Source organism: Triticum urartu, chromosome 1A (assembly GCF_056163025.1).
Source record: "Triticum urartu cultivar PI428250 chromosome 1A, HENAU_Tu73, whole genome shotgun sequence".
Taxonomy (NCBI): domain Eukaryota; kingdom Viridiplantae; phylum Streptophyta; class Magnoliopsida; order Poales; family Poaceae; genus Triticum; species Triticum urartu.
In genome coordinates, this window is record NC_141873.1 from 395,027,554 (window position 1) to 395,168,542 (window position 140,989).

A 140,989-nucleotide genomic window follows, 5' to 3' on the forward strand; every position below is an offset into this window, starting at 1 on the left:
AACAGAGGATGACAGGTGGGTCCCGCTGGACCCACGGGCCAGGTTTGACTTTGGTCAGCTGGGTTTGACCTGCTGACGTCATGGTGATGTCATGCTGACATCACCTTTCACTGTTCTGGATAATGTTCAATTTAAATAATTAAATAAATTTCAAAAATGCCTAAACCTTTGATAAATCATAGAAAATAAACCGTAACTCGGATGAAAAGGTTTTATACATGAAAGTTGCTCAGAACGACGAGACGAACCCGGATACGCAGCCCGTTCGTCCGCCACGCATCCCTAGCATAGCGAACACACGACTTTCCCCCTCTGGATCCTTTGCCCGAAAACGCGAAACACCGGGGATACTTCCCCAGATGTTATCCCCCTTCACCGGTATCACCTACTACCGCGTTAGGGCACCCCTAACGCCGTTACTTGACATGTCATGCATCACTATGCAGATGCTTGCTTAAATATTTATTGTTTCTCCCCCCTCTTTTCTCGATAGACACCGAGACCGACGCCGCTGCTACCCAGTACGACTACGGAGTTGACGACCCCTCTTTCTTGCCAGAGCAACCAGGCAAGCCCCCCCTTTGATCACTAGATACCGCCTACTCTTCTCTATACTGCTTGCATTAGAGTAGTGTAGCATGTTACTGCTTTCCGTTATTCCTATCCTGATGCATAGCCTGTCCTTGCTACTACTGTTGTTACCATTACCTGCTATCCTACTGCTTAGTATAGGATGCTAGTGTTCCATCAGTGGCCCTACACTCTTGTCCGTCTGTCATGCTATACTACTGGGCCGTGATCACTCGGGAGGTGATCACGGGCATATACTATATACTTTACACTGTTACGTTACCTGTGATACTGTTCGGAGATGGGGGCTGAAGGGGCAGGTGGCTCCATCCCGGTAGAGGTGGGCCTGGGTTCCCGACGGCCCCCGACTGTTACTTTGTGGCGGAGCGACATGGCAGGTTTAGACCACCTAGGAGAGAGGTGGGCCTGGCCCTGGTCGGCGTTCGCAGATACTTAACACGTTTAACGAGATCTTGGTATTTGATCTGAGTCTGGCCATTTGGTCTATACGCACTAACCATCTACGTGGGAGTAGTTATGGGTATCCCGGCGTCGTGGTATCAGCCGAAGCCTTCGTGACGTCAGCAACGGAGCGGCGCGCGCCGGATTGGACTGGAACGCCACTAGGCTAGGTCTACTTCCGGCCGCCCACGCAACGTGCAGGTGTGCTATGGGCGATGGGCCCAGACCCCTGGGCGCTTAGGTTTAGACCGGCGTGCTGACCTCTCTGTTGTGCCTAGGTGGGGCTGCGACGTGTTGATCTTCCGAGGCCGGGCATGACCCAGGAAAGTGTGTCCGGCCAAATGGGATCGAGCGTGTTGGGTTATGTGGTGCACCCCTGCAGGGAAGTTAATCTATTCGAATAGCCGTGATCTTCGGTAACAGGACGATTTGGAGTTGTACCTTGACCTTATGACAACTAGAACCAGATACTTAATAAAACACACCCTTCCAAGTGCCAGATACAACTGGTGATCGCTCTCTCACAGGGCAACGAGGGGAGGATCATCGGGTAGGATTATGCTATGCGATGCTACTTGGAGGACTTCAGTCTACTCTCTTCTACATGCTGCAAGACGGAGGCTGCCAGAAGCGTAGTCTTCGAAAGGACTAGCTATCCCCCTCTTATTCCGGCTTTCTGCAGTCCAGTCCACATATAATAGCCTTATTCCAGTTGATACCAATGCATACATATGTAGTGTAGCTCCTTGCTTGCGAGTACTTTGGATGAGTACTCACGGTTGCTTTCTCCTTCTTTTCCCTCTATCCCTTCTACCTGGTTGTCGCAACCAGTTGTTGGAGCCCAGGAGCCAGACGCCACCGTCGATGACGACTCCTACTACACCGGAGGTGCCTCCTACTACATGCTGCCCGCTGATGACGACCAGGAGTAGTTTAGGAGGATCCCAGGCAGGAGGCCTGCGCCTCTTTCGATCTGTATCCCAGTTTGTGCTAGCCTTCTTAAGGCAAACTTGTTTAACTTATGTCTGTACTCAGATATTGTTGCTTCCGCTGACTCGTCTATGATCGAGCTCTTGTATTCGAGCCCTCGAGGCCCCTGGCTTGTAATATGATGCTTGTATGTCTTATTTTATTTGTAGAGTTGTGTTGTGATATCTTCCCGTGAGTCCCTAATCTTGATCGTACACGTTTGCGTGTATGATTAGTGTACGATTGAATCGGGGGCGTCACACTATCTATGTTTTTCTTCGAATATGCTCACATAAACTAAAATGTCCCACAACAACGCATGGGGTATTATCTAGTTTACAACAAAGACAAATGTGGAAGCCTTGTTTTGACCCTAAATGCCCTACAATCCAGCGACTATTGAAATACTCTAAGTGCATCTCCAACACTGACCCTCAAACCGCCCGCAACCGTTCGGACCGTATGGTCCGGATGCGTTATGCCATCAAACGCGGGCCTGTATAGGTCCGCGGGGCGGTCCGGTCACACTTTCTCCCGCAAACCGGAGACTAACGTGAGTGGCTTTGCGAGCATCCGGACAGCACCCACGCCCGCTTTTGACCACCCTGGCCCACCCAAAGCCCTCCTCCCTCGTCGTCGTGTGTTCCCGCCTGACGCCGGCTGCCCGCATTCATGTCAATGTAGAGCGGCCGCTCCACGTTGAAGCCATCTTAGAGCAGACGCAACCTTTCACTGCCTCTGCCATTAAAGCAGTGCACCGGCCGAGGGCACCGGCTGCTGCACGCTCGGCTGAACACGCCTCCTCGCCGCATTCAAACACCTCCGGTGAACCCACGTGGAATTCGAGAAACCTACTCCGGCCACACGTTTGTTCACGAGCGGATTGACATTAAACACAACACTGACAAGCTCCTCCCATCCGTCCTCTACTTAAACGGTGCCAGACATCGGGCAAAAATCACACCACACCTCCGCTCCCATCTCCTCGCACCATTTTCTCCACAATATCCATGGCTACCGGCGTGAAGGAAGAGGAGTTCACCGGCATAAAAGCCGTCTGGATGGCCCGCCGAGCCCACCGGATACGAGCCAGGCAACTCGCTACTCCACCTCCCTCGCCAAATCTAATGAAGCAAGTTGCCGCCCAAGCCGGCGCATGGTTCAACAACTCATCGCTCCAGCCATCTCGCAGAGGTGTGGCGAGTTGCTCCAGGATGGCACGCAGCGGAGCACGGAGGAACATGCATCGTGGCTGCCATGGATGAGGCCAGACGCCGTGCCATCCGTCATCTACGTTGGCAGAACCGTGCCCGGTCGATGGGGAAAGAAGTCGGCTACACGGAGATCGACGAGTCGGTGGTCAGTGCGTCTGCGTCTGCCGCCAACATCGAGGGAACGTAAAACACGGGAGGCCGTCACCGCTTGGGTTTCGGGAAGGCCACTGCCGGCACATCGTCAGCTTGCATAGCCGGTGACTTGCCCGGTTCTGCACAGATCATTGTCGACCCCTGCCTGGGCTTCACGGAAGCGGAGGAGCCCTCCTTCCCCTCCGGCCGAAGCACCCGCCTTCACCTCCAACGGTAGCACCCCATTTGCCACTCCGATGAGCGGCGCATTTGGACATAGGAAAGATACGGGAAAAAAAATATACCTTTGGGGCTCCTGGCAGTCCGATGAGCGGGCTGCCGGAGAAGACAAAGGAATCCGCCGTGGCATGCCGTAGACTAGGTGTAGTGTATCCTTTTCATGAGAATGGAACTCCATGCGGTCGCACGTAGTTTTACCTTTTTCAGTTAAAATATTTTCAAAAATGTAAATATTTTCGTTCGGTTTTGTATGAAATCCCCTCTTCTTGCATGAATTTATCGAATTTGTTGAAAAAGTATTTGAAATGTATGCGAACATCGTTAGATGACCAGTTCCGACATCCATGTGTGCGGATGGATGTCGAAGCAAATTTGTAGGTCACCGTTGAGGATGCCCTAAGGCTATGTAAACTATAAACTTGCATCCACAAATGTACCTAGTTGGGCGCAGCGGAGAGCGCGCCTCGCTTTGATGGTGCGGCCGGACGATAGCGTGGGACAAGGCAGGCGTCCAAGCATTGTAGCCCATATCGGACGTTTCCTCGGATAACCATGGCTTATACTGTTGGAAATATGCCCTAGAGGCAATAATAAAAGGATTATTATTATATTTCCTTGTTCATGATAATTGTCCTTTATTCATGCTATAATTGTGTTATCCGGAAATCGTAATACATGTGTGAATACATAGACACCAACATGTCCCTAGTAAGCCTCTAGTTGACTAGCTCGTTGATCAACAGATAGTCATGGTTTCCTGACTATGGACATTGGATGTCATTGATAACGAGATCACATCATTAGGAGAATGATGTGATGGACAAGACCCAATCCTAAACACAGCACAAGATCGTATAGTTCATTTGCTAGAGTTTTTCCAATGTCAAGTATCTTTTCCTTAGACCATGAGATCGTGTAACTCCTGGATACCGTAGGAGTGCTTTGGGTGTACCAAACGTCACAACGTAACTGGGTGACTATAAAGGTATACTACGGGTATCTCCGAAAGTGTCTGTTGGGTTGACACGGATCAAGACTGGGATTTGTCACTCCGTATGACGGAGAGGTATCTCTGGGCCCACTCGGTAATGCATCATCATAATGAGCTCAAAGTGACCAAGTGTCTGGTCACGGGATCATGCATTACGGTACAAGTAAAGTGACTTGCCGGTAACGAGATTGAACGAGGTATTGGGATACCGACGATCGAATCTCGGGCAAGTAACGTACCGATTGACAAAGGGAATTGTATACAGGGTTGCTTGAATCCTCGACATCGTGGTTCATCCGATGAGATCATCGAGGAGCATGTGGGAGCCAACATCAGTATCCAAATTCCGCTGCTGGTTATTGACCGGAGAGCCATCTCGGTCATGTCTACATGTCTCCCGAACCCGTAGGGTCTACACACTTAAGGTTCAGTGACGCTAGGGTTGTAGAGATATGAATATGCAGTAACCCGAAAGTTGTTAGGAGTCCCGGACGTCACGAGGAGTTCCGGAATGGTCCGGAGGTGAAGAATTATATATAGGAAGTGCAGTTTCGGCCATCGGGAGAGTTTCGGGGGTCACCGGTATTGTACTGGGACCACCGGATGGGTCCCGGGGGTCCACCGGGTGGGACCACCCATCCCGGAGGGCCCCATGGGCTGAAGTGGGGAGGGGAACCAGCCCATAGTGGGCTGGTGCGCCCCCTTGGCCCACCCCTGCGCCTAGGGTTGGAAACCCTAGGGTGGGGGGGGCGCCCCACTTGTCTTGGGGGCCACTCCACCCTTGGCCGGCGCCCCCCTAGGAGATCCCATCTCCTAGGGCCGGCGCCCCCCTTGGGGAGCCTATATAAAGGGGGAGGGGGAGGGAGGGGCAGCCGCACCCTTGACTCTTGGCGCCTCCCTCTCCCCTGCTACACCTCTCCCTCTCGCAGAAGAACGGCGAAGCCCTGCTGCGGTGACTGCTGCATCCACCACCACGCCGTTGTGCTGCTGGATCTTCATCAACCTCTCCTCCCCCCTTGCTGGATCAAGAAGGAGGAGACGTCACGCTGACCGTACGTGTGTTGAACACGGAGGTGCCGTCCGTTCGGCACTAGGATCTCCGGTGATTTGGATCACGTCGAGTACAACTTCCTCATCCCCGTTCTTTGAACGCTTCCGCGCGTGATCTACAAAGGTATGTAGATGCAATCCGATCACTCGTTGCTAGATGAACTCATAGATGGATCTTGGTGAAACCGTAGGAAATTTTTTGTTTTCTGCAACGTTCCCCAACAGTGGCATCATGAGCTAGGTCTATGCGTAGTTCCTTTTGCACGAGTAGAACACAATTTGTTGTGGGCGTAGATGTTGTCAACTTTCTTGCCGCTACTAGTCTTATTTTTCTTCAGCAGTATTGTGGGATGAAGCGGCCCGGACCAACCTTACACGTACGCTTACGTGAGACCGGTTCCACCGACTGACATGCACTAGTTGCATAAGGTGGCTGGCGGGTGTCTGTCTCTCCCACTTTAGTTGGAGCGGATTCGATGAAAAGGGTCCTTATGAAGGGTAAATAGAAGTTGACAAATCACATTGTGGCTTTCACGTAGGTAAGAAAACGTTCTTGCTAGAACCCTATTGCAGCCACGTAAAAACTTGCAACAACAATTAGAGGACGTCTAACTTGTTTTTGCAGCAAGTGTTTTGTGATGTGATATGGCCAAAGTTGTGATGAATGATGAATGATATATATGTGATGTATGAGGTGTTCATGCTATTGTAATAGGAATCACGACTTGCATGTCGATGAGTATGACAACCGGCAGGAGCCATAGGAGTTGTCTTTATTTTTTGTATGACCTGCGTGTCATTGAGAAACGCCATGTAGATTACTTTACTTTATTGCTAAACGTGTTAGCCATAGTAGTAGAAGTAATAGTTGGCGAGCAACTTCATGGAGACACGATGATGGAGATCATGATGATGGAGATCATGGTGTCATGCCGATGACAAGATAATCATGGAGCCCCAAGATGGAGATCAAAGGAGCTATGTGATATTGGCCATATCATGTCACTATTATTATTTGATTGCATGTGATGTTTATCATGTTTTTGCATCTTGTTTACTTAGAACGACGGTAGTAAATAAGATGATCCCTCATAATAATTTCAAGAAAGTGTTCCCCCTAACTGTGCGCCGTTGCGACAGTTCGTTGTTTCGAAGCACCACGTGATGATCGGGTGTGATAGATTCCAATGTTCACATACAACGGGTGTAAGCCAGATTTACACATGCAAACACTTAGGTTGACTTGACGAGCCTAGCATGTACAGACATGGCCTCGGAACACAGAAGACCGAAAGGTCGAGCATGAGTCGTATAGAAGATACGATCAACATGAAGATGTTCACCGATGTTGACTAGTCCGTCTCACGTGATGATCGGACACAGCCTAGTTAACTCGGATCATGTTATACTTAGATGACTGGAGGGATGACTCGGATCATATTGAGTGGGAGTTCATTAAATAGATGAACTTAATTATTATGAACTTAGTCTAAAATCTTTACAATATGTCTTGTAGATCAAATGGCCCACGTTGTCCTCAACTTCAACACGTTCCTAGAGAAAACCAAGCTGAAAGACGATGGCAGCAACTATACGGACTGGGTCCAGAACCTGAGGATCATCCTTATAGCTGCCAAGAAAGATTATGTCCTAGAAGCACCGCTAGGTGACGCACCCGTCCCACAGAACCAAGACGTTATGAACGCTTGGCAGACACGTGCTGATGATTACTCCCTCGTTCAGTGCGGCATGCTTTACAGCTTAGAACCGGGGCTCCAAAGGCGTTTTGAGAGACACGGGGCATATGAGATATTCGAAGAGCTGAAAATGGTTTTTCAAGCTCATGCCTGGGTCGAGAGATATGAAGTCTCTGACAAGTTCTTCAGCTGTAAGATGGAGGAAAATAGTTCTGTCAGCGAGCACATACTCAAAATGTATGGGCTGCATAACCGCTTGACTCAGCTGGGAGTTAATCTCCCGGATGACGCGGTCATTGACAGAAGCCTTCAGTCGCTTCCACTGAGCTACAAGAGCTTTGTGATGAACTTCAATATGCAGGGGATGGAAAAGACCATTCCTGAAGTATTTGCAATGCTGAAATCAGCAGAGGTAGAAGTCAAAAAGGAACATCAAGTGTTGATGGTGAATAAAACCACTAAGTTCAAGAAAGGCAAGGGTAAGAAGAACTTCAAGAAGGACGGCAAGGGAGTTGCCGCGCCCGGCAAGCAAGCTGCCGGGAAGAAGCCAAAGAATGGACCCAAGCCCGAGACTGAGTGCTTTTATTGCAAGGAGAGTGGTCACTGGAAGCGGAACTGCCCCAAATACTTAGCGGACAACAAGGCCGGCAAAACGAAAGGTATATGTGATATACATGTAATTGATGTGTACCTTACCAGTACTCGTAGTAGCTCCTGGGTATTTGATACCGGTGCAGTTGCTCACATTTGTAACTCAAAACAGGAGTTGCGGAATAAGCAGAGACTGGCGAAGGATGAGGTGACGATGCGCGTCGGGAATGGTTCCAAGGTCGATGTGATCGCCGTCGGCATGCTACCTCTACATTTACCTACAGGATTAGTTTTGAACCTCAATAATTGATATTTAGTGCCAAGTTTGAGCATGAACATTGTATCAGGATCTCGTTTAATACGAGATGGCTACTCATTTAAATCCGAGAATAATGGTTGTTCTATTTATATGAGAGATATGTTTTATGGTCATGCTCCGACGGTGAATGGTTTATCCTTAATGAATCTCGAGCGTAATGCTACACATATTGATAGTGTGAGTACCAAAAGATGTAAGGTTGATAATGATAGTCCCACATACTTGTGGCACTGCCGCCTTGGTCACATAGGTGTCAAACGCATGAAGAAGCTCCATACAGATGGACTTTTAGAGTCTCTTGATTACGAATCATTTGACACGTGCGAACCATGCCTCATGGGTAAAATGACCAAGACTCCGTTCTCAGGAACAATGGAGCGAGCAACCAACTTATTGGAAATCATACATACTGATGTGTGCGGTCCAATGAGTGTTGAGGCTCGCGGTGGTTATCGTTATGTTCTCACCCTCACTGATGACTTGAGTAGATATGGGTATGTCTACTTAATGAAACACAAGTCTGAGACCTTTGAAAGGTTCAAGGAATTTCAGAGTGAGGTTGAGAATCAACGTGACAGGAAAATCAAGTTCTTGCGATCAGATCATGGGGGAGAATACTTGAGTCACGAATTTGGCACACACTTAAGAAAATGTGGAATAGTTTCACAACTCAGCGTAATGGTGTGTCCGAACGTCGTAATCGCACTCTATTAGATATGGTGCGATCTATGATGTCTCTTACCGATTTACCGCTATCATTTTGGGGCTATGCTTTAGAGACTGCCGCATTCACTTTAAATAGGGCTCCGTCGAAATCCGTTGAGACGACACCGTATAAATTATGGTTTGGGAAGAAGCCTAAGCTGTCGTTTCTAAAAGTTTGGGGATGCGATGCTTATGTCAAGAAACTTCAACCTGAAAAGCTCGAACCCAAGTCGGAAAAATGCGTCTTCATAGGATACCCTAAAAAAACTATTGGGTATACCTTCTACCTCAGATCCGAAGGCAAGATCTTTGTTGCCAAGAATTGATCCTTTCTAAAGAAGGAGTTTCTCTCGAAAGAAGTAAGTGGGAGGAAAGTAGAACTTGATGAAGTATTACCTTTTGAACCGGAAAATGGCGCAACTCAAGAAAATGTCCCTGAGGTGCCTGTACCGACTAGAGAGGAAGTTAATGATGATGATCATGAAACTTTAGATCAAGTTTTTACTGAACTTCGTAGGTCCACAAGGACACGTTCCGCACCAGAGTGGTATGGCAATCCTGTCTTGGAAATCATGTTGTTAGACAATGGTGAATGACGGTGTCCTGGACTAGGGGGTACTCACCATGTCGTCTCCCGATCTATTAGATTGGGTCGAGGACCCCCGTGGCCGTATACTCATGGGCCAGTTCGGACGGCTGTCGCATACAAGAAAGATTCCACAAGACTTGGCGATCAAGACAAGGACTTCTCCCCACCGGCGTATTCGGCTAGGACTCTTGTTATCCTAGGCCTCCGGTGCATTATATAAACCGAGGCCAGGCTAGTCGATAGATAGACAATATATACAACAATCATACCATAGGCTAGCTTTTAGGGTTTAGCCTCCTTAATCTTGTGGTAGATTTACTCTTGTACTACCCATACCATCAATATTAATCAAGCAGGAGTAGGGTTTTACCTCCATCGAGAGGGCCCGAACTTGGGTAAAAACATCGTGTCCCTTGTCTCCTGTTACCATCCGGTCTAGACGCACAGTTCGGGACCCCCGACCCGAGATCCGCCGGTTTTGACACCGACATTGGTGTTTTCATTGAGAGTTCCGTTGTGTGATCGACAAAAGGATCGATGGCTCGCCTGCAGATCAACTGCGACTTCGGCATCTTCGTCACCAGCTCGACTGGTCACCTTGGTTCGACTAAGAATTGCGCCCCGTGTTCGGATCACCATGTCCGGACGAAGGCCTTTATCAAACATCAACTCCGATCTCTATCAAGATCACGGAGGAATCATCTATGGAGCTCGGGGGCTCAACGTCAACATTGCCCTTAAGCAACCGTGCTGTTTTTCTGGACAGCGAACTCGTATCTGCCACCACCACCTCCTCGAGTATCGCTTTGACGATCGCTTTGGTGGAATTGTGCGGAATTGAGTCTACAACAACCCTGAAAAATTTCGTCGAGTTTCGATGGAGGAATCTCTGGCAATCCACGATATACTCGAGCCCTGTCAAATCTGGACGGGAATTTGGATGAGTTTAGGGCGTGGTGTCCAGCTTCTAGCTCGGACGTCCTTTGGAAGATCCAACCGTTGATCTGCTGCGAAATTCCTATATCTACCACCTCTCAAAATTTCGGCTTGAGCCGACCGTCCAAACGCCGGGAACCTTCCGATTAGTGCATCACTTTTCGGATCTGTTTTCTGCGCGAAAACGAATCCGACCCAAGTTCATTTTTTTATGAATAGAATTTCGGACATCCCTTTTGAAGGAAGTTTTGTATGGGGTATTGTGTTTTGTTATCGAACACATCCCATTAACTGTAAGATCTTTTAAACATGATCTTCAACATCATGCTGGTGTCAAACCAGTCCGGCAATATTACTCCACGGCTGCCGACCTGCGCTAGACACGGCGTCACTTTGTTGAGCCGAGCTCAACTTCTTCGGATCATCATCTCGGCAAGCCGAACAAGAGCCCGGAATCGCGAAGGATAAATCATCACCAACATCGCCGCCCCACGGATTACACGGAGCGGGCATACCGGCATCGCCGCACGGTCGCTTCATCAAGCTGGCATCGACCACGTCACGACCTGCATCAACAGGGCCGCACTATTGCTTCTTCAAGCTGGTGTCCATCACGCCGACCTACTTCGACTCATCGGCTGACATCGAGGCTTCGACATCTCAGCTGGACCGAGGGCTTCGCCATCTCTTCATCAACCTACTCCGGACACTTCGGCGTCACTAGCCGACCAGCTCCGTCACGTTAGCTGGGTCGAGAGCTTTGCCTCGGCGAGTCAACCTTTACCAGCATTGTCATGCCGTCGTTTTATCGCCCATCAGGCAATGGGTGTGCGGAGCGGGTCCCAATTTTAGGAATCACCTTCCTTCGGATTGCTACAACAAATAAACCAGGTGTTATTAATCCTAGTATTTTTTTTGCTTGTTTGGGTTCATTTTTCCCAAGGAATTATTACTCTGGGTTGTCCGTCATATGTACACATGTCTATCAAATGGTGGCCGCATTAACGACAATCGCATGGTGGTTCGGTCAGTTTCCGTACATAGTCCGGCGAACGCCGCACTCGGAGCTCGAACCGACCTGCGAATTCAGGCTTTGCCACGCCTTTACTACATCACACCGACGCCCTGCATCGACATTGACTTCGGCGCCAGGCCATATTTCTTCTATTCCTCACTTTGCATAAATTATTTATTATGCAACATTTTTTAATTATCATTATTACTATTATCTCCGGTTCGCACTATTTTATGTGGCACAGGAAAATGATCCAGCCGGACTATATCCTTTGGCGTCACCTCGGCTGGACGGGGGGCTTCGTCAACACTTCATTACCCCATGCCGGGGACTTCGGCATCACTCTGCCGGTCTGCATTGACCGTGCTATGTCACCACTTCGGAGTGCCGAGCTCTTTGCTCCGCCACCTCGGGACCGGCTTGGGGGATGGCACCTTGTCCCGCATCAAGCTCGGACCGCGTCATCAATACCGAACACATTAACCAGCTAAGTTGCCTTCATGCTCAAAGTTTTAAATTTTTAACTTGTGTTCGCCTCGACCAAGCATTATACTTTTTTGGAAAAAAGTTGCTTGTAAATTTTTTTCCTTGTCCAAACTTTGTTTGTGACGCACAATTTCAAATACCCCGTTTACTTGGGGGCTTCCTTCATGAAGCTTTTTCCTCTTGCATATGATTATACTTGTACGGCTTCGTTCCTTGTTCATGTATTACGTCATAATATGCACCATATTGACTTAAGCGATTTGCAAGATGGGTTGCCTCGCTCCTGTGTTTACCCCTACGTTCCCGATTGTTCGGCTAGAGAGTAAAGGGAGCACCTCTGCGATTGTCACGATCAGGTCAACCGAGCCGGACCTCAGACTGGGTGAAGCCGAAAGCTAGCGCTCTTATAGTTTTCAATGATGGTCCGCACACAACGGAACTCATGAGTACAAAAAATCTATTGCACAAGTCTCATAATAACAATGAGCACCGAAGAAAGGTATCGGTGGGGGTACTATTTTCTTCGAAGATGCTTCTTACACTTCACGGTAATATAGCATAAGTTCCCTGAGCGCGCTTTGTCTGTTACAGCCTTATGGCCTGATTGCCTGGTTATTGGAAACACCGTCGATATTCTCGACCGATGGAGTACATAACATTTTTCGGCCCTTGACCGAAGAGGGAGAAGCTGACGGTCGGTTAAGACGCGTTTAAAGTTCGGTTGAACATAGATATGATATAAGTACTTCGGTACCTGCAATCATTCTTCTACCCAAGTCACTTGGGGGTTCTTAAGTTTATTTGAGCCATTTTATAGTAAGTGTTCTTCTTCTTAGTCGTTGCAAAGTTTTATTATTATTTATCACTCCTTTTTTCGACACGAGTGTGCGGTCACTAGCCGGGGAGCCTAATTTCTCTATCAAAGCCGCTAGAGTTTAGTTTGCTAAACTGGCCTGATGAGAAGTACTCCGCCCTCGGGATAGGAGGTTGAAGCCGTAGGCTGACCCGCTCGAAGTCTTGAGATAGGATGTATCATGTTAAAACACGATAGAAGCACTTCTTTTTTCTAAGACCAACTTTCGGATTGGCACCGAACACTTGATATTGTTCGGACGTCATGTTTTTACTGACGTTTCTTGGTTTTCCAAGCTTTTTGGCACTTTTAAAACTATTTGTGCTTTTCCAGCATTAGTTTCGCAGTGCAACGCCGGACACCTTTAGGGATTCGGCAAAAACATTCTCAGATATTGCTATATATGCATCGGTTTCGAATTGTGTCTTCGGTCAATAGTTGGGTTGCCCGGCTCCTGCACTTGCTTCCTACGTTCCGTTTTGTTCGGCTAGGCGTGCAAAGGGAGAACCACTGCGATTGTGCTTCCAGCTCACATGGTTAAGCACCTCAGTGGAGAAAGCCGAAAACTGATTTCACAATAAGCGTAAACTGGTCAGCGATCCGATGACTATGTTAAATGATGGGCCGTTCATAACATTGGCCGAAGTGTTTACGGCTTGACCCCGACTGTCGCCGAACACTACCGGGGGCTATTAACTGGCCTCCCAAACTAAATCCTCAATATTTTGCTCTTACATTAGAGCTGAGGTTTAATGATCATGCTTAGCATGACAACCCAAAGGAAGAAACCGATAGCGGGACCATTTTCTTTGGAGGACATTTCTTATGTTAAACAGTAAATATAACATATCTCTCTGCGTACCTTTGTTTATAAAACCGCATGACCAGATTGCCTTGTTTGTTGTAAATCTTTGCCCTCATAAAGACTTTATAAAGTAGGACAAACACTCCTCAGCTACTGGCCGAGGAGTGGAAGCCGATGGTCGGTCAACAAAGTTTTGTACAATGCGGATTCGAGCATTAATGATGTAAAGTACTTGAATACATAGAGTCATTACACATAATTTGTGATTTTACTATGGATATCGATCCTTAATTCGGCCACCCGTGCCCGCATTAAGGCTCGGGGGCTACTGGGCTTCGGGCTTATTATTTACAAATATTAAAGGGGCACATTGATCCCCTGATCTGGTGTTGCCACCCGACCAGTGTCTCGGGGGCTACTGCATTGCTTGTCCAATGCAGAAAATTTTATGTGCAATATAGTTTCCGAGGAGATTTTGATCCTCAGGTTGGTCGGCCGCACCCAACCTGAGTCTCGAGGACTGAGCACGCCGCTTTTAGTGTCCCGAAGTATTCTGCCGAGCTAGGACTTCATCCTCAGGCCGATTTTGCAAATCGACCTGAGTCTCAGCGGCTACTGGGATCAGCGGTCTTATGTCATCCTTCATGTGCATCTCGGGTTTTAGACCAATACCCACCTTGAGGGCTACTGGCTATATATCTCGGCAGAGAATAAATTGCACCAATCAAAAATATTGACAAAAATCGGCCCACATTCGGGGTGGTGCACCACCTCGGAAGCAGTCCGGCATAAAGCTCTGGCACTAGTGGCTGGCTCCATAGAGGGCATTTCCGGCATTAAGCTCGGCTAAACTCCTTCAACTTTTTTGAACCAAGGTGATATGACACCTCAGATATAGTCCGGCATTGGAGCCTGGACACAGTCCGGCGTTGGAGCTCGGATATATTTCGGCATTGGAGCTCGGTTATACAGTCCGGCGTTGGAGCTCGGATACATAGTCCGGCGTTGGAGCTCGGATACATTCCGGCGCTAGAGCTGGGAAGCGGTCCGGCGTTGGTGCTCGGCTGCAAAAGATACCTCGAATGCAGTCCGGCATTGGAGCTCGGATGCAAGAGGACCCTGCCTCCCGGGAACAACTTCAAACCCGAGGTGTGGCATAAAAATAAAAAAAGCATTGATAAAGGCCGGAAACTTAAAGGGGATCCTCGGATACCCGACGTGTAAACTCGTCGAATGCATTTCGGCGACCCTCAAGATCGAAGATAAAGAAGATTTGTTGAACCAGTTTTCAAGACCGGCAACCGAAGATGAAGAATAGTTTGGAAGAATCGAGGAGCGTCCCTAACTTGAAGACCAGTTCAGGGGGCTACTGACGGTGTCCTGGACTAGGGGGTACTCACCATGTCGTCTCCCGATCTATTAGATTGGGCCGAGGACCCCCGTGGCCGTATACTCATGGGCCAGTTCGGACGGCTGCCGCATACAAGGAAGATTCCACAAGACTTGGCGATCAAGACAAGGACTTCTCCCCACCGGCGTATTCGGCTAGGACTCTTGTTATCCTAGGCCTCCAGTGCATTATATAAACCGAGGCCAGGCTAGTCGATAGATAGACAATATATACAACAATCATACCATAGGCTAGCTTCTAGGGTTTAGCCTCCTTGATCTCGTGGTAGATCTACTCTTGTACTACCCATATCATCAATATTAATCAAGAAGGAGTAGGGTTTTACCTCCATCGAGAGGGCCCGAACCTGGGTAAAAACATCGTGTTCCCTGCCTCCTGTTACCATCCGGCCTAGACGCACAGTTCAGGACCCCCTACCCGAGATCCGCCGGTTTTGACACCGACAGTGAACCTTCGAACTATGAAGAAGCGATGGCGGGCCCAGATTCCAACAAATGGCTTGAAGCCATGCAATCCGAGATAGGATCCATGTATGAAAACAAAGTATGGACTTTGACAGACTTGCCCGATGATCGGCGAGCGATAGAAAACAAATGGATCTTTAAGAAGAAGACGGACGCGGATGGTAATGTTACCATCTATAAAGCTCGACTTGTCGCTAAGGGTTATCGGCAAGTTCAAGGGGTTGACTACGATGAGACTTTCTCTCCCATAGCGAAGTTGAAGTCCGTCAGAATTATGTTAGCAATTGCCGCATACTATGATTATGAGATATGGCAAATGGACGTCAAAACGGCATTCCTTAATGGTTTCCTGAAGGAAGAATTGTATATGATGCATCCGGAAGGTTTTGTCATTCCTAAGAATGCTGACAAGGTGTGAAAGCTCCAACGCTCGATTTATGGGCTGGTGCAAGCATCTCGGAGTTGGAACATTCGCTTTGATGAGATGATCAAAGCATTTGGGTTTATGCAGACTTATGGAGAAGCCTGCGTTTACAAGAAAGTGAGTGGGAGCTCTGTAGCATTTCTCATATTATATGTAGATGACATACTTTTGATGGGAAATGATGTAGAGCTTTTGGACAGCATTAAGGCCTACTTGAATAAGAGTTTTTCAATGAAGGACCTTGGAGAAGCTGCTTATATATTAGGCATCAAGATCTATAGAGATAGATCAAGACGCCTCATAGGTCTTTCACAAAGCACATACCTTGATAAGATATTGAAGAAGTTCAATATGGATCAGTCTAAGAAGGGGTTCTTGCCTGTGTTGCAAGGTGTGAAATTGAGCTCAGCTCAATGTCCGACCACGGCAGAAGATATAGAAGAGATGAGTGTCATCCCCTATGCCTCAGCCATAGGTTCTATTATGTATGCCATGCTGTGTACCAGACCTGATGTAAACTTTGCCGTAAGTTTGGTAGGTAGGTACCAAAGTAATCCCGGCAAGGAACACTGGACAGCGGTCAAGAATATCTTGAAGTACCTAAAAAGGACTAAGGAAATGTTTCTCATTTATGGAGGTGACGAAGAGCTCATCGTAAAGGGTTACGTCGACGCTAGCTTCGACACAGATCTGGATGACTCTAAGTCACAAACCGGGTACGTGTATATTTTGAATGGTGGGCAGTAAGCTGGTGCAGTTGCAAGCAGAGCTTCATGGCGGGATCTACATGTGAAGCGGAGTACATGGAAGCCTTGGAGGCAGCGCATGAAGCAATTTGGGTGAAGGAGTTCATCACCGACCTAGGAGTCATACCCAATGCGTCGGGGCCGATCAAACTCTTCTGTGACAACACTGGGGCTATTGCACTTGCCAAGGAGCGCAGGTTTCACAAGAAGACCAGGCACATCAAGCATCGCTTCAACTCCATTAGTGAAAATGTTCAAGATGGAGACATAGATATTTGTAAAGTACATACGGACCTGAATGTAGCAGATCCGTTGACTAAACCTCTCCCTAGAGCAAAACATGATCAACACCAGAATTCCATGGGTGTTCGATTCATCACAATGTAACTAGATTATTGACTCTAGTGCAAGTGGGAGACTGTTGGAAATATGCCCTAGAGGCAATAATAAAAGGATTATTATTATATTTCCTTGTTCATGATAATTGTCTTTTATTAATGCTATAATTGTGTTATCCGGAAATCGTAATACATGTGTGAATACATAGACACCAACATGTCCCTAGTAAGCCTCTAGTTGACTAGCTCATTGATCAACAGATAGTCATGGTTTCCTGACTATGGACATTGGATGTCATTGATAACGAGATCACATCATTAGGAGAATGATGTGATGGACAAGACCCAATCCTAAACACAGCACAAGATCGTATAGTTCATTTGCTAGAGTTTTTCCAATGTCAAGTATCTTTTCCTTAGACCATGAGATCGTGTAACTCCCGGATACCGTAGGAGTGCTTTGGGTGTACCAAACGTCACAACATAACTGGGTGACTATAAAGGTATACTACGGGTATCTCCGAAAGTGTCTGTTGGGTTGACACGGATCAAGACTGGGATTTGTCACTCCGTATGACGGAGAGGTATCTCTGGGCCCACTCGGTAATGCATCATCATAATGAGCTCAAAGTGACCAAGTGTCTGGTCACGGGATCATGCATTACGATACGAGTAAAGTGACTTGCCGGTAACGAGATTGAACGAGGTATTGGGATACCGACGATCGAATCTCGGGCAAGTAACGTACCGATTGACAAAGGGAATTGTATACGGGGTTGCTTGAATCCTCGACATCATGGTTCATCTGATGAGATCATCGAGGAGCATGTGGGAGCCAATATGTGTATCCAGATCCCGCTGTTGGTTATTGACCGGAGAGCCATCTCGGTCATGTCTACATGTCTCCCGAACCCGTAGGGTCTACACACCTAAGGTTCGGTGACGCTAGGGTTATAGAGATATGAATATGCAGTAACCCAAAAATTGTTTGGAGTCCCGGATGAGATCTCGGACGTCACGAGGAGTTCCGGAATGGTCCGGAGGTGAAGAATTATATATAGGAAGTGCAGTTTCGGCCATCGGGAGGGTTTCGGGGGTCACCGGTATTGTACCGGGACCACCGGATGGGTCCCGGGGGTCCACCGAGTGGGACCACCCATCCCGGAGGGCCCCATGGGCTGAAGTGGGGAGGGGAACCAGCCCATAGTGGGCTGGTGCGCCCCCTTGGCCCACCCCTGCGCCTAGGGTTGGAAACCCTAGGGTGGGGGGGGGGCGCCCCACTTGTCTTGGGGGCCACTCCACCCTTGGCCGCCGCCCCCCTTGGGGAGCCTATATAAAGGGGGGGAGGGAGGGGCAGCCGCACCCTTGAATCTTGGCGCCTCCCTCTCCCCTGCTACACCTCTCCCTGTCGCAGAAGAACGGCGAAGCCCTGCTGCGATGACTGCTGCATCCACCACCACGCCGTCGTGCTGCTGGATCTTCATCAACCTCTTCTCCCCCCTTGCTGGATCAAGAAGGAGGAGACGTCACGCTGACCGTACGTGTGTTGAACATGGAGGTGCCGTCCGTTCGGCGCTAGGATCTCCGGTGATTTGGATCACGTCGAGTACGACTTCCTCATCCCCGTTCTTTGAACGCTTCCGCGCGTGATCTACAAAGGTATGTAGATGCAATCCGATCACTCGTTGCTAGACGAACTCATAGATGGATCTTGGTGAAACCGTAGGAACATTTTTGTTTTCTGGAACGTTCCCCAACATATATGGCCGTGGCTAAATTTCGTGTTTTGACCCTTTTGACAAACAAAATCAAAATCTGACCCCGGTTTGAAATATTTTCGGGATTTGACCCTTTTGCTACCGCCAGAGTCTCTGGCGGTAGGGTTAGACAGCCTACCGCCAACTTCACCGGCGGTAGGGTGTGACGGAGGGGACGGCGGCCGTCGCCGCGTGCTGACGTGGATAAGTACCCTACCGCCAGGGGCCCTGGCGGTAGGCTGTCTAACCTTACCGCCAGTGCCTCTGGCGGTAAGGTGAGGCAGGGTTTTGCCATGCAGACATTCTGTAACGAAAGATGCAAGGGCCCTGGCGGTAGGTTCACCCTACCGCCAGCCCACATGGCGGTAGGTTGTCTGATCCTACCGCCAGGACCCCTGGCGGTAGGGTCTTGTGTTTTGCCGTATAGAGCTTCTGTAACGAAATATGAAAGGGCCCTGGAGGTAGGTTCACCCTACCGCCATGGGGGCTGGCGGTAGGTTGTCTAACCCTACCGCCAGGGTGTCTGGCGCTAGGGTCCTCTGTTTTGTTTTTCAAGTTCATTTGGTTGCTTGTTCTCAAATTCAATATGACAGCAATATCACAGCAAGTTTCACAAATATGACAGCAATATCATAGATTTTAAACAATTAAACTTGGGCATCACATAGATCCATATTAATATAACTTGAAGTGCATAGAACATTTCAAACACATAGATGCACAAATAGCAAACACATAGTTCCACGTAGTTTCACAAGCACTAGACAAGTTCAACCAAACGAAGTTCAACCAAACTAAAAGAGCCAAGTGTTGGGGAACGTAGCAATAATTCAAAATTTTCCTACGTGTCACCAAGATCAATCTATGGAGTCATCTAGCAACAAGGGAGGAGTGGATCTACATACCCTTGTAGATCGCGCGCGGAAGCGTTCAAGAGAACGGGGTTGATGGAGTCGTACTCGTCGTGATCCAAATCACCGATGATCCTAGCGCCGAACGGACGGCACCTCCGCGTTCAACACACGTACGGAGCAGCGACGTCTCCTCCTTCTTGATCCAGCAAGGGGGAAGGAGAGGTTGATGGAGATCCAGCAGCACGACGGCGTGGTGGTGGAAGTAACGGGATTCCAACAGGGCTTCGCCAAGCGCTGCGGGAGGAGGGAGATGTGTCACGGGAGGGAGAGGGAGGCGTCAGGGCTTAGGTATGGTTGCCCTCCCTTCCCCCCACTATATATAGGGCCAAGGGAGAGGGGGAGGGCGCAGCCTTGACCCTTCCTCCAAGGAAGGGTGCGGCCAAGGGGGGGAGGAGTCCATCCTCCCCAAGGCACCTCGGAGGTGCCTTCCCCTTTTAGGACTCTCCCCTCCTCTTGTCCCTTTGGCGCATGGGTCTCTAGGGGCTGGTGCCCTTGGCCCATATAGGCCAAGGTGCACCCCCTACAGCCCATGTGCCCCCCGGGGCAGGTGGCCCCACCCGGTGGACCCCCGGGACCCTTCCGGTGGTCCCGGTACAATACCGGTGACCCCGAAACTTGTCCCGATGGCCGAAACAGCACTTCCTATATATAATTCTTTACCTCCGGACCATTCCGGAACTCCTCGTGACGTCCGGGATCTCATCCGGGACTCCGAACAACTTTCGGGTTACCGCATACTAATATCTCTATAACCCTAGCGTCACCGAACCTTAAGTGTGTAGACCCTACGGGTTCGGGAGACATGCAGACATGACCGAGACGTTCTCCGGTCAATAACCAACAGCGGGATCTGGATACCCATGTTGGCTCCCACATGTTCCACGATGATCTCATCGGATGAACCACGATGTCAAGGACTTAATCAATCCCGTATGCAATTCCCTTTGTCTAGCGGTACGATACTTGCCCGAGATTCGATCGTCGGTATCCCGATACCTTGTTCAATCTCGTTAACGGCAAGTCTCTTTACTCGTTCCGTAACACATCATCCCGTGATAAACTCCTTGATCACATTGTGCACATTATGATGATGTCCTACCGAGTGGGCCCAGAGATACCTCTCCGTTTACACGGAGTGACAAATCCCAGTCTCGATTCGTGCCAACCCAACAGACACTTTCGGAGATACCTGTAGTGTACCTTTATAGCCACCCAGTTACGTTGTGACGTTTGGCACACCCAAAGCACTCCTACGGTATCCGGGAGTTGCACAATCTCATGGTCTAAGGAAATGATACCTGACATTAGAAAAGCTTTAGCATACGAACTACATGATCTTGTGCTAGGCTTAGGATTGGGTCTTTGTCCATCACATCATTCTCCTAATGATGTGATCCCGTTATCAATGACATCCAATATCCATGGTCAGGAAACCGTAACCATCTATTGATCAACGAGCTAGTCAACTAGAGGCTTACTAGGGACATGGTGTTGTCTATGTATCCACACATGTATCTGAGTTTCCTATCAATACAATTCTGGCATGGATAATAAACGATTATCATGAACAAGGAAATATAATAATAACTATTTATTATTGCCTCTAGGGCATATTTCCAATAGTCTCCCACTTGCACTAGAGTCAATAATCCAGTTCACATCGATATGTGATTAACACTCAAGGTCACATCCCCATGTTACTAACACCCAAAGAGTTTACTAGAGTCAATAATCTAGTTCACATTACCATGTGATTAACACTCGATGAGTTCTGGGTTTGATCATGTTATGCTTGTGAGAAATGTTATAGTCAACGGGTCTGAATCTTTCAGATCCGTATGTACTTCGCAAATCTCTATGTCATCTTGTAGATGCAGCTACTACGCTATATTTGGAGCCATTTCAAATAACTGTTCTACTTGGAGCTATTCTAAATTGTTGCTCCATTACACGTATCCGGTATCTCTACTGAGAGCTATCCAGATAGGTGTTAAGCTTGCATCGACGTAACTCTTTACGTCGAACTCTTTATCACCTCCATAACCGAGAAACATATCCTTATTCCTCTAAGGATAATTTAGACCGCTATCTGGTGATCTACTCCTAGATTACCTTTGTACCCTCTTGCCAGATATGTGGCAAGGCACACTTCAGGTGCGGTACACAGCATAGCATACTGTAGAGAGCCTATGGTAAAAGCATAGGGGACGACCTTCGTCCTTTCTCTCTATTCTGCCGTGGTCGAGCTTTAAGTCTTAAGTTCATACCTTACAACTCAGGCAAGAACTCCTTCCTTGACTGATCCATCTTGAACACCTTCAAGATCATGTCAAGGTATGTGCTCATTTGAAAGTACCGTTAAGCGTTTCGATCTATCCTTATAGATCTTAATGCTCAATACTCAAGTAGCCTAATCCAGGTTTTCCATTGAAAAACACTTTCCAAATAACCCTATATGCTTTCCAGAAATTCTACATCATTTCTGATCAACAATGTGTCAACAACATATACTCATCAGAAATTCTATAGTGCTCCCACTCACTTCTTTGGAAATACAAGTTTCTCATAAACTTTGTATACACTCAAAATCTTTGATCATCTCATCAAAGCATACATTCCAACTCCGAGATGCTTACTCCAGTCCTTAGAAGGATTGCTGGAGCTTTGCATACTTATTAGCATCTTTCAGGATTGACAAAACCTTCCGGTTGTATCACATACAACCTTTCCTCAAGAAAATCGTTGAGAAAACAATGTTTTTGACATCCTATCTGCAAGATTTCATAAACAATGCAGTAATCGCTAATATAATTCCAACAGACTCTTAGCATCGCTACGAGTGAGAAAGTCTCATCGTAGTCAACTCTTTGAACTTGTCGGAAAACATCTTAACGACAAGTCGAGCTTTCTTAATGGTGACATTTACCATCATTGTCCGTCTTCCTTTTAAAATCCATTTGTACTCAATAGCCTTATGACCATCGAGCTGTTCTGCCAAAGTCTACACTTTGTTTTCATACATGGATCATCTCTCGGATTTTATGGCCTCGAGCCATTTATCGGAATCCGGGCCCACCATCGCTTCTCCATAGCTCGTAGGTTCATTGTTGTCTAGCAACATGACTTCCAAGACAGGATTACGTACCACTCTGAAGTAGTACGCATCCTTGTCATCCCACGAGGTTTGGTAGTGACTTGATCTGAAGTTTCATGATCACTATCATAAGCTTCCACTTCAATTGGTATACGTGCCACAGGAACAACTCCCTGTGCCCTGCCACACACTAGTTGAAGAGACGGTTCAATAACCTCATCAAGTCTCCACCATCCTCCCACTCAATTCTTTCGAGAGAAACTTTTCCTCGAGAAAGGACCCGATTCTAGAAACAATCCCTTATTGCTTTCGGATCTGAGACAGGAGGTATACCCAACTGTTTTGGGTGTCCTATGAAGATGCATTTATCCGCTTTGGGTTCGAGCTTATCAGCCTGAAACTTTTTCACATAAGCGTCGCAGCCCCAAACTTCTAAGAAATGACAGCTTAGGTTTCTCTAAACCATAGTTCATATGGTGTCATCTCATCGGAATTACGTGGTGCCCTATTTAAAGTGAATGTGGTTGTCTTTAATGCCTAACCCATAAACTATCGTGGTAATTCGATAAGAGACATCATGGTATGCATCATATCCAATAGGGTGCAGTTATGATGTTCGGACACACCATCACACTATGGTGTTCCAGGCTGTATTAGTTGTGAAACAATTTCCACAATGTCTTAATTCTGTGCTAAACTCGTAATTCAGATATTCATCTCTATGATCATATCGTAGATATTTTATCCTCTTGTCACGATGATCTTTCAACTTCACCCTGAAATTACTTGAACCTTTCAATAATTTAGACTCGTGATTCATCAAGTAAATATACTCAACATCTACTCAAATCATCTGTGAAGTAAGAACATAATGATATCCACTACATGCCTCAGCACTCATTGGATTGCACACATCAAAATGTATTACTTCCAACAAGTTGCTTTCTAGTTCCATTTTACTGAAAACGAGGCTTTCAGTCATCTTGCCCATATGGTATGATTTGCATGTCTCAAGTCATTCAAAATCAAGTGAGTCCAAACGGTCCATTTGCATGGAGTTTCTTCATGCATATACACCAATAGACATGGTTCGCATGTCTCAAACCTTTCAAAAATGAGTGAGTCCAAAGATCCATCAACATGGAGCTTCCTTATGCGTTTTATACCGATATGACTTACGTGGCAGTGCCACAAGTAGGTGGTACTATCATTACTATCTTTTGGCATGAACATGTGTATCACTACGATCGAGATTCAATAAACCATTCATTTTAGGTGCAAGACCATTGAAGGTATTATTCAAATAAACAGAGTAACCATTATTCTCCTTAAATGAATAACCGTATTGCGATAGACATAATCCAATCATGTCTATGCTCAACGCAACCACCAAATGACAATTATTTAGGTTTAACACCAATCTCGATGGTAGAGGGAGCGTGCGATGCTTGATCATATCAACATTGGAAACACTTCCAACACATATCGTCAGCTCACCTTTAGCTAGTCTCTGTTTATTCCGTAGCTCTTATTTCGAGTTACTAACACTTAGCAACCGAACCGGTATCTGATACCCTGGTGCTACTAGGAGTACTAGTAAAGTACACATTAACATAATACATCCAATATACTTCTATCGACCTTGCCAGCCTTCTTATCTACCAAGTATCTAGGGTAATTCTGCTCCAGTGGCTGTTCCCTTTATTACAGAAGCACTTAGTCTCGGGTTTGGGTTCAACCTTGGGTTTCTTCACTTGAGCAGCAACTGACTTGTCGTTTCATGAAGTATCCCTTTCTTGCCCTTGCCCTTCTTGAAACTAGTGGTTTTTAACTAACCATCAACAATTGATGCTCCTACTTGACTTCTACTTTCGCGGTGTCAAGCATCGCGAATATATCACATCTATCCCTGATATGTTATAGTTCATTACGAAGCTCTAGCAGCTTGGTGGTAATGACTTTGGAGAAACATCACTATCTTATCTGGAAGATTAACTCCCACTCAATTCAAGTGATTGTTGTACTCAGACAATCTGAGCACAAGCTCAACGATTGAGCTTTTCTCCCTTAGTTTGCAGGCTAAGAAAATCGTCGGAGGTCTTATACCTCTTGACGTGGGCACGAGCCTGAAATCCCAATTTCAGCCCTCGAAACATCTCATATGTTCCGCGACATTTCAAAAATGTCTTTGGTGCCTCAATTCTAAACCATTTAACATTACCGAACTATCATGTAGTCATCAAAACGTGTATGTCAGATGTTCGCAACATCCACAGATCACGCTCGAGATTCAGCACACTGAGCGGTGCATTAAGGACATAAGCCTTCTATGAAGCAATGAGGACAATCCTCAATTTACGGACCTAGTCCGCATAATTGCTACTATCAACTTTCAACTAAATTTTCTCTAGGAACATAACTAAACAGTAGAACTGAAGCGCGAGCTACGACATAATTTGCGAAGACCTTTTGACTATGTTCAGGATAATTAAGTTCATCTTATGAACTCCCACTCAGATAGACATCCCTCTAGTCATCTAAGTGATTACATGATCCGAGTCAACTAGGCCGTGTCCGATCATCACGTGAGACGGACTAGTCAACATCGGTGAACATCTTCATGTTGATCGTATCTTCTATACGACTCATGTTCGACCTTTCGGTCTTCTGTGTTCTGAGGCCATGTCTGTACATGCTAGGCTTGTCAAGTCAACCTAAGTGTTTGCATGTGTAAATCTGTCTTACACCCGTTGTATGTGAACGTTGGAATCTATCACACCCGATCATCACGTGGTGCTTAGAAACAAACGAATTGTCGCAACGGTGCACAGTTAGGGGGAACACTTTCTTGAAATTTTAATGAGGGATCATCTTATTTACTACCGTCGTTCTAAGCAAATAAGATGTATAAACATGATAAACATCACATGCAATTAAATAGTGACATGATATGGCCAATATCATATTGCTCCTTTTGATCTCCATCTTCGGGGCTCCATGATCATCATCGTCACCGGCATGACACCATGATTTCCATCATCATGATCTCCATCATCGTGTCTCCATGAAGTTGTCTCGCCAACTTATTACTTCTACTACTACAGCTAACGGTTAGCAATAAAGTAAAGTAATTACATGACGTTTATGTTGACACGCAGGTCATAAATAAATTAAGACAACTCCTATGGCTCCTGCCGGTTGTCATACTCATCGACATGCAAGTCGTTTCCTATTACAAGAACATGATCAATCTCATACATCACATATATCATTCATCACATCCTTTTGGCCATATCACATCACATAGCATACCCTGCAAAAACAAGTTAGACGTCCTCTAATTGTTGTTTGCATGTTTTACGTGGCTGCTATGGGTTTCTAGCAAGAACGTTTCTTACCTACGCAAAAACCACAATGTGATATGCCAATTGCTATTTACCCTTCATAAGGACCCTTTTCATCGAATCCGATCCGACTAAAGTGGGAGAGACAGACACCCGCTAGCCACCTTATGCAACTAGTGCATGTCAGTCGGTGGAACCAGTCTCACGTAAGAGTACGTGTAAGGTCGGTCCGGGCCGCTTCATCCCACAATGCCGCCGAATCAAGATTGGACTAGTAACGGTAAGCATATTGAACAAAATCAACGCCCACAACTACTTTGTGTTCTACTCGTGCATAGAAACTACGCATAGACCTAGCTCATGATGCCACTGTTGGGGAACGTAGAAATAATTCAAAATTTTCCTACGTGTCACCAAGATCAATCTATGGAGTCATCTAGCAACGAGGGAGGAGTGGATCTACATACCCTTGTAGATCGCGCGCGGAAGCGTTCAAGAGAACGGGGTTGATGGAGTCGTACTCGTCGTGATCCAAATCACCGATGATCCTAGCGCCGAACGGACGGCACCTCCGCGTTCAACACACGTACGAAGCAGCGACGTCTCATCCTTCTTGATCTAGCAAGGGGGAAGGAGAGGTTGATGGAGATCCAGCAGCACGACGGCGTGGTGGTGGAAGTAACGGGATTCCAACAGGGCTTCGCCAAGCGCTGCGGGAGGAGGGAGATGTGTCACAGGAGGGAGAGGGAGGCGCCAGGGCTTAGGTATGGTTGCCCTCCCTTCCCCCCACTATATATAGGGCCAAGGGAGAGGGGGAGGGCGCAGCCTTGACCCTTCCTCCAAGGAAGGGTGCGGCCAAGTGGGGGAGGAGTCCATCCTCCCCAAGGCACCTCGGAGGTGCCTTCCCCTTTTAGGACTCTCCCCTCCTCTTGTCCCTTTGGCGCATGGGCCTCTAGGGGCTGGTGCCCTTGGCCCATATAGGCCAAGGCGCACCCCCTACAGCCCATGTGCCCCCCGGGGCAGGTGGCCCCACCCGGTGGACCCCCGGGACCCTTCCGGTGGTCCCGGTACAATACCGGTGACCCCGAAACTTGTCCCGATGGCCGAAACAGCACTTCCTATATATAATTATTTACCTCCGGACCATTCCGGAACTCCTCGTGACGTCCGGGATCTCATCCGGGACTCAGAACAACTTTCGGGTTACCGCATACTAATATCTCTATAACCCTAGCGTCACCGAACCTTAAGTGTGTAGACCCTACGGGTTCGGGAGACATGCAGACATGACCGAGACGTTCTCCGGTCAATAACCAACAGCGGGATCTGGATACCCATGTTGGCTCCCACATGTTCCACGATGATCTCATCGGATGAACCACGATGTCAAGGACTTAATCAATCCCGTATGCAATTCCCTTTGTCTAGCGGTACGATACTTGCCCGAGATTCGATCGTCGGTATCCCGATACCTTGTTCAATCTCGTTACCGGCAAGTCTCTTTACTCGTTCCGTAACACATCATCCCGTGATAAACTCCTTGATCACATTGTGCACATTATGATGATGTCCTACCGAGTGGGCCCAGAGATACCTCTCCGTTTACACGGAGTGACAAATCCCAGTCTCGATTCGTGCCAACCCAACAGACACTTTCGGAGATACCTGTAGTGTACCTTTATAGCCACCCAGTTACGTTGTGACGTTTGGCACACCCAAAGCACTCCTACGGTATCCGGGAGTTGCACAATCTCATGGTCTAAGGAAATGATACCTGACATTAGAAAAGCTTTAGCATACGAACTACATGATCTTGTGCTAGGCTTAGGATTGGGTCTTTGTCCATCACATCATTCTCCTAATGATGTGATCCCGTTATCAATGACATCCAATATCCATGGTCAGGAAACCGTAACCATCTATTGATCAACGAGCTAGTCAACTAGAGGCTTACTAGGGACATGGTGTTGTCTATGTATCCACACATGTATCTGAGTTTCCTATCAATACAATTCTGGCATGGATAATAAACGATTATCATGAACAAGGAAATATAATAATAACTATTTATTATTGCCTCTAGGGCATATTTCCAATAGTCTCCCACTTGCACTAGAGTCAATAATCCAGTTCACATCGATATGTGATTAACACTCAAGGTCACATCCCCATGTTACTAACACCCAAAGAGTTTACTAGAGTCAATAATCTAGTTCACATTACCATGTGATTAACACTCGATGAGTTCTGGGTTTGATCATGTTATGCTTGTGAGAAATGTTATAGTCAACGGGTCTGAATCTTTCAGATCCGTATGTACTTCGCAAATCTCTATGTCATCTTGTAGATGCAGCTACTACGCTATATTTGGAGCCATTTCAAATAACTGTTCTACTTGGAGCTATTCTAAATTGTTGCTCCATTACACGTATCCGGTATCTCTACTGAGAGCTATCTAGATAGGTGTTAAGCTTGCATCGACGTAACTCTTTACGTCGAACTCTTTATCACCTCCATAACCGAGAAACATATCCTTATTCCTCTAAGGATAATTTAGACCGCTATCTGGTGATCTACTCCTAGATTACCTTTGTACCCTCTTGCCAGATATGTGGCAAGGCACACTTCAGGTGCGGTACACAGCATAGCATACTGTAGAGAGCCTATGGTAAAAGCATAGGGGACGACCTTCGTCCTTTCTCTCTATTCTGCCGTGGTCGAGCTTTAAGTCTTAAGTTCATACCTTACAACTCAGGCAAGAACTCCTTCCTTGACTGATCCATCTTGAACACCTTCAAGATCATGTCAAGGTATGTGCTCATTTGAAAGTACCGTTAAGCGTTTCGATCTATCCTTATAGATCTTAATGCTCAATACTCAAGTAGCCTAATCCAGGTTTTCCATTGAAAAACACTTTCCAAATAACCCTATATGCTTTCCAGAAATTCTACATCATTTCTGATCAACAATGTGTCAACAACATATACTCATCAGAAATTCTATAGTGCTCCCACTCACTTCTTTGGAAATACAAGTTTCTCATAAACTTTGTATACACTCAAAATCTTTGATCATCTCATCAAAGCATACATTCCAACTCCGAGATGCTTACTCCAGTCCTTAGAAGGATTGCTGGAGCTTTGCATACTTATTAGCATCTTTCAGGATTGACAAAACCTTCCGGTTGTATCACATACAACCTTTCCTCAAGAAAATCGTTGAGAAAACAATGTTTTTGACATCCTATCTGCAAGATTTCATAAACAATGCAGTAATCGCTAATATAATTCCAACAGACTCTTAGCATCGCTACGAGTGAGAAAGTCTCATCGTAGTCAACTCTTTGAACTTGTCGGAAAACATCTTAATGACAAGTCGAGCTTTCTTAATGGTGACATTTACCATCATTGTCCGTCTTCCTTTTAAAATCCATCTGTACTCAATAGCCTTATGACCATCGAGCTGTTCTGCCAAAGTCTACACTTTGTTTTCATACATGGATCATCTCTCGGATTTTATGGCCTCGAGCCATTTATCGGAATCCGGGCCCACCATCGGATACGTGTATATTTTGAATGGTGGGCAGTAAGCTGGTGCAGTTGCAAGCAGAGCGTCGTGGCGGGATCTACATGTGAAGTGGAGTACATGGCAGCCTCGGAGGCAGCGCATGAAGCAATTTGGGTGAAGGAGTTCATCACCGACCTAGGAGTCATACCCAATGCGTCGGGGCCGATCAAACTCTTCTGTGACAACACTGGGGCTATTGCACTTGCCAAGGAGCGCAGGTTTCACAAGAAGACCAGGCACATCAAGCGTCGCTTCAACTCCATTCGTGAAAATGTTCAAGATGGAGACATAGATATTTGTAAAGTACATACGGACCTGAATGTAGCAGATCCATTGACTAAACCTCTCCCTAGAGCAAAACATGATCAACACCAGAATTCCATTGGTGTTCGATTCATCACAATGTAACTAGATTATTGACTCTAGTGCAAGTGGGAGACTGTTGGAAATATGCCCTAGAGGCAATAATAAAAGGATTATTATTATATTTCCTTGTTCATGATAATTGTCTTTTATTCATGCTATAAGTGTGTTATCCGGAAATCGTAATACATGTGTGAATACATAGACACCAACATGTCCCTAGTAAGCCTCTAGTTGACTAGCTCGTTGATCAACAGATAGTCATGGTTTCCTGACTATGGACATTGGATGTCATTGATAAAGAGATCACATCATTAGGAGAATGATGTGATGGACAAGACCCAATCCTAAACACAGCACAAGATCGTATAGTTCATTTGCTAGAGTTTTTCCAATGTCAAGTATCTTTTCCTTAGACCATGAGATCGTGTAACTCCCGGATACCGTAGGAGTGCTTTGGGTGTACCAAACGTCACAACGTAACTGGGTGACTATAAAGGTATACTACGGGTATCTCCGAAAGTGTCTGTTGGGTTGACACGGATCAAGACTGGGATTTGTCACTCCGTATGACGGAGAGGTATCTCTGGGCCCACTCGGTAATGCATCATCATAATGAGCTCAAAGTGACCAAGTGTCTGGTCACGGGATCATGCATTACGGTACGAGTAAAGTGACTTGCCGGTAACGAGATTGAACGAGGTATTGGGATACCGACGATCGAATCTCGGGCAAGTAACATACCGATTGACAAAAGGAATTGTATATGGGGTTGCTTGAATCCTCGACATCGTGGTTCATCTCCTAGGGCCGCCCCCTAGGAGATCCCATCTCCTAGGGCCGGCGCCCCCCCTTGGGGAGCCTATATAAAGGGGGGGGAGGGGCAGCCGCACCCTTGACTCTTGGCGCCTCCCTCTCCCCTGCTACACCTCTCCCTCTCGCAGAAGAACGGCGAAGCCCTGCTGCGATGACTGCTGCATCCACCACCACGCCGTCGTGCTGCTGGATCTTCATCAACCTCTTCTCCCCCTTGCTGGATCAAGAAGGAGGAGACGTCACGCTGACCGTACGTGTGTTGAACATGAAGGTGCCGTCCGTTCGGCGCTAGGATCTCCGGTGATTTGGATCACGTCGAGTACGACTTCCTCATCCCCGTTCTTTGAACGCTTCCGCGCGTGATCTACAAAGGTATGTAGATGCAATCCGATCACTCGTTGCTAGATGAACTCATAGATGGATCTTGGTGAAACCGTAGGAACATTTTTGTTTTCTGCAACGTTCCCCAACATATACGGCCGTGGCTAAATTTCGTGTTTTGACCCTTTTGACAAACAAAATCAAAATCTGACCCCGGTTTGAAATATTTTCGGGATTTGACCCTTTTGCTACCGCCAGAGTCTCTGGCGGTAGGGTTAGACAGCCTACCGCCAACGTCACTGGCGGTAGGGTGTGACGGAGGGGACGGCGGCCGTCGCCGCGTGCTGACGTGGATAAGTACCCTACCGCCAGGGGCCCTGGCGGTAGGCTGTCTAACCTTACCGCCAGTGCCTCTGGCGGTAAGGTGTGGCAGGGTTTTGCCATGCAGACATTCTGTAACGAAAGATGCAAGGGCCCTGGCGGTAGGTTCACCCTACCGCCAGCCCCCATGGCGGTAGGTTGTCTGATCCTACCGCCAGGACCCCTGACGGTAGGGTCTTGTGTTTTGCCGTATAGAGCTTCTGTAACGAAATATGAAAGGGCCCTGGCGGTAGGTTCACCCTACCGCCATGGGGGCTGGCGGTAGGTTGTCTAACCCTACCGCCAGGGTGTCTGGCGGTAGGGTCCTCTGTTTTGTTTTTCAAGTTCATTTGGTTGCTTGTTCTCAAATTCAATATGACAGCAATATCACAGCAAGTTTCACAAATATGACAGCAATATCATAGATTTTAAACAATTAAACTTGGGCATCACATAGATCCATATGAAGATAACTTGAAGTGCATAGAACATTTCAAACACATAGATGCACAAATAGCAAACACATAGTTCCACGTAGTTTCACAAGCACTAGACAAGTTCAACCAAACGAAGTTCAACCAAACTAAAAGAGCCAAGTATCGAAGAGCATAATCAGTTGCTCCTTCACCTCTTGGAGGTACGGTCCTCGTTACTCTTTGAACGAGTCTCTTCGGTCTTCTTCTTGGGCCGGCGAGGAACCGTTCTCTAGAAAGGGTCCGGACTCAGCAAATCCTTCTTTTTCGAATTCCTCTTCGGCAGCTGAGATGCTTGAGATGTTTGAGTTGGTGGAGGTCCATAATATTCATCGTACTCCTCCTCCCCGTTGCTCTCCTCCTCCTCCCCTTCTTCATGTGTGGCCTCCTCCTCCTTCTCCCCTTCTTCATGTGTGGCCTCCTCCTCCTCCTCCTCCCCAACCAACCTAGACGACGGGGGAGCATGGCTCGATGAGCCGATGAGACCCTGTGTGGCTACAGGCTGATAAGCTTCAACTGACCCAGCTCCAGCACACCCAAGCAGCCCTACCAGCTTGCGACAACGCTTCACGAACTTCTGCACTCACAATGAAACAAGGGCATAATAAGTATCAGATCGACTGATTGCAGGTGAACAAGATGCATCTGTTCCGAGGAGGCTGGAATTGTACCTTCATCGTCCCCCTCACTTTGTTCTCAGATTCTATGCTCCCGGGGAGATCACCTAGTGCATCTGAGGCTTCAAAGATGCATCTGTTCAGCTCACCAGACTGCAACGACATAAGTCAGTCACGATGACGAATAAACTAATTTAAATACAACCGTCGGTTCAAACTTACCACTCTGTTGATGAGGGGTGCAAACTCCCTAAATCTACTGTGCATGTCTCTGATGCCGGTCTGGTAGGCCTCTTCCTCGGGGTCATCCCTCTCCAGCTCCGCGATGTCTTCCGCCGTCCACCGAGGCCTGAGACGAAGACGGTGCTTCTGGCCATCATCGTACCACCTCATGTGTCGGCTCAGGTAAGCATCCCAGTCAGTAACTTTCCTCTCCACGTCTTTACAGAACCTCCGTCGGTTCCACTCCGTCGCATGAGTTTTATGCTTCTCTCCCCAGTCTGTGATCGACCGATTCTTCTGCCGGCTCATCCTGCAAGGCATAAGCAACAAGAATCATCATAAGCACAATGAGATCATCATAAGCAACAAGAAACATGATAAGCGTAATGAAATCATGGGCACGGAGAACAAAGCGCTCACAGGTGGAGCGCGTGGCCGCCGGTATCGGTGGGCTGGCCCGGTGGGGTATGCTGATAAATCCCAAATTGTGTGGCCACGCGGTGTGGCAAGTGCCACTCGACGGCGTACACACATATCATGGGCACGATGCACCGCCAGAGACCACGGTCCGCATCGCACATCACGTTCAGATCAAAGCCCCACTGTCGGTCATGATATGGCCACCAGTTTACCTGTTACATATACATTGGTAAGTTCCCACTCTCGGTCAAAAGTGGAATCAAAGAGAAAGGTGTTGAGCGAGTTCATATACCTGCGTATGCGTCAAAGCGTCCAACTCGTTGGTGTAGGTCTTGTACGAAGTCTTGTTTAGGCCCGTGTAGAGTTTGACAACGTCCCACTCGTAAGCTATGGTGGGGTGTCGAGTCTCGTCGCCGTCTTCGCTATAGGCACCCCACGGGCGTCTTGGCAACTTCTCCGGACGCCCCACCGGCAGCCGCTCCTACATCCAAATGGAGAAGGCCCAGACAAAGCCACCCATATTGGACTTGTCTCCCGTCCTCTGCGTTGCGTCGTCAAGCTGCAAAACATCAAATGAGGATCAAATATAAGAAAATGTCATGGACACACTTTCGTAGGTAGGTAGGCAATTAGATCCTCTCTTACCGAACGGTATAGGTAGGCGAGAGATGCGGTCCCCCAACTGTACCCTGCCTCCCAGTCCGCTAGGAAGAAGAGATACGACCAGTTGGCAGAGTTCTCGGAGCTGTCTGGAAACACGACCTCCGTGAGAAGATACCACAGGTAGGCCCTCGCCTACCACTCCACGGTCGTCTCGTCGTCGCCTTCGGGGCATTTCTGCCAGTGCTCCGAGAGCCAGGTCAACGGCACACCGGATGTACAGTTACCCTTGACAGCGGGGCAGTCGCCGATGAGGGCTGCAACCCTCTGCTGCCAGTTGGTCCTCTCCACTCGCCCGGTGCATGACCCTCGATCGGCATGGCAGTAATCATCGCCCAATCCTCGAGGGTCACCGTCATCTCCCCGCATGACAGATGAAAAGAATGGGTCTCCGGTCGCCACCGGTCAATCAACGCCGTCAGAGCTGCGTGGACAAGCGTCGGCGGCTGACGCTTGAACGGCAACACAAAACCCAACAGACGGGCTCTCTTGAAGAATGGCGTGTAGCGCTTGTCGTAGTCCATATGCCCATGAACCCCGTGACCCCTCATGCGCAGTGGCTGGAGCATCTGTCAAAAAGTGAACGCCAAAAGTTAGAAAACTATTTTCATCAATCCGAAAAATTTCATATCACTTACCTCTCCGTTCTCTATGAACCGGGCACGATAACCCTTGTCGAATGCCCAGTCCAGCATGGAGTACCGTGTGCCGATGTTGTCCGCAAGAGGTGGCCGCCTTAATAAAATTTCATAAACAAAACCACCATAAGCATAAAGCATACATAAACAAAAAATGAACTCAAATCATATCAACATGCATCATATCAAAATAAAATTTTAAGCATATTCCTCCAACAACAACTACTACACATGATGGATCAAATCATATCAACATGCATCATATCAAAAAAAATCCTCCAACATACATCATATCATCATATTTTTAAATAAAATTTTCCAAACAACATCTTCATATCATCATATCAACATGCATCATCAAACTAGGGTTCATCTTCACACTAACATATGAACTATTGATTAGAGTTCATATCCAATACCACTAGTTACTAAAGAACTAAGAACTACAACTACAATCAATCTTAGGTGAAAAAAAATCCAATCTAAGTTCAAAAATATGAGGGATTTCAAGCAAATAATGTGTCGAATCAGAAGCAAGTTTGCAAAAACTAATTGGAGGGATTGGAGGAGCTTACGTTCTCTCTTCGGGGCCATCTCGATCCGCAAAAACGATCAACAAACGGTGAAGATCCGAGGAAGGGAGTGGAGGAGATGAGAGAGGAAGAGAGGGGCGACTTGGGGGAGAAAAAGAAGAAATGCCGACGGGGGGAGGGGGAGGGGTGGGGAGATGGGCAGGGGCGCGGGGATTTCGGCGGAAATAACTGCCCGGACCCTACTGCCAGGGCCCCTGGCGGCAGGGTGCGACGGAGAGGGACGGCGGCCGTTTCCGCGTGCTGACGTGGATAAGTACCCTACCGTCAGGGGCTCTGTCGGTAGGCTGTCTACCTCTGACGGTAAGAAAAATGGTCAAATCCTGAAAAAAATTTAAATCAGGGTCAGATCTTGAAATTGTTCGTCAAAAGAGTCAAAACACAAAATTTTGCCTACAGCCGTGCGCACATATATGCCCATGGCCACGCATGCTCGCACATGTCGTACGTCCCTCCGTAGCCCAGAGCCTTGCATGAGGCACGCCGCGGTACAGCATGGCGAGTCCACGACGCGCAGTCTCCGACCGGCCGCCGAACACCCGAGCATGGCGAGTGCTAGAACCATGATCCTAGCTACGTGCCAACCGGCCGACAGCGCGGGACAACGCACGAGTCGCCAGCATTAGCAGCTCATCCCCACTTCCTCGGACAACCCGTGCACACACATTCGGTGCCCATGCGAGCTACCACGTGTCGTCCCTCCAGAGGCTTGCATGCACGACGCGCGTCGACAGAGCAGGAACGAGGAGAGGTACACGCGCCGGCTCCCGGCCACCCGACGCACCTCCTCGCCGGCTATATAAAGGCGACGCCGATGGCTCCTCCGCCATCAGCATCAGGCAATCACAGAGCACCACGAGCAATCGCATACCAAAACCTACGTCCGCTTACGGTTTCCGTTTAGCTAGCTCCCAGGCAGCGAGCAATGGCTTCCGGTCAGCAGGAGAGGTCGGAGCTGGACCGCATGGCCCGCGAGGGGGAGACCGTCGTCCCCGGCGGCACCGGTGGGAAGAGCCTCGAGGCGCAGGAGCACCTCGCCGACGGTATGCTTCCTCTACTTGCGTTTCGCCTGAGCGATCTGTGACTTCTGGTACTCATTACTGGCGTTGTTGTGTACGCATTTGTGCAGGGCGCAGCCGCGGCGGGGAGACTCGGAAGGAGCAGCTCGGGGAGGAGGGGTACCGCGAGATGGGGCACAAGGGCGGGGAGACTCGCAAGGAGCAGCTCGGGGAGGAGGGGTACCGCGAGATGGGGCGCAAGGGCGGGCTGAGCACCATGGAGGAGTCTGGTGGCGAGCGCGCCGCCAGGGAGGGCATCGAGATCGATGAGTCCAAGTTCAAGACCAAGTCCTAAGTAATGTAGGTCAAGATGTCCCAGTGTCTAGCTGAGTAGCTAGCTAGTAGTGAGCAAGCTGTCTGCTCATGTTTGTAAGAATGAATAATGTAGGTCAAGGTCAGGTCTTGACATGACGAGAGCACGCATGTAGGCGATCGCATGTACTGTGATCATGTGTGCGTTAGGTGTCTTAGCTTGTAGTAGTGACCATGTGTTCTTCAGGTATCCTAGCTTGTAGTAGGTGTCGTTGTGGCCCGTGAGTCAGCTTGCTAATGTATGTGAGTCGTTGTTAAATCAGGTCGATGTTGAATCAGAACGTGGGCTCTTAAATTGTTTTCTTGAACTGGGTAGAGAGGAACAACTCCCGGCCGTACTGGTACATGAACAAATGGTTGCTGGTTGGCATCATCGATGGCAAGGTAGGCGGCCGCATCAATACCTGCGGTCCACCACTTAGGTGTTGCTTCCCATGACCGTCCTCAAGGAGAGAGGCCTTGTTGTGGAATCCCTCGGATCTGAATTCGCCCCTTCCAGGCCTAGTTGCATAGTCGTCCTCGGAAGAGGAACGGCATGGGAGGAGGGATGCACGGCCGAGGATGAGGGCCTCGGGTGTGGGGAAGCAGAAAGAGCATGTGCCACATTGGTTGGTGCATAGTCGATGTTGGTGTGGGTTAGGTTTAGGGCCATGAATGACATCTTGGCAAGCAGAAGAGCATGTGCCACATTGGTCGGTGCATAGTCGATGTTGTTGTGGGTTAGGGTTTAGGGCCATGAATGACATCTGGGCAAGCAGAAGAGCATGTGCCACATTGGACGGTGCATGACTAGTTGATGTTGGTGTGGGTCAGGCCGTTAGGGTTTACGGCCATGAATGACATCTAGTTAAGCATTGCAAGAAAATATAGCACGGCCAATGCCATCTGCTTAAGCATTGCAAGAAAATATAGCACGGCCATGTGACTATTTACAAATTTTCTAAGTATAATGATATCCATTATCTCAGGATTTTTTCCCCTTTTGTAAATTTGCCATGTGATGACTGCAACATTTTCAAAATTTGCCATGCTCTAGAGAAACATTTCCCCCCTTAATTTGCCATGTGACTATTAAAAAAATCTAAATCGTTGCCATGATTTTAGGAAACACAATTTGTGCCATGCGATCAGTATAAACATTTCAAACTTTATCATGTTCTAGAGAACAAATTTTCTTAAATTTTGCCATGTGAATATCTTACATTTTTTCCTAAATCTTGCTATGATTTAGGAATTAAAATTATCTCAATTTTTAAGCTAACACTGCAAACCTTTCCAAGTTTACCATTTTTTAGAGAACAAAATTTCTTAAATTTCACGTCTGACTAATCTTTTCAACAAAATTTGTAAATCTTACCATGGTTTAGTAGTCGAAAATATCTCAATTTCCATGTGACCATGGCAACTCATTTGATTGTTTCTATTTTTTTCCTATTTATTTCCCTACATTGTGGGAACTTCCGAACTTGTTTGTGTGCAAGAATTTATACACATGCAATCTTCGACTTGTAGTGTCTTTTCTCCTAGATCATGACAAACTTTTGTTTTCCTGTGACAGCTTTATACATATGTTAACGAACTGTTTTACATGGTAAATTTATGCTCTCTATCACAGTAAATTTATACTCTCTCTGTCCCATAATATAAGAACGTTTTCCAAACTATGCAAGCTTGAAAAATGTCCTTATATTTGGGACGGAGCGAGTATTTTACAACATGGCAACCTCCTTCTATCCATATGTCTCGAAAAATTGCCATGCTTTTATACCATTAGGGGGGGGGGGGGGTTGTTTCCTCTTGGTTTTCTTCTACTCTCGGCAACTTTTTAGATATGTTTTGTATATAATTTGTCATGTCATAATAGTAACCGTTGATTTTCTTAAATAGTGGGTCATAATAACTCTTACCAAAAAGGCACTGCGCCCTGCTTTATAAGTAAAGCCCATAAGGATACAATCAACCGAAACCAGAAGTTCATAAACATACAACAAGGTTCAAAATAAATGTACGAAAAGTACGTGCTGCAGGCACAGAAGAATAAGCCCACAATCGCTAACTTAAGTATCAAGGAGGATAAATGACCATGAGTAACAGGGTCGTCACCTACTCCTTGTGCTTCCTGGTCAGGTTGTGGATAGCAGCCTTAGATAAATGACCATGAGTAACAGGGTCGTCACCTACTCCTTGTGCTTCCTGGTCAGGTTGTGGATAGCAGCCTTATCCCGTCATTTGCTTGGGTCTTAGTAACTCTTATCTTTCATGTGAACGAGGAGGTAAAAGCGACCATGTTAAATTTAGTTATGGTTTGTATATAGTCATGTCGTAATGGTACTTTCATATGTTCTTTTATCTAGTTGTCATGATACTGTGATTTTTAGATTTTTTTTAGAAAAATACTATGATTTTTACATCTGCATTTTTATTGGCCAAAACAGCAGTCACTTTTGGTCCAACGGGTTGGGCATGTCTTTTCTGTTTCGTTCGTGCAGAAAGGTCATTGATAGCAAACACCTGGAGAGAACATCATCATTCTCTCATTCCATGCTACCTGAGACCTTTCCTAGTGCTCCATGATGTGCAGGTGGTAAAGCTGCCACATATGAAAAAAAAATGATATGACAAAGCGATTAAAAAGAAGAGAGCATTATGCTGACTTCAGAAAGAAACTTTGCTAAGTGCGTGGGTCTATACAAAATGACTATCAACTATACCTGGCCATGGCCAGCCCGGCCCAAACGGCCGGACCGAAAAAGCCCGACCTGGCCCCAGCACGACGCTGCTCTCGGGCCAGGCCCAGGCCTAGATTTTGAGCCCGAAGGCCAGGCCAGGCCCGGGCCTAGGCCCATAGTTTTTGTGATTTACCGAAGAGGCCCAACCCGAGGCCTGGCGGGCTTTTACACTTGCGGGCCGGGCTTGGGCCTAATTTTCTAGGCCCGATGCCCTGGTCAGGCCGACCCGGGCCTGGGTTTTCTGCGTCGGGTTTGACCAGGTATACTACCCACCAATACATGAAGGTCTTTAGGTGTTAAAATATTAGATGAAGAAGACTTAGCTACAAAAGCTAAGCACCACAACGGAAAGATTAGTTGCTAAGCTTTTTACTGCATTTAGCATCTTAACTTAGCACCAATGCATATCGTTCCGTCGGGAACCTCTTGAGATAACATTCCCCCATATTAGCATCCAAAACATGGATATGGAGTTTTTGTACCTGAGGTAAGAAAAGGTACTATTTAAAAAAAACATTTTTCTACTAAACATTGATGGATATTTAAACTGCACGATAAATTGCTCTTGAAAAAAAACTGCACGATAAATGTGCAGTTGAAATATTCATCAATGTTTATTAAAAATAATCAGAATTTACTTTTTAATTTCTTATTATTTGTTTTGAAGTTTTACTGTTCGTAAGGGAGCATGTAAGCTCAGAATCAAAAGAGCATTTTTGCCATGAAAACAAAAAAAGTGCATAATAGTGCTTGCTTTTGGCAGAATATAAACAGAAAAGCACCAAAGTGAACAAGCACCCGGTGCTCTAGAAATTCCAAACTGCCGGATGCTGTATACGGAGTCCGTAGGGCTAGTCCATGCATGCCTGGTCTCCCCCCGACCGGGCGCCAAACAAGAGCTGGCATGACAAGGAGTGCTCCACGACCACCACCCTACGTGACGTGGCGACCCAACGACAATGCAGGACAACGCAGGTGTCCTAGCTCCTTCCGGTCACTTCCTGGTTCTCGGAGATAACCATGCCCTACGCCCGTCGCAGGCATGCGCCCATGCGCGCTCGCACGTGTCGCCCCACAAGAGACTCGCATGGCGCGCGCACACATCAGAGGCACACGCGCCGGCACTCCGCGCCGTGACGCGCCCTCCTCCGCCGCTATAAAAGGGCCACGCCGGTGCCTCATGCCCTCATCCTTCATCAGCATCAGGCAATCACCAACACCTTACAAGCAGTCACACAACGTTTCCCAGCTGAGGTTGTGGTAGCAAGGCAGAGAGAGCAATGGCTTCCGGCCAGCAGGAGAGGTCGCAGCTGGACCGCAAGGCCCGCGAGGGCGAGACCGTCGTCCCCGGCGGCACCGGCGGGAAGTCCCTCGAGGCGCAGCAGAACCTCGCCGAAGGTACGTGCATGCGTGAGAAATGTCGTTGTACTATACTCGAGCGATCTGTGGCTTCCAATACTGATTGCTAGTATTGCTGTATGCTGCATTTGTGCAGGGCGCAGCCGTGGCGGGCAGACTCGCAGGGAGCAGATGGGGGAGGAGGGGTACAGCGAGATGGGTCGCAAGGGCGGGCTGAGCACCAACGACGAGTCCGGCGGCGAGCGCGCGGCCAGGGAGGGCATCGACATCGACGAGTCCAAGTTCAAGACCAAGTCCTAGATGATCCGTTAGCCTAGCAAGCAAGATGACTCTGCTTAGGTCGGCTGTTGGTTTGCCCTAGCGTCCACGTACCGAATAATGTAGTTCAGGCGCACGTAGGCGATCGTACGTAGTATGATCATGTGTGCTTCGTAGCCGGTAGTCCGTAGCTACTCTACGGTGAGTAGCGTCAGGTCAAGTCGGAAGCTGTGGCTTGGTCAGGTGGCTGGTCTGCCTCTGGGCCGAGGAGTGTCTGCAGTGTCCACTGTATCCTTGCTTCTTCAGTAATGTATGTCGTCTTGCTCAAATATGTCTTGTCTCGTCTGATCTGTGTTGATTCCTGGTGCTATTGGGTGTAGACCTTGTTGCTCGTAGAGCTATCACCGGCTCATAGAACACCATGAGCAGTCGCTGACTGCCAAACCATGCATGAACGTGTACCTTCATGGCTTTGCTCCGCACCTGCGTCTATACATTTGACACGAAAGATGAAATACCAGAGCAGAACGATCGATCTCTCCGACATGACCCAGATGCGGGGAGCACTTGATCAAGTCCGAGCGTTTCCGATCCCTGCCTGTCATGTCGCGGTTATCGCTTGCTGTTGGTAGTGAGGGTGATCAAGGGGGAGCCGTTGAGGATCCTGCCCACCCGAAGCTTTCCAACGGCGGCGCGATCGTGGACTTCAGGCCATCTGGGAATTTTGCAGGTTTTCAGAGGGCGGTTCCAACTTTGAGGAGGAGGAGGATGAAAACATCGAGCCGGGTTGGAAGCTGATGAGCCTATACAGATCACAGAAACGGCCAAGCGCGAAGACGCTGTCGGATCACTTTGAGAAAATTTGGCAGCTACGTACAGGAGTTGAGTTTAAGCCCGTACAGAAAAATTACTTTGTGGTCTTTTTTCTCTGAAGGGGACTACAGATTCGTTGCTAGGGGAGGGCCATGGATATATGATGGAGATGCTTTGTTGTCAGGATGGATATATGATGGAGATGCTTTGTTGTCAGGATGTAAATGGTCAGTCCGCTGATGTTGTGGGACTGCCCGCACTGGCCACAACTTTTTATGTGGGATTACGCGCGAGCCCAGTTAATTTTCATGCGGGATATGTGGCGTCCATATACTGCCGTATATATTTACTGCCGTATATATTTACAAAGCTTAGACTGGATAAGCTGACATACAAAAGATCACTAGAACTTCCACACTGACATACAAAGCATGTGGCGTCTGGAAGTATATACATATGTACAGAAAGTATGACAAAAACAAATAGCAGTAGATACAAAGTGAAAATGGCAAACATGGCAGTAGATACAAAGTGAAAATGGCAAACAGTGGATAATATTAGCCCACATTGACATAACGATCGCTACTAATTATCACTAGTGAGTTTGAGCTTCATTCAGTAGTCGCCTCTAGAATAACAAAATCCACAAAGCAGCGGCAACTTAACTAAAAACGCCTATCAAAGCAGCAGAAATATCTCCTGTACGTGAACAAAAAGGAATATGCAACACACTCCCCATCCTTCATATTCCAAAATTAACAGAAAGCACCTAGAGTCCTAGACTCAAAACGGCACCAAATGATAAAACTATCAGCTAAGAGCATCTTCCATTCTTACGACCTTTGTACACCAAGCTATGCTCACTGGTCTTTCACTTGATTAATCAAAATCAGAATGGTCCCAGGATTGGCCTCATCTTCGGTCCACTCAACTGATTTTTTCTCCAGAAACATCTCAACCTGCGGTCATTCAAGTTTATTAATAAGTTATATAAGACATACAGTACTATCTACATGAAAAAGAAACAAGAATAAGAAGTAAGCAGGGTTCCTTAAATCATAAGCATACACCAGTGTGTATTTCCCTTCCCTAAAATGATTGTTAATTAACATTGTCGAGGAGGGAAGCAAAACCATCAAGGATAAAAAGTGCAGATAGCTAGCACCACAATCTTTAAAAAATGCAGATAGCTAGCAACAAATTCACAATAGGTAATGATCTTAAATTAATATTCTAACCAATAAAAGTCCTTAATGAGTATTATTGCGACCAGATCTTGATAGCATAATTGCAAGGATGATAAATACATACAAGTTAGCAGCATACACAATTTATACTCAGAGCGCAACTCGAAACTATGGACGTAAAAGAAACCAGATTTAACTCAAATGCTCCCCGAATTTACCCAAAGCTTGCTACAATTGAACAATTGATTAGCAATATTATGTAGTGCACACATACCTCAGTTAATAGTAGTGACCTTGATCAGGAGTATTGGCATGCTTATCATTACATCTAAACCAATCTTGAAGGCAGATTAAGGCTTCCACTGTCTCGCTGCACAATCTACTTCTGTAATCGCTGATCAAACGCTTTCCGGTATTGAAAGCCGACTCTGACGATACGACGGAAGCTTGTACAACAAGAACATCACAAGCTATACAAGAAAGGATGGGATACTTAGACGAGTGAAGATGCCACCATTGAAGAATGTTGAAATCCTCCGTGCGAGTGAATGTGTCTTCTTCTAAGTATCTGGCAAGCTCACTAGCAGTTTGGCGTTGCTTCTTATTCAAGTGTTGGTCCCAATCCGCCAACGGATCATTCTCTTCATTCACAACCTCATCAAATTTTTGTCGGGGTGCTGACTCATCCAATGCATCCATCATTTGTGAAGAATATTCTTCGAAAAGGTTGTCAAGAACTTCTTTCACTATAAGCAAGTGTCATTCTACATCTGGACCAAAAGCTTGTTTTAGTCGGAACTCGATGAAGCAAAGTTTAAATCGTGGACCAAGGATCACAGGAATACAGTTTGGCAAATATGATTCCATCCAATACTTATCAAACTTTTTTTGCATCTCTCCAACAATTGCTCGAACAACTTCATCCTTTGTTGAAGCTTCCTTCTACAGCAATAACCTCACATTCCAGATTTGATGAAAGTACAAATTTGAGGTAGAATAACTTGAACCAGAAAGTACATTGGTTTGAAATCCCTCCAAACAGCAGAAGTTAGCCTTCTTGTCTTGCGGACTGTTAATTGGCAAGAAAATAAAATGTCAACTCACAAGAACATTTTAAACTTGTAACTACATACAAGTGTAATTACAAAAGAGAAAAAACAAAGCCAACTCACCATGTGGATGATTAATTTTTGAGCCTTCAAATGGAGTAGTCACTGGAGAAGGGGATCCTAAGATCGATGGTGATCTCGCGGACGAATTTGCCCTCTCCTCCAATGGGGAACTTGCAATCCTCGTTGAGGGAGACCTGCCCCTTTTTGAGGCTACAACTCTTGCTAGAAGACCAAGGGAAGATCTCCACGTGCTCGCCACCGGTGACCTTACCAATGGTGATCTTGTCGCTCTTTGACTATGTGTCATAGGTGGAGAATCTCGTCTCTAGATAACAAAACACAGAAAGTTCAGAACATGCTATCAATTTCAAGAAGGTATAAAAGCAGATTTGTGGTATAGAGTGAGGTTTAATAGAGAAATCTGGCAAGAAAAATGACCTGTAGCTCCTCTGTTGTATCTCCTTGAACAAATTTAGAACAGTTCATTGAACGAGCATGTTTCCTCTTCCCCGGCAACTCCTCCTCCTCCTGCAACTCCTCCTCCTGGTTTTTCCTCTTCTTCTCTTGCTTCTTCCTCTTCTCTTTCCTCTTCTCTTCCAGGCTTTTCTTTCTCGTCTTATGCCTTCGTTTTTCCTACCGCCTTTCTAATCAGTAACGCAAACACAGGGGGTCAAAAAAAATATCAAAGAATACAAGTAATGTCACGGGGAAACACATGAGGGACAGATACTTACTTCTGTTCCTCATCGATAGCATTCCACACATGTTGTTCCTGCTCCATGGCTTCTCACTTTTCAGCTTGCTTGTCGATCGTCAACACCATTTGGTCGTCGACATCACCCATGGTAACTTCCATCAAATCTGCATTGAATGTCCAATGAATGCTAAATTTAACTAGCAATCAGAACAAATGGACGCAATCATAGAATTGTTCTATTTGCTTTCTTCAGACACAATACAAGATTTCACCATTAACATACAAATTTAGCATACACCGAACTCCTATAGCGAGTAGTTACAGAGACATTCTAATTCTGACCACCAGAGCAAGATATACTTTGATATTTTTACAATTAATATATGGAAATACAAGAACGATTACAATTAATATTCACATGCCAGTGTGATATGTATTGTACAACTTGTTTAGAATTCAGATGGATGTTTTTACAGGTGCAATGCTCTTGCAACTAGTTTCGTACGAATCACAACGACGTTTTGCTAGCTGCTCCTCTGACTAATTCCTTTTTATAGACCATTCTACCTACTCCAAATAATTTCTCGGTTCATGCATTGATTGTTCTACAAAAACATGCATCGGCATACCTGTGGCAGCGTGAGGAGGAAGCTTTCATTCAAATCATCAAATGATCGCCAGAATCCGCATGCTATATGGAAATACCCTATAATGTACTTGCCTGTACACTCTTGATAAAGTCAATGACCACCACACCCCCCTGCCTTGATCCCCATAATCCAGAAATATATGGACAGCAGTAAGTAACGAACGCTAATCTACTAGAAGATTGTACAGTAGTATCGGGCAAAGATAACCAAGAACCATCTAATTCGTCACTTGGAGTAGTACGCGTATAGTCGTGTTTGCATTGCCCACTCATCACTACACAGCCAAATTAGAGTAGTGCATAGCTTGGCAATGTCCGCATCTGTACTAGGATCTTTTGGTCCTTCGATCTTAACTAAGTACCACTAAATAGTCTTTAATTGTGCTGTTCCTCTGATATACAGAGAGATTCTAAGTTTGACCGCGAGAGCAAGAGATTCGTACGAAACTAGTTGCAAGAGCATTGCACCTGTAAAAACATCCCTCTGAATTCTAAACAAGTTATACAATACGTATCACACTGGCATGTGGATATTCATTTACAGTTCATAACAATATATCAATTAATAAAGTTGCGGCCACAAGGGAGTGGACCAAGTACTATCTCAAGTACCTAACAAATGCCGGACGGCGGATTCACAATAAATTGCAGAGAAGCTCATCGTCTATAGATTCAGCAAGCTACTCACATCCACACATAATAGTAATATCTAACAGGCTACTCACATTCAGTATAGCTGATGCACAACAAAACATGGATCACAACTGGTGTAGCTGATTCACATCAAGCAATTGAAGAAGACATGCCTGGCCCCTTGGGGTAGAATAGGAGGAGGGGGGATTTTGCATACCTTGGGGTAGAATAGGAGGAGGCGGGGGAGCAGGGGCCGAAGAGGCCATCACCGGGATCGGGGAGGGAGCAGCCACGCAGGGCTCGGCTTGGTCCCCGGCTATCCCCTTTGACAGCGGCGGAGGAGCAGGAGCTGAAGAGGCCGTCGGCAGGATAGGGGAGAGAGCAGAGGAGTCATCCTCGCTAGGCTTGGCTCGGTCGCCGGCGATGTCCTTAGACGACGGCCTCTTCGAGAAACACGACGGCGACGGCGGCTCCATGGGATTGGAAGCGGGAGGTGGTGCCGCACCACTGGTGCGGTGGAGATGGCGGCGAAGGCGCCCTAGCCTAGGGCATGGGGTGACTGGGGAAGGACGCGAAGGGGGGATTGTGGACTGCCGCTGGCTCGATAGGCTTTTCTGGGCTATCCACTTGCGCCGTTTAATTTTTCTGGGTGTCCACAAATGCCACATAACCTTTTCTTGGTGGATGGCATATGTGGGACTAATGGGACCCAGCGCCACTTACATGCTGACTTTGTTGGTGGCTCCGTTTGTAGAAGATGCTCATCCGTCTGAAACTATAAGAGCATCTCCAACAGGCGCCGCGCCGTAAAATCCCCCCGCGCAACCCGGCGGATGGCTTCAGCAGGCACGCAATAACCGCGCGCGCGGTATAAGTAGTTGGGCGCGCGCGTGGATGCGGTTCATCGCGTGGTGTATTTGCGGCCCCGCTTCCGCGCGCGGCACACTCGACGCTCGCGCTGCGCGCTCTTCTTCTCCCCCTCCAAAGCCCCGCGCGCGCCGGTGCCGGCGACCCGCTCCCATGGACGCACGCGCCGGCACCCCGCTCACCCCGTCCTTAGCCGCGATCCCCTCGCCCCCGCCGCCGCCGCCGCCACAAACCCTAGCCCGGGTGGCGTTGGCCTCGCCGCTGCCGGGGCTCCTCCGACGAGCGGCCTCGTGCGCGGCCTCTTCATGCCGTCGCGGATGACCTCGGCGGCGGGTGGCGTCGCGCCGGCGCCGGCCCGAGCCGCCGCCCCCTCTTCAAAGCTCCCCAATGCGGCGCGGCCAAAGATTTTAAACTTGGTTGGATGAACTTGTGGGCATGATTTTAAACTTGTGGGCATGAACTTCATCAACTTTTTTGTGTGAAATTTTTATTGTGTTGAAAATGTTCATCATTTTGTGTTGAAAAATGCCATATGCAATGCACCGGCGGGTCGCGCGCGCTGCATTTTGGCGCGCTGCTGGAGCGAGGCGCGCGCGCTGCATTTTAGCGCGGCCGCTGGAGCCAGCGCTGCGCGCCGCGGCAAACCAGCCGATGCACGCGCAGCATATGTGTTTTTTGCGCGCGGCGCGACCGGCGCCAGTTGAAGATGCTCTAATGGATTCAGTCTCTGTGTGGGTGCGTGTCTTTGATGTGCCTTGGAATAAACAAACCAGGCCATATGGGAACGCCTTGGATGGCACCCTGGGAGAGGTGTTGGAGGTTGATGCCCCGGAAGTTGGACATGGCACTAGCGAATTTTTGAGGATCAGAGTTAAGCTGCCATATAACAGGAGGTTGCAGAAGGAGGTTACTAGAATATACTGTCAGAGGAGTAACAAAACGATCTACTTTTAAACTGAAGTAAGAGCGTGTACCACACTTCTGTTTCTTCTGTGGTTTTCTAGGCCATGATGAAGATGTGAGTGAGAAGAAGAGGCTTGGGCTGCCATCTAAAGCCTACGATTCCACGCTCTGTTGTTCCCCGTTTAAGAAGTATGAGCAAAGACCAGCATATACAGCGTCGCCGGGCCAGCCAAGGGCGCGCCGTGTGTTGGACTTTTCCTTGGGCCGTGCTGGTTCTACTACACGGCAATCCGCTTCTTCTTCAGCGAGAAGTGAGTCTAGACATAATCCATTTATACCAGATAGGGTTGATGCCCATGATGGGTTTGAGAACAGAGAAGGATCAGGTCAGACGGCGGCTGTTATTCAGCTTGCAGATGAGGTGGAGGCGCTCCGTCTGAGGCTGGCCAAAGAGAAACCAGAGTGCAGTCAATCTCACCAGATAAAGATTCATTTTGAAGCAAAAGCTATGTACAAACAGACTGAACTACAATCCAAATCTCACAAGAAGAGAAGTACTGGTAAGAAAGTTGTGGCAGCAAGGACGCCAGGCACTCTAGTTATCAAGGAAAAAGAACCTACTTCGGATGTCATGAATCCAACATTACGGGGTGTTGATTTTTTGGATAAATCTTTTGGTACAGCGGTGGACTTGATGGTATACAATGATTCCATCTTGGGAAAACGTCATGTTGCAGGATTGTTTGGTTATGGGCAGGATGCGCAACTTGACAAAGCTATGGTGCTGTTCGTTGATGTTCCAACAGGAGGTAGTCTGAAGAAAGGGAAAACTGAAGGTCAACAGCAAGAGGAGGAAGTAACCAGCAAAGGGAGTGAGGTGGACATGGAGGCAGCTGGCCTAGCTAGGGGCCGCCAATGATCTGACGGGGCCTTTGGCGCCCCGTCAGAAGCAATGAATTGCTTAAGTTGAAACTGTTGAGAGGCGGTGAACCTTCGCACAGTTCGTGATCTTGTAGCACTTGTGGGTGCTCATTCCCCGAAAGTGGTCTTTCCGTGTGAAACTAGACAACCAAAAGAAAAGATGTATCGTCTTCGTAATCGTTTAGGCTTAGTTGGTTTTGAAGGAGTTAGTAGTGATGGTCGTAGTGGTGGTCTAGCTTTATTTTGGCACGAGTCTGTATCCCTGGTTGTTCAAGAGGCTAATAATAGATGGATTGATGCTTATGTCCGCTTGTCACCTGATGATCCTTTGTGGTGTGTCACCTTTGTGTATGGCGAGCCATGAGTGGAAAATAGACATTTTATGTGGGACTCTTTGAGGAGGTTGTCAAGACACAATACACTTCCATGGATGTTAGTTGGCGACTTTAATGAAGCTATGTGGGATTATGAACACATGTCAGAAACACCAAGGGCACCGGGTCAGATGTTGAGTTTCAGAGATGCTTTGGAAACATGTGCGCTGATTGATATGGGCTTCATGGTTTATCCCTTTACCTATGATAATAGGCGGGGTGGTAGAGCCAATGTTCAGGTGAGATTGAAAAGAGCAGTGGCCACTAATACTTGGAGGGATATGTTTGCTGATGCTGTTGTATGTCACCTGGTCTCACCGGCGTCAGACCATTGTCCAGTGTTGGTCTCATGTATTTTGGATACGGCCCCTCGGCCGGGCCGATGTCGCCGTTATGAATTGATGTGGGAAAGAGACCATGCTCTTAATGAGGTAGTGGCGGAAGCATGGGGTGCAGTAGGAACTAAAAGAAACTTAAGTGATGTTCAAAAGGCTCTCGGCCAGGTGATGGGTAAGTTGCATACTTGGAGTAATAAAAAATTTGGGAATGTTACAAGACAACTTGAGAAATCTAGATCAAGATTGGAGGAACTGATGCTTATGAATGCGGACAGGGCAGATATTAGGAAGCACATGGACGAAATGAATGAACTTTTATTCAGGGAGGAGATGTTGTGGTTACAGCGCTCGCGCATTGCTTGGCTCAAGGAGGGGGGCAGGAACACTAAGTTTTTTCACAGAAAAGCGGTGTGGCGAGCCAGAAAGAATGCAGTACGAGGACTATTGGATGCTAATGATGTTTGGTAAACTAATAAAAACGTGATGTTGCATATGGCCCGTACCCATTTTATGCAAGTATTTACAGTTGATCCGAACGTCAACCCAGAAGAAGTAGTGAATCTATTCCTAGCTAAAATAACGGATGATATGAATACTGCTCTTTGTGCTCCATTCACAGATAAGGAAATAGGCGATGCGTTGTTCCAGATTGGGCCACTAAAAGCCCCAGGTCCAGACGGATTTCCAGCTCGATTTTTTCAGCGGAATTGGGCTTTAATGAAAGAGGATGTAATGGTGGCTGTCAGGTTGTTCTTTGAGACTGGACACATGCCGGATGAGGTAAACTCAACTACTATTGTGCTTATTGCTAAGGTTGCGAATCCAAAGAAGCTAAATGAGTTCAGACCAATCAGTCTATGTAGCGTAGTTTACAAGGTCATCTCCAAGTGTCTGGTAAATCGTTTGAGACCTCTCCTTGATGTTATTGTTGCTCCTGAGCAGAGCGCCTTCGTCCCTGGTAGACTTATTACATATAATGCTTTCATAGCTTTTGAGTGTATGCATACAATCAAACAGGAAATGAATCGGGAGAATAGTTTTTGTGCTTACAAGCTGGACCTATCAAAGGCATATGACAGGGTAGACTGGAATTTCCTGGAGCGAATGATGCAACAGTTGGGTTTTCATCACCGGTGGATACAGTGGATTATGGCGTGTGTAACCTCGGTGAGATATAGCATTAAACTAAATGGAGCTCTCTCAGATTCGTTCGCACCGTCGCGTGGACTTCGGCAGAGTGACCCTCTATCCCCGTTTTTGTTTTTGTTCGTAGCTGATGGACTTGATGCTATTTTGAAACAGAAGGTCAGACAAGGAAGGATTTCTCCTATTCATGTGTGTCCAAGGGCGCCAGGTATCTCACACCTCCTATTCGCAGATGACACATTAATGTTTTTCCGTGCTACTCAGGAAGAAGCTACCCAGGTGGGAGATGCACTGGCTATTTATGAGCGCACCACAGGACAATTCATTAACCTGGCAAAATGTTCTATTTTATTTGGCCCATGTTGTGGTGACAACGACAAGCATGAGGTTGTGCATACCTTGCAGGTTCAGACGGTGGGATTTGACGATAAGTATCTCGGTCTCCCCACACCATCTGGTAGAATGTCGAAGAGCAAGTTTCAAAATCTACAAGAGCAACTTACTAAGCGTATCTTACAGTGGGGAGAAGCGGCGTCATAAGGGGGCAAAGAAATTCTTATTAAGGCGGTTGCACAGTCCCTACCTACATATATCATGGGGGTTTTCCGTTTGCCCCAGAGTGTTTGTGATGATCTTACTCGCATGGTACGCAATTTTTGGTGGGGGCCAAGGAGGGGAAGAGGAAGACACATTGGCGTGCATGGGATACATTGATTAAACCGAAAGTGCAAGGCGGCATGGGGTTCCGTGATTTGAGACTCTTCAATCAGGCACTTCTGGCTAGACAAGCTTGGCGTCTTATTGCTTACCCTGACAGTTTATGTGCTCAGGTGCTCAAAGCAAGATATTACCCGGCGGGACGTCCGGAAGATACGGTCTTTTCGGGCAACTCATCCTAGACGTGGCAGTCTATTGTCCACGGTCTTGAGCTTCTCAAAAAAGGTCTAATTTGGCGCATTGGTGATGGAGCTTCTATACGTATTTGGCGTGACCAGTGGATACCACATCCACTTGCGAGGTTGCCAATATCACCCCAGGGGCGCTGCCGCCTTCGGCGTGTTAGCGAGCTCCTGGACGACCGAGGAAATTGGAACGTGCAACTACTTAATCAACATTTCATGTCAGTAGATGTCATGGAAATTATGAAGATCAAGGTGGTGCCACGGTTGGACAGAGATATTATCGCTTGGGCGCCTGAGCGTTCTGGATCGTTCACAGTCCGGGGTGCTTATCGTTTATCATATGATGAGATTCACCGTCAGAGTACAGTCGCATCGAGTAGGGCACCGGACGGGCGACGTGCCATTTGGGCACTTATATGGAGGTGCCCTGCTCCACCAAAGGTGTGTATTTTTGCATGGCGTTTGGTCACAAATTCATTGGCTACTTGGGTGAATAAAAAATCACGGAAACTTGAGGTGTCTAACCTTTGTCCGCTGTGTGCGATGGAACCGGAGGATACGTTCCATACATTCTATAGATGCACATTGGCTGTTGCTTCGTGGAACGCACTTAGCTTCAATGAGGAATACAGGCCCTGAGTGGCTTTTTGATCTTCTGTATAAGCTAAATGAAGATAATCGCATGCATGTGTTGATGGTGCTGTGGAGGAGTTGGTATGTACGTAATGAAATAGTACACCATAAGCTACCACCTCCAATTGAAGCTTCCTGTAGATTTCTATTTAGCTATGCTGAATCTCTTCGATGCATCAATCATTTTCCAATCATTGACATCATCAAAGGGAAGATGGTGCCGCCGCCGATTGGGTATAGTTCTATAATGATAAATACAGCAACGCAACATGCAGCCACAGTCCAGTGGTCTGCCCCGCCGGCCGGTCGCGTGAAGCTGAATGTTGACGGGTCGTTCGTTGATACCGATGGTGGATTAGCAGGAGCCGGTATGATCCTACGTGATAATGATGGCAACATTATCTTCTCCGCTTGTCGTTCTATCTTGCATTGTTCCGGACCGTTCCAGGCTGAGTTGTTGGCATGTCGGGAGGGATTAAGCCTTGCTCTACAATGGTCTACTCGTCCGGTAGACATCGAGATGGACTGTATGGATGCAATCAAGTTGATCAAGTCGCCTACCCTTGACAGATCGCCACATAGAATGATAGTTCAGAATATTAAAAGGCTCTTTGGTGAAAGGGATATCTCTATTGCTCATGTAAGTAGGAATCAGAACATTGTTAGCCACACACTTGCTGCTTTCGGCCGATCGAAGGGCCGAACTGCAATTTGGTTGCGCTCTGAACCTGCAGACGTTCCTCTGTTATGTAGAAACAAATATTCCAACAATTGAGCAATGAAATCCTTTTAATCCCATAAAAAAAAAGTCCGGGAGTTCGCTAATGCACGAACCGGGGGAGCTGCAGCTAGCACCACGTTCACTCGCCGTCCTCGAGGTACCGGACTCCGAATACTCGTCTCAGCAGGTTTTTCCGAAGGTTTTTGCTTCGGACATCTAACCTGAAGAAAATATACACTGAACGCGTGGACGAGACGGTTTTTTCTTCGGACATCTAACCTGAAGAAAATGCAGACTGAACGCGTGGACGAGACTGAAAGTGCCTTCCGTAAGAGATGGTACCTCTGCACTAGATATTATTGAAGCATCTCATTGAGTACTCGAAATTGAGGCAGACACATCATGAAATACACCGTACGTGCTTGTATGTTGTAACAAAGCAGGACACGAATTTTTGGAATTTTGGAACTAGAGTCCACACGTATCCCTTATGAATAGTAACAAAAACCAAGACGTAATAAAAAATATTAACAAATGGTCTGTGAAGTTCCTTAATCTAGATGATATTTGCTGTGGGAATTGGTTATAATATATTTTATATGAGATTTGGTTGTACAAAGCATGAGTAGTTTGAGTTATAAATGGCTAAAACCAAAAGTATATATATTATATATTGTATTTGATTATTATATAATTATAAATTGTGTATTGGATGTAAGTAGCATAATATAGTGGGCTTTTTTTGCCATGCATGTTATGACGTACCTTTGATGAAATGGCATGTGTATATGTTGAGGTAAATAGAAACAATGTGGATCAACTAATAATGAAAAATGTGGCGTGTGTACATGTTGAGGTAAATGAAAACAATGTGGATCAATTAATAATGAAAAATGTTTTTCCATGCATGTAGAGGTGTTCTTTGATGAGATGGCATGTGTGCATATTGAGATAAATAAAGTAGTGTGGATCACCCACTTAACTAGGATAAATAAGGTATTGCTACAAAGGAAAAAAGTGCCCCTAATATTTCTCAAAAACAGCACATACGAGTAGAACAGTTGACCAGTTTTATTAACCTTAGAATTTAAATTCTCTTATTATTATTATTTCAAAAAAATTATATGTATTGTCATCATAAGAGGGGTGCTTAGACCCATGCTCACTACTATTGTACTTTAACATAATAACTCATATCTTCCTTTATACTAATAAGAGAGAGAAAATGATAAAATTGTGCATAAAAAATAATTCTGTTCTGTGTCCAAAATTACGTTATTCGGCCACCGATACGATGACAATTATCTGGCACTATGTCCCTGCGATCGGGTCTACATCATGTACGCCCTAATAAGTACAACTGTCATCTTCTGCATTTCCTCTCAATAGTTGTAGACCATCTGCCTATTCGACCAAAACATCATGTTTATTAGACAAGGGTTTTAGGGTTTTTGGCACACCTCCAAACGTGGGGTGACCTTTTCATTATATAGTGATGTACAACATAATTACAAGTGGGGCCCAGTATATACAGAGTCTAACACCCTCCCTCAATCTTAACCGTGCTCAGAAGAATTTACTAGGTTGAGATTGCGCCTACACCCTTCAAACTGAGGAAGAGGCATTGGCTTCGTGAAGATGTCAGCAAGTTGATCTTTCGACGAGATGAACTTGATAAGAAGCAGTTTTTGGGCAACACGTTCCCTGACAAAGTGGTAATCAACTTCAATGTGTTTGGTGCGAGCATGAAAAACTGGATTTGAAGACAAATACGTCACCCCAATATTATCACACCAAAGCACCGGCGGCTGCTTCTGAGGAACCTTCAACTCTTTGAGCAAAAACTGTATCCAAATAAGCTCTGCTGTGGCATTTGCAACTGCTTTGTACTCAGCTTCAGTGCTACTGCGAGACACCGTTGCTTGTTTACGAGCACTACAGGCGATCAAGTTCGAACCAAGGAAGACTGCATATCCCCCTGTGGATCGTCTGTCATCCGGACTCCCAGCCCAGTTCGCATCAGAGAACGCAGAGAGAACGCCAGAGGGGGCCGGTTGCAGATGCAAGCCATAAGAAGAAGTGGACCGGATGTAACGGAAAATGCGCTTAACTGCAGCCCAGTGAGAGTCTCGAGGAGCATGAAGAAACTGGCAGACCCGGTTGACCGCATAGGAGATATCAGGACGAGTGATAGTCAAGTACTGCAAGCCACCAACAATACTGCGATACTCAGTAGCCTCATCAGCAGGGAGGAGAGAACCATCGAGAGCAGATAGGCGGTCAGTGGAGGACATAGGTGTAGTAGCTGGCTTGCACTGGAGCATACCAGACTTCCGAAGAATATCAAGAGAATACTTGTGCTGAGTGAGAGTCAAGCCAGAACCAGAAGACAATACTTCAAGGCCAAGGAAATAGTGAAGCTGCCCAAGATCCTTAACCGCAAAGTCAGCACTCAAAGCAGAAACCAAGCGATCCGCAGCATAGTCTGAGGAACTGACCATGATGATATCGTCAACATAGACCAGGAGATACATAGTAACTGTAGGTCGCTGAAGAAGAAATAACGAGGTATCGGCCAGAGAGGGAACAAATCCATGAGCCCGAAGAGTGGTGCCAAGACGCGCATGCCAAGCGCGCGGAGCCTGCTTCAGACCATAGAGTGCCTTAACAAGACGACAGAGATGCTGCGGACGAGCTGGATCAACAAAACCGGGAGGCTGACGCATATAAACCTCCTCCTCAAGAACACCATGAAGGAAAGCATTCTGAACATCAAGCTGAAGAAGAGACCATCCACGGGTAATTGCCAGTGAGAGCAGAAGCCGAATCGTGGTCGGTTTGACCACTGGACTGAAGGTGTCCTCATAATCAAGGCCAAGGCGTTGTTTGAATCCTCGAGCAACCAGTCGAGCCTTGTATCTCTCGATAGAACCATCAGCATGTTTCTTTACCTTGAAGACCCACTTTGAGTCAATGATGTTGACACCAGCCTTTGGAGGAACCAGTCGCCACGTTTCATTCTTAAGAAGAGCGTGGTATTCTTGTTCCATCGCAGTACGCCAGTGAGGGATACTCAGGGCAGCCTGAAAATGCCGAGGCTCAGCAGTAGGGTCGGACTGCACCTGCGCCATGCAAGTCGCAAGCCAGGCCACCGTGCCATCCTTGCGTTCCTTAGGAGGAAACACCCCACTTTTGCTGCGTGTATGAGGATGCAACACCGGGGGCGGAGCAGGTGGCGAAACCGATGGTGAGGATGATGAAGGGGACACATCATCCGTCATGGCAGAGGCTGATGCAGTCGGTGGCGGTGACGAGGAAGACACAGCAGGAGACGCCGACCCACTCGAGGGCGACGCCGATCCAGACGAGCAGGACAAGTGCCGCACAGGCGACGAGGATGACGCGGAACTCCCAGGCGATGACGGCCCAGGCGTTGATGGCGGGGGACTCCCAGGCGGGGACGGCCCATGCGTCGGTGCAGGTGACGGCCCAGGCGTCGATGGCGAGGACGCCGGTGCAGACGTGACGGCCCGCTGGGCCGACGCGCCAGTCAGCAAAAGCGGCGGCTGGGCCAGAGTGGTGACGCGCGGTGCAGCAGCCGCGATCACGGGCACAGGCGGGCTCGTTGCATGGGACATGCACCAAGCCAGCCGATCGACGTGAGCAGGTGGTGATGACGGAGCCGTCGGGGACGAGGGAGCCGGAGTGTCAACCTCATCCAGGAGCTCAAGCCGCGCACATCTCCCAATACCTGCACCATGGTTAAACAACAAAGAGGGCGAATGTGCAACATCTACAAATTGATCAGGCAATATAGTGGATGGGTGCACTGGCGGTGTGGAGCTTGTGTCAGGTGAGGGAAGAGCAGCAAAGGGAAAAACATGCTCATCAAAAACAACATCGCGGGAGATATACACACGATTAGACGGGACATGAAGGCACTTATACCCTTTGTGAACAGAACTATACCCCAGAAAGACACACTTCTTTGATCGGAACTCAAGCTTGCGATTATTATACGGACGGAGATGCGGCCAACACGCACAACCGAACACTTTAAGAAACGTGTAATCAGGAGTCTGACGAAGCAAGAGTTCAAGTGGAGTTTTCATATGAAGGAGCCGCAAAGGAAGCCTATTTATAAGAAAACAGGCTGTAGTAAAAGCATCGCTCCAAAAACGAAACGGGACAGAGGCATGAGCAAGCAAGGTTAACCCAGTTTCAACAATATGACGGTGCTTACGTTCAGCTGAACCATTCTGCTGATGTGTATGTGGGCAAGAAACACGATGAGCAATTCCAAGTTTTTCAAAGAAAGTACTGAGGTTGCGGTATTCACCCCCCCCCCCAGTCTGACTAGACATGAATGATTTTATGATCTAGGAGTCTCTCAACATGTGCTTGAAATTGTAAAAACACATTAAACACATCAGACTTATGCTTAAGAAGATAAATCCAGGTAAAGCGACTATAAGCATCAATGAAACTGACATAATATTCGTGCCCACTAACGGACAGCTAGGCAGGACCCCATACATCTGAAAACACAAGCTCAAGAGGAGTTTTGACTATATGTGTAGAAACAGAAAAAGGTAACTGATGACTCTTGCCTTGCTGGCAGGCATCACAGACAGCGGCATCTTTATTACTAGACTCGGACGGTAGCTCATGACGATGGAGGACATGGCGAACAATGGGAGATGCTGGGTGACCAAGACGAAAGTGCCATAGTGATGGAGACACACGAATGCCACGGAAGACTTGGAAGGCAGCAGCAGGAGCGGGAACGTTGGTGGGGGCATCAAGAGCATAGAGACCATGGCGGTAGCGACCTCTAAGAAGTATGTTCCTCGTAGCACGATCCTTAACAAAGAGATGAAACGGGTGAAACTCACAGAAAACATTATTATCCTGTGTAAGTTTAGGAACAGAGAGTAAATTACGTGCAACTGTGGGAACACGAAGAACATTTCTAAGATGCAATGTCCTAGAGGAGTTTGTGAGAAGTGATGCCTGACCAACATGCGAAATGTGCATACCTGCCCCGTTAGCTGTGTGAACCTTGTCATGCCCACGGTAAGGCTGCTGGACAGTTAGCTTGCCCAGCTTGTTCGTTACGTGCGTGGTTGCTCAGTATCCATGTACCAAGAAGGATCAACGGGATAAGAAGGGGTGTGACCCTCCCAAACTAAATCCTCAATATTTTGCTCTTACATTAGAGCTGAGGTTTAATGATCATGCTTAGCATGACAACCCAAAGGAAGAAACCGATAGCGGGACCATTTTCTTTGGAGGACATTTCTTATGTTAAACAGTAAATATAACATATCTCTCTGCGTACCTTTGTTTATAAAACCGTATGACCGGATTGCCTTGTTTGTTGTAAATCTTTGCCCTCATAAAGGCTTTATAAAGTAGGACAAACACTCCTCGGCTACTGGCCGAGGAGTGGAAGCCGATGGTCGATCAACAAAGTTTTGTACAATGTGGATTCGAGCATTAATGATGTAAAGTACTTGAATACGTAGAGTCATTACACATAATTTGTGATTTTACTATGGATATCGATCCTTAATTCGGCCACCCATGCCCGCATTAAGGCTCGGGGGCTACTGGGCTTCGGGCTTATTATTTACAAATATTAAAGGGGCACATTGATCCCCTGATCTGGTGTTGCCACCCGACCAGTGTCTCGGGGGCTACTACATTGCTTGTCCAATGCAGAAAATTTTATGTGCAATATAGTTTCTGAGGAGATTTTGATCCTCAGGTTGGTCGGTCGCACCCAACCTGAGTCTCGAGGACTGAGCACGCCGCTTTTAGTGTCCCGAAGTATTCTGCCGAGCTAAGACTTCATCCTCAGGCCGATTTTGCAAATCGACCTGAGTCTCAGCGGCTACTGGGATCAGGGGTCTTATGTCATCCTTCATGTGCATCTCGGGTTTTAGACCGATACCCACCTTGAGGGCTACTGGCTATATATCTCGGTAGAGAATAAATTGCACCAATCAAAAATATTAACAAAAATCGGCCCACATTCAGGGTGGTGCACCACCTCGGAAGCAGTCCAGCATAAAGCTCGGGCGCTAGTGGCTGGCTCCATAGTGGGCATTTCCGGCATTAAGCTCGGCTAAACTCCTTCAACTTTTTTGAACCAAGGTGATATGACACCTCGGATATAGTCCGGCATTGGAGCCTGGACACAGTCCGGCGTTGGAGCTCGGATATATTTCGGCATTGGAGCTCGGTTATACAGTCCGGCGTTGGAGCTCGGATACATAGTCCGGCGTTGGAGCTCGGATACATTCCGGCGCTAGAGCTGGGAAGCGGTCTGGCGTTGGTGCTCGGCTGCAAAAGATACCTCGAATGCAGTCCGGCGTTGGAGCTCGGACGCAAGAGGACCCTGCCTCCCGGGAACAACTTCAAACCCGAGGTGTGGCATAAAAATAAACAAAGCATTGATAAAGGCCGGAAACTTAAAGGGGATCCTCGGATACCCGGCGTGTAAACTCGTCGAATGCATTTCGGCGATCCTCAAGATCGAAGATAAAGAAGATTTGTTGAACCAGTTTTCAAGACCGGCAACCGAAGATGAAGAACAGTTCGAAAGAATCGAGGAGCGTCCCTAACTTGAAGACCGGTTCAGGGGGCTACTAACGGTGTCCTGGACTAGGGGGTACTCACTGATGAAGCCATGTACCGGGTAGGGGCACGGACCTGTCCAAGGAGCCCTACCCTAGGACATCCCTAGGAGAAGTCACCTTTCAATCGACTTGAAGGTATCCCACTCGACGGATTCAAGACACTCGACCAGAAAGCTATCACTCGACCATGAAGCCAACCACTCGACCGCCAGGAGACCTGTAGTCACTCCGCAGGCAAACGGTCAGCTGTTAAGTAGTCTTTATGGTCATTATAGCACTTTATTAGGGGCGTTACCAGTAACGCCCGATCTTAAATGTACCTTAAACCCTGCATTACTGAGGGCAGGAGAGGGCCGGCGAACTCTATATAAGCCACCCCCCTCCTCAGTATGAAGGGTTCGCACCCCTGTTATTCACACGCCAGTAATCCAGTCGACCGCCTCCGGGCACCGAGACATAGGGCTGTTACTTCCTCCGCGAAGGGCCTGAACTCGTACATCTTGGTGTGTTTACAACCTCCCAATAGCTGAGATCTAGCCTCTCCATACATACCCCCCTACATCACTGTCAGAGTTAGAACCACGACAGTTGGCGCCCACCGTGGGGCAGGAATCTTAGCGCCTGATTGGAGAAGTTGCGATTTTTTCGATCCCTTTGATCATGGTTTCGTGCGGAGTTTTGGTGGAGGGCCGTGAGATCCGCCTCGGCGCGCTCACATTCATCGCCGACGACTCCGCCTGGCTTCAGGAGGCGCCACTCGACGTTGACGCGCTCCCCGTCCGCGGTGCAACGCATTTCCGCGCATGCGTTCGTGGCGTCCTCCTGCGGCAGCCGTCGACCCAGTATCGGTCGGCCCCCGTATCATCTCCCCGCTCTGTCTCCCACCGGCGCAAGCGCTCCGGTCGGTCGAGACTTCAGAGGTGGGTGAGGCACGCCGTGGCTCGCCAGTCGGTCGCCCCGCAAGTCGCGGCAATCGAGCCCGACGAATCGCTCTGCGGCCTGTTCGACCTGTCAACTGGCTCCGCGGAGACCGCATCCGAGTGCGACAACAGCGACCCAGCGGCTGAGATCCTGACGGTCGATGGAACGCACAGTCCTCCCGGTTTCCCTCGCGCTGATGGAGGCGCAGGTGGGGGCGACCCGTCGCGTCCCCACGATGAGTATCTCCCCAAACCTCTCACGTCATTACAGCGAGAGGAGCTTCGCCGCCGGAACACGGACGCACTCCGCACTCCTATCGTCGGAGAGTCCCCCGAGGCCCGAGCCTTGGAGGACGCGCGCTTGGCTAATTTGGCCGAGCGCACTCGACTGGAGAATCTCCAGCGAGCACTCGACGAGCAAGCGCGTCAGCGGGCTCCCGAGTCTAGTCGACGCCAGCTCTTCCCGCCGACGCAGGTATACCGAACCCCAGTTCAGAATTTGGCCGCCGTGGCCCGTATAGCAGAATCGATTCAGCCCTCCCAGTCGGAGGCTGGCAGGGGCTTGTTACAGATCAGAGCGTTGCTCTGGGCGGCGGGAAACCAGAATTCCTCTGTTTCTCAGTCACGGAATAGGATCCATAGTCGATCCGTTGCAACAAATACAGTCCAGTCGGCTCACAGCCCGCGGTCGCCCCCGAGGCGTGAGGGACGTGGCGACCGGCATGATCAGTACAGAAGGAATGAGCAGTATGATCACCGATCCGATCGTGATGATCGACATCGAGTGCCAACCCCTCCCCCGAGGAGTGGGTCATATGCGCCTCGACATTGAGATGACAGGCGCCCTCATAGCGTTGGGCAGAGGATTCCCGTCGACCCCAGGGACCCAGGCTTTGACGTGAGATCTGTCCTCGTTCAAGGCTTGGTTGACAGGAACAGGGCTCATCGGGAAGGCCAGAACAGAGATGCGCCCGCCAGCAGCAGAATACGTGTTTCAGGGCCAGAGTGTTTCAGTCGAGCCATCAGGGCCGCGGTGATTCCTCCCAACTTTTGGTTGGCGACTGGAGTCAGCAAGTTCACCGGTGAGTCTAAGCCTGACACTTGGCTCGAAGATTACCGAGTGGCTGTACAGATTGGCGGTGGCAATGATGAGGTGGCCATGAAGCATTTGCCTCTCATGTTAGAGGGCTCAGCCAGAGCGTGGCTAAATCAGTTGGCACCCAGCAGCATTTACACTTGGGAGGACCTCTCCCGAGTGTTTATCACAACCTTTGAAGGAACATGCAAGCGACCTGCAGGCCTTACAGAGTTGCGGTCTTGCGTGCAGAAGCCGAATGAAACTCTGAGGGAATACATCCAGAGGTGGATCACACCGCATCACTTGGTTGAGAATGTGCCAGACCATCAAGCAGTTTGTGCCTTCAAGGAAGGCGTTAAATACAGAGAGTTGAATCTGAAGTTCGGTCGAACTAGAGAGATGTCTCTGAATCGGATGATGGAGATTGCCACCAAGTACGCTAATGGTGAAGACGAGGACCGACTCCGGAGTGGCAAGCACAAGGCAGTCGCCCAAGAAACCGGAGGAAACTCCAGTCGAAAACAGAAGCGGAAGGCCGAGCCAGCCGCTCCTGGGGAGGCCCTGGCCGTAGCCCAGGGAAACTTCAAGGGAAAATCCAAGGGCGCCTGGAAGCCCAAGAAAGTCAAGGATCAGGATGGAAACGATGTTTTGGATCTGCCATGTCACATCCACACCAAGAAAGATGAAGAGGGTAATTTTATTTACCCAAAGCATACCACTCGACAGTGCCGGCTCCTAATCCAGCAGTTTCAAGGCAAACAGTCCAAGGATAAGGAAAAAGAGTCAGACAGAGTCGAGGACAAGGAAGACAGTGATGATGGATACCCTCAAGTCAATTCCACCCTGATGATTTTTGCCGATGTCGAAAGCAAAAGTCGACTGAAAGTCATTAACCGCGAGGTAAACATGGTTGCTCCGGCAACGCCCAGTTACCTGAAGTGGTCATAGACTGCCATCACATTCGACCAGTCTGATCACCCTACGCACATGGCCACCCCTGGGAGGCAAGCTTTGGTGGTCGACCCAATTGTCGAAGGCACTCGACTGACCAAAGTCCTGATGGATGGTGGCAGTGGCCTAAACATACTGTACGCTGAAACTTTGAAAGGAATGGGCATTCCGATGTCCAGACTCAGTACCAGTAACATGAGCTTCCACGGAGTCATTCCTGGGAAGAAAGCCCAATCACTCGGCCAGATTGCTCTTGATGTGGTTTTCGGTGATTCAAAGAATTACCGCAAGGAAAAGTTGACATTCGAGGTTGTGGACTTCCAAAGTGCTTATCATGCCATTTTGGGCAGGCCGGCTTACGCACGCTTCATGGCCCGACCATGTTACGTGTATCTCAAACTGAAGATGCCTGGCCCCAAAGGTGTGATCACTGTTACGGGCAACCGAAAGAAAGCAGAAGAGTGTTTTCAGAAAGGCTCGAAGATCGCTGATGCTCAGATGGCAGTGGTCGAGCTGCAAGAGTACCAAAAGACTGCCGATCCGAGTGAATTGCTACGAGCCAAGAAGCCTGCTTCAGAATCAGCTTTTCAGTCGTCCGGTGAAACAAAGCCAGTCCACATTCACCCGACCGACCCCGATGCTGTCCCCGACTCACATCTCAACGACGCTCGACTCCAAATAGGAAGAAGCGCTCGTCTAGCTCCTCCGTGAGAACTGGGACGTCTTCGCATGGAAGCCCTCTGACATGCCTGGAGTTCCCAGAGGGCTGGCTGAGCACCGTCTATGAGTCGACCCAAAATTCAAGCCTGTGAAGGAACATCTTCGACGGTCCGCCGTCCAGAAGAAGCAAGCCATTGGTGAGGAGGTAGCTCGGCTCTTAGCAGCGGAGTTCATCCAAGAGATTTACCACTCCGAGTGGCTCGCCAATGTTGTCATGGTCCCCAAAAAGGACAAGTCACTTCGCATGTGCATTGATTTCAAACATATCAATCGGGCCTGCCCGAAAGATCATTTTCCTCTCCCTCGCATCGACCAAATAGTCGACTCGACTGCTGGGTGCGAGAGATTGTCTTTTCTAGATGCCTATTCCGGGTACCATCAGATCCGTCTGTATGGACCCGACGAGATCAAAACAGCTTTCATCACTCCATTCGGATGCTTCTGTTACGTCACCATGCCGTTCGGCCTCAAGAACGCCGGAGCCACGTTCATGAGAATGATTCAGAAGTGTCTACTCACTCAAATCAGTCGGAATGTGGAGGCATACATGGATGATATTGTGGTCAAGTCACGGAAAGGTTCCGACCTGCGGGCTGACCTTGCTGAAACCTTTGCCAACCTCAGGAGGTATGATATCAAGCTCAATCCGTCAAAGTGCACGTTCGGAGTTCCAGGTGGAAAGTTACTCGGTTTTCTCGTTTCCGAACGGGGGATCGATGCCAATCCTGAAAAAGTTGGCACCATACTCCGGATGAAGCGTCCTGTACGCGTGCACGATGTCCAAAAGCTTACAGGCTGCTTGGCCGCTCTAAGTCGATTCATTTCTCGTCTCGGTGAAAAGGCGTTGCCCCTTTACCGACTGATGAAGAAGTCTAACAAGTTCGAGTGGACTCCAGAAGCTGACGCAGCATTTGCAGAGCTCAAAGCTCTGCTCTCCACCCAGCCGGTGCTTGCTGCCCCAATCAGCAAAGAGCCTCTCCTGCTTTACATTGCAGCCACAGGACAAGTTGTCAGTACAGTTCTTACGGTCGAGCGGGAAGAAGAAGGAAAGGCCTTCAGAGTTCAGCGCCCAGTCTATTATCTGTCTGAAGTTTTGACCCCTTCAAAACAAAGATACCCTCACTACCAGAAGCTCTTATATGGGATTTACATGACCACGAAGAAGGTTGCACATTACTTCTCTGACCACTCCATTACAGTCGTCAGCGACGCCCCACTGTCAGAGATTCTGCATAACAGAGATGCAACTGGTCGAGTGGCCAAGTGGGCGATTGAACTCCTTCCCTTAGATATCAAGTTTGAAGCAAAGAAGGCTATCAAGTCCCAAGCAATCGCAGATTTCATCGCCGAGTGGATTGAACAGCAACTTCCGACTCAAGTTCACTCGGAGCACTGGACCATGTTCTTCGATGGATCTAAGATGCTGAATGGTTCCGGTGCTGGGGTAGTTCTAGTCTCCCCCCGAGGAGATAAGCTCAGATATGTTCTCCAGATTCACTTTGATTCCTCCAATAATGAAGCAGAATATGAAGCACTTTTGTACGGGTTGCGCATGGCCATTTCACTCGGCGTCCGTCGCCTCATGGTCTATGGCGACTCAGATTTGGTGGTTAATCAGGTGATGAAGGAGTGGGACGTCAGAAGTCCGGCTATGACTGGTTATTGCAATGCAGTGAGAAAGCTAGAAAAGAAATTCGAGGGGTTGGAGCTTCATCATATCCCCCGACTGAAAAATCAGGCAGCTGACGATTTGGCAAAGATAGGATCCAAGAGAGAAGCCATTCCCAGCAACGTGTTCCTGGAGCACATTCACTCGCCGTCGGTCCAAGAAGATCCTTTTACAGAAGAAGCCCCGCAGCCGAAAAGTGCCATAGATCCGACTGAAGTCGAAGTTCCTGCTGTGGTCGACCTAATCATGGAAGTCTTGGCAATCACTCCCGACTGGACGATACCGTACATCACGTATATCCTAAGGAAAGAACTCCCAGAGGACGAGGAAGAGGCTCGATAGATCGTTTGCCGATCCAAGGCCTTCACAGTCATAAAGGGGCAGTTGTATAGAGAAAGCGCGACTGGAATTGGTCAAAAGTGCATAACACCAGAAGAGGGTCGGATAATCCTTGATGATATCCACTCGGGGACCTGTGGTCACCATGCGTCTTCTCGGACCATTGTGGCTAAAGCATACCGAGCGGGATTTTACTGGCCTAGAGCAAATGAGATGGCAAAAGAGATAGTCGACAAGTGTGGAGGGTGCCAGTTCTACTCCAACATGTCATACAAGCCTGCGTCAGCTCTGAAGACCATTCCACTCGTATGGCCCTTTGCTGTCTGGGGACTAGACATGGTTGGTCCACTGAGAACAGGCAGAAGTGGTTTCACTCATGTGCTTGTGGCAGTCAACAAGTTTACCAAATGGATTGAAGCTAAGCCTATCAAGAATCTTGATGCTTGCACTGCTATCAGTTTCGTCAGAGGGCTAACATTCAGATATGGAGTCCCGCATAGCATCATCACTGACAATGGGTCAAACTTCAATTCGGACAAGTTCAGAGCTTTTTGCGCCTCTCAAGGCACTCGAGTCGACTACGCATCGGTCGCCCATCCCCAGTCAAATGGACAAGCTGAAAGAGCAAATGGTCTGATTCTCAAAGGACTAAAGCCTCGACTGATGCGTGATCTCAAGCACGCGGCAGGTGCTTGGGTCGACGAGCTTCCGTCAGTTCTGTGGGGATTGAGGACCACCCCTAACCGGTCGACTGGAAGAACTCCATTCTTTCTGGTTTATGGAGCCGAAGCAGTTCTGCCAAGTGATCTTCTTCACAACGCGCCCCGAGTCGAGCTTTACACCAAAGATGAAGCAGAACAGGCCCGGCAAGACGCAGTCGACCTCCTAGAAGAAGAGAGGGAGATGGCCATGATCAGATCGACCATTTATCAGCAAGACTTGCGTCGATTCCACGCCCGGAATGTGAAGAGCCGAGCCTTCCAGGAAGGAGATTTGGTCCTCCGAGTGGATCAACAGAAACCACACAAACTTGCCCCTACTTGGGAAGGCCCCTTCATCGTCACCAGAGTCCTCCACAATGGAGCATATCACCTCTACAATGTTGATCACCAGATCAACGAGCCACGAGCTTGGAATGCGGAACTACTACGCCCATTTTACACTTGAGTTCTCCCTTGGACGAGATGTAATAAGAAAAAAATTCCCGCAGTTCATTTTTATCAAAGACAAGAGTGTTCCAATAATTGCTGTCACTTTTGTTTGCGTGCGAAATCCCTCAGTGGGTGACTTAGCTGCGAATCAGTTTCGCCTAAGTTTGAAAAATCCTACCGAGTGGAGAGCCAGACTCCCACTCGGGGGCTTAGCTGCAGCCCAGTGCTTGCCTAAGTGTTTAAAAATCCTACCGAGTGGAGAGCGATCCTCCCACTCGGGGGCTTAGCTGCAGTCCAGCACTCGCCTAAGTTCTCCCGCTAAGAGACTTAGCTGCAGTCAGACACTCGCCTAAGTTTGAAAAAATCCTACCGAGTGGAGAGCGATCCTCCCACTCGGGGGCTTAGCTGCAGTCCAGCACTCGCCTAAGTTCTCTCACTTAGAGACTTAGCTGCAGTCCGGCACTCGCCTAAGTTTGAAAAAATCCTACCGAGTGGAGAGCGATCCTCCCACTCGGGGGCTTAGCTGCAGTCCAGCACTCGCCTAAGTTCTCTCACTTAGAGACTTAGCTGCAGTCAGGCACTCGCCTAAGTTTGAAAAAATCCTACCGAGTGGAGAGCAATCCTCCCACTCGGGGGCTTAGCTGTAGGCGAGCACTCGCCTAAGTTCTCTCACTTAGAGACTTAGCTGCAGTCAGGCGCTCGCCTAAGTGATTAGAAATCCTACCGAGTGACGAGCCAGACTCCCACTCGGAGGCTTAGCTGCAGCCCAGTGCTCGCCTAAGTGTTTAAAAATCCTACCGAGTGGAGAGCAAACCTCCCACTCGGGGGCTTAGCTGCAGCCCAGCGCTCGCCTAAGTGTTTAAAAATCCTACCGAGTGGAGAGCAAACCTCCCACTCGGGGGCTTAGCTGCAGCCCAGCGCTCGCCTAAGTGTTTAAAAATCCTACCGAGTGGAGAGCAAACCTCTCACTCGGAGGCTTAGCTGCAGCCCAGTGCTCGCCTAAGTACAAGACACAACCCAATCCGCGAGTCGACTGCTACCTTCCCCTTCGAAGCTGCGCCGCAAATACAAGGTTATTCCGAGTGAAGATCAAGATCCACTCGACGAATCAAACCATGAAGATATTCAACGAGAAATCAAGATCAGATAAAGCCTAAAAGGTCCCAGACCTCAGATCAAAGTACTCAAGCCCTCGGCTCGGCGGAGTTTAACGGTTACAAATCCACTCGGCATTCCGAGGCCAATTTAAAGTGAAGCATAGAAGTTTTTCATTCCTCAGGAGGAGGACTGGAGGGGGCGACGAACTCGTCCAAGTCGATCCCGTCTGCAATACAAGTGGCAGCAGCAATAAAAGTCTCCATGAAGTCCTGAAAGTTGTGCTTCCTGGTATTGGCAACTTGGATGGCGGCCAGCTTTTCTTCTCGCGCCTCCTTGCAATGGACGCGGACCAGAGACAGAGCGACATCAGCACCACATCTAGCAGAAGATTTCTTCCATTCCGCCACTCGACCCGGGACTTCATTCAGTCGGACCATCAGGGACTCGAGGTCGTTCTGAAGTGTCGTTCCGGGCCAGAGTGATGTGTCGATCCGAGACATCGCAACCTTCAGCCGAGCAAGATAATCAACGACACTGGTAACACGAGACTCCAGTCGGAGCACGTTCATAGCAGCCTCGTCCTTCATGAGAGAATTGGCGGGATCCAAGCCTGGCTCCACTCGACTGGTTTCCTCTTCGAAGCTCTGGCAGAATTCTGCAAACACGATTCAAGAATAAGACAGTGGCCGTCCGCGGGCTTGGCAACTACAAGACAGCCGGGTTGGAATAATTACCTTCGAGCATGACGAACAGCTTCTTGGCGAGTCCTCCAAGATAAGCCTCCAGATATTTTACCTTCCCCGCCAGCTCGCCCGCCTTGTCGTGCAGAGCCATCTTCTCCTTCTTCAGTCGACTGGCATCTCGATTAGCTGTCTCGAGAGCAGTTTTCAGTCTAGAGTTCTCCTGTTCAAGAGTTCCGACCGAAGCTAGTTTCTCTTCTGCGAGCTTCGTTTTGCTCGAGGCCTCCTTCTGCGCCTCTGCAAGGTCTTGATGCTTCTTCTTCAGAGCTTCCTCCAGTTTATCTGCGGCGCGTCGAGTGGAACCAACATCAAGAATGGACAAGAAAGAAAAGCCACCTGTTAAGAATGGAGAACCTCACCAGCCATACCTTTTGCTTCTTCTTGCGCCTTCTTCAAATTCTCCTGAGCAAGCTTCAAGTTAAGGTTGAGCTGGATCTGCTGATTCTCGAACTCAGTATAGCGAGCTACAAGTTCGCAAGATTTCTGTAAAAAGAAAAATCAGTCGACAGACGTCCAAGATAAGTTGCTTCCGAGTAACTAAGAGACAATGATGACGTTTCTAAGACCACAGCCGAATCAAAAACATTCGACAGTAGTCTCGGGGACTACACCCAGTGGGTGCACTCAGCGTGCCCCCACTGGTTTGACCAAAAAAAAGAGAAAGAGAGAAAAAGTCGACTGCCCGCAGTCGACCGGATACAGTTCCACTCGACCTGGCCCGACCAAACCGAGTGAAGAAATACAGCTACAACAACACAATGTAAAGACTACAGTTGACTGCCAGCAGTCCACCGTAGTCTCGGGGACTACACCCAGTGGGTGCACTTAGCGTGCCCCCACTCGTCCAAGGATTGGCAGACACACCCAATGGGTGTACAGATACAGATACAAAAGATCTTCGAAAAAGAGACTCTTCAAACAACATATCATAACAGACCAAGTGTTGAGTCGACTGACCTGGACGTTGCTCTGAAGAGCCGAACTCGCGTCATAGGCTGCTTGGCTGGCCTCCCGAGCCATCTTCACTTTCTCCATCATGATCCCCGCCTGGCGTATAGCCTCCTTTGCAGCAGCCGCTTGGTCCTCAGGGACGGGGTATGCGGCAAAAAGCGAAGACGGATCCGCAGTCGACGACGAGGGCCGCGCACTCGCCAGAGGAACGGCGAAGGTCACAGAAGCCCGAGTGGTGTCACCACCATCCCAGGCCACGGCCTCGGACGCCGGAGCGGATTGGGGGGTCTTGTCTGCCGACGCCCTCTTGTGCCTCCTCACTCTCAACGGACCGTTGTCGTCATCATTCGGGAGGTCGATAACATGATGAGGGGCTGCAAGAGAAACATTCAATCGACCAGAGTTGCAATAAATGATCAGTCGACTCAAAGCAAAACGTCAGTAATCGTACCAGGGTTGGAGGTAACAGCATCCTCCATCTCTTGGTCGTCGCCCTTGGCGGAGACCTCAGAAGTAGCAGCGCTGCAAATCTCGAAAGTCAGTCAGTTGGCTCAATGAATCGACCAAGGATCTGTCCATGGTCGACGAAGGAAAGCAAGTTTTGTTATTACCCGGAAATGGTAGGGACAGCTATCTTCATCTTGGGCAGAGCCTTGGGCGGCTTGGACAGCGTCGTGCGTGGGTGCTTGGGAACCTTCCCAGTCGGCGTAGGAGAAGAGGTCCGAGGGCGTTTCGACGACTGCCCAACAGAAGTAGTCGCCTTGCCACGTTCCCGCGCTGGGTCGTGTGTCTGCTTGGACCGCCCCTCTGGGCGAGGGGGTTCGACCTCCTCCTTCTCCTCTTCGCTGGAGTCGATGTTGTCGTCTCCCTCTCCTTCACCGTCGGACTCCCACTCGCCTTGGTCGTCCCCACTCTCACCTCCGCTCGCCTTCCCTTCCTCAGTTGGCTCCTGAGCCCCGTTGGGCGTCGAGTACATCTCGGTGGTCGCCTGGAAAGCGATAGACAAGACGAAAGTCAATCGACCAACTCAAAGAAGACCAATGCAGAAAACAAGATTTCAGTCGGGAGCATAAAGACATACCTGGTCCACTTCATACGAGTTGTCGAGTGGAGTTACCCTCCTGGCTCCTCGGGGGTTGTCTTTGTTCCCCGTGATGCTCGACAACCACCCCTCCAGCATCTCGTCGGTGACCTCCTCCGGGTGGATCCGAGTGGTGTCATCGAGACCCGAGTACAACCACATCGGGTGGTCACGGGCCTGGAGCGGTTGGATGCGCCTCTGGAGGAAGACCTCCAGCAGGTCCATCCCAGTCACACCCTCACGGACAAGCTCAACCACTCGACCGACCAACACTTTGACTTGGGCCCTTTCCTCCGGCGTCACTTTCAGAGAAGCGGCTTTTTCAGCTCGGTCGAGGGAGAAAGGAGGAAGACTAGTCGACTGTCCTGGGGTCGCCTGGTCCTGACAGTAGAACCAGGTCGCCTGCCAACCACGGACCGACTCCGGGAAAGTAATAGATGGAAAACAACTCTTCCCCCTCGTCTGGATCGCCAAACCCCCGCACAACTGGATCACCTGCGTCTCTCGTCACTCGACTTGGCCTTCTTGACCGATTGAGAATGGCAGGTAAAGATGTGCTTGAAAATTCCCCAATGGGGGCGGCAACCCAAGAAAGCCTCACACATGGAAATGAAAGCGGCAAGGTATACAATGGAGTTGGGAGCAAAGTGGTGGAGCTGCGCTCCGAGGAAGTTCAAGAAGCTCCAGAAAAAAGGATGGGGCGACAGAGAAAACCCTCGGTCGATGTGGGTGGCTAGGAGCACTCACTCACCGTCGCGGGGTTGAGGTTCGATCTCTCCCCCCGGAAGACGCGCGGCTTCGTGGGGAATGACTCCCCCCTCGACCATGTCGTCGAGATCCTCTTGCCGGAGCACCGACGGCATCCAGTCGCCCTGGATCCAGCCTTTGGGCAAAGCGGTCCTAGAGGAAGATCCGCCCCGAGCAGACCTCTTCCCTTTCCCCGCCGCCGCCGCCTTCTTCGTGCGCTCCAGAGCGGAGGTCTTGCCCTTCGTCATCGTCGCCGGCGAAGTCTCGCACGGGCCTGCTGCGCTGGGGCGAGAACGGAGGCAGCGGAAGGACTTGCGAAGGGAGAGAGGAAGAATAAAGGAGGAGAAGAGAGCGCACTGCTTGGAAACCCCGAGCCGGCGATTTATAAGGGGCTGCTCCCGAGTGGCTGACTGGTAGGCCCAAACTATCCAGTCAAATCCCGCGGCGGACGCGCGCGCAGTACGTGGCGAAAAAGGTGACGCGGGGATCGAGGAGCTTCCGCTTTATCGTTTCCGATTACTGCGGCCGCTCCCGTCCCACGCGCTTCCCAAAATCCGAAATCCCACGACATCCGCGGGCTGTAGAACAACTTGTCAAAACGGAAGACCCCGCCCGCGCCGACGCTCGGTATGTCGCAAATAAAGAAATTCACTCGACGAAAGGCCTGGAATGGATCAAGGCGACTGAAAAAGGTTGGCAACGTCATCCGTGATGATTGACCCAAAACGAGGCGCTCACGTAGCCCGAAGAATCAGTCGGAAATATCTCCAACTCTTTCCCCACTCTAACCTCGATCCATTCGGGGGCTAATGATGAAGCCATGTACCTAGGGTAGGGGCACGGACCTGTCCAAGGAGCCCTACCCTAGGACATCCCTAGGAGAAGTCACCTTTCAATCGACTTGAAGGTATCCCACTCGACGGATTCAAGACACTCGACCAGAAAGCTATCACTCGACCATGAAGCCAACCACTCAACCGCCAGGAGACCTGTAGTCACTCCGCAGGCAAACGGTCAGCTGTTAAGTAGTCTTTATGGTCATTATAGCACTTTATTAGGGGCGTTACCAGTAACGCCCGACCTTAAATGTACCTTAAACCCTGCATTACTGAGGGCAGGAGAGGGCCGGCGAACTCTATATAAGCCACCCCCCTCCTCAGTATGAAGGGTTCGCACCCCTGTTATTCACACGCCAGTAATCCAGTCGACCGCCTCCGGGCACCGAGACGTAGGGCTGTTACTTCCTCCGCGAAGGGCCTGAACTCGTACATCTTGGTGTGTTTACAACTTCCCAATAGCTGAGATCTAGCCTCTCCATACATACCCCCCTACATCACTGTCAGAGTTAGAACCACGACACTCACCATGTCGTCTCCCGATCTATTAGATTGGGCCGAGGACCCCCGTGGCCGTATACTCATGGGCCAGTTCGGACGGCTGCCGCATACAAGGAAGATTCCACAAGACTTGGCAATCAAGACAAGGACTTCTCCCCACCGGCGTATTTGGCTAGGACTCTTGTTATCCTAGGCCTCCGGTGCATTATATAAACCGAGGCCAGGCTAGTCGATAGATAGACAATATATACAACAATCATACCATAGGCTAGCTTCTAGGGTTTAGCCTCCTTGATCTCGTGGTAGATCTACTCTTGTACTACCCATATCATCAATATTAATCAAGCAGGAGTAGGGTTTTACCTCCATCGAGAGGGCCCGAACCTGGGTAAAAACATCGTGTTCCCTGCCTCCTGTTACCATCCGGCCTAGACGCACAGTTCAGGACCCCCTACCCGAGATCCGCCAGTTTTGACACCGACAGTGAACCTTCGAACTATGAAGAAGCGATGGCGGGCCCAGATTCCAACAAATGGCTTGAATCCATGCAATCCGAGATAGGATCCATGTATGAAAACAAAGTATGGACTTTGACAGACTTGCCCGATGATCGGCGAGCGATAGAAAAAAAATGGATCTTTAAGAAGAAGACGGACGCGGATGGTAATGTTACCATCTATAAAGCTCGACTTGTCGCTAAGGGTTATCGGCAAGTTCAAGGGGTTGACTACGATGAGACTTTCTCTCCCGTAGCGAAGTTGAAGTCCGTCAGAATTATGTTAGCAATTGCCGCATACTATGATTATGAGATATGGCAAATGGACATCAAAATGGCATTCCTTAATGGTTTCCTTAAGGAAGAATTGTACATGATGCATCCGGAAGGTTTTGTCATTCCTAAGAATGCTGACAAGGTGTGAAAGCTCCAACGCTCGATTTATGGGTTGCTGCAAGCATCTCGGAGTTGGAACATTCGCTTTGATGAGATGATCAAAGCGTTTGGGTTTATGCAGACTTATGGAGAAGTCTGCGTTTACAAGAAAGTGAGTGGGAGCTCTATAGCATTTCTCATATTATATGTAGATGACATACTTTTGATGGGAAATGATATAGAGCTTTTGGACAGCATTAAGGCCTACTTGAATAAGAGTTTTTCAATGAAGGACCTTGGAGAAGCTGCTTATATATTAGGCATCAAGATCTATAGAGATAGATCAAGACGCCTCATAGGTCTTTCACAAAGCACATACCTTGATAAGATATTGAAGAAGTTCAATATGGATCAGTCTAAGAAGGGGTTCTTGCCTGTGTTGCAAGGTGTGAAATTGAGCTCAGCTCAATGTCCGACCACGGCAGAAGATATAGAAGAGATGAGTGTCATCCCCTATGCCTCAGCCATAGGTTCTATTATGTATGCCATGCTGTGTACCAGACCTGATGTAAACTTTGCCGTAAGTTTGGTAGGTAGGTACCAAAGTAATCCCGGCAAGGAACACTGGACAGCGGTCAAGAATATCTTGAAGTACCTAAAAAGGACTAAGGAAATGTTTCTCATTTATGGAGGTGACGAAGAGCTCGTCGTAAAGGGTTACGTCGCGCTAGCTTCGACACAGATCTGGATGACTCTAAGTCACAAACCGGATACGTGTATATTTTGAATGGTGGGCAGTAAGCTGGTGCAGTTGCAAGCAGAGCGTCGTGGCGGGATCTACATGTGAAGCGGAGTACATGGCAGCCTCGGAGGCAGCGCATGAAGCAATTTGGGTGAAGGAGTTCATCACTGACCTAGGAGTCATACCCAATGCGTCGGGGCCGATCAAACTCTTCTGTGACAACACTGGGGCTATTGCACTTGCCAAGGAGCGCAGGTTTCACAAGAAGACCAGGCACATCAAGCGTCGCTTCAACTCCATTCGTGAAAATGTTCAAGATGGAGACATAGATATTTGTAAAGTACATACGGACCTGAATGTAGCAGATCCATTGACTAAACCTCTCCCTAGAGCAAAACATGATCAACTCCAGAATTCCATGGGTGTTCGATTCATCACAATGTAACTAGATTATTGACTCTAGTGCAAGTGGGAGACTGTTGGAAATATGCCCTAGAGGCAATAATAAAAGGATTATTATTATATTTCCTTGTTCATGATAATTGTCTTTTATTCATGCTATAAGTGTGTTATCCGGAAATCGTAATACATGTGTGAATACATAGACACCAACATGTCCCTAGTAAGCCTCTAGTTGACTAGCTCGTTGATCAACAGATAGTCATGGTTTCCTGACTATGGACATTGGATGTCATTGATAAAGAGATCACATCATTAGGAGAATGATGTGATGGACAAGACCCAATCCTAAACACAGCACAAGATCGTATAGTTCATTTGCTAGAGTTTTTCCAATGTCAAGTATCTTTTCCTTAGACCATGAGATCGTGTAACTCCCGGATACCGTAGGAGTGCTTTGGGTGTACCAAACGTCACAACGTAACTGGGTGACTATAAAGGTATACTACGGGTATCTCCGAAAGTGTCTGTTGGGTTGACACGGATCAAGACTGGGATTTGTCACTCCGTATGACGGAGAGGTATCTCTGGGCCCACTCGGTAATGCATCATCATAATGAGCTCAAAGTGACCAAGTGTCTGGTCACGGGATCATGCATTACGGTACGAGTAAAGTGACTTGCCGGTAACGAGATTGAACGAGGTATTGGGATACCGACGATCGAATCTCGGGCAAGTAACATACCGATTGACAAAAGGAATTGTATATGGGGTTGCTTGAATCCTCGACATCGTGGTTCATCTCCTAGGGCCGCCCCCTAGGAGATCCCATCTCCTAGGGCCGGCGCCCCCCCTTGGGGAGCCTATATAAAGGGGGGGAGGGGCAGCCGCACCCTTGACTCTTGGCGCCTCCCTCTCCCCTGCTACACCTCTCCCTCTCGCAGAAGAACGGCGAAGCCCTGCTGCGATGACTGCTGCATCCACCACCACGCCGTCGTGCTGCTGGATCTTCATCAACCTCTTCTCCCCCTTGCTGGATCAAGAAGGAGGAGACGTCACGCTGACCGTACGTGTGTTGAACATGAAGGTGCCGTCCGTTCGGCGCTAGGATCTCCGGTGATTTGGATCACGTCGAGTACGACTTCCTCATCCCCGTTCTTTGAACGCTTCCGCGCGTGATCTACAAAGGTATGTAGATGCAATCCGATCACTCGTTGCTAGATGAACTCATAGATGGATCTTGGTGAAACCGTAGGAACATTTTTGTTTTCTGCAACATTCCCCAACATATACGGCCGTGGCTAAATTTCGTGTTTTGACCCTTTTGACAAACAAAATCAAAATCTGACCCCGGTTTGAAATATTTTCGGGATTTGACCCTTTTGCTACCGCCAGAGTCTCTGGCGGTAGGGTTAGACAGCCTACCGCCAACGTCACTGGCGGTAGGGTGTGACGGAGGGGACGGCGGCCGTCGCCGCGTGCTGACGTGGATAAGTACCCTACCGCCAGGGGCCCTGGCGGTAGGCTGTCTAACCTTACCGCCAGTGCCTCTGGCGGTAAGGTGTGGCAGGGTTTTGCCATGCAGACATTCTGTAACGAAAGATGCAAGGGCCCTGGCGGTAGGTTCACCCTACCGCCAGCCCCCATGGCGGTAGGTTGTCTGATCCTACCGCCAGGACCCCTGACGGTAGGGTCTTGTGTTTTGCCGTATAGAGCTTCTGTAACGAAATATGAAAGGGCCCTGGCGGTAGGTTCACCCTACCGCCATGGGGGCTGGCGGTAGGTTGTCTAACCCTACCGCCAGGGTGTCTGGCGGTAGGGTCCTCTGTTTTGTTTTTCAAGTTCATTTGGTTGCTTGTTCTCAAATTCAATATGACAGCAATATCACAGCAAGTTTCACAAATATGACAGCAATATCATAGATTTTAAACAATTAAACTTGGGCATCACATAGATCCATATGAAGATAACTTGAAGTGCATAGAACATTTCAAACACATAGATGCACAAATAGCAAACACATAGTTCCACGTACTTTCACAAGCACTAGACAAGTTCAACCAAACGAAGTTCAACCAAACTAAAAGAGCCAAGTATCGAAGAGCATAATCAGTTGCTCCTTCACCTCTTGGAGGTACGGTCCTCGTTACTCTTTGAACGAGTCTCTTCGGTCTTCTTCTTGGGCCGGCGAGGAACCGTTCTCTAGAAAGGGTCCGGACTCAGCAAATCCTTCTTTTTCGAATTCCTCTTCGGCAGCTGAGATGCTTGAGATGTTTGAGTTGGTGGAGGTCCATAATATTCATCGTACTCCTCCTCCCCGTTGCTCTCCTCCTCCTCCCCTTCTTCATGTGTGGCCTCCTCCTCCTTCTCCCCTTCTTCATGTGTGGCCTCCTCCTCCTCCTCCCCAACCAACCTAGACGATGGGGGAGCATGGCTCGATGAGCCGATGAGACCCTGTGTGGCTACAGGCTGATAAGCTTCAACTGACCCAGCTCCAGCACACCCAAGCAGCCCTACCAGCTTGCGACAATGCTTCACGAACTTCTGCACTCACAATGAAACAAGGGCATAATAAGTATCAGATCGACTGATTGCAGGTGAACAAGATGCATCTGTTCCGAGGAGGCTGGAATTGTACCTTCATCGTCCCCCTCACTTTGTTCTCAGATTCTATGCTCCCGGGGAGATCACCTAGTGCATCTGAGGCTTCAAAGATGCATCTGTTCAGCTCACCAGACTGCAACGACATAAGTCAGTCACGATGACGAATAAACTAATTTAAATACAACCGTCGGTTCAAACTTACCACTCTGTTGATGAGGGGTGCAAACTCCCTAAATCTACTGTGCATGTCTCTGATGCCGGTCTGGTAGGCCTCTTCCTCGGGGTCATCCCTCTCCAGCTCCCCGATGTCTTCCGCCGTCCACCGAGGCCTGAGACGAAGACGGTGCTTCTGGCCATCATCGTACCACCTCATGTGTCGGCTCAGGTAAGCATCCCAGTCAGTAACTTTCCTCTCCACGTCTTTACAGAACCTCCGTCGGTTCCACTCCGTCGCATGAGTTTTATGCTTCTCTCCCCAGTCTGTGATCGACCGATTCTTCTGCCGGCTCATCCTGCAAGGCATAAGCAACAAGAATCATCATAAGCACAATGAGATCATCATAAGCAACAAGAAACATGATAAGCGTAATGAAATCATGGGCACGGAGAACAAAGCGCTCACAGGTGGAGCGCGTGGCCGCCGGTATCGGTGGGCTGGCCCGGTGGGGTATGCTGATAAATCCCAAATTGTGTGGCCACGCGGTGTGGCAAGTGCCACTCGACGACGTACACACATATCATGGGCACGATGCACCGCCAGAGACCACGGTCCGCATCGCACATCACGTTCAGATCAAAGCCCCACTGTCGGTCATGATATGGCCACCAGTTTACCTGTTACATATACATTGGTAAGTTCCCACTCTCGGTCAAAAGTGGAATCAAAGAGAAAGGTGTTGAGCGAGTTCATATACCTGCGTATGCGTCAAAGCGTCCAACTCGTTGGTGTAGGTCTTGTACGAAGTCTTGTTTAGGCCCGTGTAGAGTTTGACAACGTCCCACTCGTAAGCTATGGTGGGGTGTCGAGTCTCGTCGCCGTCTTCGCTATAGGCACCCCACGGGCGTCTTGGCAACTTCTTCGGACGCCCCACCGGCAGCCGCTCCTACATCCAAATGGAGAAGGCCCAGACAAAGCCACCCATATTGGACTTGTCTCCCGTCCTCTGCGTTGCGTCGTCAAGCTGCAAAACATCAAATGAGGATCAAATATAAGAAAATGTCATGGACACACTTTCGTAGGTAGGTAGGCAATTAGATCCTCTCTTACCGAACGGTATAGGTAGGCGAGAGATGCGGTCCCCCAACTGTACCCTGCCTCCCAGTCCGCTAGGAAGAAGAGATACGACCAGTTGGCAGAGTTCTCGGAGCTGTCTGGAAACACGACCTCCGTGAGAAGATACCACAGGTAGGCCCTCGCCTACCACTCCACGGTCGTCTCGTCGTCGCCTTCGGGGCATTTCTGCCAGTGCTCCGAGAGCCAGGTCAACGGCACACCGGATGTACAGTTACCCTTGACAGCGGGGCAGTCGCCGATGAGGGCTGCAACCCTCTGCTGCCAGTTGGTCCTCTCCACTCGCCCGGTGCATGACCCTCGATCGGCATGGCAATAATCATCGCCCAATCCTCGAGGGTCACCGTCATCTCCCCGCATGACAGATGAAAAGAATGGGTCTCCGGTCGCCACCGGTCAATCAACGCCGTCAGAGCTGCGTGGACAAGCGTCGGCGGCTGACGCTTGAACGGCAACACAAAACCCAACAGACGGGCTCTCTTGAAGAACGGCGTGTAGCGCTTGTCGTAGTCCATATGCCCATGAACCCCGTGACCCCTCATGCGCAGTGGCTGGAGCATCTGTCAAAAAGTGAACGCCAAAAGTTAGAAAATTATTTTCATCAATCCGAAAAATTTCATATCACTTACCTCTCCGTTCTCTATGAACCGGGCACGATAACCCTTGTCGAATGCCCAGTCCAGCATGGAGTACCGTGTGCCGATGTTGTCCGCAAGAGGTGGCCACCTTAATAAAATTTCATAAACAAAACCACCATAAGCATAAAGCATACATAAACAAAAAATGAACTCAAATCATATCAACATGCATCATATCAAAATAAAATTTTAAGCATATTCCTCCAACAACAACTACTACACATGATGGATCAAATCATATCAACATGCATCATATCAAAAAAAATCCTCCAACATACATCATATCATCATATTTTTAAATAAAATTTTCCAAACAACATCTTCATATCATCATATCAACATGCATCATCAAACTAGGGTTCATCTTCACACTAACATATGAACTATTGATTAGAGTTCATATCCAATACCACTAGTTACTAAAGAACTAAGAACTACAACTACAATCAATCTTAGGTGAAAAAAAATCCAATCTAAGTTCAAAAATATGAGGGATTTCAAGCAAATAATGTGTCGAATCAGAAGCAAGTTTGCAAAAACTAATTGGAGGGATTGGAGGAGCTTACGTTCTCTCTTCGGGGCCATCTCGATCCGCAAAAACGATCAACAAACGGTGAAGATCCGAGGAAGGGAGTGGAGGAGATGAGAGAGGAAGAGAGGGGCGACTTGGGGGAGAAAAAGAAGAAATGCCGACGGGGGGAGGGGGAGGGGTGGGGAGATGGGCAGGGGCGCGGGGATTTCGGCGGAAATAACTGCCCGGACCCTACTGCCAGGGCCCCTGGCGGCAGAGTGCGACGGAGAGGGACGGCGGCCGTTTCCGCGTGCTGACGTGGATAAGTACCCTACCGTCAGGGGCTCTGTCGGTAGGCTGTCTACCTCTGACGGTAAGAAAAATGGTCAAATCCTGAAAAAAATTTAAATCAGGGTCAGATCTTGAAATTGTTCGTCAAAAGAGTCAAAACACAAAATTTTGCCTACAGCCGTGCGCACATATATGCCCATGGCCACGCATGCTCGCACATGTCGTACGTCCCTCCGTAGCCCAGAGCCTTGCATGAGGCACGCCGCGGTACAGCATGGCGAGTCCACGACGCGCAGTCTCCGACCGGCCGCCGAACACCCGAGCATGGCGAGTGCTAGAACCATGATCCTAGCTACGTGCCAACCGGCCGACAGCGCGGGACAACGCACGAGTCGCCAGCATTAGCAGCTCATCCCCACTTCCTCGGACAACCCGTGCACACACATTCGGTGCCCATGCGAGCTACCACGTGTCGTCCCTCCAGAGGCTTGCATGCACGACGCGCGTCGACAGAGCAGGAACGAGGAGAGGTACACGCGCCGGCTCCCGGCCACCCGACGCACCTCCTCGCCGGCTATATAAAGGCGACGCCGATGGCTCCTCCGCCATCAGCATCAGGCAATCACAGAGCACCACGAGCAATCGCATACCAAAACCTACGTCCGCTTACGGTTTCCGTTTAGCTAGCTCCCAGGCAGCGAGCAATGGCTTCCGGTCAGCAGGAGAGGTCGGAGCTGGACCGCATGGCCCGCGAGGGGGAGACCGTCGTCCCCGGCGGCACCGGTGGGAAGAGCCTCGAGGCGCAGGAGCACCTCGCCGACGGTATGCTTCCTCTACTTGCGTTTCGCCTGAGCGATCTGTGACTTCTGGTACTCATTACTGGCGTTGTTGTGTACGCATTTGTGCAGGGCGCAGCCGCGGCGGGGAGACTCGGAAGGAGCAGCTCGGGGAGGAGGGGTACCGCGAGATGGGGCACAAGGGCGGGGAGACTCGCAAGGAGCAGCTCGGGGAGGAGGGGTACCGCGAGATGGGGCGCAAGGGCGGGCTGAGCACCATGGAGGAGTCTGGTGGCGAGCGCGCCGCCAGGGAGGGCATCGAGATCGATGAGTCCAAGTTCAAGACCAAGTCCTAAGTAATGTAGGTCAAGATGTCCCAGTGTCTAGCTGAGTAGCTAGCTAGTAGTGAGCAAGCTGTCTGCTCATGTTTGTAAGAATGAATAATGTAGGTCAAGGTCAGGTCTTGACATGACGAGAGCACGCATGTAGGCGATCGCATGTACTGTGATCATGTGTGCGTTAGGTGTCTTAGCTTGTAGTAGTGACCATGTGTTCTTCAGGTATCCTAGCTTGTAGTAGGTGTCGTTGTGGCCCGTGAGTCAGCTTGCTAATGTATGTGAGTCGTTGTTAAATCAGGTCGATGTTGAATCAGAACGTGGGCTCTTAAATTGTTTTCTTGAACTGGGTAGAGAGGAACAACTCCCGGCCGTACTGGTACATGAACAAATGGTTGCTGGTTGGCATCATCGATGGCAAGGTAGGCGGCCGCATCAATACCTGCGGTCCACCACTTAGGTGTTGCTTCCCATGACCGTCCTCAAGGAGAGAGGCCTTGTTGTGGAATCCCTCGGATCTGAATTCGCCCCTTCCAGGCCTAGTTGCATAGTCGTCCTCGGAAGAGGAACGGCATGGGAGGAGGGATGCACGGCCGAGGATGAGGGCCTCGGGTGTGGGGAAGCAGAAAGAGCATGTGCCACATTGGTTGGTGCATAGTCGATGTTGGTGTGGGTTAGGTTTAGGGCCATGAATGACATCTTGGCAAGCAGAAGAGCATGTGCCACATTGGTCGGTGCATAGTCGATGTTGTTGTGGGTTAGGGTTTAGGGCCATGAATGACATCTGGGCAAGCAGAAGAGCATGTGCCACATTGGACGGTGCATGACTAGTTGATGTTGGTGTGGGTCAGGCCGTTAGGGTTTACGGCCATGAATGACATCTAGTTAAGCATTGCAAGAAAATATAGCACGGCCAATGCCATCTGCTTAAGCATTGCAAGAAAATATAGCACGGCCATGTGACTATTTACAAATTTTCTAAGTATAATGATATCCATTATCTCAGGATTTTTTCCCCTTTTGTAAATTTGCCATGTGATGACTGCAACATTTTCAAAATTTGCCATGCTCTAGAGAAACATTTCCCCCCTTAATTTGCCATGTGACTATTAAAAAAATCTAAATCGTTGCCATGATTTTAGGAAACACAATTTGTGCCATGCGATCAGTATAAACATTTCAAACTTTATCATGTTCTAGAGAACAAATTTTCTTAAATTTTGCCATGTGAATATCTTACATTTTTTCCTAAATCTTGCTATGATTTAGGAATTAAAATTATCTCAATTTTTAAGCTAACACTGCAAACCTTTCCAAGTTTACCATTTTTTAGAGAACAAAATTTCTTAAATTTCACGTCTGACTAATCTTTTCAACAAAATTTGTAAATCTTACCATGGTTTAGTAGTCGAAAATATCTCAATTTCCATGTGACCATGGCAACTCATTTGATTGTTTCTATTTTTTTCCTATTTATTTCCCTACATTGTGGGAACTTCCGAACTTGTTTGTGTGCAAGAATTTATACACATGCAATCTTCGACTTGTAGTGTCTTTTCTCCTAGATCATGACAAACTTTTGTTTTCCTGTGACAGCTTTATACATATGTTAACGAACTGTTTTACATGGTAAATTTATGCTCTCTATCACAGTAAATTTATACTCTCTCTGTCCCATAATATAAGAACGTTTTCCAAACTATGCAAGCTTGAAAAATGTCCTTATATTTGGGACGGAGGGAGTATTTTACAACATGGCAACCTCCTTCTATCCATATGTCTCGAAAAGTTGCCATGCTTTTATACCATTAGGGGGGGGGGGGGGGGGGGGGTTGTTTCCTCTTGGTTTTCTTCTACTCTCGGCAACTTTTTAGATATGTTTTGTATATAATTTGTCATGTCATAATAGTAACCGTTGATTTTCTTAAATAGTGGGTCATAATAACTCTTACCAAAAAGGCACTGCGCCCTGCTTTATAAGTAAAGCCCATAAGGATACAATCAACCGAAACCAGAAGTTCATAAACATACAACAAGGTTCAAAATAAATGTACGAAAAGTACGTGCTGCAGGCACAGAAGAATAAGCCCACAATCGCTAACTTAAGTATCAAGGAGGATAAATGACCATGAGTAACAGGGTCGTCACCTACTCCTTGTGCTTCCTGGTCAGGTTGTGGATAGCAGCCTTAGATAAATGACCATGAGTAACAGGGTCGTCACCTACTCCTTGTGCTTCCTGGTCAGGTTGTGGATAGCAGCCTTATCCCGTCATTTGCTTGGGTCTTAGTAACTCTTATCTTTCATGTGAACGAGGAGGTAAAAGCGACCATGTTAAATTTAGTTATGGTTTGTATATAGTCATGTCGTAATGGTACTTTCATATGTTCTTTTATCTAGTTGTCATGATACTGTGATTTTTAGATTTTTTTTAGAAAAATACTATGATTTTTACATCTGCATTTTTATTGGCCAAAACAGCAGTCACTTTTGGTCCAACGGGTTGGGCATGTCTTTTCTGTTTCGTTCGTGCAGAAAGGTCATTGATAGCAAACACCTGGAGAGAACATCATCATTCTCTCATTCCATGCTACCTGAGACCTTTCCTAGTGCTCCATGATGTGCAGGTGGTAAAGCTGCCACATATGAAAAAAAAATGATATGACAAAGCGATTAAAAAGAAGAGAGCATTATGCTGACTTCAGAAAGAAACTTTGCTAAGTGCGTGGGTCTATACAAAATGACTATCAACTATACCTGGCCATGGCCAGCCCGGCCCAAACGGCCGGACCGAAAAAGCCCGACCTGGCCCCAGCACGACGCTGCTCTCGGGCCAGGCCCAGGCCTAGATTTTGAGCCCGAAGGCCAGGCCAGGCCCGGGCCTAGGCCCATAGTTTTTGTGATTTACCGAAGAGGCCCAACCCGAGGCCTGGCGGGCTTTTACACTTGCGGGCCGGGCTTGGGCCTAATTTTCTAGGCCCGATGCCCTGGTCAGGCCGACCCGGGCCTGGGTTTTCTGCGTCGGGTTTGACCAGGTATACTACCCACCAATACATGAAGGTCTTTAGGTGTTAAAATATTAGATGAAGAAGACTTAGCTACAAAAGCTAAGCACCACAACGGAAAGATTAGTTGCTAAGCTTTTTACTGCATTTAGCATCTTAACTTAGCACCAATGCATATCGTTCCGTCGGGAACCTCTTGAGATAACATTCCCCCATATTAGCATCCAAAACATGGATATGGAGTTTTTGTACCTGAGGTAAGAAAAGGTACTATTTAAAAAAAACATTTTTCTACTAAACATTGATGGATATTTAAACTGCACGATAAATTGCTCTTGAAAAAAAACTGCACGATAAATGTGCAGTTGAAATATTCATCAATGTTTATTAAAAATAATCAGAATTTACTTTTTAATTTCTTATTATTTGTTTTGAAGTTTTACTGTTCGTAAGGGAGCATGTAAGCTCAGAATCAAAAGAGCATTTTTGCCATGAAAACAAAAAAAGTGCATAATAGTGCTTGCTTTTGGCAGAATATAAACAGAAAAGCACCAAAGTGAACAAGCACCCGGTGCTCTAGAAATTCCAAACTGCCGGATGCTGTATACGGAGTCCGTAGGGCTAGTCCATGCATGCCTGGTCTCCCCCCGACCGGGCGCCAAACAAGAGCTGGCATGACAAGGAGTGCTCCACGACCACCACCCTACGTGACGTGGCGACCCAACGACAATGCAGGACAACGCAGGTGTCCTAGCTCCTTCCGGTCACTTCCTGGTTCTCGGAGATAACCATGCCCTACGCCCGTCGCAGGCATGCGCCCATGCGCGCTCGCACGTGTCGCCCCACAAGAGACTCGCATGGCGCGCGCACACATCAGAGGCACACGCGCCGGCACTCCGCGCCGTGACGCGCCCTCCTCCGCCGCTATAAAAGGGCCACGCCGGTGCCTCATGCCCTCATCCTTCATCAGCATCAGGCAATCACCAACACCTTACAAGCAGTCACACAACGTTTCCCAGCTGAGGTTGTGGTAGCAAGGCAGAGAGAGCAATGGCTTCCGGCCAGCAGGAGAGGTCGCAGCTGGACCGCAAGGCCCGCGAGGGCGAGACCGTCGTCCCCGGCGGCACCGGCGGGAAGTCCCTCGAGGCGCAGCAGAACCTCGCCGAAGGTACGTGCATGCGTGAGAAATGTCGTTGTACTATACTCGAGCGATCTGTGGCTTCCAATACTGATTGCTAGTATTGCTGTATGCTGCATTTGTGCAGGGCGCAGCCGTGGCGGGCAGACTCGCAGGGAGCAGATGGGGGAGGAGGGGTACAGCGAGATGGGTCGCAAGGGCGGGCTGAGCACCAACGACGAGTCCGGCGGCGAGCGCGCGGCCAGGGAGGGCATCGACATCGACGAGTCCAAGTTCAAGACCAAGTCCTAGATGATCCGTTAGCCTAGCAAGCAAGATGACTCTGCTTAGGTCGGCTGTTGGTTTGCCCTAGCGTCCACGTACCGAATAATGTAGTTCAGGCGCACGTAGGCGATCGTACGTAGTATGATCATGTGTGCTTCGTAGCCGGTAGTCCGTAGCTACTCTACGGTGAGTAGCGTCAGGTCAAGTCGGAAGCTGTGGCTTGGTCAGGTGGCTGGTCTGCCTCTGGGCCGAGGAGTGTCTGCAGTGTCCACTGTATCCTTGCTTCTTCAGTAATGTATGTCGTCTTGCTCAAATATGTCTTGTCTCGTCTGATCTGTGTTGATTCCTGGTGCTATTGGGTGTAGACCTTGTTGCTCGTAGAGCTATCACCGGCTCATAGAACACCATGAGCAGTCGCTGACTGCCAAACCATGCATGAACGTGTACCTTCATGGCTTTGCTCCGCACCTGCGTCTATACATTTGACACGAAAGATGAAATACCAGAGCAGAACGATCGATCTCTCCGACATGACCCAGATGCGGGGAGCACTTGATCAAGTCCGAGCGTTTCCGATCCCTGCCTGTCATGTCGCGGTTATCGCTTGCTGTTGGTAGTGAGGGTGATCAAGGGGGAGCCGTTGAGGATCCTGCCCACCCGAAGCTTTCCAACGGCGGCGCGATCGTGGACTTCAGGCCATCTGGGAATTTTGCAGGTTTTCAGAGGGCGGTTCCAACTTTGAGGAGGAGGATGAAAACATCGAGCCGGGTTGGAAGCTGATGAGCCTATACAGATCACAGAAACGGCCAAGCGCGAAGACGCTGTCGGATCACTTTGAGAAAATTTGGCAGCTACGTACAGGAGTTGAGTTTAAGCCCGTACAGAAAAATTACTTTGTGGTCTTTTTTCTCTGAAGGGGACTACAGATTCGTTGCTAGGGGAGGGCCATGGATATATGATGGAGATGCTTTGTTGTCAGGATGGATATATGATGGAGATGCTTTGTTGTCAGGATGTAAATGGTTAGTCCGCTGATGTTGTGGGACTGCCCGCACTGGCCACAACTTTTTATGTGGGATTACGCGCGAGCCCAGTTAATTTTCATGCGGGATATGTGGTGTCCATATACTGCGGCATATATTTACAAAGCTTAGACTGGATAAGCTGACATACAAAAGATCACTAAAACTTCCACATTGATATACAAAGCATGTGGCGTCTGGAAAAGTATATACATATGTACAGAAAGTATGACAAAAACAAATGGCAGTAGATACAAAGTGAAAATGGCAAACATGGCGGTAGATACAAAGTGAAAATGGCAAACAGTGAATAATATTAGCCCACATTGACATAACGATCGCTACTAATTATCACTAGTGAGTTCGAGCTTCATTCAGTAGTCGCCTCTAGAATAACAAAATCCACAAAGCAGCGGCAACTTAACTAAAAACGCCTATCAAAGCAGCAGAAATATCTCCTGTATGTGAATAAAAAGGAATATGCAACATACTCCCCATCCTTCATATCCCAAAATTAACAGAAAGCATCTAGAGTCCTAGACTCAAAACGGCACCAAATGATAAAACTATCAGCTAAGAGCATCTTCCATTCTTCTGTCAGCTTTGTGTCGGGCGACCTTTGTACACCAAGCTATGCTCACTGGTCTTTCACTTGATTAATGGGAATCAGAATGGTCCCAGGATTGGCCTCATCTTCGAACCACTCAACTGATTTTTTCTTGAGAAACATCTCAACCTGCGGTCATTCAAGTTTATTAATAAGTTATATAAGACATACAGTACTATCTACATGAAAAAGAAACAAGAATAAGAAGTAAGCAGGGTTCCTTAAATCATAAGCATACACCAGTGTGTATTTCCCTTCCCTAAAATGATTGTTAATTAACATTGTCGAGGAGGGAAGCAAAACCATCAAGGATAAAAAGTGCAGATAGCTAGCACCACAATCTTTAAAAAATGCAGATAGCTAGCAACAAATTCACAATAGGCAATGATCTTAAATTAATATTCTAACCAATAAAAGTCCTTAATGAGTATTATTGCGACCAGATCTTGATAGCATAATTGCAAGGATGATAAATACATACAAGTTAGCAGCATACACAATTTATACTCAGAGCGCAACTCGAAACTATGGACGTAAAAGAAACCAGATTTAACTCAAATGCTCCCCGAATTTACCCAAAGCTTGCTACAATTGAACAATTGATTAGCAATATTATGTAGTGCACACATACCTCAGTTAATAGTAGTGACCTTGATCAGGAGTATTGGCATGCTTATCATTACATCTAAACCAATCTTGAAGGCAGATTAAGGCTTCCACTGTCTCGCTGCACAATCTACTTCTGTAATCATTGATCAAACGCTTTCCGGTATTGAAAGCCGACTCTGACGATACGACGGAAGCTTGTACAACAAGAACATCACAAGCTATACAAGAAAGGATGGGATACTTAGACGAGTGAAGATGCCACCATTGAAGAATGTTGAAATCCTCCGTGCGAGTGAATGTGTCTTCTTCTAAGTATCTGGCAAGCTCACTAGCAGTTTGGCGTTGCTTCTTATTCAAGTGTTGGTCCCAATCCGCCAACGGATCATTCTCTTCATTCACAACCTCATCAAATTTTTGTCGGGGTGCTGACTCATCCAATGCATCCGTCATTTGTGAAGAATATTCTTCGAAAAGGTTGTCAAGAACTTCTTTCACTGTAAGCAAGTGTCTTTCTACATCTGGACCAAAAGCTTGTTTTAGTCGAAACTCGATGAAGCAAAGTTTAAATCATGGACCAAGGATCACAGGAATACAGTTTGGCAAATATGATTCCATCCAATACTTATCAAACTTTTTTTGCATCTCTCCAACCATTGCTCGAACGACTTCATCCTTTGTTGAAGCTTCCTTCTACAGCAATAACCTCACATTCCAGATTTGATGAAAGTACAAATTTGAGGTAGAATAACTTGAACCAGAAAGTACATTGGTTTGAAATCCCTCCAAACAGCAGAAGTTAGCCTTCTTGTCTTGCGGACTGTTAATTGGCAAGAAAATAAAATGTCAACTCACAAGAACATTTTAAACATGTAACTACATACAAGTGTAATTACAAAAGAGAAAAAACAAAGCCAACTCACCATGTGGATGATTAATTTTTGAGCCTCCAAATGGAGTAGTCACTGGAGAAGGGGATCCTAAGATAGATGGTGATCTCGCGGACGAATTTGTCCTCTCCTCCAATGGGGAACTTGCAATCCTCGTTGAGGGAGACCTGCCCCTTTTTGAGGCTACAACTCTTGCTAGAAGACCAAGGGAAGATCTCCACGTGCTCGCCACCGGTGACCTTACCAATGGTGATCTTGTCGCTCTTTGACTATGTGTCATAGGTGGAGAATCTCGTCTCTAGATAACAAAACACAGAAAGTTCAGAACATGCTATCAATTTCAAGAAGGTATAAAAGCAGATTTGTGGTATAGAGTGAGGTTTAATAGAGAAATCTGGCAAGAAAAATGACCTGTAGCTCCTCTGTTGTATCTCCTTGAACAAATTCAGAACAGTTCATTGAACGAGCATGTTTCCTCTTCCCCCGCAACTCCTCCTCCTCCTGCCTCCTCCTGGTTTTTCCTCTTCTTCTCTTGCTTCTTCCTCTTCTCTTTCCTCTTCTCTTCCAGGCTTTTCTTTCTCGTCTTATGCCTTCGTTTTTCCTTCCGCCTTTCTAATCAGTAACGCAAACACAGGGGGTCAAAAAAAATATCAAAGAATACAAGTAATGTCACGGGGAAACACATGAGGGACAGATACTTACTTCCGTTCCTCATCGATAGCATTCCACACATGTTGTTCCTGCTCCATGGCTTCTCACTTTTCAGCTTGCTTGTCGATCGTCAACACCATTTGGTCGTCGACATCACCCATGGTAACTTCCATCAAATCTGCATTGAATGTCCAATGAATGCTAAATTTAACTAGCAATCAGAACAAATGGACGCAATCATAGAATTGTTCTATTTGCTTTCTTCAGACACAATACAAGATTTCACCATTAACATACAAATTTAGCATACACCGAACTCCTATAGCGAGTAGTTACAGAGACATTCTAATTCTGACCGCCAGAGCAAGATATACTTTGATATTTTTACAATTAATATCTGGAAATACAAGAACGATTACAATTAATATTCACATGCCAGTGTGATATGTATTGTACAACTTGTTTAGAATTCAGAGGGATGTTTTTACAGGTGCAATGCTCTTGCAACTAGTTTCGTATGAATCACAACGACGTTTTGCTAGCTGCTCCTCTGACTAATTCCTTTTTATAGACCATTCTACCTACTCCAAATAATTTCTCGGTTCATGCATTGATTGTTCTGCAAAAACATGCATCGGGATACCTGTGGCAGCGTGAGGAAGCTTTCATTCAAATCATCAAATGATCACCAGAATCCGCATGCTATATGGAAATACCCTGTAATGTACTTGCCTGTACACTCTTGATAAAGTCAGTGACCACCACACCCCCCTGCCTTGATCCCCATAATCCAGAAATATATGGACAGCAGTAAGTAACGAACGCTAATCTACTAGAAGATTGTACAGTAGTATCGGGCAAAGATAACCAAGAACCATCTAATTCGTCACCTGGAGTAGTACGCGTATAGTCGTCGTGTTTGCATTGCCCACTCATCACTACACAGCCAAATTAGAGTAGTGCATAGCTTGGCAATGTCCGCATCTGTACTAGGATCTTTTGGTCCTTCGATCTTAACTAAGTACCACTAAATAGTCTTTAATTGTGCTGTTCCTCTGATATACAGAGAGATTCTAAGTTTGACCGCGAGAGCAAGAGATTCGTACGAAACTAGTTGCAAGAGCATTGCACCTGTAAAAACATCCCTCTAAATTCTAAACAAGTTATACAATACGTATCACACTGGCATGTGGATATTCATTTACAGTTCATAACAATATATCAATTAACAAAGTTGCGGCCACAAGGGAGTGGACCAAGTACTATCTCAAGTACCTAACAAATGCCGGACGGCGGATTCACAATAAATTGCAGAGAAGCTCATCGTCTATAGATTCAGCATGCTACTCACATCCACACATAATAGTAATATCTAACAGGCTACTCACATTCAGTATAGCTGATGCACAACAAAACATGGATCACAACTGGTGTAGCTGATTCACATCAAGCAATTGAAGAAGACATGCCTGGCCCCTTGGGGTAGAATAGGAGGAGGGGGGATTTTGCATACCTTGGGGTAGAATAGGAGGAGGCGGGGGAGCAGGGGCCGAAGAGGCCCTCACCGGGATCGGGGAGGGAGCAGCCACGCAGGGCTCGGCTTGGTCCCCGGCTATCCCCTTTGACAGCGGCGGAGGAGCAGGAGCTGAAGAGGGCGTCGGCAGGATAGGGGAGAGAGCAGAGGAGTCATCCTCGCAAGGCTTGGCTCGGTCGCCGGCGATGTCCTTGGACGACGGCCTCTTCGAGAAACACTACGGCGACGGCGGCTCCATGGGATTGGAAACGGGAGGTGGTGCCGCACCACTGGTGCGGTGGAGATGGCGGCGAAGGCGCCCTAGCCTAGGGCATGGGGTGACTGGGGAAGGACGCGAAGGGGGGATTGTGGACTGCCGCTGGCTCGATAGGCTTTTCTGGGCTATCCACTTGCGCCATTTAATTTTTCTGGGTGTCCACAAATGCCACATAACCTTTTTTTGGTGGATGGCATATGTGGGACTAATGGGACCCAGCGCCACTTACATGCTGACTTTGTTGGTGGCTCCGTTTGTAGAAGATGCTCATCCGTCTGAAACTATAAGAGCATTTCCAACAGGCGCCGCGCCGCAAAATCCCCCCGCGCAACCCGGCGGATGGCTCCAGCAGGCGCGCAATAACCGCGCGCGCGGTATAAGTAGTTGGGCGCGCGCGTGGATGCGGTTCATCGCGTGGTGTATTTGCGGCCCCGCTTCCGCGCGCGGCACACTCGACGCTCGCGCTGCGCGCTCTTCTTCTCCCCCTCCAAAGCCCCGCGCGCGCCGGCGCCGGCGACCCGCACCCATGGACGCACGCGCCGGCACCCCGCTCACCCCGTCCTTAGCCGCGACCCCCTCGCCCCCGCCGCCGCCGCCGCCACAAACCCTAGCCCGGGTGGCGTTGGCCTCGCTACTGCCGGGGCTCCTCCGACGAGCGGCCTCGCGCGCGGCCTCTTCATGCCGCCGCGGATGACCTCGGCGGCGGGTGGCGTCGCGCCGGCGCCGGCCCGAGCCGCCGCCCCCTCCTCAAAGCTCCCCAATGCGGCACGGCCAAAGATTTTAAACTTGGTTGGATGAACTTGTGGGCATGATTTTAAACTTGTGGGCATGAACTTCATCAACTTGTTTGTGTGAAATTTTTATTGTGTTGAAAATGTTCATCATTTTGTGTTGAAAAATGCCATATGCAATGCACCGGCGGGCCGCGCGCGCTGCATTTTGACGCGCTGCTGGAGCGACGCGCGCGCGCTGCATTTTAGCGCGGCCGCTGGAGCCAGCACTGCGCGCCGCGGCAAACCAGCCGATGCAACCGGCGCCAGTTGGAGATGCTCTAATGGATTCAGTCTCTGTGTGGGTGCGTGTCTTTGATGTGCCTTGGAATAAACAAACCAGGCCATATGGGAACACCTTGGGTGGCACCCTGGGAGAGGTGTTGGAGGTTGATGCCCCGGAAGTTGGACATGGCACTAGCGAATTTTTGAGGATCAGAGTTAAGCTGCCATATAACAGGAGGTTGCAGAAGGAGGTTACTAGAATATACTGTCAGAGGAGTAACAAAACGATCTACTTTTAAACTGAAGTAAGAGCGTGTACCACACTTCTGTTTCTTCTGTGGTTTTCTAGGCCATGATGAAGATGTGAGTGAGAAGAAGAGGCTTGGGCTGCCATCTAAAGCCTACGATTCCACGCTCCGTTGTTCCCCGTTTAAGAAGTATGAGCAAAGACCAGCATATACAGCGTCGCCGGGCCAGCCAAGGGCGCGCCGTGTGTTGGACTTTTCCTTGGGCCGTGCTGGTTCTACTACACGGCAATCCGCTTCTTCTTCAGCGAGAAGTGAGTCTAGACATAATCCATTTATACCAGATAGGGTTGATGCCCATGATGGGTTTGAGAACAGAGAAGGATCAGGTGAGACGGCGGCTGTTATTCAGCTTGCAGATGAGGTGGAGGCGCTCCGTCTGAGGCTGGCCAAAGAGAAACCAGAGTGCAGTCAATCTCACCAGATAAAGATTCATTTTGAAGCAAAAGCTATGTACAAACAGACTGAACTACAACCCAAATCTCACAAGAAGAGAAGTACTGGTAAGAAAGTTGTGGCAGCAAGGACGCCAGGCACTCTAGTTATCAAGGAAAAAGAACCTACTTCGGATGTCATGAATCCAACATTACGGGGTGTTGATTTTTTGGATAAATCTTTTGGTACAGCGGTGGACTTGATGATATACAATGATTCCATCTTGGGAAAACGTCATGTTGCAGGATTGTTTGGTTATGGGCAGGATGCGCAACTTGACAAAGCTATGGTGCCGTTCGTTGATGTTCCAACAGGAGGTAGTCTGAAGAAAGGGAAAACTGAAGGTCAACAGCAAGAGGAGGAAGTAACCAGCAAAGGGAGTGAGGTGGACATGGAGGCAGCTGGCCTAGCTAGGGGCCGCCAGTGATCTGACGGGGCCTTTGGCGCCCCGTCAGAAGCAATGAATTGCTTAAGTTGAAACTGTTGAGGGGCGGGGAACCTTCGCACAGTTCGTGATCTTGTAGCACTTGTGGGTGCTCATTCCCCGGAAGTGGTCTTTCTGTGTGAAACTAGACAACCAAAAGAAAAGATGTATCGTCTTCGTAATCGTTTAGGCTTAGTTGGTTTTGAAGGAGTTAGTAGTGATGGTCGTAGTGGTGGTCTAGCTTTATTTTGGCACGAGTCTGTATCCCTGGTTGTTCAAGAGGCTAATAATAGATGGATTGATGCTTATGTCCGCTTGTCACCTGATGATCCTTTGTGGTGTGTCACCTTTGTGTATGGCGAGCCATGAGTGGAAAATAGACATTTTATGTGGGACTCTTTGAGGAGATTGTCAAGACACAATACACTTCCATGGATGTTAGTTGGCGACTTTAATGAAGCTATGTGGGATTATGAACACATGTCAGAAACACCAAGGGCACCGGGTCAGATGTTGAGTTTCAGAGATGCTTTGGAAACATGTGCGCTGATTGATATGGGCTTCATGGGTTATCCCTTTACCTATGATAATAGGCGGGGTGGTAGAGCCAATGTTCAGGTGAGATTGGACAGAGCAGTGGCCACTAATACTTGGAGGGATATGTTTGCTGATGCTGTTGTATGTCACCTGGTCTCACCGGCGTCAGACCATTGTCCAGTGTTGGTCTCATGTATTTTGGATACGGCCCCTCGGCCGGGCCGATGTCGCCGTTATGAATTGATGTGGGAAAGAGATCATGCTCTTAATGAGGTAGTGGCGGAAGCATGGGGTGCAGCAGGAACTAAAAGAAACTTAAGTGATGTTCAAAAGGCTCTCGGCCAGGTGATGGGTAAGTTGCATACTTGGAGTAATAAAAAATTTGGGAATGTTACAAGACAACTTGAGAAATCTAGATCAAGATTGGAGGAACTGATGCTTATGAATGCGGACAGGGCAGATATTAGGAAGCACATGGACGAAATGAATGAACTTTTATTCAGGGAGGAGATGTTGTGGTTACAGCGCTCGCGCATTGCTTGGCTCAAGGAGGGGGGCAGGAACACTAAGTTTTTTCACAGAAAAGCGGTGTGGCGAGCCAGAAAGAATGCAGTACGAGGACTATTGGATGCTAATGATGTTTGGCAAACTAATAAAAACGTGATGTTGCATATGGCCCGTACCCATTTTATGCTAGTATTTACAGTTGATCCGAACGTCAACCCAGAAGAAGTAGTGAATCTATTCCTAGCTAAAATAACGGATGATATGAATACTGCTCTTTGTGCTCCATTCACAGATAAGGAAATAGGCGATGCGTTGTTCCGGATTGGGCCACTAAAAGCCCCAGGTCCAGACGGATTTCCAGCTCGATTTTTTCAGCGGAATTGGGCTTTAATGAAAGAGGATGTAATGGTGGCTGTCAAGTTGTTCTTTGAGACTGGACACATGCCGGATGAGGTAAACTCAACTACTATTGTGCTTATTCCTAAGGTTGCGAATCCAAAGAAGCTAAATGAGTTCAGACCAATCAGTCTATGTAGCGTAGTTTACAAGGTCATCTCCAAGTGTCTGGTAAATCGTTTGAGACCTCTCCTTGATGTTATTGTTGCTCCTGAGCAGAGCGCCTTCGTCCCTGGTAGACTTATTACAGATAATGCTTTCATAGCTTTTGAGTGTATGCATACAATCAAACAGGAAAGGAATCGGGAGAATAGTTTTTGTGCTTACAAGCTGGACCTATCAAAGGCATATGACAGGGTAGACTGAAATTTCCTGGAGCGAATGATGCAACAGTTGGGTTTTCATCACTGGTGGATACAGTGGATTATGGCGTGTGTAACCTCGGTGAGATATAGCGTTAAACTAAATGGAGCTCTCTCAGATTCGTTCGCACCGTCGCGTGGACTTCGGCAGGGTGACCCTCTATCCCCGTTTTTGTTTTTGTTCGTAGCTGATGGACTTGATGCTATTTTGAAACAGAAGGTCAGACAAGGAAGGATTTCTCCTATTCATGTGTGTCCAAGGGCGCCAGGTATCTCACACCTCCTATTCGCAGACGACACATTAATGTTTTTCCGTGCTACTCAGGAAGAAGCTACCCAGGTGGGAGATGCACTGGCTATTTATGAGCGCACCACAGGACAATTCATTAACCCGGCAAAATGTTCTATTTTATTTGGCCCATGTTGTGGTGACAACGACAAGCATGAGGTTGTGCATACCTTGCAGGTTCAGACGGTGGGATTTGACAAGCATAAGTATCTCGGTCTCCCCACACCATCTGGTAGAATGTCGAAGAGCAAGTTTCAAAATCTACAAGAGCAACTTACTAAGCGTATCTTACAGTGGGGAGAAGCGGCGTCATAAGGGGGCAAAGAAATTCTCATTAAGGCGGTTGCACAGTCCCTACCTACATATATCATGGGGGTTTTCCGTTTGCCCCAGAGTGTTTATGATGATCTTACTCGCATGGTACGCAATTTTTGGTGGGGGGCCAAGGAGGGGAAGAGGAAGACACATTGGCGTGCATGGGATACATTGATTAAACCGAAAGTGCAAGGCGGCATGGGGTTCCGTGATTTCAGACTCTTCAATCAGGCACTTCTGGCTAGACAAGCTTGGCGTCTTATTGCTTACCCTGACAGTTTATGTGCTCAGGTGCTCAAAGCAAGATATTACCCGGCGGGACGTCTGGAAGATACGGTCTTTTCGGGCAACTCATCCCAGACGTGGCAGTCTATTGTCCACGGTCTTGAGCTTCTCAAGAAAGGTCTAATTTGGCGCATTGGTGATGGAGCTTCTGTACGTATTTGGCGTGACCAGTGGATACCACATCCACTTGCGAGGTTGCCAATATCACCCCAGGGGCGCTGCCGCCTTCGGCATGTTAGCGAGCTCCTGGACGACCGAGGAAATTGGAACGTGCAGCTACTTAGTCAACATTTCATGTCAGTAGATGTCATGGAAATTATGAAGATCAAGGTGGTGCCACGGTTGGACAGAGATATTATCGCTTGGGCGCCTGAGCGTTCTGGATCGTTCACAGTCCGGGGTGCTTATCGTTTATCATATGATGAGATTCACCATCAGAGTACAGTCGCATCGAGTAGGGCACCGGACGGGCGACGTGCCGTTTGGGCACTTATATGGAGGTGCCCTGCTCCACCAAAAGTGCGTATCTTTGCATGGCGTTTGGTCACAAATTCACTGGCTACTTGGGTAAATAAAAGATCACGGAAACTTGAGGTGTTTAACCTTTGTTCACTGGGTGCGATGGAACCGGAGGATACGTTCCATACATTCTATAGATGCACATTGGCTGTTGCTTCGTGGAACGCACTTAGCTTCAATGAGGAATACAGGCCCTGAGTGGCTTTTTGATCTTCTGTATAAGCTAAATGAAGATGATCGCATGCATGTGTTGATGGTGTTGTGGAGGAGTTGGTATGTACGTAATGAAATAGTACACCATAAGCTACCACCTCCAATTGAAGCTTCCTGTAGATTTCTATTTAGCTATGCTGAATCTCTTCGATGCATCAATCATTTTCCAACCACTGACATCATCAAAGGAAAGATGGTGCCGCCGCCGATTGGCTATAGTTCTATAATGATAAATACAGCAACGCAACATGCAGTCACAATCCAGTGGTCTGCCCCGCCGGCCGGTCGCGTGAAGCTGAATGTTGACGGGTCGTTCGTTGATACCGATGGTGGATTAGCAGGAGCCGGTATGATCCTACGTGATAATGATGGCAACATTATCTTCTCCGCTTGTCGTTCTATCTTGCATTGTTCCAGACCGCTCCAGGCTGAGTTGTTGGCATGTCGGGAGGGATTAAACCTTGCTCTACAATGGTCTACTTGCCCGGTAGACATCGAGATGGACTGCATGGATGCAATCAAGTTGATCAAGTCGCCTACCCTTGACAGATCGCCACATAGAATGATAGTTCAGAATATTAAAAGGCTCTTTGGTGAAAGGGATATCTCTATTGCTCATGTAAGTAGGAATCAGAACATTGTTAGCCACACACTTGCTGCTTTCGGACGATCGGAGGGCCGAACTGCAATTTGGTTGCGCTCTGAACATGCAGACGTTTCTCTATTATGTAGAAACGAATATTCCAACAGTTGAGCAATGAAATCCTTTTAATCCCACAAAAAAAAAGTCCGGGAGTTCTCTAATGCACGAACCGGGGGAGCTGCAGCTAGCACCACGTTCACTCGCCGTCCTCGAGGTACCGGACTCCGAATACTCGTCTCAGCAGGTTTTTCCGAAGGTTTTTGCTTCGGACATCTAACCTGAAGAAAATACACACTGAACGCGTGGACGAGACGGTTTTTTCTTCGGACATCTAACCTGAAGAAAATGCAGACTGAACGCGTGGACGAGACTGAAAGTGCCTTCCGTAAGAGATGGTACCTCTGCACTAGATATTATTGAAGCATCTCATTGAGTACTCGAAATTGAGGCAGACACATCATGAAATACACCGTACGTGCTTGTAAGTTGTAACAAAGCAGGACACGAATTTTTGGAATTTTTGGAACTAGAGTCCACACGTATCCCTTATGAATAGTAACAAAAACCAAGACGTAATAAAAAAATATTAACAAATGGTCTGTGAAGTTCCTTAATCTAGATGATATTTGCTGTGGGAATTGGTTATAATATATTTTATATGAGATTTGGTTGTACAAAGCATGAGTAGTTTGAGTTATAAATGGCTAAAACCAAAAGTATATATATTATATATTGTATTTGATTATTATATAATTATAAATTGTGTATTGGATGTAAGTAGCATAATATAGTGGGCTTTTTTTGCCATGCATGTTATGACGTACCTTGGATGAAATGGCATGTGTATATGTTGAGGTAAATAGAAACAATGTGGATCAACTAATAATGAAAAATGTGGCGTGTGTACATGTTGAGGTAAATGAAAACAATGTGGATCAATTAATAATGAAAAATGTTTTTCCATGCATGTAGAGGTGTTCTTTGATGAGATGGCATGTGTGCATATTGAGATAAATAAAGTAGTGTGGATCACCCACTTAACTAGGATAAATAAGGTATTGCTACAAAGGAAAAAAGTGCCCCTAATATTTCTCAAAAACAGCACATACGAGTAGAACAGTTGACCAGTTTTATTAACCTTAGAATTTAAATTCTCTTATTATTATTATTTCAAAAAAATTATATGTATTGTCATCATAAGAGGGGTGCTTAGACCCATGCTCACTACTATTGTACTTTAACATAATAACTCATATCTTCCTTTATACTAATAAGAGAGAGAAAATGATAAAATTGTGTATAAAAAATAATTCTGTTCTGTGTCCAAAATTACGTTATTCGGCCACCGATACGATGACAATTATCTGGCACTATGTCCCTGCGATCGGGTCTACATCATGTACGCCCTAATAAGTACAACTGTCATCTTCTGCATTTCCTCTCAATAGTTGTAGACCATCTGCCTATTCGACCAAAACATCATGTTTATTAGACAAGGGTTTTTGGGTTTTTGGCACACCTCCAAACATGGGGTGGCCTTTTCATTATATAGTGATGTACAACATAATTACAAGTGGGGCCCAGTATATACAGAGTCTAACACCCTCCCTCAATCTTAACCGTGCTCAGAAGAATTTACTAGGTTGAGATTGCGCCTACACCCTTCAAACTGAGGAAGAGGCAGTGGCTTCGTGAAGATGTCAGCAAGTTGATCTTTCGAGGAGATGAACTTGATAAGAAGCAGTTTCTGGGCAACACGTTCCCTGACAAAGTGGTAATCAACTTCAATGTGTTTGGTGCGAGCATGAAAAACTGGATTTGAAGACAAATACGTCGCCCCAATATTATCACACCAAAGCACCGGCGGCTGCTTCTGAGGAACCTTCAACTCTTTGAGCAAAAACTGTATCCAAATAAGCTCTGCTGTGGCATTTGCAACTGCTTTGTACTCAGCTTCAGTGCTACTGCGAGACACCGTTGCTTGTTTACGAGCACTCCAGGCGATCAAGTTCAAACCAAGGAAGACTGCATATCCCCCCGTGGATCGTCTGTCATCCGGACTCCCAGCCCAGTTCGCATCAGAGAACGCAGAGAGAACGCCAGAGGGGGCCGGTTGCAGATGCAAGCCATAAGAAGAAGTGGACCGGATGTAACGCAAAATGCGCTTAACTGCAGCCCAGTGAGAGTCTCGAGGAGCATGAAGAAACTGGCAGACCCGGTTGACCGCATAGGAGATATCAGGACGAGTGATAATCAAGTACTGCAAGGCACCAACAATACTGCGATACTCAGTAGCCTCATCAGCAGGGAGGAGAGAACCATCGAGAGCAGATAGGCAGTCAGTGGAGGACATAGGTGTAGTAGCTGGCTTGCACTGGAGCATACCAAACTTCCGAAGAATATCAAGAGAATACTTCTGCTGAGTGAGAGTCAAGCCAGAACCAAAAGACAATACTTCAAGGCCAAGGAAATAGTGAAGCTGCCCAAGATCCTTAACCGCAAAGTCAGCACTCAAAGCAGAAACCAAGCGATCCGCAGCATAGTCTGAGGAACTGACCACGATGATATCGTCAACATAGACCAGTAGATACATAGTAACTGTAGGTCACTAAAGAAGAAATAACGAGGTATCGGCCAGAGAGGGAACAAATCCATGAGCCCGAAGAGTGGTGCCAAGACGCGCATGCCAAGCGCGCGGAGCCTGCTTCAGACCATAGAGTGCCTTAACAAGACGACAGAGATGCTGCGGACGAGCTGAATCAACAAAACCGGGAGGCTGACGCATATAAACCTCCTCCTCAAGAACACCATGAAGGAAAGCATTCTGAACATCAAGCTGACGAAGAGACCATCCATGGGTAATTGCCAGTGAGAGCAGAAGCCGAATCATGGTCGGTTTGACCACTGGACTGAAGGTGTCCTCATAATCAAGGCCAAGGCGTTGTTTGAATCCTTGAGCAACCAGTCGAGCCTTGTATCTCTCGATAGAACCATCAGCATGTTTCTTTACCTTGAAGACCCACTTTGAGTCAATGATGTTGACACCAGCCTTTGGAGGAACCAGTCGCCACGTTTCATTCTTAAGAAGAGCGTGGTATTCTTGTTCCATCGCAGTACGCCAGTGAGGGATATTCAGGGCAGCCTGAAAATGCCGAGGGTCAGCAGTAGGGTCGGACTGCACCTGCGCCATGCAAGTCGCAAGCCAGGCCACCGTGCCATCCTTGCGTTCCTTAGGACGAAACACCCCACTTTTGCTGCGTGTATGAGGATGCAACACTGGGGGCGGAGCAGGTGGCGAAACCGATGGTCAGGATGATGAAGGGGACACATCATCCGTCATGGCAGAGGCTGATGCAGTCGGTGGCGGTGACGAGGAAGACACAGCAGGAGACGCCGACCCACTCGAGGGCGACGCCGATCCAGACGAGCAGGACAAGTGCCGCACAGGCGACGAGGATGACGCGGAACTCCCAGGCGACGACGGCCCAGGCGTTGATGGCGGGGGACTCCCAGGCGGGGACGGCCCATGCGTCGGTGCAGGTGACGGCCCAGGCGTCGATGGCGAGGACGCCGGTGCAGACGTGACGGCCCGCTGGGCCGACGCGCCAGTCAGCAGAAGCGGCGGCTGGGCCAGAGTGGTGACGCGCGGTGCAGCAGCCGCGATCATGGGCACAGGCGGGCTCGTTGCATGGGACATGCACGAAGCCAGCCGATCGACGTGAGCAGGTGGTGATGACGGAGCCGTCGGGAACGAGGGAGCCGGAGTGTCAACCTCATCCAGGAGCTCAAGCCGCGCACATCTCCCAATACCTGCACCATGGTTAAACAACAAAGAGGGCGAATGTGCAACATCTACAAATTGATCAGGCAATATAGTGGATGGGTGCACTGGCGGTGTGGAGCTTGTGTCAGGTGAGGGAAGAGCAGCAAAGGGAAAAACATGCTCATCAAAAACAACATCGCGGGAGATATACACACGATTAGACGGGACATGAAGGCACTTATACCCTTTGTGAACAGAACTATACCCCAGAAAGACACACTTCTTTGATCGGAACTCAAGCTTGCGATTATTATACGGACGGAGATGCGGCCAACACGCACAACCGAACACTTTAAGAAACATGTAATCAGGAGTCTGACCAAGCAAGAGTTCAAGTGGAGTTTTCATATGAAGGAGCCGCGAAGGAAGCCTATTTATAAGAAAACAGGCTGTAGTAAAAGCATCGCTCCAAAAACGAAACGGGACAGAGGCATGAGCAAGCAAGGTTAACCCAGTTTCAACAATATGACGGTGCTTACGTTCAGCTGAACCATTCTGCTGATGTGTATGTGGGCAAGAAACACGATGAGCAATTCCAAGTTTTTCAAAGAAAGTACTGAGGTTGCGGTATTCAACCCCCCCCCCCCCAGTCTGACTGGACATGAATGATTTTATGATCTAGGAGTCTCTCAACATGTGCTTGAAATTGTAAAAACACATTAAACACATCAGACTTATGCTTAAGAAGATAAATCCAGGTAAAGCGACTATAAGCATCAATGAAATTGACATAATATTCGTGCCCACTAACGGACAGCTGGGCAGGACCCCATACATCTGAAAACACAAGCTCAAGAGGAGTTTTGACTATATGTGTAGAAACAGAAAAAGGTAACTGATGACTCTTACCTTGCTGGCAGGCATCACAGACAGCGGCATCTTTATTACTAGACTCGGACGGTAGCTCATGACGATGGAGGACATGGCGAACAATGGGAGATGCTGGGTGACCAAGACGAAAGTTCCATAGTGATGGAGACACACGAACGCCACTGAAGACTTGGAAGGCAGCAGCAGGAGCGGGAACGTTGGTGGGGGCATCAAGAGCATAGAGACCATGGCGGTAGCGACCTCTAAGAAGTATGTTCCTCGTAGCACGATCCTTAACAAAGAGATGAAACGGGTGAAACTCACAGAAAACATTATTATCCTTTGTAAGTTCAGGAACAGAGAGTAAATTACGTGCAACTGTGGGAACACGAAGAACATTTCTAAGATGCAATGTCCTAGAGGAGTTTGTGAGAAGTGATGCCTGACCAACATGCGAAATGTGCATACCTGCCCTGTTAGCTGTGTGAACCTTGTCATGCCCACGGTAAGGCTGCTAGACAGTTAGCTTGCCCAGCTTGTTCGTTACGTGCGTGGTTGCTCCAGTATCCATGTACCAAGAAGGATCAACAGGATAAGAAGGGGTGTGACCCTGTTGCGCCATGTTAACTTGACGCTCGTTGCCCTTGCCATTATTGCCGAGGCCAAGGAAGTCCGTCTTGAACCGGCGATGACAGCGAGAGGCGACATGGCGAGGCAGGCCACAGAGCTGACATGGCTGAGCCGCACCACAGGCGGTACAGCAGGCGCAGGCGCGGCCGTCAATGACGACTACCGGGGCACCAGGACGCGGGGCCTGCTGCTGTTGTGCCGAGGACGCACCTCCACCGGACTTGCCCCCTCCTCCCGAGGAAGCTGCAGAGGGGCACGGCCACCGCCTTTGCCGCGGTACACGGCGTTGACGGAGGAGTCGATGGAGACGTCGGGGCGGCGCGCGTTGAGCCGTTGCTCCGTTGACAAGAGACGGCTGTAGAGTTCCTGAGGACGAAGAGGCTCCTTGCGTTCATTAATCACCTCGGCAAGCGAGTCGTAGTCGCTGTCGAGGCCGGCTAGGATGAAGGATGTGAACTCGCTGTCACGAAGGGGCTCTCCAATGGAAGCAAGAGTGTCAGCCAACTTCTTGATCTTGTTGTAGAAGGTGGTCACCATACCATTGTCCTTGCGAGTTTCACCAAGCTTGGCACGGATGGCCATGGATTGAGCAGTAGACTGAGACGAGAAACTCGACTCCAGTATGTCCCACACCTCATGAGAGGACGAAGCAAAGAGGACGAGCCCGGCCACACCCTCACCCAGAGAAGACTGGATGGCTGAGAGGATGGCTTGGTCCTGAGCGATCCACGCACGGAACATCGGATGATGTGGCAGTGGACATGGCAGTGTACCGTTGACGAACCCCTCCAAGTAATGACTGCGAAGGAGAGGAAGCACCTGAGCATGCCAATATAGATAATTGTCCGGTTTAAGCTTCACCGGGAGGAGGTGGGAGAATAAAAACGGTGGCGAGGAGATCGCGGCCGGAGCAGCTTCAGCATCCACGTATGGCGTCGGAGAGGGCATTGGTGCAGATGGCGCCGCGGCCGTTGCGTACAGGTGCGAGGGGCCGTACGGGTAGGGCGCCCCATAGGGCGGCAGAGCCGGGTACGCGCCCTGGCCAGGGTACACACCATAGGAGGGATGCGCAGGTGGCGACGGGCCGTACGGCGCCGCGTACAGTGGGTAGCCGCGGTGATTGGCATGGGCAGCATCGGCAATAGTAGGGCCGGCTGCGGTGTAGATGGAGGCAGCCGGAGCAGGTGCGATCGCACGCATCGGGTGCGACGCGGTAGCTGGTGGCGGCGCGGGCACAAGGGAGTGCACGGCAGCTGGCGGCGGCGACAGTTGCTGGGACCGGGCCGAAGCAGCAGGCGATGAAGAGGAGACGCCGGCGTACAAGGAAGACACCGGGCCGGCGAAGAGAGACCCCACCGATTGGGTCTGCAGGTGGCCGAGCGATCCGTCCGCCGTGTAGGGCGCAGTCCCGACGTTGAGGAGACGCGCGAGGGACGGCGGGAGGAACAAGTGATCCATGTGGATGGGGGCCGGCGGCAGAAGGGCGGGGAAGGAAACCGCGGTGCCAGCGGCGCTTGAGGCAGCGGCGGCGGCGGCGGCTGGTGGCGGAGGCGGAGCGGAAGACATTAGATCGTTAGATCGGATACCATATTAGACAAGGGTTTTTGGGTTTTTGGCACACCTCCAAACGTGGGGTGACCTTTTCATTATATAATGATGTACAACATAATTACAAGTGGGGCCCAGTATATACAGAGTCTAACACTGTTTGACTTCAAGTATGTTCGCTATGGTTGCAATGGCTAGTCGCTAGGGAAATAATCTTTTTTGCATGGGGGAAGGATTGTGTATTAATTAACTTAGCTCAAGATTACCCAGTGCACATAGTTTTACGACTCCCTCAGGACCGGACCGTAACCGGACGGACGCCTTAATCTTAACTCTCCCGATCTGAGCTAATTCATGACTAACACGATTATTGCCCCTTTTAGTAGGCTGGATCTTAATTTCTCTCTCCCCTCTCATCATAGTTGTGATCTATCAACCGAGGGGTTGGATATCATTGCAGCAACTTTAGCACTATCCGTTTCAACGATGAACAGAAGTGAGCTCCATTCCAAAGCAAGAGCAATTCCCTTCTTGCACGCCGCGAGTTATGTAGCTAGAGCATTACCGCGTGTGAAGAGATGTCGACACGAGCTGGAAATAATGCTACCAGAGCTGTCTCGTGTCTCGGAGCACCATTCACGTGCCCACATTGCCTGCATGTGCTATGCACCATCCACGTTTAGTGTGAGCCACCCTAGCTTAGGCGCTCTCCAGCTCTTAGGCTAGTCATAGTGAAGAGTATATGTTACTAGTCTATATTATTATCTTCATATTGAATAGTATCATATATGTGGTAACATAGATACCTTCATTTATTATTTTGTAGACTTATTTTGCATTGGAAAGCGTTATGTGATGGTAACATATTATGTTACTCTATTTGACCATTTTACCTTTTTCCCGGTCTGCCGTGGTCATCAAGAGCGCCATGCAAGATGTGCCTGAGAGCAGCTCAACCACGTCAAAAAGCCATCCGGGCATGTGTGCCGCACCGGCTTAATGTCCCGGAGCATCCAGTCTTTAGTCATCGCCCTCCAAAGCTCGACTGCATGAGGGCACTTACACATTGCGTGGAATTTATCCTCGCGTTCCAGATCACACAGGGAGCATATGTCAGTGGTTTTCAAATGATAGGAGAGTTTATTCACCCACGCTTGCAAGAGAATTTGTGACAAGCCGCCAAGAAACACGCGTACCTTTGGGGGACCTGATGGTGCGTCAACCATCCGGTGCCATGGCAATAATCAACAGGCCAAAGATGACGACAAACAATGGCGTGGAGCACAGATAAACTGGCGTGGCTACTAGATGGTCCGTCATCAAAATAATGATTGAAACACCACTTCATGTCCAAGGTGAAAACTATTATTCTGGCCTTCATTCATTGGTTAGGCTCAGCAACGTTGAACTTGCGCTGTTACCTTATCAAAGGTGTTACCTTGTTGCTATTGTGCTAGTCTTCAATGGTTAGTTTTGGCAACAAGAATGAAAATCCTCGTCTTGTTTGTCTTCGACCGGACGTGACCACAGCGATGTGAGAGCGCTTATTTCTTGAAAGGAGTCAGATTAGTGATAGATGTTTGTTCTATACATTTCATAATGACTAAGCCGTGTTTGTCTTTTTCTAACTCTGCTTAATAATTAATAAGAATAATTATGTACATTATGATGATGCAGAGGCAAGAGTTTAACCTTTTTTGTTTGAAAAAAATAGCAGTAGACGCTCGATCCATGTCTGGTTTGTACGACCGGCCGACGACGAACACACGTACGGGAGTGACAAGTACGGTAGTGGGACGATCCTACGCGCCGACAGGACGACAGTGCCAAGACAACGCTAGGCTCCTCAGCTCTCTAGCTCATTCCGGTGGCTGCGTCAGATAAGCACGCCCGGACGTGGCATCCGTCCGGTGCCTCGCCCAACGCGTGTCAATGCGTCAGGGACAGCAAGAGGAGAGGCTTGCGTCCGCGTCGTCGCACACGCGCCGTCTCCTGCGCCCGCGACGCGCCTCCTCGCCGGCTATAAAATGGCGACGTCGCTACCTCCATCACCAGCATCAAACAAGCAACCACAAGCACCGCACAAGCTGAAGCGGTAGAGCACACACGCTCCCTTCCAGTTGAGGTCGAAGTAGCTAGCGAGGAGTGAGCGATGGCCTCCGGTCAGCAGGAGAGGTCGCAGCTGGACCGCAAGGCCCGCGAGGGCGAGACCGTCGTCCCCGGCGGTACCGGCGGCACCAACCTCCAGGCGCAGGAGAACCTCGCCGAAGGTACGTAGCAATGCACGTCGACCTTATGTGTTGGTGGCTTCGGCTACTCATGTCGTGTCTACGGTGTTGGCAGGGCGCAGCCGCGGCGGGCAGACGCGCAAGGAGCAGATGGGGGAGGAGGGGTACCGCGAGATGGGGCGCAAGGGCGGGCTGAGCACCAACGACGAGTCCGGCGGCGAGCGCGCGGCCAGGGAGGGCATCGACATCGACGAGTCCAAGTTCAAGACCAAGTCCTAGATGATCCGTTAGCCTAGCAACCAAGACGACTGCTTAGTTGGTTGGTTTACCTTGCAGGATGAATAATGTAGGTCAGGGATCCTGACGTGTGCACGCATGTAGGAGATCATATGTACTAGATCATGTGTGCTTGGTGGTTAATAGTAGCCGGTAGTCCGTACTAGGTACTGATGGTCAGTCAGAGTCGTGTCCGTGTCAGTCGGAAGTGTGGTTGTGGCTCCGGCGGCTGGTCCGGCCTCTCTTCCCACACCAGCTTTCCGCTGTATCCTTGTGTTTCCAGTAATGTAAGTCGTCATTGCTGAAATCTGAAGCTTTGTAGTGTGCTACTTCTGCTTTGCTAATTGTTGGTGTTCCCGGTTTTTTATTGTTTACCGTAAAACTTCTCCTGATTTAAACGAGAACTCTACGTGCCGCATCACCAGCCACCAAACTAGCCAATGCCACCAGTTAGAATGTGAGCATGCAGGAGGTAGTGTTCTGGCAGTAGCAGCGGATAAGGACGGCACTTGAATGCCTAGGCCTAGACATTCATAACGGGCAATATTGCTGCAAGTACAAGACTAATCTTTTGGAAAAAATAAGTCCCTTCTTGAATTTTAGAACTTAGAATTTATTACCCTAGAAAAAAAGGATTATGCAGCACTGTTTTCCAGCACAAGACGGCCCTTTTTTTTCATTTTCTCATGAATGATGCTCCTCTGGAACGGAAGGAGAGGCTTTACCGAAATGCACTTTCCAGGAGAAACAATCTGATCATAAACCATTGTCACGTACCGTATCGTATCCAAAATTACGTTATACAGCCAACTGATAACATCACAAACAAACAACCTGGCACCGTGCACCTACGGTCTACGCGCACTAAGGCACGGCACGGCAGCAGAAGGAAAGAGCCACCGCCTAACGTTTCCATCTTCAGCATTCAGGGAGGCCTTCTTGATGTTGTTGCTGCAGATTTATTCCACTATCTCTGTTGGTGTGTACAAAATGCCTCCTCATCCAAAGCATCCAGCTTGATTTGAGGTCTGTCCGTCCGTCAGTGGCTGGTCGCCAGGGCAGTAACCAGCAGGCCGAACACGAAGAACGGTTGCGCACTCGCCTGCATTAAGCACGATCAGATGGCGGCGGCACGATAAGATGCAGTTTTGGGAGAGGCCGTGGATGCTGACTGGAGAGAAAGAAAAAGAATGCAGGGGGAGACGACGACCGCGCGCACCTGGTATTTGACGTCGTACTTCACGGGGTCCTTCAGGAAGTACTGGAACTGCTCCATGAAATCAAGGATTAGAATGTACACAACGTAAGTGGCAAAGTCAGTGTTTTCTTTTCATGTTTATTACTCTCCCCGTTCACGAATATAACATGTTTTGGATATTTCGATATGGACTACATACGGACTGAAATGAGTGAATAAACAAACTAAAACGTGTCTATATACATCTGATTTAGAAAAAAGTTAGAACATCTTATGGAGTATTTGTGAATGGAGGTGTCTACATACATCCGATTTAGAAAAAAGTTAGAACATCTTATATTTGTGAATGGAGGGAGTAAGTGCTAAAGGACAGTCTGACAAGCCTTGCAGATAAAGCTTTTGTTCATAATATAAGTCATCTAAATGATTTTCACTTATTTCATGTGACCGTGTGAATAGGAAATTCTGGGGGAGTGGGAACATCTGAAATACAATAACGAGAAATAATTATATCCAAGGTCCAAAAAGATTGGTCAGCTCACCTGCAAGATCACCTGGGGAATTGTCAGTCCAACTAGTGCCAGGGCATAATACAGCTTACCAGTGCTCAGGAGGTAGGCTGAAAATGGAGTTACAAGATTAGGGCAAGTTCCCAACATAAATTCAGGATAGATAGATAGATAAATAGATAGCGAATGAACGTAAGTTTCCTCTGCTCCCTAATTTATACTGGTAGATTGTAGTACAATTCAAATTCAGGCACTCTTGTTCGGCCCAACAAAAACAGAAAATAGTTATACTACGGCAAGCTTTGGGTGTAGTTTGCCAACATCTGAAACTTTCTGGTAACGCTGAACATCTTTTTTTCTTCACTAAACACATCTTCTGTCGTTATGACTAACACCAACTGCCTTCCAAGGTTCCATGAAAGCTTCCATCATTAGGCTGAAAAGTTGTAGTATGATCTATTCACTTCTCGACATAAAGTACGATCTATTTTCGCAGCTGGCCCATGACATTATGGTATGGTAGGTACTAGGTAGTCGCATAAATCCATGAACTACTCTATTACTCCCTCCGTCCCACAATATAAAAACGTTTTTCAAGCTATGTTAGCTTGAAAAACGTTCTTATATTGTGGGACGAAGGGAGTATATGTTTTTTTGTCAAGTTTGGGTTGCAAACCACATGTTCCACGTGGCCACTCAATTATATGTTCAGCCAATGGCTTAATAGTAAGCCATGAAGGAAGAAAGAAATGAAAATTTTGTATCTTTACCTGCAACAGATAATTGAGTGATGTCGATTGCTCCAACACATATCCATTTTGCAGTCTCCATACCAAAGGCAACAGGGAGTGACTACAAAAAGGTAAAATGGTAAACAGATATGCTTTGACAATAAACCTACAATATAGGCAAAAAGAATAATAACCTGAAGTCCCAGAGTTCTATCCCCCTCGATACTCTTAAAATCATTCACGATAGCGATCCCTAGCTACAAAGCCAGGAAAAACAGTTAGCGATCATGGTATACAGGATTGCAAACAAGCAAACAGATCATGAAATATAAATACCCCAGCTATGCTGTACAAAGTAGTTAGGACAACAATATCAGGAGTAAGAGTTCCAAATAATGCCTGGCCAGCCCACCTGCACAAAAGATATAAGGATTTTACGGTACCTTAGTAGAGTAACTCTGGTCCTTGAATCCTAATATGGAATTCTCTTCCCTATTATTCCTCATGGTATTTTATACATTTTAACACAAACTAATTAAGTCTCAACAGAATTCACAAATTCCCACCCGACAGCTCGGCACTGAGCTTCAGGCCACACCTGTACTTCTGATGGGAAGTGGAAGTTGCGTCTATGTTGGAGCCAAGTAAATTGGCTCTTGCACATACCGAGTGGTATTGATAAACGTGATTAAATAACTTCGGTAATCAATCAGCAAACTACCAAGTGCGAACTGGTTACGGACTTGCAGTTCCTCAGTCATGGGCTAGGGTTCTGATGTTCGGAAAGTGAGTTTTTTTTTCTTGAGAAGAGGAAAGTGACAGTTGTGCTGGGACTGAATGCAATATGTTACCACTAACGAAAATACAATCCCTTCTACTTGGTATTGTAGTCTGATAAAATCCAAACTAATTTGTCCATTACATTGAAAATGATAGACAGTCCACAGTAATTAGTGGTTACCACAAAAAAGCGGGGAAAAAAGATGCATCTTCTTGCATATAGTATAGGTGACATCCAACAGAACATTATCCTCTTATTAAACATGAAAAAAAATATTCACAGCTTTCATCCTACCAGGGCAAGCCAATGTAACTCGCACCAAGAGCAAAGTTTCCTATCCATCCATTCTGCTTGAGCTGAAATGAGGAATAATAAGACATGGACATTTTTTTTATCAAAGAGTTCACAACAGAGTGTACTATGCTAAAATCGAACACAAGTACTCAAGTACCTTGAGAGGCGGCGCTGAATATATGTAAGAAAGCAAGGATCCACCCAGAGCAAGGTAGAAAATAATAGGAAAATCATGCCCTGCCTGAAATGAAACTAGAGAATAAGCAAAGAAGGAACGTATCTTCAACCTCTTAGTATACTAAAGTAAGTCTTGTTGTGACTTACCCATACGTCTAACAAAGCACCCAACCCAAGACCTGCTAACAATAATACCCAGATCTGAGTAATTACCTGGATCCAATCAACAACATTAGTAAGACATGTCAATTCTCAGTAGACATCTGACATCAGCCTTTAGAGTAAGATCGGACGATCGGAAGCTTGTCATTATAAGAAGCCAATTTTGTTTGAAACGTTCTACAGAAGACTGTAGCAATACATATTCTTCATCATCTCATAAGAAAACAAATCCGCTTGGATAAAAAGGCAATTCGAAAATGGGGTTCCAACCAGTAAAGCACAACAATTTCAAACAAAGTATCACATCAATCAACTTGCCATCTAGATAATGTCTATAATATTCGGAAGCGGATTTGTAGCACCCGGGCGCTCCACACCCCTATACGAACATTAAATTCAAAAAAATACCAAGAAATTTGAAAAAACAAATCTGAGATTTTGGGATATCAAACCTGGAAATGTATTCGTGGCAAAAAAGACAAAAATTTCCTATGTATAGAAAAAATTGTTTGGGCAGATTTTTGTTTGACAGTATTTCCTTCGCCGCGGGTATGTTTTCTTGTATTTTTTCATGAAATTTCACACGGGAGTTGATTGAGAACCCAGGTTTGATATCCCCAAATTTCAGATTTTTTTTTTGATTTTTTGGTATTTTTACATTTAATATTCGTATAGGGATGTGGAGCACCCAGGAGCTCCTGTGTATTTTCCTATAATATTCAAGCTACAATATAAGTGAAACACATGTTAAGCTTCATGCACTATCCAACGCAACCAAAAGTACAAATTGATGGAAAGCACTAGGCAATCCACATATACACTTCAACAACACAGACTCTAATGAGAACAGAACCCATGCGGAAGCAATTATAGGGACATGCCAGTTATGAAGTTTTGATGTTTTGAACCAAAAAAACAAAAATGAGGGAGCGCCCCCAGCCTCTGGATGGATTGATACACGCAACCATCTTTTATTACACAGTATCTTGCTCAAAAATAATATCAAATGATCCAGCGGTATATTTTAAATGAGATATTGGACTTATGGCACGAAAAATGCATTGTCTATTGTTTATAATGACCTAAAAACATAAAGGCAAAGTCCGTGTGTAGCATTCTACAAATGGGGTAGCATCCTAAGAATTGATGTCTTTTATTCATGCACCATCACTGGATAATAGGGCAGATGAAAAGGGTCAACTTATAACATAAATATGCTTACAATATTTATTGAAAGAAAATAGAAACAAGTACATGTGAAATCGAATAAGAAAAAGGACATATAGACACAGATAACTAAACATCTTGTAAGCATGTGGTTGTGACAGTAATATATTTGAGAAGTCTGCTTAACAGTTATAGAAGTCCTACATGCATTCTCTAGCATAAACTTTGGAAAGGAAATACTAGGATATTCTACAGTGGTTGTTTTATGAAAAGGAAAGGAGAAACAATATGACACATTGCTGAAAAGATAATGTTTTCATAGTCGAGATAAACTTTGCAATGCATCTATGATGCAGCGTCTGGGGATAACAAAAGCCTCCATTATCTTTTTTTTCCCTCAAAAGATAAGAAATCAACAAGTTCGTTTTATGCATGTAGAATCTACTTACAGAGGCATATTGGATTTTTCCCAAGGATCGATCACATCAAAAATCACCAACACATGGGAGAAGGGCCATTTCATTGCTGAGTGCGTGGCCGAGCTGTGTGAGACATGCGGCAAGCCGGCTCATGCCTCGGGGGAGTGCCCGTTCTTGCGTGACCAGGCTCCGTCGCTGACTGTGTATGGAGTCTACTGTGCTGAGCTTATGTTCTTTGAATCACCGGCTGCGCGAGAGATTCCGGATGAGACCCTGAGCTTGACCACCGGGGTTGTGAAAGCTACCCAGGGAGAGGTGACTGAGGCTCAGATCGTGCGGAGGCTGCAGGAGCTGGCTCCGGGGGACTTTCGGTGGGAGCTGGTGGTTCTCGAGGATAAGGCCTATAAGGTTGATTTTCCCACGGTGGATGACTTGCAGCGGTTGTTGAGCTTTGGTTTGTGTAGAGTTCCTGGCACATCGTGAATTCTAGAGTTCCACGAGTGGAAGAAGGTGGAGCCTAAGGGAAAGCCGCTTACGCAGGTCTGGTTGCGGTTTGTAGGGGCCCCGTCTAAGCCTTTGCAGGATGTTCGAGTTGTGGCCAGTTTGGGTATGTTGGTTGGGAAGACGGAGAGAGTTGATATGGCTTTTACCCGGGCTCATGGGGTGGTCCGGCTTTTAGTCAGTGTTCTGGATATTGAGTTCGTGCCTGATGTGGTCAACTGGACTTATAGGGGAGAGGTGTTCCCGCTCGATATTGAGTTTGAGGACACAGATCTGTTTGCTGATGCGGTTAATGGGAATGATGTTGATATGCATGAGGGTGATGGCGGTGCGGGAGCCAATGGGGCACAGACTGATGAGTCCACACGAGAGGGGTCTAACGGATCTCGCCCAGATGCTCAGTTGCCTGGGGATGGGACCAGGGTGAGCCGGCAGCATCGCCATCGGTGCCTATGACCTCGTTGCGGTTCGGGTCTTTTGAGCCAGCATCAGCGCCTCCCAGACTTTGGAGTGACCGGGTAGACTCTGATGATATGTTTGAGCGCACGCTTCCTCTGTTGGAGTTTGAGGGGGCTGGCGGTTCTGTGCCTGGACGCTTGGTGAGGGCCTCATCGGCGAGGACTCTGGATGGAGTTGGGGTGGGGGAGCCGGAGGTCGCTTCTCTTTCCCCTCCTCTTGTGGTCGAGGATCCGGTGCGGATTGCTACCTGTGAGCTGGTGTTGGGAGGAGGGCGGTCGGGGCAGGAGGCCTTGACGTCTCTCCTCCATATCCGGACGTCGGCGACGTCGGTCACGTTGGAGTCGGCCAGCGCCGGGGGAGGGAGCCCGAGGCAGGTGGCCTCGGCTCCTGCTACTCCGGTGGTGGCGGCGACACCTACGCCATCTGCTGCGTTGGGGGGGGGGGGGTTGGGGCAGGAGGCCCTGGCTCATCCTTCTTCCCCGGCGGTCTGGAGGACCGCCTCTCCTTCGCCGATAGTTCTTCCGTCTGCACCGGCGGGTGGGGCGGGAGGAGGGCGCGGGCAGGCGGCCCCCGTCATCCCCTCTCCGATCGCACCGGTGGCCGTGGACCCCGGCGTGGGGCACCTGTCTGAGGGGCTTGGGAGCCCGCAGCCGCCTTCTCTAGTAACCTCGGTTGATCCTTTGAGGGACTCAGCGCCAGGTTTTACTAGGGAGGAGGTTGTTGCTTTTGGCGGGATCCCGGACCCCGTCTCGACGGGGAGACGGATGAGTGCTCGCATCCACGAGTTCCCGAAGGTGGATGATATGCAGCAGCGGTGCGCTATGAGGGCAGCCAAGCTGCAGGAGGCTGCATTATCTTCTGGTATGTCCGTCAACATATCTAACTCTTTATTGCATTTTTCTAATGAGGAGATTATAAATAATGCAAACCAATTAGGAGTTTCACTAGGTGCCACGGATAGTGAGATTACTAATTCGGTCAATGATCTGTTAGATTTGGAGGCGGAACGTGTCTTAGAGACTTCGTAATCTTGCAGCGGTTAAACCAATGAATGATGATGAGATTGATGCGTTAGGGGTTAGAGTGCTCGATAATCTGTGTGCGGATCTAGCACCTCCAAATCATGTGTCTGAGGACGATGATGTACCCATAGAGAATGATGTTGGTAGTTTAAGTGAACCCGGTTATGAGGACCGCGTGTCAGAGCCTAGCAAACCAAAACGTAATTGGAAACGGAAGATCTATCCTGATTCCGCAGTTCGTAGGAGTGCTAGGATTCGAATCACTAAAAAATTCCATGATGAAATATGAGAGGAATCTTTTGGAATAGCAGAGGTCTGAAGGACTTGGCTAAAAGAAGGTTCCTTGCTGAGGCAGCTTTAGAGCAGAAGTTAGATTTTGTTGCTCTATCGGAGACTGGCAGAGAAAACTTTGCGCCCCAGTTTCTTTCCTCTCTTGTGGGTGGTATTGATTTCGATTGGCATTGCCTCCCTCCGCGAGGAAGATCGGGTGGTATCTTACTCGGTGTGAGATGCGATTCGCTTGAAGTACGAAGTGTAGTGATGGGTGACTTCGCGGTGAAGTTTCGAGTCAGGTCTAAGATAGATGGGTTTAACTGGGCTTTGGTGGCGGTTTATGGTGCCGCACAGCCCGAGCTCAAACCGGAGTTTCTGGCGGACCTTGTTCGAATCTGTGGGTCAGAACAGCTTCCAATTTTAGTTGGAGGTGATTTCAATATCATCAGGAGGAGAGAGGAGAACAATGATAACTTTGACGGCAGATGGTCGTTTATGTTCAATACCATTATTGAAAGCTTGGATCTGAGGGAGATTGAGCTTTCTGGTAGAAAGTTTACCTGGGCTAATGCTCTGCCAAACCCAACTTATGAAAAACTTGATCGAGTTCTTGCGAGCGTGGAGTGGGAACAAAAGTTCCCTCTGGTTACGGTGCAAGCTCTCTCCAGGGGAATATCCGATCACACACCCTTGTTCGTGGACTTAGGGGAGCCGAACCACGTAGGTAACAAGAACACCTTTTCTTTCGAGATGTCATGGTTCGAACGCGAGGGGTTCTTGGACTTGATTGCCAGGGAATGGGAGAGAGGTGCAGGAGGCACGACTGCGATCAAGCATTGGCAGAACAAGATTAGGCATTTGAGAAGTTCCTTACGGGGTTGGGCTAAGCACCTCAGTGGTGTGTATAAGATTGAAAAGGATAGACTCCTTTCTCTTATACATGCCCTGGACATTAAGGCCGAGTCCACTATTTTACTGCCAGCTGAGCTTCAGGTTAAAACTGAGGCGGAGAAGAGGTTGAAAGAACTGCTCCGCGAAGAAGAATTGAAGTGGGCTTTGCGTGCTAAAGTCCGCAAAGTGGTCCAAGGGGACGCGAATACTCAATTCTTTCATCTGATAGCTAATGGTAAACACAGAAAGAAGCGTATCTTTCAGCTTGAACAAGATGAGGGCACTATTTTAGGACAGGATAACCTAAAAACTTATATTACCGAGTATTATAAGCAGTTATTTGGACCTCCGGAGGATAATTGTGTGTCCCTCGATGAGTCCAGGACTGAGGATGTGCCTCAGCTATCGGCTGCCGATAATGATATTCTGGTTGCCCCGTTCTCAGAGAAGGAGGTGTTTGATGCTATTGCACAGATGAAAAACAATAAGGCTCCCGGACCGGATGGATTCCTGGCCGAGTTTTATAAAAAGTGCTGGCACATTATTAAGGGGGATTTGCTACCTATGTTCCATGATCTGTTCTCTGGACAGCTTCAGTTATTTCACTTGAATTTTGGAACTATCACACTGCTTCCTAAGAAAACGGATGTTGTGCGAATTGAGCAATTCAGGCCGATCTGCCTCCTCAATGTTAGTTTCAAAATTTTCACCAAGGTAGGGACTAATAGGCTCACACAGATTGCGCATTCTGTGGTGCAACAGTCCCAAACTGCTTTCATGCCGGACAAAAATATCCTTGAAGGGGTGGTCGTCCTGCATGAAACGCTCCATGAAATCCATTCCAAAAAATTAGATGGAGTAATTTTTAAGGTGGATTTCAAGAAAGCGTACGATAAGGTCAAATGGCCATTCCTCCAACAGTCATTGCGTATGAAAGGTTTTGATGAAGCCTGGCGCCGACAAGTTGACTCATTTACGCAAAAAGGTAGTGTGGGAATTAAAGCTAATGATGACATAGGTCATTACTTCCAGACACATAAAGGCCTAAGACAAGGAGATCCGATGTCCCCTATCTTGTTTAACATTGTGGTGGATATGTTAGCAATTTTGATAGGAAGGGCTAAGGAAAATGGTCAAGTAGGTGGATTGATACCTCATCTTGTTGATGGAGGTGTTTCCATCCTTCAGTACGCTGATGATACAATTATCTTTATGGAGCATGACTTGGCCAAGGCGAGAAATATGAAGCTTGTGTTATGCCTATTTGAACAATTGACCGGGTTAAAGATTAAGTTTCATAAGAGCGAGCTGTTCTGCTTTGGTAGAGCCAAAGACGAACAGGAGGCTTATAGGCAATTGTTTGGGTGCGAGTTGGGAGAGTTACCCTTCTCTTACCTGGGTATTCCAATCCACCATCGTAGGCTGACAAACAAAGAGTGGAAGTGCATCGAGGACCGATTTGAGAAGAAACTGAGTTGTTGGAAGGGTAAGCTCGTGTCATACGGAGGCCGATTAATCCTGATTAATTCGGTGCTCACGAGTATGCCTATGTTTCTCCTATCGTTCTTTGAGGTCCCAGTTGGGGTTAGGAAGAGATTGGACTTCTATCGATCGCGTTTCTTTTGGCAGGGTGATGAGCTTAAACGAAAATATCGGCTTGCTAAATGGGATATCATTTGTAGACCGAAAGACCAAGGGGGTCTCGGTATTGAGAATCTAGAAGTTAAGAATAGATGCCTTCTTAGCAAGTGGTTGTGGAAGCTCTCAACGGAGAATGAATCCATGTGGGCTCAAATCCTTCGCACCAAGTACCTCCAGACAAAAACTTTGTCCCAGGTTACAGTCAGGCCGACCGATTCACCTTTCTAGAAAGGTCTGATGAAAGTCAAACAATCTTTGTTTAATAGGATGAAGTTTGTTATTGGAAACGGCACTAGTACACGTTTCTGGGAGGATACTTGGCTCGGCGAGACACCTTTGGCCATCCAATATCCGTCTTTGTACCGTATTGTTCAACAACGTGAAGTGTTCGTCGCATCGGTATTTCAATCTATCCCCCTTAATATTCAGTTCCGACGGACGCTAGCGGGCAATCATTGGGAAGAATGGCTCCGTCTAGTTAGGAGACTGATGGAGGTCCAGCTTTCCCAACAACCCGATGAAGTACGCTGGAAATTGACTAAGTCCGGAGTATTCACTGTTAAATCAATGTATATTGATGTTATTAATTCAAACTCCATTCCTACTTCCAAGCATGTTTGGGATGTCAAAGTTCCTTTGAAAATAAAAGTGTTTATGTGGTTTGTCCATAAACAAGTTATTTTAACCAAGGACAACTTGATAAAGCGTAATTGGACAGGACCTACTAGTTTCTGTGTTCGGGATGAGACAATCAAACACCTTTTTTTCGATTGCCCGTTGGCCAAAGTACTTTGGCAGACGGTCCACATTGCTTTTAATATCAATCCACCGAATTCTGTTAACGCGTTATTTGGGACATGGCTTAATGGGATTGAGCCTGACTTCGCGAGACACATTCGGGTTGGAGTTTGTGCCTTGCTGTGGACTATCTGGACTTGCAGAAATGATTTGGTTTTTAACAGAATATCATGTATCCATATTTTGCAGGTTATATTCCGAACTACGGCACTGATCCGTTCGTGGTCGCTACTCACCCCGACAGAGGCCAGGGAGCATTTGGTTACTGGGTCTTTCCGCTGGGAGATGGTAGCTCGGGATATCTTCAACCGGTTTGGATGGCGGTCATGTAATGGGATAGGCATGTAGTTTACCTATCTAATTCTAGCCAGCCGGCTGTGGCGTCTTTTCATGGCTAGTGGGTGTTTCTAGCCTTTTTGGCTCTGTGTGAGCTTTCTTTGCTTCGTTATTACTTGTGGAGACCTTCGAACCATGTTGGCACTACTTTATTTGGTTAATAAGATGGCCGTATGCATCTTTCTGATGCAGAGGCCGGGGAATTCCCCCTTTTCGAAAAAAAGGCACATATTGTGCCCCTCTTCTTTTTATTTATTTCCCAATCCAGCATACAATCTCACAGCCCTTGTGCACGTATATATGAGACCAAAGCTAGCTAAAGCTAGACCTACTCAACTTAGGACAATTAGCAGTTAGCACAACTCGGAATCGAATTACTACTGAGTCCTGGCCAGCACGTAGACCTATACTCATATCCGAATCAACTAGCACCAAGGCATGGAAAATCGGAAACCAACTCCAACACATGCCCGTAAAAAAAACTGTCCTAATTAGAACTAACTAAACCCTAATCGGACTAGCATTACTTAGACTTACGGCAAGCAAACACAAACCTGATTACAATTCAACTGGACTGCATTAGAGGCAATATTGTCTCCAACAAAGCATGCATACACATGCCCAGTAATCGATGATACAATGACAAATATATGAATGAACGTTTCCGGGAATTAAATATTTTTTCATTGCTAAAATAAAATGTGGTGACAAATAAACCTACAAAGTGGTAAATAGTTTATTAAAGTCATGAAAGTAAACAAAATTCTAATTAGCAGTTGCCATGGAATAAATCTCACTCCCGAAGATGGTCATACCTCATTTTCTGATATAGCTCCTGAAGGAATAGGACGATAAGGCTCATTAATAGCGTCGATGTCTCGGTCATACCAGTCATTAATTGTCTACAAGCAATAATTTTTGAAGCTGACATATTCTTTAGTAAAAATAGTTTTCCATGAAACATGTGAGGTTGCAAAATATGAATAGATCAAACACGACGAATCTAAAATAAACCTGCGTGTATCCTGTAAGACATGGACCAGACATTAACATGCAAACAATAGATTTTGCAACATCTTCAACTGTCCAGTGGAAATTTCCTGCAGCATGAGAGGTTCAAATAAGCATAACAGTTGCATTGTACACCAAGAGGAACAGCATTCATTAGCACAGAAGCCATAATGGTATTGTATTCTCATCCTAAACGCTAGAAGTTCTAGACGTCTGACAAGAGGGGAGAATAGTATTGTTGAGTTGCCATGTGTTGTTTTGTTGCAGAAATTGGGTGAAGTTTCCTGTAGTCAATCAATATTCAATTCTTTGGTCCACTCCAAAATAAATATATGGGACCAAGGATAGTGAGAAAGATACTGTAGGCCCACAGATCATATCGACACCATTGCAAGCCAGCACAACTTAAATCACCATGTTACAGATGACTAGCAAATCTAAGGAATGTGGCACAATGTAACAACGATGCATCTCATATGGAAAAATATAGCTGTCCAACTCCAACTCCAACTCCACTTAAGTATAAACTATTCATGTACAGATAGAAACCATAATAGTCGATAAAGCATACCAGAGGCAGCTGCTCCACAAAGTACACCCCAGACAAGCGGAGGCCATGTCACCGGCTTAGTAAGTTGAAGGCGGATCTTCCATATGTTCTGTATATGCAGCATGATAAAGAGGGGGTTAATGAGCAAATTATCATTTCTAGTCCCTACACAAAATTAGCTAGATAGTGATTAGTCTAAGCACAAAGCTAGTACACACAAGCCATGCTCGCAACTCCATAAAACATACTCCACAAAAAGGTGAAATTCATAAATTTCAGCATCCACAGCCAGACACTTTGCATCTGCTGCATGCTGAATCCCGAATTCAACGCATGCCTGACCAACCAGCCAACTAACAAACGACTCCGATTTGGATCCATAAATACTAATATTGCGATGAGAAACCAGTTCATGGGAGCAGATTAATGACTCACGTCTTCTTGCTTGGCGCCCTTGATTCCGAGCAGCTGGTTGAAGCTCGACCCCGCCGCCGGCGCGTTCTCCGGGACCTTCGGCTTCGTTGCTACCGTGCCCAACACAGTAAAACAAATCACACGTCAGAACTTCAGCCGAAACGCCCAGGAATCAATCGCAGAACAAGCTGAACTTCACAAGGAACGGCGCGCACTTTCTTTAGCGTCGGCGTCGGCCGCGCGGACCACCGGGAACGGCCGCCGCCCTGCGAACGGAACTCACGTGCATCAGCACAAGACGCGGCAGCATAGATACACAGTAAAGTAATAGGCCAGAGAGGAAGAGGGTATACGGCTGAGGGTTAGAGAAGGAGGCGGCAGGGAGAGGAAGCGGAGAGGGGGGCGGAAGGCGGCGGAGGAGGAAGATGTGGCGGCGGCGGCGGCGAGGAAGTGGGAGGTGGCCATGGGGAAGCGGGGGAAGAGGAGACGGCCACTAGCTGCTTGGAGTGGACAGTGGGAAGTGGGAGGGGGAGGATAACGCCGGCGCAATTCGTGCCTGTTGGCCGGCTTTGCCCGCCCAAGCCTAGAATTGGAATGGTTCCGGGAAATGGATTTAACTATACCGATACCGAATTGGATTTATAGTTTCGTGTAGAATATTAATTCAGTCATTATGATTTTCATTATGTAACAAATGTTTGCATGAGAAAACTGTTAGGGCATCTCCAATGCTGACAATCAAACCATCGACATCCGTCTCAACTCGTTCTACTCTCGCAAGTATTCACAACTACCAAAGAAGAACTAAAATAAATCTAAACATAGTATAAAACATATGGATCCAAATCAGCTTCTTACGAAATAGCGTATAAACTAGGGTTTAAGTTTTTGTCACTCTAAGAACTTATCATCTAATAAGTACTATCTTCGTCTGGGTTTATTGGGCCTGCTAGCCACCCAACTGCGTCCGTTTTAACAAGGCCGCTAGACAATTACCTCAATTCCCTTCGCTAGGCATGTGCACGATTGGTTGAAAATGCGAGCGGCCAGCTGCTTGCAGAATCGGAATACCAACCAGCTTCATGCAATGAATATGGACTGGTCTGTTACTGCTGGACGTCGCCATGATTGGCTGCATGCAAAAAAGGAAGCGGGCACCCGCTGCATGCGCTAGTCTGGTTGGCTCCGAAATCACGCATTAGCAGTGTTAATATCTTGTCATGGTCTTTGTGTTTTGGCTAAAGGGCTCAATAAATACGGAGTCCCGGATGAGATCACGGACATGACAAAGAGTCTTGAAATGGTCGAGACATAAAGATTCATATATTGTAAGGCTACATTCGGACACCGGAATGGTTCGGGTCGTTTCAGATAAGTTTCGGAGTACCGGAACACACCCCCCCCCCCTCCGAGAAGTTATTGGGTCTCATGGACAAAATGGTGGAAGAGAGGAGGCAGTCCAAGGTGTGGCACGCGCCCCCCTAGCCCAAACCGAATTGGACTAGGGCTAGGGGAGCGCCCCCCCCTCCTTCTCTTCTTCCTCTCCTTCCTTCTTCTCCTACTAGGACTAGGAAAGGGGGAACCTACTCCTACTAGGAGTAGGATCCCCCCTTGGGCCTGCCCCTTGTGGCCGGCCCTCCTCCTCCTCCACTCCTTTATATACGGGGGAGGGGGCACCCCATAGACACACAAGTTGATCTTTAGCCGTGTGCGGTGCCCCCCTCCACAGTTTTCCACCTCGGTCATATTGTCGTAGTGCTTAGGCGAAGCCCTGCGTCGGGAACTTCATCATCACCGTTAACACACCGTCATGCTGATGGAACTCACCCTCGGCCTCAATTGGATCAAGAGTACGAGGGACGTCACCGAGCTGAAGGTGTGCAGATCGCGGAGGTGCCGTGCGTTCGGTACTTGATTGGTTGGATCTCGAAGACGTTCGACTACATCAACCGCGTTACTAAACGCTTCCGCTATCGGTCTACGAGGGTACGTAGACATAATCTCTCCTCTCGTTGCTATGCATCTCCTAGATATATCTTGCGTGGTCGTAGGAATTTTTTTGAAATACTGCGTTCCCCAACAGTGGCATCCGAGACAGGTCTATGCGTAGATGTTATATGCACGAGTAGAACACAAAGAATTGTGGGCGATAATAGTGATACTGCTTACCGGCATGTCATACTTTGATTCGGCGGTATTGTTGGATGAAGCAGCCCAGACCGACATTACATGACCATGTTCATGAGACTGGTTCTACCGATGTGTTTCGCACATAGGTGGCTAGTGGGTGTCTCTTTCTCCAGTTTTAGTTGAATCGAGTGTGACTACGCCCGGTCCTTGTTGAAGGTTAAAACAGCACACTTGACGAAAATTCGTTGTAGTTTTTGATGCGTAGGTAAGAATGGTTCTTACTAAGCCCGTAGCAGCCACGTAAAACTTGCAACAACAAAGTAGAGGACGTCTAACTTGTTTTTGCAGGGCATGTTGTGATGTGATATGGTCAAGACGTGATTATATAAATTGTTGTATGAGATGATCATGTTTTGTAACAAAGTTATCGGCAACTGGCAGGAGCCATATGGTTGTCGCTTTATTGTATGAGATGCAATCGCCATGTAATTGCTTTACTTTGTTACTAAGCGGTAGCGATAGTCGTAGAAGCAATAGGTGGTGAGACGACAACGATGCTACGATGGAGATCAAGGTGTCAAGCCGGTGATGATGGTGATCATGACGGTGCTTTGGAGATGGAGATCAAAAGCACAAGATGATGATGGCCATATCATATCACTTATATTGATTGCACGTGATGTTTATCCTTTATGCATCTCTTTTGCTTAGTACAGCGGTAGCATTATAAGATGATCTCTCACTAAATTTCAAGGTACAAGTGTTCTCCCTGAGTATGCACCGTCGCTACAGTTCATCGTGCCGAGACACCACGTGATGATCGGGTCTGATAAGCTCTATGTTCACATACAACGAGTGCAAACCAGTTTTGCACACACAGAATACTCGGGTTAAAGTTGATGAGCCTAGCATATCCAGATATGGCCTCAGAACACTGAGACCGAAAGGTCGAGCGTGAATCATATAGTAGATATAATCAACATAGTTATGTTCACCATTGAAAACTACTCCATCTCACGTGATGATTGGACATGGTTTAGTTGATATGGATCACGTGATCACTTAGATGATTAGAGGGATGTCTATCTAAGTGGGAGTTCTTAAGTAATATGATTAATTAAACTTTAATTTATCATGAACTTAGTACCTGATAGTATTTTGCATGTCTATGTTATTGTAGATAAATGGCCCGTGCTACTGTTCCTTTGAATTTTAATGTGTTCCTAGAGAGAGCTAAGTTGAAAGATGATGGTAGGAACTACATGGACTGGGTCCGTAACTTGAGGATTATCCTCATTGCTGCACAAAAGAATTACGTCCTGGAAGCACAGCTAGGTGCAAAGCCCGCTGTAGGAGCAACACCAGATGTTATGAACGTCTGGCAGAGCAAATCTGATGACTACTCGATAGTTCAGTGTGCCATGCTTTACGGCTTAGAATCGGGACTTCAACGACGTTTTGAACGTCATGGAGCATATGAGATGTTCCAGGAGTTGAAGTTAATGTTTCAAGCAAATGCCCGAATTGAGAGATATGAAGTCTCCAATAAGTTCTATAGCTGCAAGATGGAGGAGAATAGTTATGTCAGTGAACATATACTGAGAATGTCTGGGTACCACAACCACTTGACTCAACTGGGAGTTAATCTTCCTGTTGATAGTGTCATTGACAGAGTTCTTCAATCATTGCCACCAAGCTAGAAAAGCTTCGTGATGAACTATAATATGCAAGGGATGGATAAGACAATTCCCGAGCTCTTCGCAATGCTAAAGGCTGCAGAGGTAGAAATCAAGAAGGAGCATCAAGTGTTGATGGTCAACAAGACCACTAGTTTCAAGAAGAAGGGCAAAGGGAAGAAGGGGGACTTCAAGAAGAACGGCAAGCAAGTTGCTGCTCAAGTAAAGAAGCCCAAGTCTGGAACTAAGCCTGAGACTGAGTGCTTATACTGCAAAAGGACTGGTCACTGGAAGCGGAACTGCCCCAAGTATTTGACGGATAAGAAGGATGGCAAAGTGTAAGGTATATTTGATATACATGTTATTGATGTGTACCTTACTAATGCTCGCAGTAGCGCCTGGGTATTTGATACTGGTTATGTTGCTCATATTTACAACTCGAAACAGGGGCTACGGATTAAGCGGAGATTGGCTAATGACGAGGTGACTATGCGCGTGGGGAATGGTTTCAAAGTCGATGTGATCGCGGTCGGCACGCTACATCTACATCTACCTTCGAGATTAGTTTTAGACCTGAATAATTGTTATTTGGTGCCATCGTTAAGCATGAATATTATATTTGGATCTTGTTTGATGCGATACGGTTATTCATTTAAACAGAGAATAATGGTTGTTCTATTTATATGAGTAATATCTTTTATGGTCATGCACCCTTGATGAGTGGTCTATTTTTATTGAATCTCGATAGTAGTGATACACATATTCATAGTATTGAAGCCAAAAGATATAAGTTTAATAATGATAGAGCAACTTATTTGTGGCACTGCCGTTTGGGTCATATTGGTGTAAAGCGCATGAAGAAACTCCATTCTGATGGGCTTTTGGAATCAATTGATGCTTGCGAACCATGCCTCATGGGCAAGATGACTAAAACTCCATTCTCCGGAACAATGGAACGTGCAACAGACTTATTGGAAACAATACATACTGATGTATGCGGTCCGATGAGTGTTGATGCTCATGGCGGGTATCGTTATTTTCTGACTTTCACAGATGATCTGAGAAGATATGGGTATATCTACTTGATGAAACATAAGTCTGAAACATTTGAAACGTTCAAAGAATTTCAGAGTGAAGTGGAAAATCATCATAACAAGAAAATTCAGTTCGGCCCTCAGCCGGACTCAATTCCAGAGACCGATGCGGCTCCGGAATCCAGCACGCAACCTCCTTTGAAAGAAGGGGGGATGCCTATTCCGCCAGTGACCCCTGTCCAACCAGGGGCACCGGATAATCTACTAGAAGCACTGCGAGGCGCTTCCATTGTGGATGAGCACCGTGTCCTTATGGGCACGGTAATTGAAAGGGTTCAGTCCGCCAAGAGCGGACTAACCGAAGCATGCAGCAGCCTGCTGACAGGTTTTGAGGTAAGCGACATAAAAAAGAGAAAATCCCAATATAGACAGTAGCCCCTGAGACACTGTACGGTGTTCAGAGAGAAAAAGCCGGACAGAGGATCAATCTCCTATTGCAGGAAACTAACTAATTTTTTCTAAAATGTAAACACAGGCGTCGCTGTTGGTCGCAGCCTCGCATACTGCCGAAATTTCCGGACTGAAGAAGAAACTGGCGGAGGCCGAGGAGGAGCTAGGCCAAGTGAAGAGGCAGCTCTAGGAAAAACAAGGTAAGTAATAACCTGTTATGTTCGAAAAAAGGAAACTGATATGCAATGACCGAAATGCCATGATGTGTACAGAGGCTACGACCGAGGTCGAGGCCCTGAGAACGGCCCTGGTCGAAGCCGAAGGGAAGGCTGTCAAGGAGCAGGCCGCTCGGAAGAAGCTCATGGCCTGGGTCAACAAGGTCCAACAGGAGCTCGAGGACGCGGTGAAGAAGTGCGAGGCCTTTGAGTGCGATGCATCGATTCAAGAGACCGAACTTGCCAAGGCTCGTCAGAGTGCGGAGGGTAGGCCGGAATGAGGCCCAGGGCGCCCTCCAGGAGATCCGGGAGGCCAGGAAGATCGTGGCGGGTAAGGCATTCAACATGCAAAGCAAGAATGCGAAGATGAAATATCGTTTACTAACCCGGATTCAGAGTTCTCCATGGGCTTTTACTGATCTTCCACGCAGTGTGGCTGACACCGCAGAGTTCTTCCGAGCCGAAGAAGAGAGCTCTGTGGAGAAGCTGTTCTGGTCGCAATATCTTGTGCCAGAGCATCTGGTGTCCTTCAGTGATCAGCTAAAACAGCTGGTCGAGCTGCATAGGGTGGCCGAACTGGCCATGAAGGATTTAATAATCCGGTTGTGGCCAGCCGAAGCTATACCCGGCAGTTACTTCGGTCTCGTGAAGTGACTAGTGGATGTCTGTCCTCGGCTGGACGTCGTCAAGTGGTTCGTCTGCATCGAGGGCGCACATCTGGCCTTCTCCTATTGCAAGGTCTGGTGGGCGAAGCTTGACGCTGTTAAATTAGCGACCGAGGGGCCGCCGGAGGGCAAGGAGCACCGCACACCCGAGCGATACTTCGGTGATGTCTTGGAGGGGTCCCGCATTATTGCGGATCATTGTGTGAAAGACACTATCTTTGAATGAATGTATTCGAGCTCCCTCTACCTTGTATGATAAAACAAAGTGATTGTGCAATGTAATGCTTGTTATGTTTTTATATTTTACTTCCTGTGCGGCCGTGTTGTATGAAATCTAAGGGTTAACCAGTCATCAGCTTCTGCCCCCATGTAGGTAGTACGAGGGTGTTCGGGATGGAATCTAAACAATCTTGATCCAATTAGATGGTCCTTGAAGGAGTTGTTTAGCGCAACGAACCAGTAACCAGACTATGCGGCTGTAACACCCTCACTTAGCCATAGGAGTTCGACAATAAAAACATGGGCGCAACCCCTAGTATCCGAACTAGAGTGCTATGAGCGTCTGATCGGGAAGTACCAATCCTTCGCGTAATGCGGAAGAAATCTCCAACGATTTGTAACCTCCGAACAGCTGACCGGCTCTCGCCGCATCATGACAGTCAGTTTTCGGCTTTCTCTATCGAGGTGCTCCTTTGGATAAACCAAGGCACAATCGCAGTAGTTCTCCCTTTACTACCTTAGCCGATATAGCAGAACGTAAGGTAGCAAGCACAGGAGCCGGGCAACCCAACTATTGACCAAAGACATGATTCAGAGCCAATGCATATAATGCTAAATTCGGGGTGCCGAACTATACTTATAAAAAGTGTTCAGACATTTGTTGTCATAATGTGGGGTGCTATGAAGCCCCTGGCCAACATCAAACATATCAAAGTGTACGGATGCTACCTGATAGGGTTATCCACGGGGGAGCTGAAAAGGAGAAAGAAGACAAAAAAGGTACATGTCGGATTTCGGGTTCCGGCAGACCCTTGAGGTTCGAACACTGGGGTGCACGCGGAGATTTCGCCTCCTACCTACCTGCACCCCTCCGCCTTGCTAGGATCTGAACTATGGAAAGAACAACACAAGAGACACAGGGTTTATACTGGTTCGGGCCACCGTTGTGGTGTAATACCCTACTCCAGTGTGTGGTGTGGTGGATTGCCTCTTGGGCTGATGATGATGAACAATAAAAGGAAGAACATCCTCGCGAGGGTCTGTTCTTGGCTGGGGCGATGAACTGCTAGGAGGAGCTCAGTCACCTTTCTCTCTCTCTCTCTCTCTCTTTCTGATCTTCTCTCTCTCTCTCTTTCCCTGCCTGCCCCCCTTGCTCTGTGGGTGGCTGGTCCTATTTATAGAGGCCCTGGTCCTCTTCCCAAATATCGAGCGGAAAGGGAGACAACAATGGCAGACTAATTTGAAGGGGGACAGCCAGTATCAACTATCCTGACAAAAGTAGTCTTCGCCTGCACAAAGCTCTGGTGATGACGCCGTCTTGGGCTCCATGGTGACCTCCATCTCGTAGTCCTCCTGGTCTTAGTCTCGTTGCACCAAAATGGCAACCTTTGCCTGATGCCTTGGTACTCCGCGGCTGCGCTTGCCCCCTTTGCACCAAAGAGGAAGGGAGGACGCTGCACGGGCTGGCACCCGCCTGGCGCCCCCGATCGTCATGGCTTGCGTCACGGGCACCTCGTGAGGTACCCCTCCTTGATCTCTCCACCTCCTCGTGAGCCAGCCTGACGAGGCCGCGCCTGAGGAAGCTTCGCGTCGTCCGCCCCGCGAGGCTTAGCCCCTCGCGAGGGTCTTGGGTTTGTGTTGGTGAAGATGGGCCGCGCTGGGCCCCCCTTTGAGCCATGCCGCAGGCAGGCAAGTCTGGGGACCCCCGTTCCCAGAACGCCGACAGTAGCCCCCGGGCCCAAGGCGCGCCCGGACTTGGCCGTGCTGGGAGGCGGAAGGGCAAGAGTGAAGCATCGCGGGCCCTAACAGCCTGCGGCCTTGGGGGCCGCGTGGTTGTTGATTGGACGTGGGCGGCACTGTTCCCCCACGCCCTCCTTATCTTGCGCCATGCTAGGCGGACCCATAGTCGTACACAACCGTTCCCCTGTTTGGTTGCTCGAGCGCCCTCTGTCCTTCCTCCGCTCGAACTCTGGTTTCTGTTTCCAACTCAATCTTGAACCTCCCCCCTTCCCATCGCCATGGCTCCGACGAAGAAGGGAAGAGGGGAGAAACCCGTGTCTCCGCCTTGCCCGCCGCCATTGGCGGCCCCCGCCGAGGGCTTGGGCAAGGTCAGCTTGGCTCTGGCCACCATCTTCAATGAATGCGGGAGGACGATGGCTTGGCCCGCGTCCCACTTCTCCATCGCCAGGATAGCCACCGAGGTCCTGTATTTTGCCGACGCCCTGTGGGCGGGTCTGGTTCCTCCCTTTTCTGATTTCCTCAATGCCGTGCTCTCCCATTATCAGATCCACATGATGCATCTGGGTCCTGAATCCATCGCTCTCCTTTCGGTCTTCGCCTTTGTTTGCGAGGCTATGATGAGCATCCTTCCTTCGGTTGCCTTGGTGCGCCACTTCTTCTCGCTGCGTCTTGTTGACCCTACCCAACGCTGGGAGTGTGTGAGCTTCGTTGCCGCACCTGAGACGGTGGCCTCTGGGATTGACTTCAAGCTCCCTCCGCCCGCGGCCGGGTTCTGCGAGCGGTGGCTGTATGTGGATGCTGGGGTGCCCAGCCCCCTGCTGTCGGAGCCAACTTCGCCTGCTGTCCCCAATTCGGGCTGGGGCCAGGAGACGCTTGAGAGCCCCCGGCTCATCTTCGTCTGGCACCGCTTCACGTTCTTGAGGTCGCTTGGCGTGACAGCGCCCAAGGTGATGAAGGAGTTCCTGCTACGCCGTGTCGCTCCTCTCCAGCGCCACTCCCACCGGATGTGGGCCTTCAGTGGGCGCGATGATCGTATGAGGCTCCAGGAAGAGGACCTGACACCTGAAGTGCTGAGGACGACGCTCTTGACCCTGACGGGGGACCCCAACCCTGGCAGTATCCAGCAGGGAGGGGCCTTGCTGTACCTCTGCCAGAGCGGGGGCGATCTTGTGAGGCAGATGCCTATCTTTGATGAGTGGGGGCCGCGCCCCGTCGGCCTTCAGGGGCCTCGTGAGAACCCAGTGGTGGTGACTGCCCTTCCAGTCGGCCCAGGCGACTCTTCCTCAAGTGGTAAAGCAGGGAGGCTCGAGGCGCCAGAGGCCGAGGGGGCTCCCGGCAGGGTGACAGCGCCGGGCGAGGCTCGTGAGGAAGCAGTTAGCGGGGCCCGTGCCGCCGAGGCTGAGGGTGACAAGCAGCTGCCCTCTGCGCCTTCGACCGAGGCCACCGAGGCTCCGGCGGCTTCTCTTGGCGAGGCGATTGGCGGCGCACGCTAGGCAGGCACCCCTGACGCAGATCGCCTTGACGCTCCATCTTCGTCGCAGGTTGATCCCTGCGCCCGACTCTTAGGCCGCTTCCGCGTGGACTTTCAGGCCCTCCGGAAGAGAAGGGAGGCCCTGGGCGACGATTACCCTTGTCGCCTGCTGAAGCGTAGGAAGTACTTTGCCACTGATGAGTAAGCCTTCTCCTTTCCCAGCTCCCGATCCTCCTGTTGCTCTTACTGACTCTTGCTCCGCAGGCCCCTTCCAGCCGAGCTTGCGAAGACGGCTGAGGAGCCATCCCCCTTGGCTTCGCCCCCTCCATTGTCCCCAAGCGCTCCAAGCAGTGGAGCCCTTGTGGTGAGGGCGACTGACGAGGCGAACCGTCCCGAGGCGTATCGTGGCCCTGCGCACCTCGCGACCCTTCGCGGGCCTTCTCGTGGCATAGCCGGCCTGCCGTGGGCTTCTCGCCTGGTCGTGGACTGTGATTGGCTGAGGCGCTTCCTGCGCTCTTCACCTGGGGACGGGCTGGCCCCCGGTCGGGCTTCTGACGCGGCGTGCCCGGCCGTCGCGAGGGTGCCAGCCCCCAGCCCCTAGCCCAGAGGGGGAGTGCTGGCTCGCGGCCCCCGGCGCTTGCTTGGGGCAGATGATGGTGTGGAGGACGTGCTCGAGCGTGCTCGGGAGCGTCGTGCTCTCCGCCAAGGATTCCTTCGAAGGGCGGCTGACACGGTAAGCCTGCTTGGAGAGGAGCTTGCCGATGAAGACGCGCGCCTTGAGGCCGAGGGCCTGCGCCTGGCTGCAGAGAGGCGCGAGCTGGAGGGCGCCATCGCCCTTGCGCGCTGTCAGCGCGATCTTGACGACGCAGAGGCCAAGGTGTCGTTGGTGGCCTCTCGGGAGGCCCGATCTTGGGCTGCTGAGGAGGCTCGGGAAGCTGACCGGCGGCGAACGACGGCGGAGGAGCGGGCTCGGGAGCTCCTGGCCTGGTGCCACTCACTGGAGGAGCAGGTGGAGCTGCGCGAGGCAGCTCTCGCGTCGATGAAGGTGGCCTCCGGCGACTCAGCAGAGCTCCAGAAGCGTGAGGAGGTGCTGATGCTGGAAGCCGCCGAACGCACCCGTGAGTACGAGCGTCTGGAGACGAGGGAGCGCTTGGTGACGCAGGCGGAGGATGATGTCGCCGCACGGGAAGCCCGCGTCCTGGAGGAGGTCGGATGCCGAGTGGCGATGGCGCATTTGAACCTCGAGCACGAGTTCGACGAGAAGCTGGGGTTGATCCGGGCCGAAGCTGAAGGCAGGACTGCTGCCTTGAGGGCCAAGCTGGAGGAGGCGACGCGGCGGGCCGACGCTTTCCGGGCCGCTCTTGAGGTGGCGCAAGGTGAGTTAACCGCTTCCCAGGCCGAGGTGCTCCTTCTTCGCCAGCGGGTGGAGGAGGTTGATGTCGTCGCGGGCCAGAACGCGGATGAGATCCGTCAGCGGCGGATCCTGGAGCATGAGCACGGCCCCATGCTTGCCACGCTCCGGGAGAGAGCCAACGCAGCCTTGGGCAACATTTGCGAGGCGGCTGTTGGCGAGCCGCACGCAGTCAACTATGCCGGCAATCTTCAGTTCTTCACTGACGTGGTGACGCAGCTGGAGGCGCGGTCGGTTAGGGCTGACAGGTTGGTGGAGGAGAGGAGCCGCGGCCTGCTTGGGCGCGCCTTTTCTCGCGTCTTCAGCCACCTCCAAGACATGGATCCCCACTTTGATTTTGACGCCGCCATCGCCCCAGTCCCCTAGGCCGTCCGAGGCGACCTGGCGCGCTGGGTGGAGGATAATGTGGACGCTCTTATCAGGGCCTTCGCTTCAGACAACGACGACGCGATCGTGGCGGCTGACGAGGGCGGTGTGGTGAACGGCCCTGACGTCGCTGGCGGCAATGCGGACAATGATGGCGAGTTCAGCGACGCCAACAACGGCTCGGGTGGTGCTCTTGAGAACACATTGGGAGATTCATCCGACTGATTGTGCATCGCTCCTACTTCCTTACCCTGCATGAATAGAGCTCAGGTTTTGGCCTGATTGCAGTGAGAGCATTTTGGAGGGGGAGCCCCTTATGTAAAACTTGTGCTCATCGTATTAGTAGACGCTACATTGCCCATGCGCCCGCGCCAAGTGGTTGGCCCAAGCGACGCGCTGGTCGGCTAGTTTACATTTGTTCCGTGCTGGCCCTGAGGCAGCCCGCTGGGGGTTGTGGTGTTTCGGGTGTTCCCTGATTGGGTTTGTAGGATCTGCAGTAAAACATCCTCCTGAGAGGTCACGTCGGCGGCAGTCTGGGCTGCGCGCAAGCTAGGCCTGACCCGGCTCGCGAGGGGCTCGCGAGGGGAGGAAGCTGAGGCGATGCGGTAACCAAAACGCGAGAAATTGCTCGAACAAGACTAAGCACCCCTCCCCGAACACACGCAAATCTCAAATTCGAATCCAACTTGAATCCAGCAGGGGAAAACGACAACCAAAGGGAAAAGCGACGAAAGCAAACAAAAGGCCGCGTCCGGCACCTAGTCTAGTCTTGGACGTCTTCTCACCAGCGCGGAGCTAAGTGCTGCCACTGGGTGTGGAAGGGAGCCCCAGGGCCTGAGGCCGGAACCCCTAAGACTCCGGGGCGTGTACAGCCCCACTCATTATTACGTGAGAGTGTCACGGGGCGGTGAGCTTCACAGGCACTGGGCCTTCTTCACAGGTACCGGCCTTGCTTCATATCGCCAGATGAGGGCCCCGCCTTGCGCCACACTCTAGTGCCATCGACGACGACCGGAAACCAGGACGCCGCCGATGGGGTAGAGCGGTCGCCAGCGGTTCCCCCGATGACCACGGGTCCTCCGTCGGGGGCAGGCCCTGAGGCACCTCCCCAGCGGAGGGCCTACCTCCTGAGAGCACCTTGCTCCGAACGCCGCGGTGGTGATGTCGGATCCCGGCCCCTCTCTTGCAGCCCCCTGCGCCCTCCTCCCGAGGGGCAGGAGACTGTGGGAGCGGGGCAGCTGCTCGTTGTGGCGACCTGCACCTCCTGTGATCCATGGTCAGCGTATGCCTGCTCCTGAAAAATTAGCGGTACCCGATAATCATTGGCGCCATCATGGCCAGTGGGACCGTCCCGGGGCTCCCAGAAAGGCTCAGCTTCTGGCGCCTCGTCCCCCCTAGCTTGGGCTGAGGAGCGAGCCTTGTTTGCTCTCGTGTGGGTGTCCTCGGTCCATCATGAGGGGCACGTATTCCTCCAGCGCCGTCGTCCCGAATGCCATGCCGTAATGCCCTGCATGCCACGCGGTCCTGCCTGACGCACCCACCGTGGGGTGGTAGCGCGGCTGTCCACTAGGGTCGCGGGTCGCGTCGAGTCCTTCTTCTTCGCGGACCGGGAGCGGGGGCAGTGCCGCCGCCAGTCCGGCGCTGACAGCTTCGCTGGCGTTGGAGTAGCCTTGGAGCCCGCGGGCGTGCGCAGAGCCCCCGCGCGGGCCGCCCTGGGCCTGAGATGGGAGCTGGGTGGAGAAGGGGTGAGCCCCCGAGGCGGCGAAGCCCAGGAGCTCTGCCACTCGCTCCGGCAGCACGTCGTGGCCGCCCTCCAGCAGCCTGCACTGCAGCAGCTCTCGGGCCACTGTGAGCGCGGCCTTCGAGTTCGCGTGCTCCCTGTGGGTGTACGGTGTCGTGGTCGCGGCGTGATTGGAGGCCCTTGCTGCCGACCGCGCCTGCCGTGGTATGAGAGCTGTCGGAGCCTATCCGCGTCGCCCGCGGCCCGCAGCACCATGCGGACCGCGAGCTGCCTGGTGCACGGGGTCGCCCGAGGCAAGCGGCTCTGTGCGGGCGGGCCACGCCCCCCACAGATCTGGGTTGCCCGCCTGGTCGCCGGACATGGTGATGACGACGCGACGGGGCGCGAAGCGGTAGAAGGTGGATTCCGGCGCACCCCTACCTGGCGCGCCAAATGTCGGATTTCGGGTTCCGGCAGACCCTTGAGGTTCGAACACTGGGGTGCGCGCGGAGATTTCGCCTCCTACCTACCTGCACCCCTCCGCCTTGCTAGGATCTGAACTATGGAAAGAACAACACAAGAGACACATGGTTTATACTGGTTCGGGCCACCGTTGTGGTGTAATACCCTACTCCAGTGTGTGGTGTGGTGGATTGCCTCTTGGGCTGATGATGATGAACAATACAAGGAAGAACAGCCTCGCGAGGGTCTGTTCTTGGCTGGGGCGATGAACTGCTAGGAGGAGCTCAGTCACCTTTCTCTCTCTCTCTCTCTCTCTTTCTGATCTTCTCTCTCTCTCTCTTTCCCTGCCTGCCCCCCTTGCTCTGTGGGTGGCTGGTCCTATTTATAGAGGCCCTGGTCCTCTTCCCAAATATCGAGCGGGAAGGGAGCCAACAATGGCGGGCTAATTTGAAGGGGGACAGCCAGTATCAACTATCCTGACAAAAGTAGTCTTCGCCTGCACAAAGCTCTGGTGATGACGCCGTCTTGGGCTCCACGATGACCTCTATCTCGTAGTCCTCCTGGTCTTGGTCTCGTTGCACCAAAATGGCAACCTTTGCCTGATGCCTCGGTACTCCGCGGCTGCGCTTGCCCCCTTTGCACCAAAGAGGAAGGGAGGACGCTGCGCGGGCTGGCACCCGCCTGGCGCCCAGGTCGTCATGGCTTGCGTCACGGGCACCTCGTGAGGTACCCCGCCTTGATCTCTCCGCCTCCTCGTGAGCCAGCCTGACGAGGCCGCGCCTGAGGAAGCTCCGCGTCGTCCGCCCCGCGAGGCTTGGCCCCTCGCGAGGGTCTTGGGTTTGTGTTGGTGAAGATGTGCCGCGCTGGGCCCCCCTTTGAGCCACGCCGCAGGCCGCAGGCAGGCAAGTCTGGGGACCCCCGTTCCCAGAACACCGACAGTATAGAGGTAAAAAGTTGGGGTCCTAAAGCTCCATAAACTGTTCTCATTGTAGTTTAATTAGTACGTCAAGGCGCATTGATACAGGTAGTGCGATAAGCAACAGGCTATTTGACATGCCGAAACCAAGGGAAAGCTGCATGTGGGTCCTCAAAAAACAGGTAGGGTTATCGTTAATGGAATCACCTAAAAAGTCCATGTATGTCTGCGTTTCTCGCCATCTTGGTGTGTTTATCCTTCAAGAGGACCGATGACCAGACCATCAGATGAGGCCTGTGGGATTGAGACCTGAAAAGAAAACAAGTAAAAGTGAAAGTATGTGTGTATCCAATGTCGGTTGAGCCGTATTATGGACCATAAGCTAGCTATGACTCCGTCGATGCCCATGGAATTTTTAGTGCATAGTTATGTACGCGCGCCACGGATGCCACCACTTGATCGGGACTGAGACGGAGGCCGGATTGCTAGTCGAGCTCCTGACGAGACGAGCTCTCCTACTGCATAGTAGTTCGGACCCTCTTAACGGTATCCGTGGGCTCGGCAGCTGAATTAAGGTTCTGCTTGAGAAGGTTGCTCTGTACTTCTGTTGCTATGGCAGCTGTGTGCTCTTCTGTACAGAGGGAGAATTCCGTATTTCTCTTGACCGTTATGACGCCGCGTGGACCGGGCATCTTGAGCTTGAGATAAGCATTGTGTGATACTGCGTTGAATCGAGCAAAAGCGGTTCGTCCGAGCAGTGTGTGATAGCCGCTGCAGAAGGGGACGATGTCGAAGATTAACTCCTCGCTTCGGAAGTTGTCCGGACATCCGAAGACAACCTCTAGTGTGATTGAGCTCGTACAACGGGCCTCTACACCTGGTATGACTCCTTTGAAGGTAGTCCTGGTGGGCTTGATCCGTGATGGGTTAATGCTCATTTTTCGCGCTGTATCCTGATAGAGCAGATTGAGACTGCTACCTCCGTCCATAAGGACGCGAGTCAGGTGGAACCCATCAATTATTAGGTCTAGGACCAGTGTGGCCAAGCCATTGTGACGAACAGTGGTCGGATGATCCCAGCGATCAAAAGTGATCGGGCATGACGACCATGGATTAAATTTTGGGGCGACTAGCTCTATCGCGTAGACGTCCCTGAGCGCACGCTTGCGCTCCCTCTTGGGGATGTGGGTAGCGTATATCATGTTGACTGTTTTGACCTGAGGGGGAAACTTCTTCTGTCCCCCTGTGTTCGGTTGTTGGGGCTCTTCGTCATCGTCCTCGCTTTGTGATCCCTTTTCCCTGTTCTCGATGTTTAATTTGCCAGCCTGTTTAAAAACCCAGCAATCTCTATTTGTATGATTGGGTGGTTTGTCTGCGGTGCCATGAATCTGGCACGGACGACCAAGTATGCAGTCCAAGCTGGATGGGCCTGAATTATTCTTTTGGAACGGCTTCTTCCGCTGACCGGACTTAGATTCACTGAATCCGGCATTGACCGCCGTGTCCTCGGTGTTATCACTGTTGTTTCGACACTTGTATCTGTTGCGTCGAGACTTGTCTTTGTTATTTTTAACTTCAGGGGTGCCGGCGTCGCTTGCATTGTTTTTGCTACGGGCCAGCCAACTGTCCTCGCCCGCACAAAAGCGGGTCATGAGTGCCGTGAGGGCCGCCATGGATTTTGGCTTTTCCTGGCCGAGGTGGTGAGTGAGCCATTCGTCGCGGGTGCTGTGTTTGAAGGCTGCTAGGGCTTCGCCATCCGGACAATCGACGATTTGGTTCTTTTTAGTTAAGAACCTAGTCCAGAATTTCCTGGCGGACTCTCCAGGTTGTTGAACTATGTGGCTTAAGTCATCGGCGTCTGGTGGCCGGACATATGTACCTTGGAAGTTGTCGAGGAAGGCTTCTTCCAAGTCCTCCCAGCTGCCGATAGAATTTTCAGGCAGGCTGTTTAACCAGTGCCGAGCTGGCCCCTTGAGTTTTAAAGGGAGGTATTTGATGGCGTGGAGGTCATCGCCGCGGGCCATATGAATGTGGAAAATGAAGTCTTTGATCCACACTGCAGGGTCCGTGGTTCCATCGTATGATTCTATATTCATGGGTTTGAACCCTTCTGGAAAATCATGATCCATGACCTCATCAGTGAAGCAATGAGGGTGTGCGGCGCCTCTATATCGGGCCGTATCGCGATGTAGCTCTGATGGAGTCCGTCTGCGGTTTTCAGCCCGCGCATGACTAAGCTTGTCACGTCCGAATAGGTGGCCGTCGTCGCGTGTCGAGGCACATCCTCGAGATCCATAAATTGATCTGGTATGTCCTTCTTTATTGTTCAGGTTTTGCCGGAGGTCATATGTATGGCCGTGGGCTAATTTATCCCTACCTGTGCGATGAGGCGGGGCGGCCTGGTGTTCGGCGTGAGTTGCCTTTTTTTCCCGACCACGTGGTGGTTGGTCAGCCGCATTGTACGATGGTGGTATGTATTCCGACGCCTCCTCGTCAAACTGAGGTAGCAATTTGCGCTTTGGGTAACTTTTGGTTGGGCGCTTGAGGCCGTATTCTTCGGCTGCTAGGACATCGGTCCATTTATCATTGAGCAGATCTTGATCAACTTGAAGCTGCTTCTTCTTCTTTTTCAGGCTCCTTGCAGTGGCTATTAGCTAGCGCTTGAAGTGCTCCCGCTCAAGAGGTTCCTCAGGCATGATGAAATCATCGGTGCCGAGGCTCACCTCATCCTCAGAGAGCGGAAGATAACTTCTGTCCTCTGAGTCTTCGTGCGTGGCCTATTTACCAAGGCTAACCTGCCCATCTTCCCGTTCATCTTGTTCTGTTTCAACGGGGTCTTCGTTGTCTTCGGCATCTTCTGGAGTGTTATCTTCTCCTATGCCGGTGTTGTTGTCTTTACTGCGGCGTGACTTAGAGCGGTGCCGTTGACGCCGGCGCTTGGATTGTATTTCGGACGGTTTATCCTCAGCTGGATCTTCCTTGTCATCGCTGCTGTTCTCCTTTGGTGCATCCACCATGTATACATCATACGAGGAAGTGGCCGTCCAGCGTCCGGTGAACGACGGGTTCTGGGCCTCTTCTTCTCCGACATTGTTGTCCATACCGTCGATGTCCTCGGAGTTATAATCAAGTGTGTCGGTTAAATCCTCGACCGTGGCTATGAAGTGGGTGGTGGGTGGGGAGCAAAATTCTCCATCGTCAGCCCCTAGTTCGAACCGGATATAGTTCGGCTGTGAGTCCTCCGCCAAGGACAGTTTTTTTAATGAGTTTAGCATGTCACCCAAAGGCGAGTGCTGGAAGATGTCTGTGGCGCTGAATTCGAAGATCGATACACGATCAAGTTCGGCATCCGCAGGCTCACATGGTTCGGAACTTATGGCCGAAAACGAGTCCGGAGTTTCGGTGGCACAGGTATCATGTGAGATCAAGTCTATGTGTGGCTCCAATGCCGTGGAATCTATGGCCTCCGTGCTGGGGTCGATCCTCCTATCCTTGGATGGCGCAGTCTGCTCTGGATCTAAGGTCAGAGCGGTTATGGGAGCTGTCTCTTGGATGCGGTCCGATGACAGATTTAGGTCATGTCCCCCTGGGTGACCAGGAGTGGTAGCCGCGGTCTCGAATCCGGCGAAGATCAAGTCTCCACGGATGTCCGCAACGTAGTTCAAGCTCCCAAATCTGACCTGATGGCCAGGGGCGTAGCTTTTGATCTGCTCTAGATGGCCAAGCGAGTTGGCCGGCAGAGCAAAACCGTCGAACACGAAGATCTGTCCGGGGAGGAAGGCCCCCCTTGGGCAGCATCGTTGTAGATGGTTGAAGGAGCCATCGAACCTCTTGATGACGGCACAGTGGAACTCTCAATGAAAGCACCAATGTCGGTGTCAAAACCGGCGGATCTCGGGTAGGGGGTCCCGAACTGTGCGTCTGAGGTCGATGGTAACAGGAGACAGGGGACACAATGTTTTACCCAGGTTCGGGCCCTCTCTATGGAGGTAATACCCTACGTCCTGCTTGATTGATCTTGATGAATATGAGTATTACAAGAGTTGATCTACCACGAGATCGTAATGGCTAAAACCTAGAGGCCTAGCTTGTGTGGTTATGATAATGTCCTTCTCTCTGGACTAAGTCCTCCGGTTTATATAGACACCAGGAGGATCTAGGGTTACACAAGGTCGGTTACAAAGAAAGGAATCGACATATTTAGTCTCCAAGCTTGCCTTCCACGCCAAGGAGAGTCCCATTCGGACACAGGTGCGGTCTCCGGTCTTCGTATCTTCAGAGCCCATCAGTCCGGCCCATGGCTAACAGGCTGGACGACCGAGGACCCCTTAGTCCAGGACTCCCTTAGGGGGCACCGCACACGGCTTGGAACAATCAACTTGTGTGTTCTAGGGTGCCCCTGCCCCCGTATATAGATGAGCAAGGGGAGGCCGGCCGGCCCTTGCAGGGCGCGCTAGGAGGAGGAGTCTTCCTCCTAGTAGGAGTAGGACTCCCCTTTCCTACTCCTACTAGGAGGGGGAGAGGAAGGAGGAGAGGGAGAAGGAAGGAGAGGAAGGAAAGGAGGAAAGGGGGGCTGCCCCCCTAGTCCAATTAGGTTTGGTCTAGGGGGGCCGCGCGCCCTGCCTCCTCTCTTGATCCACTTGGCCCATGAGGCCTAATACTTCTTCCCCGTATTCCCGTAACTCCCCGGTACTCCGAAAAATACCCAAATCACTCGGAACCTTTCCGATGTCCGAATATAGTCGTCCAATATATCGATCTTTATGTCTCGACCATTTCGAGACTCCTCATCATGTCCCCGATCTCATCCGGGACTCCGAACTACCTTCGATACGTCAAATCACATAAACTCATAATAGCGATCGTCACCGAACGTTAAGCGCGCGGACCCTACGGGTTCGTGAACTATGTAGACATGACCGAGACACGTCTCCGGTCAATAACCAATAGCGGAACCTGGATGTTCATATTGGCTCCTACATATTCTACGAAGATCTTTATCGGTCAAACTGCATAACAACATACGTTGCTCCCTTTGTCATCGGTATGTTACTTGCCCGAGATTCGATCGTCGGTATCTCAATACCTAGTTCAATCTCGTTACCAGCAAGTCTCTTTACTCGTTTCCGTAATGCATCATCCCGCAACTAACTCATTAGTTGCATTGTTTGCAAGGCTTATAGTGATGTGCATTACCGAGAGGGCCCAGAGATACCTCTCCGACAATCGGAGTGACAAATCCTAATCTCGATCTATGCCAACTCAACAAGTACCATCGGAGACACCTGTAGAGCACCTTTGTAATCACCCAGTTACGTTGTGACGTTTGGTAGCACACAAAGTGTTCCTCCGGTAATCGAGAGTTGCATAATCTCATAGTCATAGGAACATGTATAAGTCATGAAGAAAGCAATAGCAGTAAACTAAAACGATCAAGTGCTAAGCTAACGGAATGGGTCAAGTCAATCACATCATTCTCCTAATGATGTGATCCCGTTTATCAAATGACAACTCATGTCTATGGTTAGGAAACATAACCATCTTTGATCAACGAGCTAGTCAAGTAGAGGCATACTAGTGACACTCTGTTTGTCTATGTATTCACACATGTATTATGTTTCCAGTTAATACAATTCTAGCATGAATAATAAACATTTATCATGAAATAAGGAAATAAATAATAACTTTATTATTGCCTCTAGGGAATATTTCCTTCAGTCTCCCACTTGCACTAGTGTCAATAATCTAGATTACATAGTAATGATTCTAACACCCATGGAGCCTTGGTGTTGATCATGTTTTGCTCGTGAGAGAGGCTTAGTCAACGAGTCTGCAACATTCAGATCCGTATCTATCTTGCAAATCTCTATGTCTCCCACCTGGACTTGATCGCGGATGGAATTGAAGTGTCTCTTGATGTGTTTGGTTCTCTTGTGAAATCTGGATTCCTTTGCCAAGGCAATTGCACCAGTATTGTCACAAAAGATTTTCATTGGACCCGATGCACTAGGTATGACACCTAGATCGGATATGAACTCCTTCATCCAGACTCCTTCATTTGCTGCTTCCGAAGCAGCTTTGTACTCTGCTTCACACGTAGATCCCTCCATGATGCTTTGTTTAGAACTGCTCCAACTGACAGCTCCACCGTTCAATATAAACACGTATCTGGTTTGCGATTTAGAATCATCCGGATCAATGTCAAAGCTTGCATCGACGTAACCATTTACGACGAGCTCTTTGTCACCTCCATAAACGAGAAACATATCCTTAGTCCTTTTCAGGTATTTTAGGATGTTCTTGACCGCTGTCCAGTGATCCACTCCCGGATTACTTTGGTACCTCCCTGCTAAACTAATAGCAAGGCACACATCAAGTCTGGTACACATCATTGCATACATGATGGAGCCTATGGCTGAAGCATAGGGAACACTTTTCATTTTCTCTCTATCTTCTGCAGTGATCGGGCATTGAGTCTTACTCAACTTTACACCTTGTAACACAGGCAAGAACCCTTTCTTAGCTTGATCCATTTTGAACTTCTTCAAAACTTTATCAAGGTATGTGCTTTGTGAAAGTCCAATTAGGTGTCTTGATCTATCTCTATAGATCTTGATGCCTAATATATAAGCAGCTTCACCGAGGTCTTTCATTGAAAAACTCTTATTCAAGTATCCTTTTATGCTATCCAGAAATTCTATATCATTTCCAATCAACAATATGTCATCCACATACAATATTAGAAATGCTACAGAGCTCCCACTCACTTTCTTGTAAATACAGGCTTCTCCAAAAGTCTGTATAAAACCATATGCTTTGATCACACTATCAAAACGTTTATTCCAACTCCGAGAAGCTTGCACCAGTCCATAAATGGATCACTGGAGCTTGCACAGTTTTTTAGTACCCTTTGGATCGATAAAACCTTTAGGTTGCATCATATACAACTCTTCTTCCAGAAATCCATTCAGGAATGCAGTATTTACATCCATTTGCCAAATCTCATAAT

General features: G+C 48.6%; 9 protein-coding genes across 11 annotated transcripts; 5 read left to right on the forward strand and 4 right to left on the reverse strand.

Moving 5' to 3' along the window:
* Positions 1-2,671: 2,671 nt before the first annotated feature.
* LOC147991387 (uncharacterized) lies at positions 2,672-33,436 on the reverse strand. The gene is made up of 5 exons (XM_087538646.1): positions 33,276-33,436; positions 32,856-33,165; positions 32,688-32,786; positions 32,463-32,593; positions 2,672-2,852 (listed from the first exon to the last, which is right to left on the reverse strand). The coding sequence occupies exons 1-5, from the start codon at positions 33,434-33,436 to the stop codon at positions 2,672-2,674; spliced, it is 882 nt and encodes a 293-aa protein (XP_087394772.1).
* A 320-nt stretch (positions 33,437-33,756) lies between these two features.
* Positions 33,757-34,630, reverse strand: LOC147991388 (uncharacterized). Its single transcript, XM_087538647.1, has 3 exons — positions 34,574-34,630; positions 34,163-34,504; positions 33,757-33,834 (listed from the first exon to the last, which is right to left on the reverse strand). The coding sequence occupies exons 1-3, from the start codon at positions 34,628-34,630 to the stop codon at positions 33,757-33,759; spliced, it is 477 nt and encodes a 158-aa protein (XP_087394773.1).
* A 1,360-nt stretch (positions 34,631-35,990) lies between these two features.
* Positions 35,991-36,792, forward strand: LOC147991389 (late embryogenesis abundant protein B19.3-like). Its single transcript, XM_087522551.1, has 2 exons — positions 35,991-36,206; positions 36,293-36,792. The coding sequence occupies exons 1-2, from the start codon at positions 36,089-36,091 to the stop codon at positions 36,514-36,516; spliced, it is 342 nt and encodes a 113-aa protein (XP_087378677.1). The 5' UTR covers positions 35,991-36,088; the 3' UTR covers positions 36,517-36,792.
* Positions 36,793-40,447: 3,655 nt separating this feature from the next.
* On the forward strand, positions 40,448-41,208 carry LOC125514169 (late embryogenesis abundant protein B19.1A). 2 transcript variants are annotated; one of them, XM_087522566.1, is made up of 2 exons: positions 40,448-40,730; positions 40,765-41,208. In XM_087522566.1, the coding sequence occupies exons 1-2, from the start codon at positions 40,543-40,545 to the stop codon at positions 40,919-40,921; spliced, it is 345 nt and encodes a 114-aa protein (XP_087378692.1). In that variant the 5' UTR covers positions 40,448-40,542; the 3' UTR covers positions 40,922-41,208. The 2 variants fall into 2 exon arrangements, with proteins under 2 accessions (XP_087378692.1, XP_048535404.1); XM_048679447.2 differs by having other exon boundaries at positions 40,448-40,660; positions 40,758-41,208.
* A 14,837-nt stretch (positions 41,209-56,045) lies between these two features.
* Positions 56,046-77,190, reverse strand: LOC147991390 (uncharacterized). The gene is made up of 4 exons (XM_087538648.1): positions 77,020-77,190; positions 76,852-76,950; positions 76,667-76,757; positions 56,046-56,341 (listed from the first exon to the last, which is right to left on the reverse strand). Exons 1-4 carry the CDS (start codon positions 77,188-77,190, stop codon positions 56,046-56,048), a joined length of 657 nt encoding a protein of 218 aa, XP_087394774.1.
* A 2,964-nt stretch (positions 77,191-80,154) lies between these two features.
* On the forward strand, positions 80,155-80,956 carry LOC125534381 (late embryogenesis abundant protein B19.3). Its single transcript, XM_048697634.2, has 2 exons — positions 80,155-80,370; positions 80,457-80,956. Exons 1-2 carry the CDS (start codon positions 80,253-80,255, stop codon positions 80,678-80,680), a joined length of 342 nt encoding a protein of 113 aa, XP_048553591.1. The 5' UTR covers positions 80,155-80,252; the 3' UTR covers positions 80,681-80,956.
* A 3,662-nt stretch (positions 80,957-84,618) lies between these two features.
* On the forward strand, positions 84,619-85,379 carry LOC147991391 (late embryogenesis abundant protein B19.1A). 2 transcript variants are annotated; one of them, XM_087522577.1, is made up of 2 exons: positions 84,619-84,901; positions 84,936-85,379. In XM_087522577.1, the coding sequence occupies exons 1-2, from the start codon at positions 84,714-84,716 to the stop codon at positions 85,090-85,092; spliced, it is 345 nt and encodes a 114-aa protein (XP_087378703.1). In that variant the 5' UTR covers positions 84,619-84,713; the 3' UTR covers positions 85,093-85,379. The 2 variants fall into 2 exon arrangements, with proteins under 2 accessions (XP_087378703.1, XP_087378706.1); XM_087522580.1 differs by having other exon boundaries at positions 84,619-84,831; positions 84,929-85,379.
* Positions 85,380-105,722: 20,343 nt separating this feature from the next.
* LOC125514176 (em protein-like) lies at positions 105,723-106,515 on the forward strand. The gene is made up of 2 exons (XM_048679453.2): positions 105,723-105,937; positions 106,011-106,515. The coding sequence occupies exons 1-2, from the start codon at positions 105,820-105,822 to the stop codon at positions 106,172-106,174; spliced, it is 282 nt and encodes a 93-aa protein (XP_048535410.1). The 5' UTR covers positions 105,723-105,819; the 3' UTR covers positions 106,175-106,515.
* Positions 106,516-106,901: 386 nt separating this feature from the next.
* On the reverse strand, positions 106,902-120,104 carry G4 (UbiA prenyltransferase family protein). Its single transcript, XM_048679438.2, has 15 exons — positions 119,859-120,104; positions 119,721-119,771; positions 119,527-119,615; positions 119,113-119,200; positions 118,545-118,630; positions 118,346-118,432; positions 110,009-110,074; positions 109,842-109,925; positions 109,685-109,746; positions 108,946-109,021; positions 108,804-108,866; positions 108,649-108,730; positions 107,912-107,988; positions 107,391-107,438; positions 106,902-107,273 (listed from the first exon to the last, which is right to left on the reverse strand). The coding sequence occupies exons 1-15, from the start codon at positions 119,968-119,970 to the stop codon at positions 107,211-107,213; spliced, it is 1,134 nt and encodes a 377-aa protein (XP_048535395.1). The 5' UTR covers positions 119,971-120,104; the 3' UTR covers positions 106,902-107,210.
* Positions 120,105-140,989: the final 20,885 nt, after the last annotated feature.

Excerpts from the sequence above, each read along its gene's own strand:
- LOC147991387 (XM_087538646.1), bottom strand. The coding sequence starts at position 33,436 with ATGTGCGATGCGGACCGTGGTCTCTGGCGGTGCATCGTGCCCATGATA. Across the intron at positions 32,787-32,855 it reads CACCCCTCATCAACAGAGTG|TCTGGTGAGCTGAACAGATG; the intron begins GTAAGTTTGAAC and ends ATGTCGTTGCAG. Across the intron at positions 32,594-32,687 it reads AAGTGAGGGGGACGATGAAG|AAGTTCGTGAAGCGTTGTCG; the intron begins GTACAATTCCAG and ends TTGTGAGTGCAG.
- LOC147991388 (XM_087538647.1), bottom strand. The coding sequence starts at position 34,630 with ATGCTGGACTGGGCATTCGACAAGGGTTATCGTGCCCGGTTCATAGAG. Across the intron at positions 34,505-34,573 it reads GGTTCATAGAGAACGGAGAG|ATGCTCCAGCCACTGCGCAT; the intron begins GTAAGTGATATG and ends ACTTTTTGACAG. Across the intron at positions 33,835-34,162 it reads CGACTGCCCCGCTGTCAAGG|CTTGACGACGCAACGCAGAG; the intron begins GTAACTGTACAT and ends GATGTTTTGCAG.
- LOC147991389 (XM_087522551.1), top strand. The coding sequence starts at position 36,089 with ATGGCTTCCGGTCAGCAGGAGAGGTCGGAGCTGGACCGCATGGCCCGC. Across the intron at positions 36,207-36,292 it reads GCAGGAGCACCTCGCCGACG|GGCGCAGCCGCGGCGGGGAG; the intron begins GTATGCTTCCTC and ends GCATTTGTGCAG.
- LOC125514169 (XM_087522566.1), top strand. The coding sequence starts at position 40,543 with ATGGCTTCCGGCCAGCAGGAGAGGTCGCAGCTGGACCGCAAGGCCCGC. Across the intron at positions 40,731-40,764 it reads GCTTCCAATACTGATTGCTA|CCGTGGCGGGCAGACTCGCA; the intron begins GTATTGCTGTAT and ends TGCAGGGCGCAG.
- LOC147991390 (XM_087538648.1), bottom strand. The coding sequence starts at position 77,190 with ATGAGGTGGTACGATGATGGCCAGAAGCACCGTCTTCGTCTCAGGCCT. Across the intron at positions 76,758-76,851 it reads AAGTGAGGGGGACGATGAAG|AAGTTCGTGAAGCATTGTCG; the intron begins GTACAATTCCAG and ends TTGTGAGTGCAG. Across the intron at positions 56,342-76,666 it reads TCAGCCTGTAGCCACACAGG|CCGCCGCTTTTGCTGACTGG; the intron begins GTCTCATCGGCT and ends ACTCTGGCCCAG.
- LOC125534381 (XM_048697634.2), top strand. The coding sequence starts at position 80,253 with ATGGCTTCCGGTCAGCAGGAGAGGTCGGAGCTGGACCGCATGGCCCGC. Across the intron at positions 80,371-80,456 it reads GCAGGAGCACCTCGCCGACG|GGCGCAGCCGCGGCGGGGAG; the intron begins GTATGCTTCCTC and ends GCATTTGTGCAG.
- LOC147991391 (XM_087522577.1), top strand. The coding sequence starts at position 84,714 with ATGGCTTCCGGCCAGCAGGAGAGGTCGCAGCTGGACCGCAAGGCCCGC. Across the intron at positions 84,902-84,935 it reads GCTTCCAATACTGATTGCTA|CCGTGGCGGGCAGACTCGCA; the intron begins GTATTGCTGTAT and ends TGCAGGGCGCAG.
- LOC125514176 (XM_048679453.2), top strand. The coding sequence starts at position 105,820 with ATGGCCTCCGGTCAGCAGGAGAGGTCGCAGCTGGACCGCAAGGCCCGC. Across the intron at positions 105,938-106,010 it reads GCAGGAGAACCTCGCCGAAG|GGCGCAGCCGCGGCGGGCAG; the intron begins GTACGTAGCAAT and ends CGGTGTTGGCAG.
- G4 (XM_048679438.2), bottom strand. The coding sequence starts at position 119,970 with ATGGCCACCTCCCACTTCCTCGCCGCCGCCGCCGCCACATCTTCCTCC. Across the intron at positions 109,747-109,841 it reads ATTCAGCGCCGCCTCTCAAG|CTCAAGCAGAATGGATGGAT; the intron begins GTACTTGAGTAC and ends TCCTCATTTCAG. Across the intron at positions 107,989-108,648 it reads CACTCAATTATCTGTTGCAG|CCTACCTCCTGAGCACTGGT; the intron begins GTAAAGATACAA and ends CTCCATTTTCAG.